This window comes from Vicia villosa, unplaced genomic scaffold (genome assembly GCF_029867415.1).
Source record: "Vicia villosa cultivar HV-30 ecotype Madison, WI unplaced genomic scaffold, Vvil1.0 ctg.000114F_1_1, whole genome shotgun sequence".
Taxonomy (NCBI): Eukaryota; Viridiplantae; Streptophyta; class Magnoliopsida; order Fabales; family Fabaceae; genus Vicia; species Vicia villosa.
In genome coordinates this window covers 827,400-958,549 of record NW_026705022.1, presented here as the reverse complement: position 1 = coordinate 958,549, position 131,150 = coordinate 827,400, and the positions used below count along the sequence as shown (strand labels likewise).

General features: G+C 33.1%; 10 protein-coding genes, 1 long non-coding RNA gene and 1 pseudogene across 13 annotated transcripts; 5 read left to right on the top strand and 7 right to left on the bottom strand.

The window, feature by feature from the left end:
* The first annotated feature begins 13,069 nt into the window (after positions 1-13,069).
* Positions 13,070-13,666, top strand: LOC131624384 (uncharacterized). The gene has a single exon (XM_058895335.1). It carries the CDS (start codon positions 13,070-13,072, stop codon positions 13,664-13,666), a length of 597 nt encoding a protein of 198 aa, XP_058751318.1.
* A 2,076-nt stretch (positions 13,667-15,742) lies between these two features.
* Positions 15,743-18,349, bottom strand: LOC131624358 (elongation factor 1-alpha). The gene is made up of 3 exons (XM_058895310.1): positions 18,194-18,349; positions 16,993-17,464; positions 15,743-16,898 (listed from the first exon to the last, which is right to left on the bottom strand). Exons 2-3 carry the CDS (start codon positions 17,452-17,454, stop codon positions 16,017-16,019), a joined length of 1,344 nt encoding a protein of 447 aa, XP_058751293.1. The 5' UTR covers positions 17,455-17,464; positions 18,194-18,349; the 3' UTR covers positions 15,743-16,016.
* Positions 18,350-33,610: 15,261 nt separating this feature from the next.
* Positions 33,611-37,137, top strand: LOC131624357 (ras-related protein RABB1b-like; annotated as a pseudogene).
* Positions 37,138-40,961: 3,824 nt separating this feature from the next.
* On the bottom strand, positions 40,962-43,878 carry LOC131624315 (pre-rRNA-processing protein ESF2-like). Its single transcript, XM_058895262.1, has 7 exons — positions 43,423-43,878; positions 43,259-43,322; positions 43,067-43,134; positions 42,890-42,979; positions 42,678-42,808; positions 41,228-41,353; positions 40,962-41,118 (listed from the first exon to the last, which is right to left on the bottom strand). Exons 1-7 carry the CDS (start codon positions 43,676-43,678, stop codon positions 41,101-41,103), a joined length of 753 nt encoding a protein of 250 aa, XP_058751245.1. The 5' UTR covers positions 43,679-43,878; the 3' UTR covers positions 40,962-41,100.
* A 5,985-nt stretch (positions 43,879-49,863) lies between these two features.
* On the bottom strand, positions 49,864-59,696 carry LOC131624356 (pentatricopeptide repeat-containing protein At4g35850, mitochondrial-like). The gene is made up of 13 exons (XM_058895309.1): positions 59,565-59,696; positions 59,322-59,475; positions 58,487-58,649; positions 57,679-57,744; positions 57,464-57,561; positions 57,033-57,150; positions 56,737-56,946; positions 55,407-55,483; positions 51,564-51,657; positions 50,676-50,741; positions 50,510-50,587; positions 50,298-50,399; positions 49,864-50,172 (listed from the first exon to the last, which is right to left on the bottom strand). Exons 1-13 carry the CDS (start codon positions 59,587-59,589, stop codon positions 50,077-50,079), a joined length of 1,347 nt encoding a protein of 448 aa, XP_058751292.1. The 5' UTR covers positions 59,590-59,696; the 3' UTR covers positions 49,864-50,076.
* Positions 59,697-68,092: 8,396 nt separating this feature from the next.
* On the bottom strand, positions 68,093-73,011 carry LOC131624355 (E3 ubiquitin-protein ligase RGLG2-like). The gene is made up of 12 exons (XM_058895307.1): positions 72,853-73,011; positions 71,690-72,013; positions 71,062-71,146; positions 70,822-70,962; positions 70,615-70,728; positions 70,412-70,509; positions 70,009-70,088; positions 69,823-69,928; positions 69,583-69,710; positions 69,240-69,459; positions 68,715-68,771; positions 68,093-68,508 (listed from the first exon to the last, which is right to left on the bottom strand). The coding sequence occupies exons 2-12, from the start codon at positions 71,999-72,001 to the stop codon at positions 68,428-68,430; spliced, it is 1,422 nt and encodes a 473-aa protein (XP_058751290.1). The 5' UTR covers positions 72,002-72,013; positions 72,853-73,011; the 3' UTR covers positions 68,093-68,427.
* A 6,367-nt stretch (positions 73,012-79,378) lies between these two features.
* On the bottom strand, positions 79,379-80,421 carry LOC131624314 (uncharacterized). The gene is made up of 3 exons (XR_009290568.1): positions 80,166-80,421; positions 79,681-79,770; positions 79,379-79,577 (listed from the first exon to the last, which is right to left on the bottom strand). It is a non-coding gene; the product is annotated as an uncharacterized LOC131624314 (long non-coding RNA).
* A 4,380-nt stretch (positions 80,422-84,801) lies between these two features.
* On the bottom strand, positions 84,802-86,687 carry LOC131624313 (GDSL esterase/lipase At5g33370-like). The gene is made up of 4 exons (XM_058895261.1): positions 86,398-86,687; positions 86,181-86,308; positions 85,860-86,102; positions 84,802-85,749 (listed from the first exon to the last, which is right to left on the bottom strand). The coding sequence occupies exons 1-4, from the start codon at positions 86,636-86,638 to the stop codon at positions 85,264-85,266; spliced, it is 1,098 nt and encodes a 365-aa protein (XP_058751244.1). The 5' UTR covers positions 86,639-86,687; the 3' UTR covers positions 84,802-85,263.
* A 28,846-nt stretch (positions 86,688-115,533) lies between these two features.
* Positions 115,534-117,854, top strand: LOC131624383 (uncharacterized). Its single transcript, XM_058895334.1, has 3 exons — positions 115,534-115,676; positions 116,085-116,987; positions 117,167-117,854. The coding sequence occupies exons 1-3, from the start codon at positions 115,534-115,536 to the stop codon at positions 117,852-117,854; spliced, it is 1,734 nt and encodes a 577-aa protein (XP_058751317.1).
* Positions 117,855-119,433: 1,579 nt separating this feature from the next.
* LOC131624351 (uncharacterized) lies at positions 119,434-121,716 on the top strand. 2 transcript variants are annotated; one of them, XM_058895302.1, is made up of 2 exons: positions 119,434-119,572; positions 119,826-121,716. In XM_058895302.1, the coding sequence occupies exon 2, from the start codon at positions 119,826-119,828 to the stop codon at positions 121,227-121,229; it is 1,404 nt and encodes a 467-aa protein (XP_058751285.1). In that variant the 5' UTR covers positions 119,434-119,572; the 3' UTR covers positions 121,230-121,716. The 2 variants fall into 2 exon arrangements, with proteins under 2 accessions (XP_058751285.1, XP_058751286.1); XM_058895303.1 differs by having other exon boundaries at positions 119,452-119,572; positions 119,810-121,716.
* LOC131624354 (uncharacterized RNA-binding protein C1827.05c-like) lies at positions 119,435-124,098 on the top strand. 2 transcript variants are annotated; one of them, XM_058895305.1, is made up of 9 exons: positions 119,435-119,572; positions 122,530-122,632; positions 122,746-122,860; positions 122,972-123,027; positions 123,122-123,169; positions 123,273-123,370; positions 123,466-123,535; positions 123,603-123,713; positions 123,795-124,098. In XM_058895305.1, exons 2-9 carry the CDS (start codon positions 122,546-122,548, stop codon positions 123,840-123,842), a joined length of 633 nt encoding a protein of 210 aa, XP_058751288.1. In that variant the 5' UTR covers positions 119,435-119,572; positions 122,530-122,545; the 3' UTR covers positions 123,843-124,098. The 2 variants fall into 2 exon arrangements, with proteins under 2 accessions (XP_058751288.1, XP_058751289.1); XM_058895306.1 differs by lacking the exon at positions 119,435-119,572 and adding an exon at positions 121,357-121,495.
* Positions 124,099-125,780: 1,682 nt separating this feature from the next.
* On the bottom strand, positions 125,781-130,759 carry LOC131624352 (uridine kinase-like protein 5). Its single transcript, XM_058895304.1, has 14 exons — positions 130,627-130,759; positions 130,443-130,534; positions 130,137-130,206; positions 129,933-130,048; positions 129,762-129,858; positions 129,610-129,689; positions 129,335-129,529; positions 129,149-129,232; positions 128,997-129,057; positions 128,866-128,926; positions 128,477-128,570; positions 126,486-126,558; positions 126,325-126,407; positions 125,781-126,232 (listed from the first exon to the last, which is right to left on the bottom strand). The coding sequence occupies exons 1-14, from the start codon at positions 130,736-130,738 to the stop codon at positions 126,086-126,088; spliced, it is 1,365 nt and encodes a 454-aa protein (XP_058751287.1). The 5' UTR covers positions 130,739-130,759; the 3' UTR covers positions 125,781-126,085.
* Between the last annotated feature and the right edge of the window lie 391 nt (positions 130,760-131,150).

The following is a 131,150-nucleotide window of genomic DNA, read 5'->3' as shown; positions in this document are numbered from 1 at the left end:
CTTCTGATCTCAAGTTCTTCTGATGCTTCCATAGACCCATGTTCTGATTCTGCCTTGACCATCTTCTGATGTCTTGCCAGACCATGTTCTGATGTTGCATGCTGAACCTTCTGAGACAAAGCTTCTGAGCGCTGAATTATGCATACTCTTTATATATTTCCTGAAAAGGAAATTGCATTTGATTAGAGTACCATATTGTCTTAAGCAAAATTCATATTATTGTTATCATCAAAACTAAGATAATTGATCAGAACAAATCTTGTTCTAACAGTTATAAGAGGGGAGCTCGGCATGAATATGGTCACGCAATTTATGATAAAGAACTGTATGTTTGTTCAACTCCCAGATCTGTATTATAATGATGATGGGTACTTCATCTTGAGATTCAAATTTTACCAAGATAAGGATGCAGTGTTAATCAAAGGACCTTACTCTATCCATAACAGACCTATGTTATTGAGAGACTGGAAGCCAGACTTCAACATGAAAATTGATATGCTACAAACCCTCCCAATATGGGTGAAGCTTCCCCAGCTGCCACTTTACTTATGGGGACATAAGAGTTTGAGCAAGATTGGGAGCGCGCTAGGGACGCCACTTGTGACAGATGAGTGCACTGCGAATAAACTGGGGGTCTCATATGCCCGGATACTAGTAGAGATAGATATCACTCAACAACCAATAAATGAAATCACAATCAGAGACATGGAGGGTAACAAGATGAAGCAGACGGTTGAATATGAGTGGAAGCCTAAGTTTTGTGGGAGATGTTAAGGAGTTGGGCATAACTCTAATGAAGAAGTCCCAAAGAAAATCCAAAACTACGGAAACCAAAAAATGTGCCTCGGGAGATTAAAACTATAGAGCAGACTGATAAGGAAAAGGTGGAGGATCAACAAAATTGGACAACAGTGGAAAAAAATAAAAAAAAGAGAAAGGATTTGTCATAGAAGGGTCAACAGGTGAGATCATTAGTGAGAATGCATTTGATGCACTAAACCTTATGAATAAGGTTTTAGTAATCAAGGAGAAAACACGATGGTCTCTTGGAAAGTGAGGGGCTGAATAAGCCAGGTAGGATTCGCGAGATAAGCTCCCGTTTTTTGAATCTTAATCTTGAAATTGCTATTTTACTTGAAACTAGAGTAAAAAGCAATAAAGCTTTAGCTAATAGAAATAGACTGAATGTTTCATACTAGGATAACTATGAGTCTCGTGAGAATGGGAGAATTTGGATAGTGTGGGATGAAAGGAAAATTGATATCAAGCATGTCAAGAGCACTAGCCAAATGATACATTGTAGTGTTTTTTATAACAATGGTAATTTCATTTATTGGCTAACTGCAATATATGCTAAGAATCAGTTGGTATGGAGAGACATAGAGAGGATTCACAAGATTTAACAAGGGGCTTGGATGCTGATATGAGACTACAATAATGTCTTGAAAGCTCAGGACAGAATTGGAGGTAAACTTGTCACAGAGGCAGAATTATCAGACTTGGAAGATATGATGAACAGGGTTGGCTGGCTGAAATGGATAGTGTTGGAGACTATTATACATGGTCCAACAAACAAGTTTATAGCATCATTTATTCAAGAATAGATAGGGTTTTAGCTAACATGGAATGGGTGCATGATAATTTGGATTCTACTCTTACTGTAATTGCTCCTAATGTGTCAGATCATGCACTCTTACACATTAAGGGGAAGGAGAAGTTTAGCAAGTTCAGGAACCACTTTAAGTTTAAGAATTGCATTGTGAAAGTGAATGGATTCCAAGAAGTCGTGGCAAACAACTAGAGGCAGGCACAGTTTGGAAATCCTATGTATGTACTCTGGTAGAAATTGAAGAGATTAAAGCCCATCATTTAGGAGTTGAGCAAGCCTTTGAAGAATTTGAAGAGTAAAGTGGAACAGGCTAGACTTGAGTTACTAAATGCCCAACTGCAACTCACTAATGACAGGTTGAATGCAGATATCCTTAACAACATTAAGCACTAGAATGAAGAGGTGATTAAATGGTCTGAAGTGGAGGAAATGGAATTAAAACTGAAGGAAAAAATTGAATGGATTAGACTAGGTGATGGGAATAATGCATTTTTTCAATCATCTATAAAGACAAGGCAGAAACAAATGTTTTCAAGAGACTAATTAAGGAGGATGGCACTAAAATTGTGGAACCTGAGGAGATGGAGGATGAAATTTTGGGGTAATATGGCACTCTGATGGGAAGAGTAGAGGAAAATCTTGAGGAAGTGAACTATACTATCATGAGGGAAGGTACTCAATTGAGCCAAAAGCAAAGGGAATCTCTTATTAGTTCTATCACTGAGAAGGAAATCAGAGATGCCCTAAGTGGTATAATAGGTGATAATAAAACCCTTGGTATAGATGGATATGGGGCTAGTTTCTTCAAGAATGCATGGCATATAGTGGAAGTTGATGTGTGCAAAGCTAACAAGGGGTTTTTTACCCATGGGAGACTACATAGATGTTTCAATTGTACAGTTGTAGCATTGATTCCTAATAATGTAGAGGCAAAAATTATTAAAGAGTATAGGCCTATATCTTGTTGCACTACTATCTACAATATAATATCAAAGATACTTACTTGCAGACTTGGAAAGGTGATTAGTCATTTAGTAGCAAAAAATCAAACTGCCTTTGTAAAAGGTCAACATCTATGTGACCATGTGCTACTGGCCTTTGAACTTTTGAAAGGATATGATAGAAATCAAATAAGAGTTTTACAATGCTTCTAAAAAGCTATGATCACAACAGTGATATTTCTCTTAACGTTTAAGCTTAATCTCACTAATATATTACAACAGCAATGTAGTGAGCTTTGATGAAGATGAAGATTCTGAGCTTTGAATAGAACAGAGTTTCAGCAAGTTAATATGAGTTGTTTTGTTCCAGAATCGTTAACCTTGCTTCTCATCAGAACTTCATATATATAGGCGTTTGAGAAGATGACCGTTGAGTGCATTTAATGCTTTGCGTGTTCCGTACAGCATCGCATTTAATGTTATACGCTTTTGTCAACTACCTCGAGCCTTGTTCACGCTGTGTCTACTGACGTTGCCTTTAATAGCTTCTAACGTTCCTTTTGTCAGTCAGCGTAGCCTGCCACTTGTACTTCCTTCTGATCTGATGTTTGTGAATACAACGTTTGAATATCATCAGAGTCAAACAGCTTGGTGCAAAGCATCTTCTGATCTTCTGACCTTGAAGTGCTTCTGAGCGTGATACCATGAGAACTTCAGTGCTTCTGCTTCTGATCTCAAGTTCTTCTGATGCTTCCATAGACCCATGTTCTGATTCTGCCTTGACCATCTTCTGATGTCTTGCCAGACCATGTTCTGATGTTGCATGCTGAACCTTCTGAGATAAAGCTTCTGAGCGCTGAATTATGCATACTCTTTATATATTTCCTGAAAAGGAAATTGCATTTGATTAGAGTACCATATTGTCTTAAGCAAAATTCATATTATTGTTATCATCAAAACTAAGATAATTGATCAGAACAAATCTTGTTCTAACAATCTCCCCCTTTTTGATGATGACAAAAACATATATAAATGATATGAATTTGCGATCAGAAAGAGCAGACGGCAAAAGACAAATTACACAGCTATAGCATAAGCATGTGAATATGTCTCCCCCTGAGATTAACAATCTCCCCCTGAGATAAATAATCTCCCCCTGAAATAAATACTCGAAGAACTTTAATAAAAGACTTCCCTGATTATTTCGGTAGAGACGATCACATAAGCTTCTGTCTTCAGAGAATTCATAGCTTCTGACTTCTGCTTCCATTGGACAGCTTCAGAACTTGAATTTCCTTAGATCCCTAGAACACTCATAGCTTCTGATTCCTGCTTCCATTTAGGACAGCTTCAGAACTTGAATTTCTTTGATCTTCAGAACATTCACAACTTCTGATTCCTGCTTCCATCTAGGACAGCTTCAGAACTTGAATTTCTTTGATCTTCAGAACATTCACAGCTTCTGATTTCTGCTTCCCTTGGATAGCTTCAGAGCTTTGAATTTCTACCAACATCACTTCATGCTAGATTTGTATCAGAACATTGTTGAATGTACCAGAGCATCATCAGAGCATCTCTACATCCTGAAATGTTACAGAACAAAAACTAAACGACAAAAGTCAGCATGAACGAGTCAAAACATAAAATGTATATTAGAACACATGATATGTATCAGAGCCATATAGGCTAAAATAATGTATCAGAGCAAATAGAATTTTGTCAAAGCAAATAGACAAATTTTGGATCAAATTCTATTATCAGTGCTTCTGATTCTGAAGCTTGACAGCACTCAGCTTGCTTCAGTTTCCATAAGCTTATTCTTTTTACAGAATAACGCTTCTTATGGTTTTGCTTTGAAGATTCTCTTCACTTCTTTATACCTGCAAAACACTTAAACCATATAGAACTTGCAGTTCTTGTTAGTGAAAGCAACTAATTAAATCAAATCATTTATCACATATTTCTCCCCCTTCTTTGTCATATCATCAAAAAACAAAAAAGATTCAAAGACAAACAAAAAGAAACACACGGAGGAAGAGGATGATTTCATTGAAGTTCAAACAACAGGTACAGAAGTACACGCAGAGAAGGAAGACAAGATGCACAAAAACAGATGCAGCAAAAAGAAAGAAACAACATAGACTCAATCTAAGATGGCCCTAGCCTTGACAGGATCTTGGCCAGCATCTCTTGAACTCCATTGTTGTACTCATTCTGCTTCTCTATGAAAGCTCTAAACTCATCCTGGTTCTTCTGAAGAACTTCCAGAGTTCTTGCAAGACGGGAAGGTTCATCCGAAGAAGCTTCACCGCTTCTGACCACAGGAATAGAATTATGGTCTGTAGCTTCCATAGATAGATCATTTGCAGGGATTTCCTCAACAGGAACTGATTCAGCAACATGATCTTCTACATCTGATTCTTGCATAGAAGCATCTCCATATTCTGCAGCAGGAATTTCCGAGTCTCCATTCTCAAGTGCCTGAAGAATGGCAGCTAGATTCCTGGGAGCAGAAGGACCTTCAACTTCTGGTGGGTCAACAACTTCTGGAATGACCAAGCTTGGGTCTTTCTCAGAAGGGTTTTCCCTCAGATAGTTAAAGAGAGTCTTGAAGTCTCCGAGCAGAACAGGATAATCAGGAATAAAGATAACAATATCCCTGCATGGATTTGCTTCCATTGCAGCAGCCAGTCTTAATTGTTCCATCTCATCCAAGAAGGGTTTCTCCTCAGCAGCAACACAATTTCTGAGAGGATGGTAGTATATACCATTATCATCCTCCAGAAGGTAACCAGTGTAACCAGGAGCAGCAACCACTAGTCTTTTATGTACTCCCATTGCTTCTACTTGAAAATCCTTGCGAAATCTTCTCCAGAGATTTCTTGTAGAAACATCATCCAGACCATTTAGAAATGCATCCTTCAGAAGGTCTAGACTGCTAATCACCTCATGTCTGAAAAGTTCCAGGTAGGTATAGGGTTCAGGTTCAGGCGGATTGAAGGTGAATTTGTAGTCAGGGTAGAGAAGACAGTAAGGTTTGGATTTTCTGGTAGGTAAGGGATGGGATATAGAAGGTGGAGGTGCGGTGGATGAGGAAGAAGGGATATCTGAGAGAATGATTGATGAAGATGGAATATCAGAGATGATAGATTGAGAAGAGGATGGAGTATTTGTAAAGGGAATAGGTGAGAAAGATTTATCAGAAGGAGTTGGGGGAAGAATACTTAAAGGTGTGGGGTTTAAAATAGGAGAGGAGAAGGATGATGGAGAAGGATTTGGTAAGGAGAAGTTTATTTTTGGTTCAGATGGAGGTGATTGGAAAGATGGTTTAGGGACAGAAGGAGGTGGAGTAAAATCCTGCCTGGAGGTTTGTACAGAAGAAGAAGATCTGGTTCTGCGAAAGGAATCTCTGATCCTTTTATCTCTTCGTTCTTCAGAGTCCACCTTGTCAGGATCATAGGTGACTCTCAACTTCTTGGCTTTCTTAGCCTCATCTTCTTGGGCTTTTCTTTTTAGCCTAGCCTTTAGTTTCTTCTGATCCTTCTTCAGAAGATCAGCCTTGGACGGAAGTATTCTGCCACGGATCCAAGCAGGATCAATATCTGATTGCTTCCTAACACAATCTTCCAGGTAAAGCTTGACAACCTGATGCAGTTCTTCTTGAAACAAGGGGGCAAAACCTTCAACAGCAACTCTTCTTGAGAGAATGTCAGGAAAGCTTGAGCACACGGAAGGTACATTTTGAATGAGTTCTAATCTGAACAAATCCACACCATTGAAAATGGGACGTTGAACTACTCCAAGCAAATGGGATGCATTGAGTTTTCTGATGGAGTCCAGCACTTTGCTTTCAATCAGAATGTCTGAAATCATTCTTCCAAAAGGAATAGTCATTCTTGAAATATGAGGGTACTTCGCCCTTTCGTCTTCTCTTGACTCAAAGATAGAAGTCTTCAGATTCTCAAACAAAATATGGGAGATGTTGATTTCAGTCTTTTTGCCAATGCAGAAAAGAGTATACTTGTGATCCGGACTGATGTAGGAGGAGGAGAGCATCCTCTTTCTATGGTGAAGGGAACCCAGAATAATCTCAGCCCATACTTTATAAAACGGCCTTAAGGTGCCTGTGTTATTAGAGTCAATTCCAAAAGTCTGAGAGATTTGTTGTTCAACTTTAGACCAATCAACTGATGCATGTCGAAAACCAGTCCAGCCTTCTTCATCATTCAGATTGTACAGCTTCCTGATGAGCTTTTCAGTGATAACCACTTCATGCCCTAGCACGAATGAAATGATGGCAGTTGGGGTAACCGTTGCATGTACCCAGAAATCCTTCACAAGTTCAGGATAAATTGGACCAACCAATCTATCAAGATACTTAGACCATCCTTGCTCAAGGATTCTTGCATCACACTTAAAGCCATTTGCTTTTAGGTTGTTGAAGTCCACAGCAGATTCACATAGAACTTCCAGTTCTTTCGTGGGTATTAAGCATGTTTTCAATGGAGCATACTCATATTTGCTTAGAAGGATCTGTGTAGAGGTGAGCTTTTCTTTTGAGTTCGATGAACAAGAAGATGAGTTCATGATGATTATGCTTTGAGATCAAATCAAAAACTAGGGTTTAAAAAAAATGCAACGAAGGGGATGCACAAGAGAGAGAGAAAGAGAGAAAAAGAGGGAATGAAGATGAAGCGGGTTATTTAAAAGATTTGAAAATAAAGAAATCATTATGCATTTAATGAGAAATGACATTAGGAGAGAGAACATGGTAAATGAAATGATTTAACACAGTTACCTAGGTCGGCGTCTTTTCAACTGCACGCTTTGTACTAACCGCACAGACACGTGTTCACCATTAGATAATGGATGACAGGTGTGAAATATTCAATAGGCTTTACGCCTTCTGATTCCGATCACTGCTTCTGAATTGATCAGGTTTCTCTTCTGGAAATGCTCCTTCTGAAGTGTGCTGATGTAAATCTGAATGATCTTCTGATCCATTACTTCTGATATACACAGCTTCTGAAGATTCACTTCTTTGTTCTGCAGCTTCTGATAAGACAAAACTGTCTATGCAGAAATTCTTAAGCTGCTTTGTTTCATCAGAAACCAGTTTATCATCAAACCTGATATTGATTGATTCTTCTACAATCAATGTTTCAGTATTGTATACTCTGTAGCCTTTAGAGAATTCAGAATAAACAAGAACGAAACACCATTGCTTTAGAAACAAACAAAACAGATGGTTCCAAGACTAATAAACTTTCTTTTCTGATCTCCTACAAACATAGTTTCTTCAACAGATTTAAGTACCAGAACTTGGAAGACAATCCTTCTTCCCTTTAAGTGTTGAGACCAACTTGAGTCCAGGTGACACGACATGTTGACTTTTATCTTCTTTGTCGCCAAGAGAATCTGCAAAAGAAATAGTCTTTTTCTTTGGTACCCACATCTTCTTGGGTCCTTTCTTGTTAGTTCTCCTCAAGTTCTGATTGAACTTTGGTTTAACATTGTAAGCAATAGGAGGAACAGCATGATAATTCTTCATGTGAGTTTCATGATATTTCCTAGGTTGTGTCACATGCTTCTTAGTGTGTGTTACGTGAAAGCTTTGTGCATGTGATGTGTGCTTAATATCATGGGAGTGGCCAAATTTAAATTGGTTATACAGAGGCTTGTATGATATTTTCATATCATCCACAGATTCAAGCTTGTATGGGATTTCACCCTCATAACCAATGCCAACTCTTTTGTTTCCAGACACAGCATATATCATAGAAGCTAGCTGACTTCTGCCAATACTTCTAGATAAGAACTTCCTGAAACTTAAATCATATTCTTTCAGAATATGGTTTAGACTGGGAGTGGATTTTTCTGAATCAGAAGGAGATCCAACATTATTGGATAATTTTAAAAGTTTTTCTTTTAATTCAGAATTTTCCAATTCAAGCTTCTTAGTTTCGAATTCAAATAGCTTTTTTAGCTTTTTGAATTTGAGACTAATCTGAGACTTGTATTCCAGAAGTTCTGTTAGACTGGAAACTAACTCATCTCTAGTAAGTTCAGAAAATACCTCTTCAGAATCTGATTCTGATGTAGATTCTGATCCGTCATCTTCTGTCGCCATCAGCGCAAAGTTTGCCTGCTCTCCTTCAGAGTCTGATCCTGATTCTGATTCAGAATCATTCCATGTTGCCATAAGACCTTTCTTCTTATGAAACTTCTTCTTGGGATTCTCCTTCTGAAGTTTCGGACACTCATTCTTGTAATGTCCAGGCTCATTGCACTCATAGCAGACAGCCTTCTTCTTGTCAGATCTTCTGTCATCAAAAGATTCTCCACGTTCAAATTTCTTTGAACTTCTGACGCCTCTGAACTTCCTTTGCTTGTTCTTCCAGAGTTGATTTAGCCTTCTGGAGATCAAGGACAGTTCATCTTCTTCTTCAGATTCTGATTCTTCAGAATCTTCTTCTCTAGCCTGAAAAGCGTTAGTGCATTTCTTGATATTGGATTTTAATGCAATAGACTTACCTTTCTTTTGAGGCTCGTTTGCGTCCAGCTCAATTTCATGGCTTCTCAAGGCACTGATAAGCTCTTCCAAAGAGACTTCATTCAGATTCTTGGCAATCTTGAATGCAGTCACCATTGGGCCCCATCTTCTGGGCAAACTTCTGATGATCTTCTTTACATGATCAGCCTTGGTGTAGCCTTTGTCGAGAACTCTCAATCCAGCAGTCAAAGTTTGAAATCTTGAAAACATCTTTTCAATGTCTTCATCATCCTCCATCTTGAAGGCTTCATACTTCTGGATTAGTGCAAGAGCTTTGGTCTCCTTGACTTGAGCATTTCCTTCATGAGTCATCTTCAAGGACTCATATATGTCATGGGCCGTTTCCCTGTTAGATATCTTCTCATACTCAGCATGAGAGATAGCATTCAGCAAAACAGTCCTGCATTTGTGATGATTCTTGAAATCTTTCTTTTGATCATCATTCATTTCGCTTCTCGTGAGCCTTACACCAGTAGCTTTAACCGGATGTTTGTAACCATCCAACAGAAGATCCCATAGATCAGCATCTAGACCAAGAAAGTAACTTTCCAGTTTATCTTTCCAGTATTCAAAGTTTTCACCATCAAATACTGGTGGTCTAGTATAACCATTGTATTTCTCAGCAGAGCCAGATGTAGATGGAGTTGGATTTGCTTGAGATTCACCAGCCATCTTTTACTGAAGCGTTTTTCTCTTCCTGAATCTTTTCTAAACACGGTTAAGTGTTTGCACCTTAGAACCGGCGCTCTGATGCCAATTGAAGGATAGAAAAACACTTAGAAAGGGGGGGTTTGAATAAGTGTAGCTTTAAAAACTTGACTGATAAAAATAAATTGCACAGTTATTTTTATCCTGGTTCGTTGTTAACTAAACTACTCCAGTCCACCCCCGCAGAGATGATTTACCTCAACTGAGGATTTAATCCACTAATCGCACGGATTACAATGGTTCTCCACTTAGTCCGCGACTAAGTCTTCTAGAGTATCCTGATCACAACCTGATCACTCCAGGAACAAATGCTTAGACACAAGCTAAGACTTTCTTAGAGTATCCTGACCACCACGTGATCACTCTAATTACAACTGCTTAGACACAAGCTAGGACTTCCTAGAGTATCCTAATCAACACTTGATCACTCTAGTTACTTACAAATTAATGTAATCAAATAAGAGTTTTACTAGTTACTTACAAATTAATGTAATCAAATAAGAGTTTTACAATGCTTCTAAAAAGCTATGATCACAACAGTGATATTTCTCTTAACGTTTAAGCTTAATCTCACTAATATATTACAACAGCAATGTAGTGAGCTTTGATGAAGATGAAGATTCTGAGCTTTGAATAGAACAGAGTTTCAGCAAGTTAATATGAGTTGTTTTGTTCCAGAATCGTTAACCTTGCTTCTCATCAGAACTTCATATATATAGGCGTTTGAGAAGATGACCGTTGAGTGCATTTAATGCTTTGCGTGTTCCGTACAGCATCGCATTTAATGTTATACGCTTTTGTCAACTACCTCGAGCCTTGTTCACGCTGTGTCTACTGACGTTGCCTTTAATAGCTTCTAACGTTCCTTTTGTCAGTCAGCGTAGCCTGCCACTTGTACTTCCTTCTGATCTGATGTTTGTGAATACAACGTTTGAATATCATCAGAGTCAAACAGCTTGGTGCAAAGCATCTTCTGATCTTCTGACCTTGAAGTGCTTCTGAGCGTGATACCATGAGAACTTCAGTGCTTCTGCTTCTGATCTCAAGTTCTTCTGATGCTTCCATAGACCCATGTTCTGATTCTGCCTTGACCATCTTCTGATGTCTTGCCAGACCATGTTCTGATGTTGCATGCTGAACCTTCTGAGACAAAGCTTCTGAGCGCTGAATTATGCATACTCTTTATATATTTCCTGAAAAGGAAATTGCATTTGATTAGAGTACCATATTGTCTTAAGCAAAATTCATATTATTGTTATCATCAAAACTAAGATAATTGATCAGAACAAATCTTGTTCTAACAGTTATAAGAGGGGAGCTCGGCATGAATATGGTCACGCAATTTATGATAAAGAACTGTATGTTTGTTCAACTCCCAGATCTGTATTATAATGATGATGGGTACTTCATCTTGAGATTCAAATTTTACCAAGATAAGGATGCAGTGTTAATCAAAGGACCTTACTCTATCCATAACAGACCTATGTTATTGAGAGACTGGAAGCCAGACTTCAACATGAAAATTGATATGCTACAAACCCTCCCAATATGGGTGAAGCTTCCCCAGCTGCCACTTTACTTATGGGGACATAAGAGTTTGAGCAAGATTGGGAGCGCGCTAGGGACGCCACTTGTGACAGATGAGTGCACTGCGAATAAACTGGGGGTCTCATATGCCCGGATACTAGTAGAGATAGATATCACTCAACAACCAATAAATGAAATCACAATCAGAGACATGGAGGGTAACAAGATGAAGCAGACGGTTGAATATGAGTGGAAGCCTAAGTTTTGTGGGAGATGTTAAGGAGTTGGGCATAACTCTAATGAAGAAGTCCCAAAGAAAATCCAAAACTACGGAAACCAAAAAATGTGCCTCGGGGGACTAAAACTATAGAGCAGACTGATAAGGAAAAGGTGGAGGATCAACAAAATTGGACAACAGTGGAAAAAAATAAAAAAAGAGAAAGGATTTGTCATAGAAGGGTCAACAGGTGAGATCATTAGTGAGAATGCATTTGATGCACTAAACCTTATGAATAAGGTTTTAGTAATCAAGGAGAAAACACGATGGTCTCTTGGAAAGTGAGGGGCTGAATAAGCCAGGTAGGATTCGCGAGATAAGCTCCCGTTTTTTGAATCTTAATCTTGAAATTGCTATTTTACTTGAAAATAGAGTAAAAAGCAATAAAGCTTTAGCTAATAGAAATAGACTGAATGTTTCATACTAGGATAACTATGAGTCTCGTGAGAATGGGAGAATTTGGATAGTGTGGGATGAAAGGAAAATTGATATCAAGCATGTCAAGAGCACTAGCCAAATGATACATTGTAGTGTTTTTTATAACAATGGTAATTTCATTTATTGGCTAACTGCAATATATGCTAAGAATCAGTTGGTATGGAGAGACATAGAGAGGATTCACAAGATTTAACAAGGGGCTTGGATGCTGATATGAGACTACAATAATGTCTTGAAAGCTCAGGACAGAATTGGAGGTAAACTTGTCACAGAGGCAGAATTATCAGACTTGGAAGATATGATGAACAGGGTTGGCTGGCTGAAATGGATAGTGTTGGAGACTATTATACATGGTCCAACAAACAAGTTTATAGCATCATTTATTCAAGAATAGATAGGGTTTTAGCTAACATGGAATGGGTGCATGATAATTTGGATTCTACTCTTACTGTAATTGCTCCTAATGTGTCAGATCATGCACTCTTACACATTAAGGGGAAGGAGAAGTTTAGCAAGTTCAGGAACCACTTTAAGTTTAAGAATTGCATTGTGAAAGTGAATGGATTCCAAGAAGTCTTGGCAAACAACTAGAGGCAGGCACAGTTTGGAAATCCTATGTATGTACTCTGGTAGAAATTGAAGAGATTAAAGCCCATCATTTAGGAGTTGAGCAAGCCTTTGAAGAATTTGAAGAGTAAAGTGGAACAGGCTAGACTTGAGTTACTAAATGCCCAACTGCAACTCACTAATGACAGGTTGAATGCAGATATCCTTAACAACATTAAGCACTAGAATGAAGAGGTGATTAAATGGTCTGAAGTGGAGGAAATGGAATTAAAACTGAAGGAAAAAATTGAATGGATTAGACTAGGTGATGGGAATAATGCATTTTTTCAATCATCTATAAAGACAAGGCAGAAACAAATGTTTTCAAGAGACTAATTAAGGAGGATGGCACTAAAATTGTGGAACCTGAGGAGATGGAGGATGAAATTTTGGGGTAATATGGCACTCTGATGGGAAGAGTAGAGGAAAATCTTGAGGAAGTGAACTATACTATCATGAGGGAAGGTACTCAATTGAGCCAAAAGCAAAGGGAATCTCTTATTAGTTCTATCACTGAGAAGGAAATCAGAGATGCCCTAAGTGGTATAATAGGTGATAATAAAACCCTTGGTATAGATGGATATGGGGCTAGTTTCTTCAAGAATGCATGGCATATAGTGGAAGTTGATGTGTGCAAAGCTAACAAGGGGTTTTTTACCCATGGGAGACTACATAGATGTTTCAATTGTACAGTTGTAGCATTGATTCCTAATAATGTAGAGGCAAAAATTATTAAAGAGTATAGGCCTATATCTTGTTGCACTACTATCTACAATATAATATCAAAGATACTTACTTGCAGACTTGGAAAGGTGATTAGTCATTTAGTAGCAAAAAATCAAACTGCCTTTGTAAAAGGTCAACATCTATGTGACCATGTGCTACTGGCCTTTGAACTTTTGAAAGGATATGATAGAAACCAGTCTACTCCCAAGTGCATGATGCAAATTGATTTGCAAAAATCCTACGACATGGTTGATTGGAGAGCTTTAGAGAAAGTTCTTTAAGAGTTTGGGTTTCCCAATCAATTTGTTGTGCGGATCATGAAAGCAGTGAGGACAGTTTCTTATAGATTCAATGTGAATGGTAAATACACTAACAGTATGGAGGCTAAGAGAGAGATCAGGCAGGGTGACCCAATGTCACCAATTCATACCAGATTTCAACTATCACACTAAATGTAAAAATCTGCAACTCATTAGTCTGTCATTTGCAGATGACTTGTTATTGTTCTCTCGAGGAGATCTGATTTTTGTTGAGATTATGATGCAACAACTCTACAAATTTACAAAGTCCACGAGCTTAAAAATGAATGCAAGTAAGTGTTATATCTACTTTGGTGGTGTTGATGGGATCACAAAGCAATAGATTAAAGATCATATTCGATTGAAGGAAGGCAATCCTTCATTAAGGTACTTAAGAATTCCAATGACTAATAGGAAGCTGGCTATCAAGCACTACTGGGTGCTAACTAATAAAATCATGCACAGGATAACCCACTAGAGTTCAAAGTTATTGACTTATGCAGGACGCATACAGTTGATCCAGAGTGTGGCATTTGCTATCTCCAATCTATAGATGCAATTTCTTCCTCTTTCCAAAGTTGTCATTCACACGACCAATGCTATTTGTAGGAGTTTTCTTTGGACTGGAAGGAAGGAGCAAACCAGAAAATCGCTTGTTGCTTGGAAAAGAGTTCGTAGTCCTCGAGCTAATGGAGGGATGAATGTGATTAACATTGAGAATTGGAATCAGGTCACCCTGCTGAAAATGTGGAACTTATGTAACAAATCAAACAATCTATGGATCAAATAGATCCATACTTATTATGTCAAAAATGGTAATATTCTGCAGATGCCAGCCAAAGATAGTCGGTCTTGGATCATGAAACATGTGTTGAAATTGAGGGAAAGTATTTGAGTCTGTAACAGAGGCATATAATTAGAGATTGTTTCAACATTATGTATGTTGAGATACCCAGAGTAAGTTGGAGAAAGTTGTTCTGCAGTAACTTGGCTAGACCCCGGACACGATTTATACTTTGGTTGGCTTGTAATAATAGGTGTATGTATAAATATGGTATAGTGCAGGATAATAAATGCATCTTCTGTCAACTATTTATTTTTCGCGTTTATGTGGTATGAAAGTAAAGAAAGGGTGGGAATGTAAAGAAACAATATGATTTTTGGGAGAAGATTATATAACATATAATATATGGTTTTTGGGATCAGGATCCTCCCCTGTTGTTTCTCTACAGCCATTGCTTCAGCTGCAATCTTGACCCTTGAGTTCTTTTTAATGCTACTTTGTTATTTTAAATATTTTCTTTCAAAAATTTGTGGTGGTTGGATTTGAAACATAATGGGTGACAGAACAAAAAGAGATGATCCATGCGCTGGTTTTTGGGAGGAGATTATAGAACATACAATATATAAAGGGTGGATACACAGGAAAGTTTAGGAAAAACATTGCCACTTTTATGATGAAGGTTGTAGATAGGTTTGCATTATTTTTCTTTTATGATGTAGGTTGTAGATAGGTTTGCATTCTTATTTTCTTGTTTGGATTTCAGGATAGATCGTAATTATTATTTTCTAGTTTGGATTTCAGGATAGATCGTAAGCGCCTTGTACGTAATTGGTTCAAAAAAAAACCTTGATGGTCAAAAATAACTATAGAAATTATCATATTGAGTTGAAAATGGGGCTCTCTATCCTTTTTACTCCACAAAGAGAACATATGTTCTAAATACTTTCATGAATCATTCTAGCTTGAAAATAAGTCTATTATGAAAAATCAATTTGATGTATCTAAGTAATCTGTACTGAACTAACATCATCAGTGTGTCCACTCAAAATTGCAGGGCCTATCAAACTAGGCGTTCTCAATCACCCCACAACATCAACTACAAACTTAGATCAATTTGATGTATCTAAGTAATCTGTACTGAACTAACATCATCACTGTGTCCACTCAAAATTGCAGGGCCTATCAAACTTGCAGGCGTTCTCAATCACCCCACAACATCAACTACAAACATTCCCACAAACATCAAATACAAACATTTTGAACATAATTAAGGGTAGACATAACAAAACTCTTTCATAAATTTAATGAAACTTTAACATCCCCTCAGCAGCAAATTGAAGGTAAAAAACCTTTTAGCTGCTTAAAAAGTGAAGTTCTCAAGACTAAAATAATTAACACGAAAAACAGTACCACCGCCGATCAAGTACCCAGTTCTGTAAGTTAATACTGGAAAAACAAAACCGGAAAAGCAAAGAACTAAGACTCTGAAAATATGATAAACTACTATAAAGAAACAACAACATAGGCAGTAGTAACCATGGAGTCAAATCACTTCTTCTTGGCTGCAGCTTTGGTGACCTTGGCTCCAGTTGGGTCCTTCTTCTCCACACTCTTGATGACTCCGACAGCAACAGTTTGTCTCATGTCCCTCACGGCAAAACGACCAAGAGGAGGATACTCAGCAAAAGTCTCCACCACCATGGGCTTGGTTGGAATCATCTTAACCATACCTGCATCACCATTCTTCAAAAACTTGGGCTCCTTCTCAATCTCCTTACCAGATCGCCTGTCAATCTTGGTGATAAGTTCAGCAAACTTCACGGCAATGTGAGAGGTGTGGCAATCGAGCACTGGGGCATAACCGTTTCCAATCTGTCCTGGATGGTTCATGATGATGACTTGGGATGTGAAGTTGGCAGCTTCCTTGGCAGGGTCATCCTTGGAGTTGGATGCAACGAAACCACGCTTGAGATCCTTGACAGCAACATTCTTAACATTGAATCCAACATTGTCTCCTGGTAGAGCCTCAGTGAGAGCCTCGTGGTGCATCTCAACGGACTTAACCTCAGTTGTCAAACCGGTAGGAGCAAAAGTCACAACCATACCAGGCTTCACAACACCAGTTTCAACTCGTCCCACTGGCACAGTTCCAATACCACCAATCTTGTAAACATCTTGCAATGGAAGCCTGAGGGGCTTGTCTGAGGGTCTCTTGGGCTCGTTGATGTTGTCAAGAGCGTCAAGGAGAGTTGGTCCCTTGTACCAATCAAGGTTGGTGGACCTCTCAATCATGTTGTCACCCTCAAAACCAGAGATTGGGACAAAAGGAATTTTGTCTGGGTTGTAACCAACCTTCTTCAAGTAGGAAGAAACTTCCTTCACGATTTCCTCATACCTTCCCTTGGAGTACTTAGGGGTGGTAGCATCCATCTGAAACAAAAAATTGATACCATCAGAATACACAAACACAAATCAAACAAACTGTGATAATATAAATGCATAAAAACAATCCCTAGAAATTTACCTTGTTACAACAACAGATCATCTGCTTCACTCCAAGAGTGAAAGCAAGAAGAGCATGTTCACGGGTCTGTCCATCCTTAGAGATACCAGCCTCAAAACCACCAGTGGTGGAATCAATGATAAGGACAGCACAATCAGCCTGGGAGGTTCCAGTAATCATGTTCTTGATAAAGTCACGATGTCCAGGGGCATCAATGACTGTGCAGTAGTACTTGGTGGTCTCAAATTTCCACAAAGCAATATCAATGGTAATACCTCTTTCACGCTCAGCCTTAAGCTTGTCAAGAACCCACGCATACTTGAATGAACGTTTGTTCATTTCAGCAGCTTCCTTCTCAAATCTCTCGATCACACGCTTGTCAATACCTCCTAGCTTATAGATCAAGTGACCAGTGGTGGTTGATTTCCCAGAGTCGACATGTCCAATGACGACAATGTTGATATGAACCTTTTCTTTTCCCATAATGTCCTAACTGCAATTCACAAAAAATTAAGCCATAAGTAATAAGCAAACAGAACTTCATTTCTCACAAAACTGTGTTATTAAACAATAATTCATGTAATTGAACAACAAATTCAAACGAACTACCAGCAACAAATTCATAACCAGATAAACAAGATCTAATAAAACCATTGAATCAAACTAATCATATCATGAACAACAAAACCAAAGGCAATCTAATTACACGAGCCATATCTCCAAACTATTCAAAAATTTCCAAAATTAACCCAATCAACAAATTTTAAAAGTTTTTTAAAGATCAGAATTTAACATAGTTTCAAAACTTTTGGCAGGTAAAACATATCACTGTTTAAAGTATCAGAAATAGACTCGATCAAAACTTCAACGTAAACAAAAATCATTTTCATTAATTAAACAAATAACAATCGTAATCACAATCTAATCCTGGCAGATCCATAATTAAACAACAAAATCATAAAAAGCTCACAACTTTTAAAACCAAAATACATGATTTTAACAAAAATTGACCAGATCTATACATACAGAACAAAAAATCGATCCAATGAGCTAAAACAAAACAAATATTAAAAATCACAGATCGAATTATTCCAACTACAAACATCTCAAACTTTGAACAAAATTAAGCTAAATCAAACTAACCTAACAGAATCATAATCATATAATACAACAGCAATTAAACACCATAGATCGAATTAAATAAAGATGAGTCGAAGGTTACCTTAGCAGAAATGAAATCGAAGATTGCTCGTTCAGAATCCTCAGCCGCAGAGTGACTGAGCTATTTAAGAACAAGTAGAGAGTGGTAATGAAAAAACTAGGGTTCGAGTTTTTTTATAGTGAGAACAATATTTCTCTATTCCGAAAGTATCCTTGGTTTACTTGTGGATTTCCTGAAATACCCTCGGTTTGTTTATTTGAACGTTGTATGTGTTTCACCCTTATAAGGAAAGCCGTGTGTAGACTGTATTACTCTCGTGGATTTTCTTCTAGGTCCTTCTTATCTAAACTTTAATATGTCGACTCTTTATTAATTAACTTAATTATTAAGACAATTAAATATAATATAATAAATATTTATCTTCTATTTAAAATATTTATTTTCTGTAATAAAAAAATTATTTATTTTCTATTTAAAATATTTTTTCAAAACTAAAATATGTTCAAAATTTTATAATGGTAAAGTATAGCATAATATTATTCGATAAGAACAATCCATTAGAAAGAACATTGATATCTATATTTATCATTATCTTTATTTATATTTATTAATTTTTTTACTAAATCAATTTTCAAATAAGATGGTATTCTTAACTTTTCTTCAAATCCGATTATTTGTTACATTTTCTAGTAATGATATTTTTATAGAGGAATGCTATTTAAGAATTTGAACGAGAAACACAAGAATGTATATGTGTCATTAATTTAGGGTATAATTTTTAATTTAACTTTCATTTTAATAGGGATCATGGGGTGGTTGTGATATTGAATGGTTGAGATATATTCTTACCTTTTTTATTTTGATATTTTCTTAACATTAAACATTTTCCTATTTTTTATATAAATTATATTTTTTTAATATTTTGTAATCTTTTTCTATAAATAATGAATTTATAAATTCTTCATCTAGAACTAATTTATACACGACATTCTTTCTGCAGAATATTCTTCTAAAATTCTAATATACAGATTTTTTAAAACTTAAATTATTAAAACAATAAAATAAATTATAATAAATATTCATTTACGGTTTAATTAATTATTTTTAAAACAAATACATGTCGTAATTTTAACTAATAAAATAATACTCAATAAAGAAAATAATAAAATATGTATATTAATATTTATGGTGATCTTTATCTCTATCTATCATTGTTATTTATTTTAGGTAATATTAAGGAGTGTTTCTGGAGCACTGGTTAAGATATTAAAAAGGTAAGTTGAATATTATTTAATAGACTAAAAGATAAGTTTTTAATTCAAAATATGTGTATTCAATGCATGAAGACTTAAATAGTTTACTTTTCTAAATAATATTGTGTGTATTCAATGCATTGAATTTAGAATATCTTCTTTACGTGAAATGTTTAACTAGTACTCGGGGACACTCGATAGCATGACCCGTTAGTTTTGTTACCGAACCAAATTATTGATAATATGATTTTCTTAACACTCTTCAATTCATCTTATTGTAATCTCTGGAGTTTGTTAAGTTGTCTCAACTCTCGAGTTTAAATTTTGTCAACTTTTAATCTATAAATTTTTTTTTGAATCAATTGAAGATTGAATTGATTCAAAAGCAATGGAATACAAGGCGACCCCACGGATTCAGCCCTCAAGGAAGACAAAAAGAAAAGAAAGTAAAAACTAAAAAACCACCAGCTTTGTTATATGTAGCCTAAGTTTCCTACTATACCAACCCCTATAAACAATCATATCTATAATATTATCCACGATTTTAGATTTATCAACCGCATTACCAAAACAAATATCGTTACGATATTTCCACACACCATAAACAGTCTCCGCGTCAGCTAGCTTCAGGATGGATGATCTCCACCCTTTACCATTAGTATTCTTGCTCAACCACAAAATTTATGCATCCCAAGATTGTGGAATACGATTAACTTGTATCCAAGCAAAGATTTTGGCCCAAATACAAACTATTTCATAACAAACAAAAAATATATGATTAATAAATTCCTCCTCACTATTACAAAGACAACATTTGTTATCATAAACAATCCCAAACCGAAAGAGAAGTTGTCTCGTAGCCAATCTACCATGACAAACAAGCCATATAGTCATCAGGACCTTCGGTCTAACAACATTATGACGGAATATTTTCCTTCAACTAACATGAGGCGTATCGTTACACAACACCTTGTAAACATCTATCATCTTAAATTTACTATTGATTAACATAGTATCCCACACTTGTTGGATATCACCCAATTTGGCTCTCTGTTTGAGGATACTCTTCATAGTCCAAGAATTATGGCTTTTGATGCTAAAATTCATCAGATCCCCATGTTTTAGGTAATATGTATGAATCCATTTAACCCACAAATTATCAGATTTACCACTAAGATTCCAGTACGGACGTCGATGGGGCGGGGAGGGGGATACATTTCCATCACAATCCCCGCCCTCGAATCTATTCCTCATCCCCGCTACGGGGGAATTTTGTCCCCCGTCCCCGCAGATCCCCGCGGGTCCCCACGGATCCCCAAGGTTCTTGCGGAAATCCATAAACATGATTTTTTTATTTATTATTTTAAACCAAATTAATAGTAAAAGCTTCAAAAACTAACCACAAGAAATTTAGAAATTAATCCTTTATGATAAATATATTGTTTTAACAAAATTTAAAACTAAAAAAATATTGAAATACTCATTTAGACCTCACACTTTTACTAACAATACATACAAATATATATATATATATATATATATATATATATATATATATATATATATATATATATATATATATATATATATATATATATATATATATATATATATATATATATATATATATATATATATATATATATATAAATTTGTGTATAAGATTAATTATATGAAATGACAAATAAACTTACATAATAATTTAAAATTTTATATAAATTAAAGACATTATGCTATTTTAGTAAGGACATTATTCTATTTCAGGCGGGGCGGGAGATATTTACGCCACCCCCGTCTCCGAAGTGCCTTCGGAGAGACTTTGTTTCTCATCCCCGTCCCCGCGGGAGAAAATTCTCTATCTTTGAGGCCCCAAACGGGGAATCCCCACGGAGATCCCCGCTAACGGAAGCAAGTTGACATCCCTAGGTTCCAGAGCAATTTCAACATTGTAATTTTGTTCTAAAGTTTAAGGTTATTATACCCAACCCTCCATGGTCTTGAGGTTTACAGAATCTATAAAAATTTTGTCTTGTATTCAATTGAATTTAACTATAAAACGCTATTAACGGTTAATCGAATATACATCTTTAATAAAGTGTGGGAAGTCATATAGTCATACAAGCATGTATAAAATTAAAGGCTTAACTAGTCATGAAGTTCGTTAGCTTAATTTTATATTTCACTCTAGTCCTTTAGTTAATAAGTGCTGCGTATTGGTCCCTTAACTACAATTATGTTAGCCAAATTGATCATTTATGTTAAATGTGGGTAAAAAAGTTAAGTCTGGCATATGTGGCATGACAGTGAACAGTTTTTAAAAAGTTAAGTCAACACATGTATGACAAACTAACTACGAGAAACGTGCATAAATAGCAGGGGGGGTTTTAATCTAATTTGAAGGGGTTTTGACCTCCACAATAGCATAAATATATTATTACAAAGCATCATCTTTCAATAGCATCATCATGTGATTGAGAGCAACTCCTAAAATCTGAATGCCTAGTTTTTCTCTATAACAAAATATTAATTAAAATAAAAATCTACCTAATTAAGCAAAAAAAAAATCTAAACTTGAAAACCAACCTCCAATGCAGATTCTTCATCAGTTCCACCAGATTCTTCACTGACGTAGAAAAAGGATTGCAGGTATTAACAAAAGCTCTGGTTTATACACGTTACGTTGTGAAATCGATGTCAAGAATAAAGTATAATAGATTTATTTTCTTGGCAAGAAACTCACAAGGGTATGAAAGAAGGAAGCAAAAAGAACACAATGAAATTGGTTATAGTCTGTTATTCTTTACTTTCTCTTTGAAACAAGATCACAAGTGTTACAAAATAACAAATAACCTTTCTCGCCATAATTAGGATTTGTAGTGTGCGATGGTGAGAGACTAGTATGTTATTTTTAATAAAACTAACACATTAAACGGGTGGGATTTTACATACAAACCCATTACACAAACTAACTTAGGGAGCAAGCTAAGCTAAATAATTGGGCTTAACAAACATGCCCAATTTGACATGCTAACAATCCTAGCATTTTAACTACTACATACTTTAGCAACCTTCGAGTATAGTATGTGAACAGACTTTGACGGCATGCTGTGATCCTGTCAAATTGTCGAACCAAAAAGCTACCCTTTGACCATACTAGAGTTTGATCCAATATTTAACAAATCTCCACCTTGTAACCAACTCTATAATGTCAAGGGAACAAAATAGCTTTCTTCCTGCAATTTTATCAACTGCATACAATGAAAAAACTTGCAACATGACAAGGTCTTAGTGATCATCTCTTTAGCAAAACCTTCAAGCCATAATGCTTCTTTCACAGCTTTGGTGAGGGTAATATATTCCACTTCAGTGGTTGATAAGGCAACAACCTTTTAAAGTGTTGATTTCCAACTTATTGATGTGTCAAACATTGTGAACACCCATCGAGAAATAGATTTCCTGGAATCCATACAACCTGCATAATCATAGTCGACACACCCTTTGATTACTACTTTACTATCTTCACCACAAGTTCCACCATAAATTAGAACTGTTCAAAGACCCATTTATGTACCTTAGAATCAACTTCAATGCTTGCCGGTGAGTCTTTCCAGAATTTGCTATGTACTTGCTTACAAGACTTATTGCATATGTTATATCGGGTATAGTACAAACCATAACATATATCAAAGAACTTACTATGTTAGCATATGGGATGCTATTCATATAAGCTTTTTCGACCTTAGTACTAGGACACTGATTTATACTTAGCTTGAAATGAGGATTTGTTGGCTTTGAATCCAACATACCAAATTTATCGAGAATCCTCTTCAGGTATGTCTCTTGAGATAAACATAATCTTGATTGTTTTCTATCTCTTCGGATGTCAATTCCAAAAATCCTAGATGGAGCTCCCAGGTCCTTCATGTGAACTCCTTATTGAGTTAAGCTTTCACCTTCATTACATTCTCAACATTGTTACTTGCTATGAGAATGTCACCCACGTAAAGTAACAAAATAATAAATGAATTTCCATGTCGAAATCTAAAGTAAACACAGTGATTGAACTGACTTCTAATGAAACCAATGTGTGCCATGAACTTGTCGAATCTCCTATCCTACTTTTGAGGAGATTGTTTCAGTCCATATAAAGATCTATTCAACTTGCACACATAATCTTTCTTTCCCTTTTCTGCATACCCTTCAGGTTGCATCATTAGGATTGTTTCATTTAGATCACCATACAAGAAAGCTATCTTCACATCCATCTGTTCATGTTCTAGGTCGAACTTTGGCACATACATCTGAATATATTGCTTCTAGTATGCAGGAGGATCTCATTGGCATAGTCGAAATGAAATAATTTATAGATTGCTTCCCTACTAAGCAACCTTCACAAAGTTTGTCGGGCATCACAAGACTTGGTATACCAATTACCATATCTTGATTAATCAGTTGATTGAGTGACCTAAAGTTTATATGGCTAAACCTCAAATGCCACAACCAACTATGCTCGTGGCCGACAACTATTTTTAAGCAATGTTACTTAGTTGAACTGATCATGGTCTTAAATGTCATATTTTTTTATATAAGAGATTTTAAATCCATATTATTCTGAGTGTCGTACAATTCTAAGGCTCAATCTTTCATAACCCCTTAGAAAACTTTTTTGACCAGTTGTAAAACACTTGGAAGATTTCACTTTATTTCAAGTACATATAATACATCTTTGATCATATATTTTGCTTTGTTGGTCCTTTAAATAACTATTGCCAGTACATTATGCTTACAATGAGCTATTATCTGAAAGTTTGACCTTGATATTTTCTTACTCTTTGAAATTTGTTAATCGCACCTCTCTACCAATCATGTGATTTGATAAGTCAGTGTCAAGAAACCAGATATCAGAGTTGACGTGTGTCGCTACCGCGAAAATTAACAGAGTCGCCACTGACATATTTATCCTGAGAAGGAAAGGGAATGCCAGCAAACCACAAAACAAAACAACGGTCTCACGACCAGAGAAAAAGGGTAAGGGAGTCGGTTACGCGAGGGGAAGGTATTAGCACCCCACGCGCCCATCATACTCGATGGTATCCATGCTTGCATCTAAAACTATGGGTGTGTAACAAGTCTACGCCTAAAATGAACTAGTATGCATGCAAAATGTAGGGAAAAGAAAGAGTTATACTCGCACGGGCCCTACCCCGCTACCTACGTATCCTTTTTTAGGAATCAGAGGTACCGTAGCTCGGCTAACTAATTTCTGTTTGTTTTGTGTTTTTTAGGTGAACGAGTTACATTCGCACTACGCTGCTCGGCCTTTGGAGACTTATGATTGGGAATGGAGCGGAAATAACAAGCTCTTAAGAAAAGAAAATCAAAGAGTGTGGTTTGTGTTTTAAAAGATGCATGAGGAAAACCTAAACTAAGGGGGAAAGTTTGCTACCTATGTTATCATACAAAGGGTACAAGTCTAAACTAGCCTAGCAACCTATGGGGGAAAACAAAAACAACACACAAGAATATCACACAAACGAGCTCCGCTCGTAAAGCAAACAAAACCACCGGCGTAGGCCGAGTAGTAGAAAAGAGGTCCCGCCATAGCCAAAGGGAGTGGATCACCCGAGTCAACCAAGCATTAGACCTCGCGCAAAGCGATCGGGCCATAGACAAGAGGAGCAAGTCCCTCTCAACAACCAAGCTGTCACAGATCTGAAAGGAAAACAATGCGTACGTACACCGAGAATCAACGTCGGTCAACGTGAGCTATAGGAAATGCAGGGGTCCGATTGCATGGACCCTTTACCTGACATACTCGATAACAAGATCTTGTGCTAGTTCAGAAGCAAGCAACGCGTAGCGTGCGCTTACTGAACGGACTCGATGAGACTAGGCGGGGGTTGATTGCTAACACTTTCCGCATGCCTTCCACGAGGACTTAACGGAGTGCCTTTAAAGGTCTTATTACACCGTGACTCCCTGCCGCAAAGCACAAATATAAACACACCAACAAAAACAGAGCCTCTTTCGAGGGCTTGGCCAGATGAATGCCTAAGTCCTACTTCTCATGTTAAAGGATGATGCAAAAAGGCGGTAAAGTGCGAGAAAGATAAAATGAAACGGGATCAATACCAAACGGATTATGATCCGTAAACTGCAGCGAAGAGAGAAAGAAAACTAGGGATCCCGCGAGCGAGCTAGCAAAGGCAATAGCAAATAGTCAGCACACTGATTAGCCACGTAAGCAAACAAAGGTCGACATGCGCGTCGAGCATAATTTCAATACACCTGCAAGAGGAACAAACAATCTAAACATACAAATATAAAGCAAAAGAAACGTGTCTCCAAGGTGAGAACACGACACGGGTGAATGAGATTGTGTCCCGCAAATAAAGTGGAACACTGAAGTAATAAGCGTCGATCAGTGACTATCCAAATGCCTTGCACACTAGCACACAAGTTAGAGATAACAAACATCGCAATCGGAATTGCGTTATTGCATTATAAGCTAAGAGAAAATGAACAATTAACGCACACATGAAATGGACAACAAATGTCAAGGGGAAGACAAACATGAATAACCTACAATCAATCAATATCAATCATCTCATGAGATACCACGTTTCACAAGCTTTCTAACGATATAAAGAATGTGCAAATCGGAGTTACGAGTAAAAAGATACGAAAGACTGAAGTTAGAAAAGAAAAGAAGAAAAAAACACACTGGGGAACCGGTTCCCCTATATGGGAACCCAGGTTCCAGACCCTTCTGCCACTCGTTTTGGCCTCTGATGGATGGGAACCGGTTCCCCAAAGCTAGGAAACGGGTTCCACTGTTTGAAAATCACTTTTTTGCTATTTTTTATGTTTGGGAACCAATTCCATCCAATCAAAACCAAAGCCAACTTGCACACGTAATATAAACCAATAAAGAACTCTCACAATCTACGAAAACGTACATGGAATTACGACACAAACTCAAGATATAGAATATCACATGTTAGCACATATGAGATGCAAATTGGAAATCAACATAAGCACGTTTTCTAGCAACACAAGCAACAATTGGCACACTTCCTCACATACCACACAAGCAAACCAAGTGTATATCATGTTATAACAATTAAGCACGACTCGACAAACGCTACACCAACAAGCGAAAAATATGATTCACATATAGCACACATCATCAATCACATGATTCAAGCAAATGAGCCTCAAGTTGGCCACTAATTCCACATTTAGTCATCACCAACAATGATCATACCAACACAACAATTGATACAAAGATTAGCATATGCAAATGTGATCATACCAACGCAAATATGCTCAAGCCACGAATAAATCATCAAATGCGGAAACTATCGAGCAAAAGTTTAACACATGCATTTGTACAAACACTTTCAATGCGCCACAAGTCATATCAATGAATTTCAACAATTAAACACACAAAATCGATAACAATTTGTAGATCCAAAGCACGAATGTTATAATCCATTACTAACGATCATCAATTATATATAACAATCATTAGATCTAGTCAAAACTCGCATGATCACCACCAATTCGATTAACAACATGCAAATTCACCGGTCAATCATCATCGATCAACATTAATCAATAACAAAACATGAATCTAGATTCAAATTCACATAATGATCAACAATTAAGCACTTAATTCAAGATCCGAAAGCTTACCAGATGAAGATCTAATCCGACGCGCGAACACGAACACGACACGAACGCGAACACGAACACGAAGTGAAGTCGAAGTTGCGAATCCGGAGAGAGTGAGAGGGGAGGCACGCAAGATGTAGAGAGCGGAAAATTCGAACTCGAGATCTTGATCTTCAATCCATGTTGTTCTTGAATTTGATGAAGATCAATGAATGTTCATGAAGATTGATGAAAGTTTTATGATATTTGTGGTTTTGATCAAAGGGAATTGAGAGAAAGTGTTTTTGATTATTTTGGGTGAAGTGAAGTTATGAGAGAAAATAGAGGGAAAATGTTTATATAGTGTGAGTGGTGAAATGTAAAAAACGCCCTTAATTGTCTCATTTTTTGCTCGTTTTTGAGGAAATGTCATTCGGTGCAAAATTCGAAAACGGGACCGACGTGAACTTGAAGATGACTAAATTTGTGACTCGTAGCCGCGAGAATCGTCTCAATTCGATAAACGATGAAGAAATTATGCGTGTTTGAATGACGAGAAACGCCAATTCATCTGGCGCGACTGTGTATAATTTAGTGTGTACCGCTCAAAGAACTCGATAAAACTCATCCTTTGGCTCGAAATCTGAACAAGCATGTGTGACGAAGAATCGAAACTAACGAAATTTCCGAGAGAATGCCGCCGGAATGGACTTCTTACGATAAAAATCGAAGAAGTTATGAATTTTCAAACTTGTCGCGACATATCCGAAAATACACTTTTCACCGAAAGATTACGATGTTTTTCAAAATGCTGGGAATTTTCAGTGCATAATTGGTCGACGCCCCGAACATATGAAATCTCGATAATAATGGTACGGAGCTCCGGTTAAAAATTCGAGCGAATCCGAAAAGCGGATCATGAGATATGAATTTTCTAAGGTCCGAAAACCTACATTCAGCACCATTTTTCACCGTGAAAGCTCAAGTAATTTACAAATTCAACCATCTTCCTCAAAGAATTGGTTTCTGAGTCAAACACGAAAATTGTAGAGAACGTCAAAATAGTCTCGACTATGCGGGAACCAAGCTCATATCACCTTCCAAATAAGACTTGTGAATTTTCTCCTATTTCCACTGTATAAACCACATTTCACACCATATCTCCTTAAAACCATGAAAATTCTTTATTATTTTTCTTCCCTTTTCGAACGAAGAAATAAACGTCTTTGATAACTTATAGCTCAAATAAAGAGGGCAAATTTTGGGGTGCAACAGCTGCCCCTATTCAAACTTCTTGAACCTGACGAGCGAGAAACGAAAGTTTCGAACCGTTAAGGTGGAATGAACTCGAAAATATGCGCTCTTGATAATTAACTGATCCTACTTGCAACAAGAAAGACCAGGTAACCCCATTGATGGGGAAAAAACTTCAATTGATATAGCCATCAAGAATAAGTAAGCCTTCATCTGATCTGACGGTGTCCGGATAAGGAGACCAACTTCTTCTGATTCGAACATCAGGATAAGTGCCTGTAATTATTAGGCGAGCTGCTCTCTGGGAGGCATTTGAATATCTTGATGACTTTCCTGTAGAAAGAAACATATATGATATGATTTATGCATGATGCATGTATGAATTTTGTTTTATGGAGTAGTATTTCGATGATGGAACAACTACACACTTAACGAATGCAATGCAAATGATGCATGATTCGGACGCTGCATAGGGAAACAGCGGATGAGCACTGAATTGCTGAAGCAGTTTTGGAGAGAGCATAGAACTCTGCGGGGAGGACAAGGTGAGTGACCACAACACAATCAATTTATCTTCTAATAATAATTCCACAACCATTTCTAATGTTTGTTCAAATAAAATTTCTCTTTGGCATAGTAGATTAGGACATACTAATGCTGTTAGTTTGAAATATGTGTTGAAACTTTGTAATATTGCTTTACCTAATAAAGAGTGCCTTGAATTTTGTAGCTCTTGTAGTGTTGGTAAATCCCATAGATTGCATGCCCTTTTGTCTCAAATTGTTTACACTACACCTTTTGAGCTAGTACATATAGATTTATGGGGGCCCTCTCCTAATCCTTCTAGTCAGGGTTACTCTTACTATCTAGCAATTATTAACACATTTACAAAGTACACTTGGATATACTTTTTTAAACAGAAATTTGATGCATTGTTAATTTTCAAAAAATATTGTGCCTATTTTCAAACTCAATTCCATACCTCTATCAAGGATGTTCAATCTGACTTTGGAGGTGAGTTTAGGCCATTCACCAAGTACTTAAATGACTTGGCATAATTCACAAGTTAACTTGCCCTCATACTTCCCATCCAAATGGGACTGTTGAAAGGAAACACAAAAGCATTGTGGAAATGGGGCTGACTCTCTTGGCTCATGTTAGCCTTCCCATAGAGTTTTGGGATCACAATTTTACAACATCTATTTATCTACTGAACATACTGCCTACCTCTACCTATCCTATATATTCTTCCCCCTATCATGCTCTATTCAACAAGCTCCCTGAATATCAAAACCTAAGGGTTTTTGGCTGTGCATGCTACCCTCATCTTAGGCCCTTTAACAAAAACAAACTTCAAGTCAGAAGCTCTGAGTGCACTTACCTAGGGATATTACCTCTTCACAAAGGTTATAAATGTTTGAGCAAAGAAGGGAGGTTTTACACATCTGAAGATGTAATTTTTGAGGAACATAGATTTCCTTATTCCACTACAGTCAACACCTCAGTTTCCACTGGTCAAAGTCATACATCTAAATCTTTACCTGGGCCTCGCTTGCTATGTCCCACATACACTCCACAAGACTGTGATAGTACTGGAAACAACCTGTCATTACACACTAGACCTACACAGTCTGTACAAATGCACAATGAGTCTGATTCCAATATTAGACAAGTCCGCATCAGGTCAGGCCCATCACCAGTTATTACCCATCAGGAATTACCTGAAATTGTGCCACAAACTGTGGAAATTCCTAATAAACAGTCTGACTTATCTCTACAACATGAGCAGTCTCCTCAAATTGAGCAACCTATTATCTCTCCTCAACATGACTCAGTAACCACAGGTGCCAATCTTGATTATAATTTTGCTCTTTTATCTCATAACAACTCTCATATTGTCAATTATCTTGATATTACTTTATCTGCATCTACTCATGACACTACTCCACAACCCTCTTTAGTTGTCAACAAGCATCCTATGGTCACTAGAGGTAAAACAAGCAATCTTAAAACTAAAGCATATTTAGCTTTGATTGAACCTACTACAGTCAAACAAGCCATAGCTCAACCTCATTGGCTAAAAGCTATGGAGCAAGAATATAATGCTCTTCTTGCCAAAAACACTCGGACGCTCAATTCTCTTCCCTCTCACAGAAAAGCCATAGGCTGCAAATGGATATTTAGGGTCAAGGAGAACTCAGATGGCTCTCTCAACAAGTACAAAGCTAGACTTTTTGCCAAGGGCTTCAATCAACAATATGGATTTTACTACCATGAGACTTTTTCCACGTGGTTAAACCAGCCACCATCAAAGTACTTCTCACACTTGCCTTGACATACAAATGGGATGTTCAACAAATTGACATCAATAATGCTTTCTTGAATGGAGCCCTTGAAGAAGTCTATATGGTGCAACCACCAGGCTTTGAGAATGCCAACAAATCCATAGTATGCAAACTTAACAGGGCACTATATGGACTCAAACACGCACCTAGGTCCTGGTATGAGAAGCTTCACAAAACCTTGTTTCAGTTTGGATTTGTTACAAGCAGATGTGATCACTCTTTATTCATCTATGATCAGCAAGGTATTAAAATCAACGTACTTGTTTATGTTGATGATATTCTGATCACAGGCACTTCCTCTACTTTAATTCACAAGCCGATATCTAATCTTCATGATAAATTTGCCCTCAAGAAACTTGGGAAGCCAACATACTTTCTTGGTCTGGAAGTAAAATACCAAGCAAATGGCTCATTAATCCTCACACAAACAAAGTATATCAGGGATCTGCTCAACAAGGTTCACATGGAGGAAGCCAATGGAATTGCAGCTCCTATGTATAGTCACTATAAACCTAGTAAATTTGGCACTGACACTATGCAGGATCCTCTCTTGTATCGCTCAATTGTGGGAGCTCTGCAGTATGTTACACTTACCAGACCTGATATTTCCTTTTGTGTCAACAAGGCCTGTCAATTTATGGCCAATCCTCTTGACAGCCATTGGAGCATGGTTAAAAGAATCCTCAGATATCTAAGTGGAACTACAACCCATGGAATGTTGATGTCGCCAGTTGTTCCTAATCAAGATCATCAGGGCCTATAGTGACTCAGATTGGGCTAATGATCCAGATGATGGAAGATCTACATCTGGTACTTGCATCTTTATTGGCCCAAATCTCATCTCATGGAGTTCCATGAAGCAGACTCTTGTGGCCAGATCAAGTGTATAAGCTGGGTACAGGGCACTGGCACACACAACAACTGAGTTACTTTGGCTTCAATCCTTTCTTGCTGAACTGAAAATTAAGTACCTCCCTCCCACTCTACTGTGTGACAACTTGAGTCCAGTGCTCTTATCACATAATCCTATCCTCCATGCTAGGACAAAACATATTGAGCTTGACATCCACTTTGTAAGGGAAAGAGTCATGGCTAAGAAGCTTAAAATTCAACATGTACATGCTTCAGCACAATTGGCAGACATCATGACTAAACCTCTTCCAAGTGCTTCCTTCCAAGAACTAAGGAACAAGGTCAAACTCGTGCCCCTACCACCACCTTGAACTTGAGGGGAAGTATTAGAGTAAAACAGAATGGTGACTTAGTCAACATTCAGGTGTTGGGCTTACTTGTATCATTGGGCTTGTGCCTTGTATTGTGTTCTATGTAAATTGATAGGAGTAGTATATTAGATATACTCTTAGTATGATAGTTGTTGAAGAAAACCAGTCATGCAATGTAACAGTATTGTAACAGAAATCTCTTTGAGATTGAATCAATGAATGTGCAGAACACATTTCAATCTAATAACCACTTATAGGGTTTCTTGAAAACCGAACAAGGATTTCATTATTACTGTTCATCTTTACAACAAGTGCAATTCACGATCCCTAGAAACACGGTCACTGACATGTAGTTCTTGAGAACACGATAAAGAAAAACGAACTAGAAGCTCTAAATATTAATTTTTTAGTGTGTGATGCACTTGTGTGAGAAAAGAATGAGAGATAGAGAGAGAATGAAAAGTAATTGTATTGAATTGTGGCTGTTTTTAAAACTGAATTACACTATGTATATATACAAGTAGGTTACTTGTAGCCCAACCAACTAACTAACAAGCTAACTAAGTAACTAACTAACTTGAATTATATCTCAACACAACACAATCATGTTTCAAACTCAACTATTTTAATACATGTAGGATCACACCAAATCCCAATTAGACCATCATTTAGAGATAACTCGTGAATATACTTATTTGATAATTATTTTTACCAATATAACATGTTATTTTTCTTTGTAAGCTTCTTTGACATCATCATCCCATATGCAAAAATTTGAGTCCTTTGTTGAAACTTGATATTAATAATATCTCTTTTGTCACGATAACATCCTTATTGATGTTGTTGATCTTGTTTCTTGATGTTTTCATTAACCATCATATTTATTAGTATTTTCAGGTTGGGAGGAAAGGATTCACAAGGTAGATCTACACAAAGCTTAGTTTTGTTCCTTTATCGATCATTCTCTTGTTCTTTACGAGAGTTGAATAAAGTAGAAAGACCAGATAGCTAGGAGGAAAGAAGAACAAACAACCAAGATACAATTTTTTTTATCCAAAGAGAACATAAAATAAGCCACACAGAGACCCAACTAAAACAAAAAATAACTATTCTAATTGAAGACAGAATGAAATACAACGACCCACATAAAATTGTAAATTTTTTAATAACATTGTATAAAATTGAAGAGAAAATAAAAGATACACTAACCATGTAATTTTCAATGTAATATTGTATATTTCGCCAAATTATCCTAATATTTTAAAATTAATGATATAAAATAGGAGTGATGGTACTTTATTAGACGACAACGAAAAACCATTTTGGGGTCAGGTTGATGTATAATCCATGAATAATATATGCATTATTTGTACAAATTTATTAATTATGAGTAATTATTAATTGTCAGTAATAAGTACATTATTCTGAGTAATATTTACAATATTTTGAATAATATCGAATTTTAACTATTTTGAATAATTTATTTATTATTCTAAGTAATATTTATACTATTTTGAATAATCCATATATTATTTTAAATAATAAATATAATACTTTAAATAATATAAATAATATTTAAATATTTACCTCGTGCACGTCAATACATCCCACTATTTTATATTGTAGTTGGATGTCTATTAAACTCGAAATTAATTAAATTATAAAGACAAAAATAAAATAAAATAAACATAAAAACAAATAAATTAGCAGTATGATATCGCAGATGTTGCTTTCTCATGCACCTATCATACGTCACCTTCTTTTTTTCGATTGGGATTCAAAATCCACCATCATCGTCAATATCATCACTCAAACCATCCATAAAACGCTAACTTGTTCTTCTTCACCTTCTTCTAAATCCCTCTAAACGACGCCGTTTTATACATAACCATGTCGTACGACTATCTCTTCAAGTATATCATCATCGGCGACACAGGTTCGTTAGTTAGCCTCTACCCTTTTCTTATTTCTGAATTGGGTCTCTGATTCTGATTCCAAGTTTGGGTTTTTATTCTGTACGGTGCAGGTGTAGGGAAATCTTGCCTGCTCCTTCAGTTCACCGACAAGAGGTTCAACCTGTTCATGATCTCACTATTGGTGTTGAGTTTGGTGCTCGTATGCTCACCATTGATTCACGGCCGATTAAGCTTCAGATATGGGATACTGTCAGTTTCTCTATCTGTTTCTCTAGAATTTTATTTTTCTATTTTTGAATTATATTGTTATTTTGGTTGGATATGATATTAATTTATTTAAAGGTATGAATTAGAACTCGAACTATGTGATTATTGGGTTTGAATGTTTCATAAGTTTGCATTATATATTTTGTTGTTTGGTGAACATAAATTTATTTAAAGGCATACGTTTATAAGTTGAACAACAAATTTCAATTTCAATGTAAAATCGTTTAAACTCAGAAACTACAAATTCTAGCTTCTAGTAGAATCAATTCTGGAGGCATAATCAATTCTACTTTAGAAGAACCAAATATCTAAAATCACTCTAGAATCAATTCTACACCTCTAGAATTGTGTTTGACTCTCTTCAAAAAGCCAAACCTAACATGCTAATAGATATTGGAACAAGGTTCCAAATTTGTCCCTAAGTAATAAAAAGTGAGTCTTAACGTATCAAAAGTAGATCAGTGTTGTTGAATAGCAGCTGTAAAGGCTTTATTGCATAGCAGAATTTGATCAAATCACTATTGTCCGCTTCGTACTAAATATTGTGAAATTGTAGCTAAGGTGGCCACTATAGCAGTGTTGCGTAGCAGAATTCAAACAAACCTCTATTTTCCACTATCTGCAATTGACAACAATGAGATGTAATTTATCCATAGACCTAATATACTACAAGATTTTATGATGTCTACTATTTCATGTACCCGATTCTACTTAGTAGAAAAAGACTTGGTAGAAGAGATATACTCTTGAAATCTAAAGGGTTTTGGGTCACATATTGCTTGAATTTGTTCAAGCAGATAACACACAACCTACTATTTACTCCATAGGTTACTTAAAACTTCTCTATTTGCGGTACTGCTTAATTTTCTTTCTATTTATGCAACATTTCAGCAAGATTGTCCTAAAATTTGTAATTATTCCTCTCAAAGAAATTACATTTGGCACTCATTTAATTTGATATTGGTCCAAATGGAAGTGTATTTGTAGAATACGGTTGTAGTTTTCAGTACGACTCAACTACTGATGCAGAGTACGTTGTTTAATTGTAGGCTGGGCAAGAATCTTTTAGATCCATCACTAGATCTTACTACAGAGGAGCAGCAGGGGCACTTCTAGTTTACGACATTACAAGGTGGGTGGTGTAATTGTTCCTTTGACACAATCATGATTTGCATCTTTATAATAATAGCTAACTTTATATCCTCGCTTTTCTATGTGCACTTTGCATGATATTTGCCACTCTGATGAATGCTAAATGTTTGATTATGTTGATATTCACAATGTATACAAAAGATTTGACTCCCATTGATTGAAAAATATATGCGCGTGCTGTTAAAATCTCAACTGTTGTTTTTCCAATCAATAATCATAGTTATGAAGTGAAATGCTGCATATCTCTTATCTTTTGTTATTGTTGGTTTTCCTATTTGAAAGTTTCAATTCTTCTGACTTTCAAGTCTAGAACATTCATGGTTTAGTTTCTTATCAAAATAAAGTTCAAACCGTCTTATATGATTTTCTAATCCCTCATCTGAGGTGTTCTAGTTCTGCTGGTTGCAACTTGCAAGCAGGATGTTTTCATGGTATTTTTCTCTCTCAAGTTTATGAATAAATATGGTATGCGTTGAGAGTCGCACATTGGAGGATATATAACTTGAAAAATGTGTTTATAAGTGGGAGACATCCTTCACTTTACAAGCCATCTTTGTAAGAGTTAGATCCAACCAAAATTAAGATAGTATAAGATCCCGTCCAAGATTTTTGGGTCACCCACAATCATATCAAACTTCACATGTCCAGTCCTAGGCATGAGTGGGTGTGTATTGAAAGTCCTATATTGAATGAGCAAAAGCCTAAATAAATGTGTTTATTAATGGGAGAATCATCATCTTATAAGTCAGTTTTGTAGGGTTCAATTAAATCCAATCCAAATTTTAGGAGTACGCATCCCTTTTTCCTTTGTTGTGGGCCCCAAAATAATGTACACTTCTGTTCCATATAAACAAATCAATTTATGTCCAGTCCCGTCCTTTTATGACTTTACGAGGTTTGCTTATTTTTCAAATCACGCCTTCAACTGAAAACTAGAAAATTCTTTTTTTGATCAGGAGAGAAACCTTTAATCATTTAGCAAGTTGGCTAGAAGATGCGCGGCAGCATGCCAATCCTAACATGACAATCACACTCATAGGCAACAAGGGCGATCTGTCTCACCGTAGGGCAGTCAGCACAGAGGAGGGAGAGCAATTTGCAAAGGAAAATGGACTTTTATTCATGGAGGCTTCTGCCAAGACAGCGCAAAATGTGGAAGAGGTGATTAATCTCAAACGATAGCAAGAAAGGTGCAGCATAAATATATGGTAGCCTCAAGAATATTATGATTTTGGTTACCATCAAAAGTAACCTTGTGCTTATTCTGCAGGCTTTCATAAAGACTGCTGCAAAGATTCTTCAGAACATCCAGGATGGTGTTTTTGATGTCTCCAATGAGGTAACCTGTCTACTGTCAGCTCCATGTGAAAAATATATGTGAAATTAGTTTTGATGATCACATTGGTCCCATGCCACACCCTATATAGCAAATGGTTTATAAATCAAAGTCCATGCGGTGGGCCGCATGTTTAAGATGAAGAATCAGTGATTTTCAGATAAATTAATTTAGAGATTAGTTTTTAGAAATTTTATGTGAAGTAGAGTCTAATTTGTGTTCGCTTAAAAGAATAAAAATTATGTTTCGTTATGGCTAACTTTTTCAATGAATCTTCAATTGCAGACATGTGGTATAAAAATTGGCTATGGACGTCCACAAGGCCAAACAGGAGGCAGAGATGGAGCTGCTGCTGCAGGAGGTGGATGTTGCAGCTGATTTTGAGGAAAAAAACTCTGAATCCAATCCTTTTGTGCATCTATCTCTGGAAAACTGAGTGTACTCTTTTAGACTTGACATGGAGCTTTCTTATAGCACTTCAATTTCATGTATAGTTTTAATCTTAAAGGCCTTCTTGTGACAAATTTGACTGAATAGTAGATAAGTGTTAGTGAATGTTTCAATCGTTGCCTGTTATGTTAAATTCCATTATCAATTCGTTCTATGCCGGGGTTTTATTTGCTTGTATCGTTCCGTTGTTTTCCTTTCAGTCAAAGGCCTTCTTACGACACAGTAATTTTCTGAGTAGGTACTACCTATGACAGACACTCCAGGTTAGAAATTATTATTGATTATGGTGAAAAGCTCACTTGAGAAACATGTCATTGCCAAGGTCATAGTCATGATTAACTTCTTTTGAAATTGGTTTGAGTTTGAGGAGGAAAGAGAAAGAGGAAGTTTTTGATGCGGTTAAGATTGAATCATCTCTAATGTGTTGAGAATTACGGCTGTATCAAGATAGGCTGTATCAAGATAAGATGTTATGCCTACTGTTTTTTATCAGAAACTCGAGGACATGCTAAATTTGGTTCTATATATTTTCAGATTTGGAGGTGATCTAGAGAGCATCAAACTGTACTTTTATATGGCTTGCAATCACGATACTTTTTGTTTTACTGAATGTTATGGAACTTGGTGTGCTACTAGGAACAAGAAGTGCTTAGAAAATAAGTAGATTTCTCGAGAGTCAAGAACTAGAAAGTCATGGAATTGTTTAAGAATATAAGAGCATAGACTAATGGAATATTGGTGTGATCATTAGAGATGATTGTAGACATAGACTGATTAGAGCCAGAAATGTGCCTCACAGTGAATTACTTTGCAAACACCTTCTATCTGATAAAGAAGGGTCAATTTCCATATGATTAGTCCTATGAAGAATATAATTGTGAGAAAGAAAGACAATTGGATGATTGTCACAACACATCACTAATGAAGAGAAAGAAACATATAGCTCTTATAATAGAGTTTGAACCTACAAGATATCAGTTGTGGCTTGAGCAACACTCGTGTACTCAGCCTCATTGCCTGACGTAGCAACAATTAGTTGCTTTCTTGACCACCAAGAAATTAGATTTGGTTCAAAGATGAGAACACAAGTTCTCGAACTATATTACGAATTGTGGATTAGAGAGCAAGGTAGAATTTTAGGTCAAAGTTAATAATATTATGCGATTATATTAAGATTCTTTTAACAACTAATTGATACACCTTGTTGAAAGCATAGGATGCGTGTGATAGTTGCATATTGCAGAGTTTCTACTATTGGTTGCTTAACACTCACTCTAGGTCATTTCTTTTAAAAACTTAAGGTTGTTGCATATATAATTCTTCCTCAGAAGTCCATTGATAAAGGAATTGTTTGTAGGAGAGAGCAATGGTCAAGATTATGATGATTGTCTTGACCATAAAAGAAAACATTTTATTGAAGTCAAACCTTTTGGCTTAATGAAATCCTGTGTCAACTGGACGAGTATTGTACTTGTTGATAGTTATATAGGAATTTTCATTGATCTTATATTTTATTCATGAACTGATGAAAGGCACTTCCTTGTAAATCTAGAATCATATTAGTAAATTAAATATCTTAAACTTAAAAAAAAAAAAAAAAGTGTCCATGTCATGATTAACCTTAATACAAGTATGAGAATTAATGACATCCTTGTGATTGAAGTCCCTAACTCAAGTAATTATTTATGGCATAAAACATGTTGACAAACATTAAATTGTAGTAAATTTAATAACTGCTAGATACGGGTTACTTATGTTTTGTAGCTATATATAAATTAATTGTTCAATTAAGAGAAATGCTATCCTTACATCTCAATTTAACACTACACCGTATATAAATACAATACAATTCACTTTTTACCTTATTTTATTATTTTTTGTGCATTGAAATTTGAGTCAATGGCAAAATATTAAATATAGCTACGGTGTAAGAAGGATACGGTGTAACAATATGGTGTACCCTATAGCATTTCTCTTCAATTAACTACTTACACATACAGACATATATACATATAACAATAGGGGTGAAAATAGGCTAGGTTAGGCTAGGTTTTATAAGGTCTGGGCCTGGTCTATGATAAACTTGAAAGACCTGAGTCTGGCCTGTGGCCTATAATAGGCTCTCTTTTTTGGTTTGGCCTGACCTTTTTAAAAGTCTGGTATAGCCTGAAAGCCTATTTAAAAGCCTATTTTTCATTATGGTTTTCAATTAATCCATAGTATTTAAGAAACCTTATAAGTCGTGTTATATATGCATATATAGACCGACCTATTTAGTCTTTGTTCTAATATATATGCATATATAGGCTTTCCTATTTAGTCTTTTTTCTAATATACATGCAAATATAGGCTGATGTATTTAGCTTATTTTTAATAGACATGAAAATATATACCGACCTATAAGGCTTCATAGGCTTTTCTTAATAGCCTAAGCATGACCTATTTTATTAAATAGGCTTTTAAAAAAACCTAAGCCTTACTTTTTTGTTAAATAAGTCCGGTCTGGTCTGACCTTATATAGGCTAGACCATAGGCCCCTGTAGGCCGGTCTGGCCTATTCCCACCCCTATATAACAAACAAGATCATTTTTAGGACTAAGTGAAAATAATAGAATCAGTCTCGTTTATACTACGAGACAAATGAGTCATGATAAGCAGAGCACTATTTATATAGTTAATTTATCTTTAACCTTATCAAAATAAAATATGTATTCAATTTATCATGGTGACCATTGTGTCACGAATCCAAAAATGACTTGTTAGGTCAGCTCTAATTATTAGGCTCATGCTCACTTGTTAAATACTATTTCCGTTTTTTATTATAAATTATTTTGGACTTTTCACATGTATTTAAAAAATATATAATTATTATATAAAAATGGGAAATTATGAAGGTTTTTATAAAATTGTCCTTTATTAATAACATATGGAAGATAAATTTACATAATTGAAAAGAAAGACAATATTAAATATTTAAAGATATAATAGAAAAAATATCATTAATTATTCATTGGAATTATAAAACGACTTATATTTAAGTATAATTTTTTTTCAAAATGATTTATAATAAAAAACTGAAAGAATATGTTTAGATCATTGAATTATTTTCACGTTCGAGGATCTAAACACTTGGACTTAAACTACCCGAACTCAGATTAGAACAAAATGATAATTGTTCTCGGAAACTCATATAAGAACTTATCAAAATGTTAACAAGTCGAGATACCCAGGGGTTAAAGACATGATAGGAATTTATTGAGTAGAATTTGAGGTTCTTAATAGAAAATACACTAATGAATTAGTTCTCACATCATATTATTTATCATTTTTATTCAGGAGTAGAAACTCGGGATCAACAAGATGGAGCAACCAAAGAATCAAAAGTAAAAGATTAGATAATCATGTACTAGATCTGAAAAGTGGGAATATTAATATTGTAACTCCACATGTCTGAGGCGGTCTTCCGATCAAATTTTAAAGGAACATATCTGAACATTGTATAATAATTTTTAAATACTTATTATATGATGTTATATGGAGTGACCACAACCTAAGGTAAGAGGGCCATAACCTCTAGGAACTCAGACCATAGTAGAGACTTGTAAGTAATTTGTAGAAAACTTATTACAATTTGAAGGAATTGTGGCTTTGAAAATTTTGATTAAAATGATGACATCAAGTAGAAGCTAGTTGATCAAATTTAAAACCGGCTACAGTTGAATAGGAGAGAAACGACATCCCCTACCATAACCACTTACATTTCTTCGTCAACGTCCACAATTAGATCCAAAATTACATAGATCAAGGCCGATGGAAGATGGTGCAAAAGAGAGAGGTGCAGATTGATATATTCAAAATCAAATAACATTAAATTGGAATCAAAGTCTTCGTATTGTTCAACAACAAAAGATTTAAAGTTTACAGTTCAAAACTTGATATTTTGTAATAGGGGCAAATCAATGCATGGAAAACCAAGTTTTGCACAATTTAAAATTTTCAACAAGTTGACATAATTGCCTGTTATGTATACATATTACTTTGATTTCCAGTTTCAAAACCTGAATAAAAAAGTAAAAATATTTCCTAGATAAACTGCAAATGAATAAACACATGCATTACGAGCCACCAAATACCTGCAAGGGTCAAAGCGGAGAATCTTCAATTAAAATCTAATGAAAAATAAAAAATAACAGAACAACAACAAAACAAAATGAGACAATCAATAATGAAATTGATACTTACTGTATCTAGAAAATCATTTGACAGTTCAGTTTTACTTTGTTTAGCATCAGCAGCAATAGGTTTTGTTTGAGGGAAATGCCGAATCACTTTTTCCACTTGTACTGAGTCTTGTTGAACCTTCTGCTTCTGCACAAGCCAAATGAAGTGATTCATCAATATACATAATAGATAATACTCAATGAAATTTGAAAAGTACAGATAAAAAGATTATTAAATTTACTTCTAATAAAAATGTTTGTGAAGCATGTTATGTGAGCCAGTGTGATGAAAGCATAAGCAAAAAGAAGTAAATAATCACATGTTCTTGTGGATTTAAGGAAAAAGTTAACAATATTTTTATATTCTAAAACAAGTGTTAGCTACAATGCACAACTAGAGATGGTCTTCCACCATGCAAGATCATCTTTGAATCTTTAGATGAAAGAGTTCCACCAAATTTATCCCTTTTTCTCCACCATTTTTGCCTCCTCAGGACCAAAACGCACAGCCTGAGTTAAATATTTGGGAACGGCTACCCTTCCCATCTACATAGGTTGGATGCTACGTTGATCTTGTAGGTGTCAACAGAGAACTTGTCAGATCTTGAACACCGCAACAAATGGATGAGAGGCAGAAACCCTCTTTGCGATAAGAGGTGTGGTGGCTGACGAGAAGAGCAACAACGATGATGAGAGGACACGATCTCAGAGGATGGCATGAAGGAAAGGGGACGCATGCCGACCATCATTCAGTGGTGGCGGTGGCGAGGGAGTCGTATCCCTTTCTATTTTCTTCTTCCTAATTTTATTTTTTGAGTAGAGGTGGCTGGTGGAGGTTTAAATGCTGTTCCTCCCCTAGTTTTTTCTCTGTTTTACTGTTTGTTTGGTGTTTTGGTTTCTAAAAATGGGTTTAGTTGCTGGATGATTGGTTTTTTTTGACTGAGGTAAAAGAGAGGATGAAATGTATTTTCTTTTTATACAACTGAAAAATATTGCCGTGGACCATACAATAAAAAGGGATCAAATTTTATGATACATTAGTGTTCTGTGGAATGTGAAGTCACCGATCCAGAAAGAATGTGGTGATTTATACAGAAAGAATGTGGTGAGTGGGCGAAAAAGAAAGTCAATGAAAGTCATCACTTGCTAATTTCAAGTTCCAATTACTGGATAACTTTTCCTATTGCTATCCAATTTCTGAGCAGCCATAAATAATTGATTTTAAAAAATACACATAAGTTATTTCTTTAATGAAAACCACTGTTACAGTTCTATTTTTTTTATGTCACCGAACCAATGCCAAAGGTAGTAAAAAAAATCCTGTATTAACCAAGGAAATCAACAGATATGGACTAGAGTGAGCTACCCATTTATTTTCTTAACGGGGACGTATTGAAATTGAATTAAGTCATGGCATGATAACTTATTTAGTGTTATGTTTGGGTCAAGTGCAGAGACAAACAGATATGTACCTTCTTTAACCTCTCCTCAATAGCATTCGAAGCACGTGACTGATCAACTTGGGACTTATAGAAATCCCTCTCTTTCTTGGCAGCAGAAAGTTCCAATGCCACTTTTTGCTCCCGAGTAGCTCTCTTGAAGGCTGTAACAAATATGTTTAGCTTTAGCTTGAGCTGCTTATTCCTCAATAAATGAAATCAAGAACTGATCATAAAGTGGTTACCTAGTTCTTCAGTTAGATCATCCCACTTGAACTTGCTTAAGTACTTAATATTCCAAAGGTCATAGTAGAAAGATGACCTCTTCCTTCCCCCTAGACAAACACAATACGATTCAAAAACTAACAACTGCAAACAATTGCAAACAGACATGAAAAAACATTCTAGAGCCAAACAAATACCTATCTGTTCACCATTTAGATTATTGGCAACCCTCTTGGCAACAAATTTATTGGCGAATTCAACCCATCTACACCATAACAAAGCAAAAATTCAATCATCAAAACGCACCGACATAAAAACAAACCACCTTAAAAGCTTCAATCAGATGCCAATTCAGTCCAATTTCAAAATCAAATAAAATAAACAATCACCCTTCCGAATAAGCTTGGTTTTGAGATGCACGTGCCCGCTTAATTTGCACTCTAGCAGAAGACGCTGTTAAATTATAAAAAAAAAAAAAAACAAATAAAAATCAATTATAAAACTAACCAAGCAGTAAAAGAAAACGTTTTTATGTGTGAAGAGTGAGTGTGACCTTGAGGAGCGAGAAAAATCCTCTGAATATCCCCAAATTGAGATAGAAGTTGTCGAAGCTTAACATGATCCATATGAGGAGGAATGCGACTCAAATAGCAAACACCGCGCTTTTGAGCTTTCTCCGTTTCCTTCTCCAGCTTCTTCTTCATCTTCAGTTTCTTCTTTAATTTCAGTTTCGATTCCAACTCTGTGTTCTTTTCGTTCGATGGTACCGTTGCCGCATCAATCTCGTTATTTTCATCTGGAGCCTCCATTCTTTTTTCTGTGTTTGTATAGTTGAAAAGGAGAATGGGGTGGAGGTGGATGTTGAAGGTGTGTGAGTTGTGATGGATTGCAGGTGGCGAAGCCGAAATGCTGCGACGGTGTTGTTGCCGGAGTTCTGGGTAGAGTCGAGGAACGAGAGAAGAGGATTTAACTTAGGGTTTATAAGACGGAGAAAATCTAAACAGTAATGAAACGACCTCGTTTTGCAGATTTTTTTATTTAACGTTTTTTTGACAAATTAATTTTGAGTATTAGTTGATTATAAAAAAAAATACAAAAGTCTAAATTTAATAACCAAATCATTTAAATTTTTAATTCATAACACATGAAAATGCTTACCTTTTTTATCAATAAAAAAATAAATCATCGAAAATTAAGTTTTTGGAATTGAATTCTTACTAAACAGATATTAAATAAGGAGATTGATAAATAGAAAACACTCTCAATTTTTGAACAAGTGAATTTAAGAAGTTAATCAACACAAGCATATCCTTCGTGTTAGGTGTGAAGAAGGATAAGCTATCGTCCTTTATGAATAAGAGATTGAATAAATTCACCAAAGGGGCATGAGGATGAATAGAAGGCACACTCTTTTGAATTAACTTAAAAATTGTTTGAGAATTAGACTCGTAAATCACATTCATGAAACCATGATTCCAAGCACTATCAAAACCATGAGAAATGACTTGAAGTTCAACATTAATATTAGAGGTGAAACCACAACTTCAAGGAAACTTGTGATTTAACCTCCAAAAATGTTTCTCAAAAGACCACCAAAGTCGAATGGCCATGAACTACCAATGAAGTTACCATCTACATTGACCTTTATCACATTCTCTGGGGGAGGGTTCCAAGAAACAAATCTAGGGGCTAATACCTTATTAGAACCACCTGTAGCAACCGGTTTAAAAATCGAGAGTCGCCACCATTATTTTTTATCCTAAGGGTAGTTATCTGGCTAACAATATTCTAGAGAGAGCAAATTCCATTTAAAGGATTCTTCGTTACGAGATTTCCAAATCATCCAACAACAGTTGCGAAACAAAGAGTTGTGATTAACAACCACATTAATTTTCATCCAATTATACATATCATTCTCATAAAAATGAATGTGAGATGGAAAACTGAAATTGTTCCAAACTTACATGGCCTTAGGACAATTTCTAAGAGTGTGTAAGATAGTTTCAATAGTTGTAGCACATCTATAACAAGAGGCATTGTTGAAATGTGATGAGTGGCCCGTGTACAGTTGGTAGGAAACTTCTCGTGCATGATGATCAACAAAATGACGAATATTTTGAGGTAACTTAAGGTTCTAAATCCAATACCAAATCATTGTCTGAATTTGAGGTGAATTGGACACCAAAGTTAACAAAGAATAAGTTGATTTGGTAGAAAAACTTCCAATAAAATGCTTACATGTGATAACTAGGTTACTTTGACTTATAAATTAATTAAATCAATTGTTATGTGAGAATCTATACAAACACTCACTTATATCGAGCCATGGCCATGCCGCGTGTGAGCTCCTATTGTTGAAACATCTATGGTTGGAACTTCATTTTTTGTGAAATCGGTCACTTGAAACTTGTGTATGATAATCAATCATTTTTGTACCTCTCTTTCAATCCAATTTTTGTGGGAGGACAAAATATATGGAAGACGACTGTCATTTTTTTAAAGAAAAGATTATCACCACAATCCAATTTTTCATAGGAGGATAAAATATATAGAAGCCGACTTTCATTTCCACCATAGGATTATTGCACACACACACTCGTGCATGTGCGCGAACACACACACGGTCATTTATTCACAACTGATTTTCCCAGTTTATTGGAATACTTTTCTAGATCTTCCAAATCATGTTGAGGTAGTTGTTTCAAGCCATACAAAGACTCTTGCAATTTAAGGACCTGGTTACACTCCTTTGAGAAATAAACCAAAAGGGTTGCTCAATGTAATTATCCTCTTCCAAATCGTCGTGCATGAATGCATTCTAGATATCCAATTGAAATAGAGGTCAATGTTTCATGGAGGAGATCTTCATAAAGAGACAAACATATGTCAACTTTGTAGCATGTGAAAAAATATCACTCCAATCTAAGTTTGATTGTGTACTTGAATATATTCCTTTGTCATTAGATCGACTTTCAATTGATGTATATGCCCATCAAGGCCTGGCTTAACATTAGATACACATATGCAACCAGTAAGAAATTTTCTAGGTGGAAGGGGAATAGACTCCTTAGAATAATTAAATTCTAATGTTGATACTTCATCAAGTATGTTATGTCTCTACCTTGGATGAAGCAATGCTTCTTGAATAGTCTTAGGAATATAAACATATGTAAATGTAGAAACAAAATCATGGTAGGTTGAAGACAAATTATGGCAAGACACATAATTATAAAAAGGATAAGGGTTACATCTTGAACGATTATCTTTACATATGACAACGAGCAAATTAGGAGACATATGAGGTACTAGAGTGGGGTAGGAGCATTTATAACATGAGTTTAATCACATGTCCTAAATCTTCTCTCATAGGTAATGTCATACTTCTTCAACAATTGTTGAAATTCGGTTGAAGATGACATATCTATCACAATTGGTTGACCATAAGATAAATCAGTGGAGTTGATAAACTCAAAATGAAGAATAAAGAAAACTTGATCTAAATCAATTGGAGGAGCATTTGAGTTGGTAAAGTATGGTATTTCCATAAAAAATGCAACATTTGCAGATGTATAGAAGCGATGTGTAAGGGATAGTAACAATATATCCCTTTTGGACACAAGAGTAATCAAGGAAGACATGTTTGATAGCATAAGTAAATATCTTATCACAACATGAAGAAAATCATGAACAAAATAAATACGAGTGGAAACAACATATAAGGGGTCTATAGGGTGCAAAAAAGAATGGGGAACCTGATCATTCATAACAGAATATGACATATGATTTATTAAATACCCTAAAGTAAGAATAGTATCACCCAAGAATTTGAGAGAGAGAGATCGACATTTAAGAAAAAGGATATGAGCAATATCAACAACATGTCTATATTTTCTTTTAACGACAAAATTTTTGTTGATGTGTGTAAGGATAACTAGATTGGCATATAGTACCTTTAAAGTGCATGAAAGAATTTTTAAAAAAATGAGAAATATTATTTTGCATTATCATTAGCAAAATGTGAATAATTTTGGCAATTTGTGTCATACTTTAGGAATAAAAAATTATTTAAAGTGTTAAATAACTCATCAGGGCCGGCCCTATGCATGTGCAGGATGTGCTACAGCACAGGGCCCCAAATTTTGGGAGGCCTCAAATTTTTAAAAGGTCCAATTTTTTTTCATAAATATTAATCGAAATAAATAAAAAGTTATAATAAAAATCCAAATGCTATAATAAAAACTCAATACATACAAAAATTAAGATAGATCAAAACTCAAAATAATTATAATTAAATATATTATTGATGAATACATAAATGTAATTTTTATGTGTCTTTTTTAATTATTATAATTATATTTATATTTTAAACTTGGGCCCATTTTTAAAATTCGAACGGGGCCTCTGCATCGATTGGGCCGGCCTTGTAACTCATAACAGTCTTTTATTAAAAATACTCAACTACATCTAGAGAAATCATCAATACAAGTAACAAAATAAGTTTATTCTAAAATAGAAGGAACTTCAGTATGACCCTTAAACATCAAAATGAACAAAATTAAAAAGAGACTTAACTTTGTGATTAAAACGTTCTGTAAAAAGAAATTCTAACATGTTTTTCTAATTGGCAAGAATCACATTGTAAAAATTAAAAAGAGACTTAACTTTGTGATTATATTTATATTTTAAACTTGGGCCCATTTTTAAAATTCGAACGGGGCCTCTGCATCGATTGGGCCGGCCCTGTAACTCATAACAGTCTTTTATTAAAAATACTCAACTACATCTAGAGAAATCATCAATACAAGTAACAAAATAAGTTTATTCTAAAATAGAAGGAACTTCAGTATGACCCTTAAACATCAAAATGAACAAAATTAAAAAGAGACTTAACTTTGTGATTAAAACGTTCTGTAAAAAGAAATTCTAACATGTTTTTCTAATTGGCAAGAATCACATTGTAAAAACTCTAGCTAATGAAGGTCATTAACCATTTTCTTCAATTTCGATAAACTCGAATGACCTAAGCGACGATTTTGGAGATCAGAAGATTCAGTGACAATGCATATAGTAAAAATGAAAGGACGAAGATAGTAAATACTACGAGATTCAATAATGACTCCAATAATCTACCTCGTACTTTGATCATGCGAAAAAAAAAAGTCAAAAGTAAAGGTTATTATACAGTTTAAGGAACTAGTTAATTTTCTTATATAAATCAAATTTATGGGACAATTAGAAATAAATTAAAGAAAGCTTAAAGAGAACGGGGAAATAAGTGAAACTTGGTCAATCTTAGTTTCCTCAACTTTAAATCCATCTACAATAGTGATAGAAGAGAGATAATTAGATGGTGATAATTCAAGGAAAACGAGGAATTGCTAGTCACGTGACCTGAAGCACCAAAATCCAACTTTAATCCAAGAGGTGTAAATTAAAAGAAACAAAATGTAGAATTATTAATATGAGCAAGAGTCATTAAGGAGGTGATATGTCGTGTTGCTTTCAAATACAAATACTCCTTATATTCAAAGTGCAGTTTCAAGTTCATCCTTTGGCTCAAAATCTAAAAGATTTTAGTAACATAAGCAATGTTATTCAAAAAGTCATGAAAACAGAACCACAAATGCATACTGTGCATGTCTTTTCTACAATAAGATAATAGAAATTAGCTCGATCCTTAACTACGTCCATGACCTCCACTAGGTAAATATATGCAGACAAGACGATTAATGAGCTCTCGTACCATAGGGATGGTATATTTATTGACACATGGTCTTTAAGAGGTTTTTTTTTTTGAGTTAATGTGAACTTTTTTCATTATCCAAAAACAGTTATTACACCCGATCGCTAGGATCCAAGGAAGACAAAATAACTAACTCTAAGTATAATTCAGAATCTTTGTGCTTAGTTTGCTATACATGTTACACCTAATTTTCACATTATATATAATTCTCTCACTCAGAGTACGATCCATGCTTTTATGTGAAAAACACATATCATTTCTGCCACGCCAAATCGCGTAAATTGTCTCAGCTAGGGCTATCTTCAAAATCTGTATATGCAGGCCCTTCTTCTTCGTCTCCTGAATGATCCATTCAACTTCTCTAGTCCAACCATAAGGATATTTGGTAAAGATGTGCAAGCCCTTCCTCGTCTCTTGAATGAACCAGTCAACTTCTCTAGTCCAACCATAAGGATATTTGGTAAAGATGTGCAGAGAAAACGATTAATGAGCTCTTATACTATAGGGATGGTATATTTATTAACGCCTGGTCCTTAAGAGGATCGTCCATATTCACTATTGCCTAGTCTTTTAAGAGGACTGTCCTCTTTAGGAAGACCATGAAGGATAAACACCATAAACATAATGTGAAGTTTTTCCAATGAATGCTTAGTTATGATTATTATTAAATCAAGACATCAAAATTGTAAGCGAAACAAAAAGAGTGATCAAAACTATATTTAAACTTATTCTCTTTTAATTGTAAGTGATTTGCAAGAAAATGCTTAGGTAGACTAGCTTTATTTAATGGTGTCAACAATTGGGCAGCAACATTAAACATATCGGAGTGCTCACCATAGAATAAAATAAAAAACTACTTAATGAACATTCAAACTGTAATAAAAAAAAATCAAGGACAAGTATCGAAATACAGAGGAATAAAATCATAGCCTTGAGTAGCTAATTCCAACTTCGTCTCTTAATCCAACACTTTGATCATTGATGTTATTACATTTGATCTTGCCAGCTTCAGGGAAGTTAATCTCTATCATTCAAAACAATAACAACTAAGTCTTATTCCACTAACAACAACAACCAAATCTTATCCATCTAAGTGGGGTCAGGTATATGGTTCAACTTTGGCCATAATATCCCACTAAGTGGAATTAGGTACATGGATCATCTTTCGCCATAATGTTCTATCCAGTTCCATGTTTCTATTCAAATCGCTAATCTCGAAAATTCATTTATTTTAAAATAATAAATCATTGGTTGATAAAAATCAAACCAAGTGCATCAATTTCAATGAGATTACACCTTAGAGAGGATTGATGAAGACTGCGTGAATTAATGAATTCCTAAGATCAACTCATACATGAATCAAGTTTAAAAAATTCTTCGTAACTCATGGATTCTCTTTTCAAAACAGAAAAACCTATCAACAGCTAACAGAATTCACAACAAAAAAAGAAAGAACATAAATCTCTATACATTCCCACTTCCCCTAAATCTCGAGCGAAGGTTGTCATACATTTGAGTAACCAATACGAGTCTTGGATCATCTTGAGGAATCTGTCGATCCTGCAATTCAACACACATAGCATCGGCATCAAGGGTATAATCCAATTGTTAGATAGCTAGAATAGATGATGTGACAGTAGATATCCTCTATATTAATCAATCTATTGCTGAGGTGAATAACTCACCTTCAAACCCTGGTAGTATGCTTCCACCGCAGGCAACGTAGGGTAGACATTACGGGATCGCATCAAGTCCCATATGTAGTTAGCATTAGTATATCCTCCAGTCTGTCAATTTAAAAACAACAAAATACACGCATTTAACTCGTGAGCGAAATGTGTTAATCATCTCATATTAAGCACATAGCAAGATGGTATAATTGGAAGAGAATGTTTACCTTTTCACCAGCTGCCCTGAGCAGGAGCTCACTTCCCATTTTGGCATTCATGAAAAAGTTTCTTTCATTCATCCTTACCTACAATTACAGATTTAAATTTGAATCTTTAAACATATCAAATTAATTTCAACATAACAAAGTTGATTAAGTGTAAATGTTAACTTACCAGTATATCTTGAGAAATTTGCATTCCTTTCTCAGTGTAACCAACCATTGCCCCTTCGGCAAGTGTCTGCAATCATGTTGGTTGGTATAACATTAATTAATAAGCATTTTATACAGTTCGCTAACAAGATAAAAAAACCTTGAAGTGAACAATTGTGCGCATTTTTTGAAAACAATGAAAATGACATGAAGAATCGTTTTCATGAATTTCATCTTCTCTCCGTCATAATGATTTTTCTAGTCTCGGATCTTATAAACAAGTTAAAATGAACAAATTTTTAAAAATGAAAATATAAATATTTGCACAAAGAAAACGGACCCTTAAATTTATGACTTTGTTTTTATTTTATTTTCAGTTTTCAAATATTTGTACGCAAGGCCGGCAGTATAAACAAGGTGGGAATTTTGTAACTAAAAGTGAAAACAAAAGAGTACTTTCACAAATTAAACAAGCCCAACAGAGAGGAATCAGCATTTTTAAAATTCACACACACATATGGGCTACACCACTTCCAAAAAGGCATACTTGGGCTCTGAGGAAAAACATCTTAATTAAGTGCTTACAAGCAAGTGTGTATCATATAAATCCTGATGTATAAGATACTTGTATACAAAATATAAAATAAAGTCAATTTATTTTCATATGAGCTATAAGTTATTTGTTTACTGATGTATAAGATACTTGTATAACAAAATATAAAATAAAGTCAATTTATTTTCATATAAGCTATAAGTTATTTCCTTAAGCTCTCTTAAACAGTCTTACAAATGTATGTCAGTAAAAGTCAATCTAACCAGGCCCTCAGTCACATTACTGGTATATGAAGAAATACAAGCATTCAACTACGAAGTTGGTATTTATTGAACTAGAAACTAGGAGAAAACTCACCACAAAAAGTTCGGCAGCATTACCCCTTCCTAAATTTATAAATTCCTCAAAATATTGAAGACCGCGTTCAATTTCTCCAGCATGACAATAGCACCTGTATAAGAATGGTAATTGGTAATAGAGATTTAAAACTGAAATTTGTATATAATGGACAACAAAAACAGTTGAAACAGCAGCAAGAAATGAGGATTTTGTCTAGACCTAAAAAGTTCAAACTGCAAACATATTTCCTTACTTCACCACAACACAACCAAGTTGACCCAGTTTGATGGTTACAAGTATTCCTTTTACAAGCGGCTCATAGTTTATTGTTAGCAACAACCCCGAAAATTCGAACTGGTTTACATTCTATGGTTCCATCCCTGAATCTACCCATATCCAAGAGTCCAGTCCGGCTTTACATGAGGTAACTTCCTAGACCCTTCAAGTTCTAGAAAATCAATTTCAAAATTCTCTCATTCACATGAACCAGAATTAAACCCAGTCTTACATAGGGAACTAGAATTCAGCTCGATACGACTGCTACACTATGAAGACTTACATCTTTCAGTTTCCCTCAGGAAAGATACTAGAGCCTTTATCAAAAAGACTTTACCCTCTATCCAACTACCTATGCTTTGAACAGTTCTTACCTAATAAAAAAGTCTTCCTCACAAGCCTAAATAAACACTTTAACAATATCGACCTATCTATTTGAGGAGTTGTCTGGCGGGAAATGAAAACAAGCTATGGACTTTGAGGTGGAGGCATTGGATAAAAACAACTCTTGGAAATTGATTTCTCTACCAAATGGAAAAAACAAGTAGGGTGCAAGTGGATATACAATGCAAAATACAAGGTTGATGAATCTATTGAGAGGTACAAAGCAAGATTGGTACCCAAAGGACTCGCTCAAATTTATGGAGTATATTATTCAAAGACACATTTGCTCCAGATGCAAAAATAGTTATTGCCAGGGTGATATCTATTAGCTTTAGCAGCTAACTACAATCGAAACATAAACAAATTTGATGTGAAAAATGTCTTCCTTCATGGAGAACTTTAAGAGATCAACATGAATGTACCCCCTAGCTACTGTGAACATACTACCGCCAACACCGTGTTAAAAAAGGCTTTATATGGGCCAAAGCAATCACCCAAGCATGGTTTGCAAGATTCACTAAAATTACAGTAGGTTTGGGCTTCAAACAAAGCCAAAGAGATCATACTTTTTTTTATCAAATACTTCGGGGAGTAACAATGTTACTGGTGTATGTGGATGACATTATAGTGACAGATGATGATAAGGAGAAACATCAGTTGTTAGGCCAACACTGCCGAGGAATTTGAGATTAAGATCTTGGGAAAATTGAAGTATTTTCTAAGAATTGAAGAGGCAAACTCTAAGAAAGGAATCTCTATATATCAATAGAAATACATAAGTAATCTTCTGCAAGAGACTGATAAGACAACTTAGAAGTGCACCAATTGATCCAAGTGTAAAGTAGAGGAAGGCTGAAGAAGATAATGAGGTAGATAAGGAAATGTATCCCAATTGATACAAGACATGATGTTGCTTTTGTAGTAAGCTTAGTGAGCCACTTCATACGCCAACCAAAGGAGATTCATTTACAAGTTGCACTCTTAATCGTGCAATATTTGAAAGGAACTCCATGTAGAGAAATTTTGTTCGAACGGAATAGAAGTGTAGGTCTTAAAGCATATATTGGTGCTACCTATGCAAGGTTAGTTGTGGATAGAAGAACAACTACATGGTATTGCACTTTCTTGGGTGGGAAACTTGAGACTTGAAAGAGTAAAAAACAAAGTGTTATCCGGATCTAATGTTGAAGAAGAGTTCAAGACAATGGCACAAAGGATATGTGAATTACTATGGCTGAAAATAATCTTGTAAGACTTGAAGACAAAGGATATTGAAGTTGACAGACACCTCATCAAAGAAAAAGTAGATGGTGGTCTTATCAGCATTTCATATGTCTCTTCCCAAGACATCCTTGCAGATTTTCTAACTAAAATGTTGAATAGCAATAACTTTAAAATAATTGTTTCTAAGCTAGAAATGATAGATATTCATTCACCAACCTAACGGAGAGTGTTGTAAATAATGTATTTTTTACTATTATTATTATTAGTAATTTGTATTTGGTCCACTAATCAATTAGGCAAGTATAGCTGTCAAAATGGGCTAGCCCATATGGCCAGGCCCAAAAAATCATAGGGTTTGGGCCTTAAAATTAGAGCCCATATTTTTTAGGCTTTTTCAGCACAGCCCTAAAAAACCCACTACCCATTAGGGCTAGCCTGTATGGACCGTGGGTAGCCTGTTAGGCCTGCATAGCTATAAATTTAAAAAAAATTATATTAATACTTATATTATCTTACTCCAAAATAACACATTGATTTTTCTCACCTCACTAAATCTTATCTCTATTCTATTCAATCTTTCTCTTTTAAATCTTATATATTAATATAATCAACACTCTTTCCTCGTATTCTATTAATTTATCTTATGTTAAATATTCAAGTATTACTTTATATAATTTGGACATGTGTTGTATTTAAAAACACATTATATTTATAAAAGATAATATAATACTTAAAAATGTATTATGGGGTTTTATTTTAATTTTTTATATAAAAAGCCCGTTTAGGGCCGGATAGCCCGAAGCCCATCTAGGGCCGGGCTCAAGTAGTAATTTTCAAGCCTATATTACAACAGGGCTTTTTTGACCCAGCCCTAAAAAGTCCGAAGCCCACCAGGGTCAGCCCGTTTAGGGTTGGGTAGCCCATTTTGACAGCTATAAGTCAAATCCATCAGGTTAGAATTGTCTAGAGTTTGTACTTTATTTACTCATACTGGAAATATAATATTCTATTTTCACAATTTTAATAATAAGAATATTAAGAAAACAATGTGTTCTTTCTGCAACACAAACAACACTTTACAGTTCTTTAATATCTGAGAGTTTGCAAGACTTTATGGGATCAACTTGTCCTTTATTATGATATAAGACTCCCTCCTATTGGTTGAAATTCATAACGACCCCATTAAAATATTTGGAACATACATAAATTTTGTTAAACTCATGAATTGCAACCAATAGAGAGGATTGTTTTAAAAAGTGTGTTAGAAAATGTGTTGCTAACGTATTGTATGACAATTATTCTTGATATAGCTAAGTATTTTCATTTTTTTTGGCAAGTATTTCCACTAAATTTTCCATTTCTTTTGTAACTACATGGTTGCCTTGTTTCAACTAGTTGCCATAATATCCACTATAAACTATAAAAGATTTTTGGCATGACACCATATACCATTTGTTAACATTAAGAGATGTTAAACCTAGATGATGACATGCAGAAAAGAAAAGCAAAAGAGAAGCAATTAATCAATGCACTAGTTATTGATGTAATTAATGTCTAACTTAAAGACAGCATAAATTCCAGTTTCGTTAATCTACATTTACATCCTAACATAAAGCTATAGTATGATAGAATGCATGTTTACAGGCGACGTAAATAGTACAACAAGAGAAATTAATAATCACTACTCCCTCCGTTTTTTATTATAAGTCGTTTTAGACTTTTCACACAGTTTAAGAAAAATAATAATTGTTGTATGAAAATGAGAAATTATGAAGGTTTTTACAAAATTATCCTTCATTAATGACATGTGGAAGATAAATTTATATAATTGAAAGGAAAGAGAATAATAAATATTTAAGGATATAATAGGAAAAATAGCATTAATTATTCATTGGAATTGTAAAGCGACTTATATTTAAACACAAATTTTTTTTCCAAAACGACTTATAATAAAAAACGGAGGGAGTAATTAATTACCTAATTACTTGCATGACAATATAGATATCAGGAATTTTCTTCTCCTTGCTCAGCATTTCAAGAAGTGTATCCGTCAACTGTCGAGATTAGGCATCAACCATAGAAATTTTATAAGTCAATTTAAAACCAAAAAAGAATGAGAGGCATAATTTTTCAATCTGGACTGTACTTAAGTCTAACCACCATTTACATATGATGCATTTAATATATAAACCAATCTGCAAAAATGGGCTTAAGCCTTAAAACTTAAACCTGGTCAAAATTAAATAAAGGGGCAACAGCTGCTCTTACAAAAAAACACAATTTGAACGGATGTAATTCAATAAAAAAGCTAAATTGGGCTTCATCCAAAGCTAAACTGGTAGGAAAAGAAAACAGAAACCAGAAAAATAAAAAATAAAAATAAATTTCTGTTTTTTATTTTTTTTCCCCCTACTACAAATACAAAAAAATAAAAAAGATGAAATTGAGATTGAGCTTTAAATCATTGTCCCTAAATAAAAGAGGAAGTCTAACTTCTAAAACTTCTGTTTTATCTTCAACAAACTAAAACAACCGTGCATGCTATAAAGGCTAAACATAGAAGAAATGTGTAGTTTGCTATCTGAGATCACTATTTCTATCGTTCATTTAGTCTCTTATCACTGGTCAGGAGTCAGGATAGAGGGTAATCATAATAGAAGAACACTTCTAGGTGTCCTCCTGCCGTGATTTAAAGAAGCTCCAAAAGGTAGCTTCTGGCTCAGACGTGCGTTTATCAGTTTTCCACTGCGGAAACAAATATAGCATTAGAAGATCTGCCATTAAAAGGAAGACTGACATGTAACATTCTGGTTTAATAGGCAATAAAATCTCACCAAAAGCCCTTGCAGTGAATAAGCCAAAATGAAGTAGGTAAAGAATATTTAAAAGAAATGTACAACATTAACCAGTAAAGTGGATATCTTGATTAGATTTAAACTCTAATAGACTTCCATATTCAAATATCACACATGACCGATTTTAACTAGTACATTGATTATTTGATCCAATATCTCAAAGGTGTGGTTGAACGATTTCATGCCACCAAAGAAGCAATGCAGAATAAGAACTTTGAAGCAAGCAAGAACTCAGTGTTGTCAATAGCGGAAGATAGTATTTTGTTCAAATTCCTCTCTACTACAGTACTATAGCTCTACTATAACCGGTATTTGACATCACTTGATACTAAATTGTGTATCCCAAAACAATAGTGGTTCCTTAAAATTCAGCAATGTCACTACTAGATAACGACATCGCAAGAACCATTTAAAAATAGCATGAAAGTTCATAGAGACGCGGCGCTTCATACCTTAACATTCTTGAAGTCTGCAGCAGCATTGAATGCAGTATGATATGCTGTAAATGGCCTGTTCACGAATCCTCCGCGCCTATTAATGTATTCTGCCGTTGGTAAGTTATATAACTCCTCATCAGTAACACCCACCATCACATTCTCAGCATTGGCGCTGTCGGTTTCTACTGAAGACCATATCTTCGACCTCTCCACGAACTCGGTAACCTTTTTCCACAGAACAATAAGTTCAAAGATTTATGGAAAAATACACAATAATACATGTCAAATCAAGAAATAGATACGGAAACTACTTTTGCATCAAAATCATCAGTAAAAGGTGTTTTGTTCTTGTGTGCAACTATAAGCCCAGCATAGCAGAACTTGTTTAATCCCAGACCAGCTGCAGTCATATCACGGACAATTGCATACCTGGATCAATAATTTGAATGAAATGTTTTTTTGAAAAAGATAAACACATAAAAGTAAATTTGATGATGCTGATACGCATTTGGCAATATATAAAAAAGATGACACGAAAAAAGAAATAATCTTATGTGAAGGAATGAATGAAAAGAATCAAGTTTTAGTAAAGTACTAGATGCAGTGAAAATAATATAAAAACAGGAATACTTAAATAATGTTTTGAACGGAAACAAAATTATAAAAAAAATGGCATGTTTCCTTTGGGTCATTCTTCTATTAGTAGTAAATATATTAATAAAAAAGCAGCAATATAACATACACTCGGTCTACACGCCCTTGTGCTGCACAAGCATGTAACAAGCAGATGTAGGTTTGTACATTTGGCTTTACTTCCATGGATTTCATCTCCTCCAAAATCTTCATTTTAAAGAACAACAAGTGAAAACAATATAAATCTAAAGACGAGGAAGCAATAAGCACTTCTAATGCAGTAGAATATAAAAAGCCTATCTACAAGTAGAAGGTGACCGGTACCTGAATAGCCTGATCAGAGTTCTTGCATTTCCCACAGGTTGAAATGAGAAAGTTGTAAAAAGTAACCTACATCATCAATATGAGACTAGTCATTGATCTCTAAAAATAAAAATCTAAGGGGGGAGTTGATAGTATGTTGTCAACAAGTGCTATGGGACTATGCCATTTTACAAAAAAACAATTGAACAATGACTCCGCTGATCTTCTTTACTTCAAGTAGGATATAATTCATACGGGAATTAAAAACTAATAGCCATTGATGCAGCGATGCGCAGCAATCCCATTTTTATGCATATACTCGTACATACAACTAAGGCTGCTACGTTTAAACTACAAAGTTTGTGCAGCCTCTAGTCACAGCCAATTGAAGTCACATTTTTTGACCAAAACACAAAAGTATATTGTCTAGAAAAAGAGAACCTTAACTACATAACTTCATATTACTCAAGATTATCCATATTCAACAGCTGTTGCAACAAATAGACAAAGAAAAAAGGGCTTAACCGCCAAATACACCATCAAGAAATTGCATTGAACATAAAAACATTTAGAGTACAATCATTTTAACCATTTCTATTTGACAGTGAGAAGGAAAAAACGGCATAGCTAGTTAACAAGATGTAAACTTCAACTCACATATCGGCAACCAACTGAAATTTAAATTTTCACGTAACAAGGTTAAAGTATCCACTTTTTCATCACAAAACTTCAAATATTACTCACGCAATAACCCATATCAACAGCATAACTTTAAACAAAAAGTTGAACAAGCAAAAACTTATGAAGAAAACAAAGAAACTGTACATACATCGGGAACCAAACCCGTGATTTTCATTTGGTCCTTGAAGAAGAAAGCATCATGCATTCTAGAGCCTCTCATGGTTCCAACCATAAGCGAATGAAAAGTGTCACGGGTTGGCTTCACTCCATCAAGCATCATATCATCATACACATCCCTCAGCAAAAAAACCCTATCAAATAATCCAACAAAGCCAAAATTATATTTAAAAAAATTTATCAAAAAAATGGGGTGTCTCAAATTAATCAGAAAAAAATAAATAAATAAGTAAACACTCAATTTGATCCCTATAAAAAAACACAAATCTAATTGGTCATCAAATATGATTATACAAACCTATGTTCAAGAAAATGAGGCAATTCCCTCCACAAATGTTTATTTCTCGGTCCCTCTGTGGCCGGTCATCCTCTTAGACCAACATATAATAACTAATAACAGATTTTAAATTGTAACATCGGTTCTATTCCCGATTCATAATGGTGGCAAATAGATAAAAGCATGATGTCTTCAAGAGAATCTCCTATCGAAGTTCACTATGAATCTTTGGGTACATGTTGTCGTTAGCAACTAGTTCACAGGTTTGATGAATAGTCGAAACCAACATACTAATTAACAAGTAAGTCTATGTATTTTTTTCAGGTAACATATTATAGACTATTTTTCTGCCCCCAACTATAAAAATTCTCTGAATTCTTCCTTGAATATGATAATATAATATTTGTCCCTAAAATTATCCTAAAAATGACTAATTTAACTAACATTTTATATGTTTACAACAAAATTAACAATTTTTAATTCTTATAAACTTTTTTTTTGTTAAAGAAATGAAAAGGGAAAGAGGAACCTTCTTTGAGCATTGAGAGAACCCAAAACAGTGTTGTATTCAGCGACATTGTTAGCGTAGTTCCTCTTGGAATACTCTTCTGGGGAAGCATTGAAGAATCGGAGCCCCGAAACCCGATACAGTAACCTATCACGCACTGCAAAACGGGCTTTACCTGAAAAAAAGTGATTATGAAAAAGTGAAGTTAAAATTCTGAAATAAGTGATTATGAATGAAATTGAAATTGAAGAAGAAGAAAAGTACCTAAGAGAGATTGAAGGAACTTCATAGCAGATTTAAGAAGAGAATATTTTAGTTCAGTTCAGTTCCGTTCCTCTCTCTCTCTCTTCTCTTTTCTGTTTCGTCGTTAAACCCTTGCGTTTTGTTTGATACTACTCTGTTTGTTTTTTTGTTGGGCCTGTGGGTTGTTGTTATTGCGTTTGGGCCTTATATTGGGATTGTTGATTTGGGCACTTGTGAAATAAGAGGGGTGCTATCATCAATTGTTTAGAGAAATGTAAAATTATTAGTGTTTACTATAGAATTTAAAAGAGTTTCATTGTCAATGTAAACATGTGTCCCATGAGCTCCACCTCATTTTCCTTGCCAATCTTCATTTCACATAGCAAAGATTGTACTCGGACACCCTGATATGTTGCATTTTCAGCTAAGATGTATTTAGTTTCACATGATGATAAGTACATAACTATTTGGTTATTAGGAATCTGCGAAATTGGAGGTCTTAATATACAACTCGTTCAATTTTTCTTTTATAATTTTACCATACCAATTTGAATCACAATAAACAATTAGTTTACATATTTTAATTTCAATTTTTTAGAACAAGACACAAAAATCAATTATGCTTTAGAAAGGTATTTCATTATTCTTTTTATTGCTTGCATATGAGAAAATTTAGGGTCATGTGTACAGTTTCTTACCATCCATACACTCAATCATATATCAAGTCTCAAATTGCAAGCATGCCTTAATCATCCTACCATCTACTTACATATAGTATTTTTCCATTATCTCGTCATCTTCATAATTCCTTAGTTTATAATTGACTTATGTGGGCGTGCAAGTTGAAATGCGGTTCAATACGTAGAAGCTCTTTATGATATCAATTATGCGTTTCCTTCGATGAACCGTCATTCCTTTTTGGTTTCAACAAACTCAAGGTCAAGGAAATACCTTAATCCTTTGATATCTATCATGTCAAACTCAGTGTTCATATGTAGTTTAGAGTTAAAAATCTAAACATGATTACTCCCATTTATGTGTAGATCATCCATAAGCTGGCACATTATATCGAATTTTCCTTGATTTAAGCCTTTGACATAAATTATATGTTCTGTGCATTTTGAATAGTCAATGTATTGCCATAAATAAGACATTGGCTATTTTTTTTCCTTTGACACTGATTCATGTGAGCTTCATTATCTGTGTTGCCCAATCCTCTTAAAACATATTTGCCTTTAAACTTATCAACAAAGTTTCCATACCTTTGATAATTGTAGCACTAACTTTTATTCTTGTTCGTTTGCTTCTCTCCCTTCATATTTTGGTGAACATCATTATTGCTTGATGGAGATTCATCTTGATTAGCCTTGCTCTTTGTTGACTTTGATCCCTCATTTTTTGAACTTGCTTTTTACTTTCCATTTATGTCCATCACCTTTCTTAGAAGAATGATGTTTCATCTTCGATAAGTATTATATAAGAATGAATGAACACTTGATTCTTAAAGTAAAGAGGTGCACAATTTTCATATGATGCATGCTATGGTGTCGATATTGTTCCATTTGTAAATAAAAAAATGTAGGAAAGTGAAATGTGGAAAATGAGGTGTGTTTCTTTGACGCAATAAGAAACACTAAGGATTAGTAAACGTTAAGCATATAATGAGAACACGTGTTTGTAAGTGCAAAACCTGACAAATAAACTCAGGAATCCACTAGATAAAGAAAATACTAAATTTTATTATATCAAGAGATGATATTTGACTCACACCAAAAGTGTTTAAATACAGAAGTAAAGATATCATAGTGGACTTTTAATCCAAAACAGAAATAAAATAAAATAAAAGTAAAAGAAACCCTAATAGACTTTTAATCCAAAACTGAAATAAAATACAAAATGCGAAAAATATTAAAATGTTGTTTTTGGGCCTGAAACAAACTTGGAAAAAGCCTTCTTACATCAATCTCCTCCACCTCTAAAGAACTCGACCCCGAGTTCTCTTCTTGAAAAAGAGCCTCATCTGCTTGATATTCACGAATGTCAGTAACATTAAAAGTATTGTATATATTCTTCAAATCCTAGAGAATTATAACATAAGCATTAATATTGATCTTTCAGATCACTATAAATGAGTCATACTTGCATGGCTTCAGTTTGCAATAAGTACCAACTCAAAACCTCTCCTTGCGCAGAAACACCATCACATCGTCTCCCATATTAAAAGATTTAACTTTCCAGCGTTTATATCGCATACGAGGCAAATTGTTTAGTAGCTCAACTGCGGTCAATTCCTAGAAATCATCTAGGATCCCTAATAATTCTTCTATAATTATTATTTCCTCCTTTACAACACTCATCAACCATTTACTCGCCACTTAACAAAAAAATCTAGGTTTTTTTAACAACCTCGTCAAGCTCATTTTCACTTCGTATCATCAATAAGAAACTATACTTTTTTTCTCCTGGATTTTTTTCAAAGTGAAAAACAGGAGCGATAATAATTTTATGTGCGCACCAAATAAACATCATCCCGTTATCTCGTCCTCAATAAGTGATATCATTATCAAACTGGCAAGGTCAACCAAGTAAAATATGACCAACATCCATATCAAAAACATCACAAAGTACTTCTTATCTGTAATATTTTTCGATGGAGATAGGAACTCTATAAGCTAGTATTACTTGAACTTGAGAGCCCATGATTATCCAATCAATGTTGTATGTCTTCTTCTACCAATTTTCGTGACATCAAATTCTCCATGTTGCCAGTATCCACAATCAGATTACACACTTTGTTCTTGATAGAACAATGTGTTTTAAAAAAATTCTTGTGGTGTACTTCATCTTTGGATGCTAGTAAAATTCTATCGACACAATATTTACCTTCTCATCAGATTCTTCCTTTGTAAACTCAACCCTTCCATATTCATCGTTCTCAATGGCATGTCCTTCTCTTTCTTCTTCATCTTCCCTTTCTTCCACAACAACACCGACTCTCCTTGTTGGACAAACATTTCATCTGTGACCTCTTCCATTACAACGATAACATATGTCTCTAGTGGATTTAGCATATAGATTATTTTGCTTCTGAACCGATACTTTACCCTGATGCACACCACTAGGGTTGCTAGTCCCCTTATTCTAAGGGTTGAAATCTTTGGTTGTTGCACTATTTTCCTTATCGCCTGAAGATTCAAAGGTATTTTTGGACAAATACCTAAAACATGAGAATTTTTTAGGGGATTTCTCCATTAATTATGCCTTCAAAGCTAGTATGGACGCCTCAGCTACAGTTTATATAGTCTGTAAACCCATCTTCTCCTACAATAATCCATTTAGGCCACTGATGTATCAAGCTACCTTCTGGTTCTCTAATTCTCCCAGTTCATTACGCTCAGAGAAACGCATAACTCATTTGTGTATTCTGTTACAATTCTCTTTCACTGAACGCACTCAATATACATCTTATAAAGAATATGATCATTATCCTATAGTAAACACCGCTCCAGCATCAATCATTTCATTCTTCTCCAAGATCTGACTAGCCTTTTTCTTTGCCTCTACCTCTGGAAAAATAAGTTTATCCCATCAGACAATATCAGAACTCTTTAGCCTGACCGCCACCATCTTAACTTGCTTCTTCTCAGGGACACCCATGACATTGAAGAATCAATCAACATTAATCTTCCAATCCATAAACTCCTCCACTCCCATCGTTCCATAGAATAATGGAATATCAAGCTTCACTCGATTGTCATGGTTATTCTGTCGATTCCCATGATCAACCTCTTCCTCGTTGGGTTATTCTTCTTCAGAACTAGAATTTTCAACAATAACAACACTATTGTTTCCACCATATGTTCACTGATTCCCTTGTCTATTTGCTGATTCCCACTGTTGGCCTGATTTTCTAGAGTCGCCATCTGTTCAATCAAAACAGTTAGACACACTGTAAATGTCATGGTAATTTCCTTAAGATGTACCTTGTTCATCGGTTAATCAATTATGGTTGTTAAGCTACAGAAAAACATAGGAGAAAACCCGCTTTGATGCCACCCTAGCACGGCTAGAAACAATAGAGATTAGCCAGCGTTAAACCTATAATGAGAACACATATTTGCAAGCACGGAACCTGAAATCCACTAGATAAAAAAATACTTAATTTTATTATATCAAAAGATCATCTTTGACTCATGCCAAAAATGTTTAAATACAAAGGCAAAGAAACTCTAATGGGCGTTTAATCCAAAACATAAATAAAGTAGAAAAACTCTAATAGATTTTTAATCCAAAACATAAATTTAATAGAAAAATTGCAAAAAAATGTTAAATTGTTTTTTTGGGTCTGAAACAAACTCTGATGGCTTAAAAAGTCTTTCCACATCATGCTTTCCATTCCTTTCCTTCCATTTCTTCTATGCAGCCATCACAATCACGCCTCGTTCTACCCAGGTTACTACCCGAGGGTTTCTCCAAAAAAACATTTTTCTTCTTTTATGCAGTTAACCTCTAACTGAAGGGTCATTGGAATTCGTCATTAAAAGAGAGAATGGAAACATTGAAGATCGATTCTCGTAGTTGGTGTCAATTGGTCTATGAGGGACCTAGTTTCTTCATAAGTGTGGTGATGAACCAAGATCTAATGGAAAACTCTGGTTGATTTGTGTCTTGATGCTCCATTCTGGCAGAGGGGGGATACCTGCAAATATTTCGATGCCCAAGTCAAAGACAATTAGAATTGAAATGTCTTTATTATAAGAATAATATGTACTTTTATGTGACACCTAATTTAAGTTTTTATAGTATGATTCTACGGTTTCATTGACTTAGAACCTTCTTTTAAGGGATATTTATCTCAAGAGAGATATTCTAAAATCTCCACTTGCCTTAATTTGATGATCACTGTCACTTTGTGGAGCATTTGGGCTCTTAATCATCTAGACCACTCTCCTTGATAGTCCTTCATGGAGTGGGCATCGACCCAAACTAGAATAATTGTATATGGATTTTGAAGAAATAAGCTAAAACTTAATGTAACTGTTGAGAAATACAAGGCTCTCTTTGTAGCTAAAGATTTTAGACAAAGAGGAAATATACATTTTTTGACGTTTTTTCACTAGTTACATGGATAACATCCATAAGAGTACTCATTTAACTTATTATTCACAATTTAGAGACTTGAAGGTTTTATGGTTCATTGACAAGATGTTGGAATATTTTATATTTAAATATCATTTAATTATTATATTCCAATTGTTATTATGTGGACAAGATGAATTATATTAGCTATTTATCAAATTAAGAGTCTTAATTGATTAAGTGGTCAAATAAAGTTTAAATGGCCAATTAGATTTCTATTTAGTAATTAATTAATTGGATATGTGCTCAAATATGAGCGGATGTCAGGATGGCCCATTTTGGAACAATGGAACTCGAATTGACCATCATCCTATATATATAGACTATGATCTCCAATATATTGTACAACAAACAACTTAACTCTTCTCCCTATATGAAGAGTGTTCAAGGTCTTAGAAGTACTAGTTGCAGAAGATCCACAAGCCAACAAGTGTCAGTCACTCGTCTCTACACTTTTGCGTTTCATGATTACAGTTATCATTGCCAAAAAACTTTTATCTTATGAATCCAAGTATTCTTGAAATCCCATCTCTCATATACTAACATGTCATAGATTCTATACAAGGCCGACCTAACATAATGTGAGGCATAAGGCGACTATTAAAACAAAGTTTTTTTTGGTTCATCGTTATAATTAAATATTTGATTTTTAGAAGTTCTAAGATTTTTTACGACTAAATATTTTGGTATCTACTATGAAACTAATGTTAATTTTGGTAGTTAAATATTTACATTTTTTTTATCAAAGTTGAATTATCTTTCAAAATACAAAATTAATATGAAATTCTCTTTATACATTGAGTCATGTTATCCACTCTTACATATTATGCTGATTAAACAAAAATCTTAATAATTTATGTATTCAAATTACTCTAGAGAAATAATTTATGTATTCAAAAAGTGAAACAATGTTTAAAAAATAATTTAAATAGTCATTAGTTCTAATAAAAAGGATAGTAAAATTTTCTGATTTGTGGCCCTACCATATATGAACACAAGACCTTTCAAATAAAACATTATTTACTTACCCCCTCAACTAAGCAAGTATCTATATGTAACTTTTTTATTTTTGGAAAAATATACTGAATTTTTAATTTTTTAAGGCCTAAATACCTTTAAGAAAAATATATTTATTTTAAGGCTCTTGGAGAAGGCCTAGCCCGCCTTACCCTTGGGCCGGCCCTGATCCTACAATTATATACATATATATGTACATGTATATGTGATTGATTGCTATTGAATTAATACCAACACAAGAAGGTAAGGCTAACTTAAATAAATCTTTATATGGTATTAAACTAACTCATAAGCAACGACATGAACAATTTAACAATCTGATTATCTTGAAAGCATTCACTACAAGTCCAAAAACTTTAAAGCCAATTTTGGATCAATTTATGAATATTTTTTAAAAGAATTATACTTCTAATATTTCTTTCTTAAGAAACACCCATCATAATTCTTGTGTGATCATATATGAATCTCATAAACCACTTTGATTCAGTGACATTGTTAACTCACTTGAGAATGACCTCATACATCAATGTTGATTAAGGGAAAAAATGATAGGATGATTTGTAAGATTGAACATGATAATGAGATTTGGTGTGGTTCATCGATTCACAAACTTCTTATTTGAACAAATCCAAATTTTTATTAAATAAGGACATAAGTATTCTTCTCGTACGTGAAGTTAAAGTGTCCTAAACATTAATAATAATAAAATAATATATTTTGAAAAAAATTATAAAAGCACTATTGATGGGTTCAACTTTATCATATCTTTTTTCAAAAAGGTCATTGTATTTCTTAGTATTGTCAATCTTCTTCTTTGAACCTAAATCTTAAAATTCATGTATGTACGGAAAAATAATTTAGTAACATACTTTGAATCTTAACTTAACTTACTAATTGACAACAAGCTACAATAGGGACATATAATATAAATTCAAGGGTAATCTCATAATGAAGGGACATATTCAAGGGTAATCTCGTAATGAAGTCATCATGACATGGATTATATAATTGATAAACACACTAATGTTTTTGTTCATATAATTTGAGGCTTCAAAATCAACAATCCAAAAAAACTTCTTTGGAGAATGACATGGAGAGCAGAATAAGAATTTAGCCTTATGAGCAATAGTAGCATTAAAAGAGTGTATTAATATTTTCAAAGAATTAGTTTGAGTAGTTTCAGAAGTGTATCCATATGCTCTTTGCTTAATAGACTGGATTAAGATGCATTTGCAGAATTGTTTTCAGTTGAGGTTGTTGCATGAGCATGTCTATCCTTAAAATGTGGCTTCCAAAGTACCCAACACATCTCTTTTGCATGTCTTGACCTATTGCATAATAGAGCTTTCAACATTGGTACTTAGATTCTCTTCTGCTCTCATCACACCCTTTCATCTATAATTTTCCACTCTTTTCAAAACTGCACTTTTTGTTTATTAGTTTTTGATGAAATTTCAACCATTGGATGAGAACATGAGGAAAGGCTGGACCCAAAAAGCTGCAGATGATCTATTTTCTAATTTTTCTGTTTTTTCTCTCATTTACTTTAACAAGAGCTTCACGACTTTTTAGGAAGAAATTTAGTTGCAAGTATTCTTGGTTTTATTTTATTTCAATCAAATTCTTGATCAACCCCAACAAGAACTGATAAATAATCTGATTTCTTGTTCAACCTCAACGAGAACTGATAAATAGAATTTTCTTAATGAATTGTTTGTACAATTTGCTATCTTCAAGATTCCTCCAAACTATGTCTCATAAATATCAAGTTGCTACCAATACCTTGTGATTGGACGATAACACTCTATAACATTATTTTCTTTGTGGCAAGTCATATAAGAGACTTTTTTTTTATCTCATCTCTGATTGATTGCTCATATTTGAGTAGATTTCTTATGCTGCATTCCAAATCTCGACAACAGTAGTATAATACATGAATTTTTCTCCTTCTCCTATTTCATTTGTCATGGAGTTTAGCGGTCAATACACAGAACACAAATGTGTAATGGGGTTTGGTCTTCTTTGTCCAATTATTTTGCATTTTTTCCTTCCCTTCTCTTGGAAGACAGATACAAACTAATTTAGCGCATTGTGAATACTTCTGTGAGAAATGTTTCGTTCAAACGAATGGTATTATTGCTAGCATCCCATTCGTGATGTTTTCTTTTGGATCCAAGGTGTAGTTGTAGTAGCTGACCAAGAGAATTTTCTTGGAAAAGAACATTGCTGCTAATACCATTTGAAATATTGTAATTTTTATTTCCCTTGTAAAATGTATTACATAGATCAATTGCTACCATTTATTCCTATATATACAAAAGGAAAGAATCATGAAGATTGAAGTAAATAAATAAGACATCTGCCCCAGAATCATTGGCAACTGGCTTTCATCATTTGTCATGAAAGATGTAGATCAGTAAATAATTTGAAATTAATTCCAAATCCATATTCAGCAAATTCATCCTTGATTTTTATTAAACACTACAATTTCAATCTGCTATTTTTTTTCAGCTATCAGCCAGCTTCTAAGTTCATCCGCTAAAACTTAAGTTGCCAAACCATCACTATCAGAAACAAAAATGATTGAAAAATAAAAAAAATAAGGAATGGTTACCTATAGGAAGTACCACTTTTCACAGGAGAAACAAAGATTTAATCTAATGTTTTATACACAACCACAAAAAAATTCAAAGAATACATATAAATACTCCCAACATAAGATGCTGGCTTAGTATAGCTTTATTCTGGTGTTGATGGGGCTCCTACAGATGGGACACGTCTGCAGATCTGGTCCACATTCGCAACATGTCTGTCATGTTACAAAGAAATCATAAGCATTAGATCCTTAAAAAAATCTCAAATGTTGATCAAATATAAATTATCCTACAAAACTATTAAAATCTAAATTTAAGATTCTTATGAACCTAATTAGAGTTTTTTTATTGCTTATGAGCCAAGAGTTCTCTGTTTTTTGAAGCAGACCAATTTGTAAACTTGCTAAAATATTGCTTTTACCTGATGCCCGCATCCGAAGGCCATGTCTTTTGGATTGCTCAAACATATAGGGCAAAGCTGCACAAAATCAATTTAATTTGTTAATTTTACAGTTTGGAAATATTTAATAATAAATTTATGCTAACATGAACCATTTCAAATTCAATCCCTATATGAAACATATAAAATGCACAGCAAGCAACCAGGAAATAAAATTATGCAAATAATACAACCTGGATGATGCATGACAGTTGACAACTTCACAAGTACCTTTCAGATTTAGTCATTAAAAATAAAATGGGTACTCCAATAACTCAACAGAACATGTAATTGATGTCATTCATCTCTTCTCACAAGACCAAGTACTAGTAGATGCTTTATCAGAAGAGTAATCAAATTACTCAACTGAGGCATGTAAAGATAATCCTAAGCTATATGGAGAAATAAACACGATATATAATTTAAGCAATTTCCTGTAACATTCATGTTTGAACCCAAAAGACCAGATCAGACACATTTTTATTAGAAGCACTTTGTAGGTTGTACCTGATTTTCATATGTAGAACTTGGGGCAGAAGGAGATGTGCCAACTACTTTGCTGTCGTCAGGGTAAGAAGGTGCACTCTGCTCAAAACTAGCAGGGGCATGATAAGGTTTTGAAGCGCCAAAAGATGCTGAACCATAAGGTTTTGAAGTGCTAAAAGATGGTGAGCCGTAAGAGGGTGTTGGGAGGGCAACTCTCTGAGGAGCACTGGCCTTCCGACTACTGTTTGAGATAAATAAGCACAAATATGGACAAACTTTTGTCAGAAATAAACTTTAAGATTTGTTTTTTTTTTTATTTAAAAAGAAATAGAATAATACTGAAGGTATTGAATCAAAATTTTACCCCAGTAGATCAAGCTCTATTGCGGCTTTATACTGAGAAGGAATTTCCATCAATGCTGCGAGAGCAAATGCTGCCTCTTTTCGTGAAGGAGGAATGTTTTTTGACATGATTTCCGTGAAATTCACAAACTAAAGAAGCACAAAGAGAATTCCACAATAATTAAGGGGATGAAATCCAATTATTTAGAACATTTTAACTAGTATTAATTAATCAATATTCTGTATGCTTTTCATTATCTACCTGAAAATTATCAAAGACCCTGGCTGGCATATTGTCATCAAATTCCTTCATCATGTCCCAAGGTCCATCTCCAACACCGACCAATATGATTGAAAGAGGAAATTTACTGCAACAGAGTAGAAACGTAAGAAAAGATATTTAAAAATAGAACATTATTAAGAATAACCTTGCAGCATAATCAATCACCTGGCTTCAACAATGGCATCCACAGTTTTCTGTTCCTGTGGACTAAGCCTCCCTTGATCAGTGTCAATGCTTCTTGTAACCTGCACCAAACAAAGTTATGGGCATATATAGCATAAGATGTTTTGAAAACAAATCAAATCAAATCGGGAAAAGACTTAGTCCCAACAAATAAGCAAACAAATGATCAGGTGGGGGAATAAACCAAAAGTATCTACACTTAGTTGTTAAAACTTGATGGGTGAAAATGAACAATGAACATTCAGTTAGATTCTGTTCATATTTCAAATTCAACTACTTTTTCCTTTGAAATGATATAAGCACAAGTGGAGAAAGTAAGAAGCAATCCAGTCTTTCTGATTTGTTCAAAGATAAACCCATACATACTGGATAGAGAATAGAATACCTGGCCATCTGCAATTATCACTAAAACATGGTACTGGCCTCCACTCTGCTCAACAATTGTCATGGCCATTTCAACAACCGGTGCAAAGGATGTAGGGCCTGATGTTAAAACATATCGACGATTAGTTTTCAGTATTACAATATCTATAATATGAATAAGTAGAATTCCCACAAGAACAACAAGATAAGTAGTAAATGTATAACCTGCAAGTCGAATATTAGGAACAATTTCCCTATACCGACTCAAAACTTCTTCAAACCCATTGCAAAATCTTTCGTCTGGATAGAAACTAAAGACATCTTGATCATGAGTTGAGGCTGCCATGATATCACAGTAATGCTCATTAGCACTAGCACATTTTAAATCACAAACAAAAAAACAATTCAATTTCTAAGTTGAGAGAGACATACCATCTCCAAATCCAAAACAAGGAATCAAGTTATCCTCATCAAATGCGGCCAAGGTTTTCCCAACAATGGATATTGCTTGTTCGTAGGGATTTGGACCATTCCCGATGTGATGCAAACTTTTTCTGTTAAATGAATGCTTTCCTGAAAGCAACATCAAGCTGAGCATATATTTCACAACAATATAATGCATAAATTAAAATCTTAGCATAGAAAACTATACATTTATAAATTTGGCCTAACCTGTCCACTCATTGCTCTTGGTGAAATCAATTCCAAGAATAAGATTAGAAGACTCGAGGCCTGCACGTGCAAGAGCTTCAGTCACCTGTAATGAAATATAAGTATAAAAACTACTTGAGTACTAAGAATTGAAATAATGATAAAGAAAAATAGTTTTCCCTAAATAAAAAGATGAATAAGTAGCATTGTCAGTGAGATGGAAATTTAAAAATTGCAAGATAACATCATTTTCAGCTAAATCATGTCAAGTCACATAGATATCAACACAAAAATAGTAAAATCACGCATTGCTCTAAATTCATCAGGAAGAAAAAAACTTAACATGCAGGGCCATTCTCTTTCACCTCTGTGAATGCAATTTAGTGAACTTAAATGGCTAAAAGGGGAAACATGATGAGGTGACAGCCATTCAAAGGTATTTTGTAGGGAAAGCACAGGATATTCTATTTTAAAATCTACCATATGTCGAATTCTAAATTAATCTATCTCAGAGAGTCGTCACCATCTCCTAAATCCCAGAATATAATAAATAAAAGCTAGAATAAGTAAAGCACTTCAATTCCCATGTGCATACAAAATATCTACATAGGTATAAGGATCTTTTAATCAACATGCAAACATCTTTTACCTCATCTATGGAGTTGTAATTATCAGCAATCCTTGAGTATTTCCTCTCTAACTTTCTCTTATCATCGTGACGGGGCACTCTACCACTAGTATGAGGCTCATGGTCATAGTTTTGTGGAGGAGGAGGAGGCCGGGTATCATAATACGGTTGATAAGAAGGCTGTTGTGAATCATAGCTATATGGATAACCACCCTGACCGTAACCCGAATGCGGATCAGGATATGAATTCCAAGAAGAAGCAGAAGCAGATGAACTTGATCGCAAAGATGAATCCTGCCTCAAATTTTCCTCTTTAGAACTTTGTCCCCCCATCAACTTAATTCTCTGAAAAACACCAAAACAACAACAGTAACAACACCAATTCCAATTCCTAACCGCTTATCTCCTAACAAAATCCAGCAGAAAGAGAAAACCAATCCAAAACCAAAAACCCAACTAACAAATTGAATCAAAAGTCAAAACCAGACTTTACAAACCGACTTAAAACCAATCCAAAATTCAAATTCCTAACAACCCACTTATCTTTTTGCCAAAAATCAGTAGAAAACTAATTCAAAATTGAGCTTAAAAGCCAATTGACTTAAAACCAATCCAAAATTCAAATTCCTAACAACCCACTAATCTTTTTAACAAAAATCAGTAGAAAACCAATTCAAAACCGAACTTAAAAGCCAATTCCAGACTCTATAAATGGATAGATGAGTATCTTGTTGAAGGTTGAAGTTCACCACTTTCCAAGCAATTCAAACAAACTTCACCGACTCAAAGAAGCAAACTTTCATTAAGTAACCTTTTAGATATATTCAAAAAAGAAAGCCTCAATAAGTAACGTTTGAATGCAAAAACAAATATAGCCGCCTCAAAAAACTTCAAATACAATCAACACACGCAACCTCTATTTGGTAACCAAAAGCCTTAAATGTACAAAAACTCGTTCAACGGAAAAAAAATCGATTAATTAATTAACCCTAAATAACAATTCAATTTCCATACAACTGTCTAATAGTAACAATTCGTGTTTATCGATTAACACGTTTAGATTAATCAAAAATCAAGATTGCTAAAAATGTTAATCCTAATCATAATTGCTATTTATGAGATTAACGACATTGTGTTAGAGCGAAGAAGCGAGAGATTCGAAAGGGATTGGAAGGTGGAGATACCTGAATCTGGAAAGTGAATGAACATGGTGGTTGGGATATTCTTGAATCGCGGGTTGAGATAAAAAGCGCGATGCAAGAAAGAGAACGCGATTATTGAAAACGCGAAAAGAAGAGAGTGAAAAAAAGCTGAAAGGGTGAAACGCACCTTTTTTTTTTTAGTAGTTTTATTTTGTTATTAGATTATTTCTTTTTAAAATCAATTATTGTTGTTTGGTAGTAACGGAAATGATGGAGATGGAAGATGGGAACACATGGAGCTTGAAGTTTCTTTTTGTTTTTTGTACAAGGAGTGCAGTTTCTAATTCTATTATCCATTTTAAAATAAAATTGAAATTAATTTTGACTAAGATAATTATGTAAAATTGCTTTTAGTTAAAAGTAAATTAAATATACTCATGGTTAGTTGGTTTAATGGTGATTGACGCTGAATCCAGTAAAGAGAACACTAAAATTGAATGAATATGAATTTTGACTAATATGTAGTTGGTCCAGTGGTGATTGGCGCTGGACTTGGTAGGGAGAACCACGGTTCGATCCCCCGCAACTGCGATCGGGAGGGGGCTTGACCCACTTGATGCCAGAGCTGTTCCCCCGAACCGGACTAAACCGGTGGTTATAAACCAAAAAAAAAAAATAAAATGTATTGAGAATAACTTGAATATTAATGTTAATAAAGATATAATTGAAAAATAATAATTAATTGTAAATTAAAAAAGTGAAGATAAAAGTTATTTAAAAAATTGATAAACATTCTTTCTAATTTTAAAATATTCACTAACTTCTCATAAGATATATTAAAATCACACTAACGTTCCCTCTAACTTTTAGCAACTAAAAAAAATCGTATGTATAGATAATATTTACCTACGGTTGTTATTTGTCACTAAATACTTTCGTTAGTATATATAAATTTAGGAGAAATTAATGCATATTTTCAAATTATATGAGCGTGTTAGTATCATTTTAACATACCTCAAAAAAGGTTAATGTAATCATATTAAATTATAATCCTAAAAGTTCTTCCCACCAAAAATTCCCGCCAAAACTTTTAATAAATAATAAATAATTAAATTAAAAATTAATTAATTAAATAAATTAAAAACTCCCACTACTTTAAAAATATTTATTACTATTTATTTAATATTTATATTCATTTTAATTTAATTTATTATTTAATAAAAATTACTTTTCTTCCACTAACCCACTAACTCTTATATTCATTTAATTTTTATTAAATAAATAACTAATAGCTATAATTCATTTTTAAAAAACTAATAACTCCCACAAACTTCTCTCATCAAATTTTCCCACCAAAAATTTATAATAATTAAATAATTAAATAAAAAACTCACCAAATTTTCCTACCAAAAATTTATAATAATTAAATAAAAAACTAATAATATTATTTTATTTCATATTTAAAAAAAATCTTATATCTTCCCATTTAAACAAAATAGGCTTTAACCCCCTCTTAACCTAACTAAACCCACGTTTGATTTATTTGTACTAATAATTGAATAATTAAATTAAAACCAATTGTAATAATTAATTTTAGAAAATTAAAAACTACTCACTTAAACAAAATGGCTTTTAAACCACTCTTAATCGATTTACCCCAACTAAACCCACGTTTTCAAATTGAATAAATAAAAATAATAATAATTAATTTTAAAAAATTAATAACTTCTCATTTGAAAACCACTCTTAATCCATTAACCCCCAAGTAAACCCACGTTTCCAGATTAAATAAATAACACTTAATTTCACGTTTTCAAACTATATAAATGAAAAGACATTAAGGTGAAAATTTCAATTTCATGATATCCATTTAGATGAGAAGGTTCTTTCCCCTTTCTTATTCATTTTTAATTACTCAATTTCAATATAGGGTTCACCTTTCTTCAACTTCTTTATTCCATTTTATTATTTTTATTTGTTTGTATTTTACTGATTATGTTTCTATTTTTACTGAAATTAAAAAGAAACAATGTTAGATGTTATCCGCTCCACCATTTTCTCATTTCCTCTTTTTCAATACTTTGTAGTTTCAAATATTTGCAATTTGTAGAAGAATATGTCTGGATCTCCATATTTCCATTATTAATTTAATTTCTTCATGCTACCTCTTTTTTAATACCATTATTTGTAGTTCCAAATATTTGTAATTAGTAGAAATTATTTAAGAATCTATTCTTGAAGACTTTGGATTCCATACACAAATTTCTTCTTAGACTTTAATTGTTTTCTTTTCACTTCTCCATATTAGTTCTCTTTATACAATAATCTTTATTTTAAAGTTCTCCTAAGTTTTTTTAATGTTTGTTAATTCTTTATTTTTTTTTGCAGGTGTAAATTTAATTGTTAATGAAGTGAAATTGTGAAAGATGGAGGGCTTGAAGATGAATGTTATAATTCTTTTTAATTTATTTTTATTATTTAATGTTATAATATATTACATTCTTTTAATTGTATTGACGTTTATCAGCATTTTATTATTTGTTCGTGGGTTTTAAAGTTCTTATAACTTTATTAATGTTTGTTAGTTCTCACTTACATATTTTCGTTTCATCCACACAATATCAAGAGAAAGCCAACAAAAGTAGTTGTTTTTTTCTTTTCACTTCTCCATATTATCTTTATACAATAGTCCTTCTTTTAGAGTTCTTCTAAGTTTGTCAATGTTTATTAACTCTTGATTTTTTTTTTCAGGTACAAATTAAAGGGTTAATGAAGTGAAATTGTGAAAAATGGAGGGCTAGAAGATAAATATTATAAAAATTTTAATTTATTTTAATTATTTAATAATATAATATATTATATTCTTTTAATTCTATTGACGTTTATTAGCCTTTTATTATATCTTTTTGGGTGGTTTTAAAGTTCTTATAATTTTATTAATGTTTGTTAGTTCTTACTTATAAATTTTGGAGAATTATGAAATAATTTTTTTAAAAGTTTTTATTGAAGAAGTTGGACTGTGCAAGATAGAGAATTATTAGATGAATGTTATAAAATTATTTATTAATTTTTTTAATTTCAATGTTATAATATATTATGTTATTTTAATTTTATTTATTTTTTAATATTTTTTTTAGTAGCTATTGCTTTTGAAGTTCTTTTATTTTATTCATGCTTATCAATTTAAATATATTTTTTTACTAAATTTAAAATATTTTATTGATGATATAAAAAAACACAATCAATAAAAAACTTTAAATTATTTTTAAACATATAATTTTTTTTAAAAATTAAATAACATTTACCGTGCATCGCACGGGTAGACGGCTAGTTTATTAACTTTTATTAACTTAAGTGTAAGAAAAATCAAATAAAAAGTGGTTAGTTAACTATACTTGATATTGAGCTTGTTCTATTATTTGAGTCGTAGATTTTCTTGGTGGGTGGTCTATGATATATTCAAGTTTATACTCAAATCATTACACAAACCTGTAAAGCCATTAGCTATTTTAATAGGTAATTGATCTAAAAGACATTAAAGTGTGAAAATATTAAAAGTTTTGTGAGATGGAATTTTTTTGAGTTGAGATGTAGTATTAATGTGGTACTTGTGGTATCTTGTGTCCACCTATTGTAGTTCGGACATCAGGTGAAAGTCTAAGAGTTATGTTGAATTGTTATGTCATCCTTTGGAATGCACTCATGATAAAATTTGGACATGTGTGTCGATCGTCTTATTTGCATAATGATGTGCATGTTATTTTTTTTTGGCGTGACAACAATTGTTGAATTTATTGATTTTGCATGTTGTCGTTCGTGTAATGAGTGAATATGAATCGTTCGTAACTATTGATGTAGGGTTGTCTTCAACAATTTTATATTTTTTCTATTCCATTTTCCTATTTTTGGATTTTGTATTTTCTTTCAAATCTTCAAGTCTTTCTTAGTTTATGCCTTCAATCCTAAACCTCGGTTCTTCCTCTCTTTTTTCATGCTACGTCTGATTTTTGTTTCTATATTCGTATATGTATTATTTAACAACCATGACGCAATTGAGCATGATGATTATAAAAGGACTATTTTGATTTTTTATCCATCAATTGTGACCATGTTTTCGAGGATTAAAAGAAGGTCACCTCGATTTCTTCCTTAAATAGATATCATGTTCGATTAAGGTCACGTGTGGTTTTGTACAAATCTGATAACATAATTATGATAGAAATTTGTCGGATATGATTAGATAGAAAGAAGTATCATAGAGGAAAATAATGTGTTTTTTAGGGGTGTTCGCGGTGCGGTTTGGGCGGTTTTGACGAAAAAAATCATCCGAACCGCAAGAGAAAAAATAGTGTAGTTTGGTTTGGTTCGGTTGGCTTTTAAAAAAAATCCGAACCAAACCAAACCAAACTAATGCGGTTTGGTTCGGCTCGGTTGGTTCGGTTTTTTACAAATATTTTATTGAGTCATACATACACATATAGATGACAACATAATTCTATATTTAGACATTCATATACTATCAAATAACAACAAAACTCGTCATATTTTGACAACAATTTTCCATTTAATATGTAAAAATTAAATTAGACAAAAGTGGAATATTAAACATAAAATAATAGCATAAAATAATATAAAAATTATTATAATGAAACAAAAAATAGAAGAGACGAAAGATTAGTGAAGGTGAAAAAGAAAAAAAAAGTGTTGAGAGATTAGAGAAGAAGATGTGCGATAAAAACGAAACTAGAATACAAAACATTTACATAAAAATGAGAAGTTGAAAAGAAAGAATATAAGAGAGTACAAAGATTATAGAAGAAGAGAGAAATATGTGGCAAAGAAGGTGCGATAATGTTATTAGGGATTTGAGAAGATCGGGACTGAAATTATATGTGTAAGAATGAGAAAATTGTTTGTAATCATAAGGCTAATGTATAATAGGTTTAAGTTTTGGTTGGATGTGAGTTAAGTAAAATTTAGGTTGTAACATAATGCGGTTTGATTCGGTTTGGTTCGGTTTACAAAATACAAACCGCAAATCGAACCGAACCGTGCGGTTTTGTTAAAAAATGACCCAAACTAATCCGAACCAAATGCGGTTTTTTGCGGTTTCGGTTTGGTTTGGTTTGGTTTACGGTTTTCTATTGGGTTGGTTTGGTTTTGACCAGCCCTAGTATTTTTGAATGAAGATTATGTTAGAATGTTTGTTTTGTCTCATTCTATCCTTATGACATGAAAATAAACATATCTAAAGTTTTTGATTGAGTGGCGAAAAAATTATATACATTAAATATTTATATAAAAATATATTAATGAGTATGTGGTAAAATAATGAAATTATTATTATTAATGATAAAAAAGAGGTATATTACATAAAATATACTATTTTACATCCAAGAAATTGAAAACATTTTAATAAATGATATTTTGTGTGTGTTTATTTTTTATTTTAATTTAACTATATATAAAATAATATAATGAAAGAGGTATGCAAATTGTCATCAATTAGTAAAAGAAAAATTGACGTTAAAACAAAAATTAAAAAAGATATAGTTAAAAAAAAACAGGCTTCACTAAAACTATGTTTTCCCTTAATTTATACCTTTATAAAAACATTTTTTGGTAATAAAAAAGAAATTTTAAATCATTTAAAGAATATTTTAAAAATGATTTAAAAAATTGGTAAAAAAATGATAACATTGAGTACAATGGAGTTAGTTGAATTTTAATTTAGCACTAAATACAACATATATAATTTTGTTTAAATATAATAATAGAATTAGTGGAGTGTCACATAGTGGAAAGCATGATGATGATTGATGATAATTTGTTAATTGTTGCTTCAAGTTCAACCATAGTGGATTCCACACCAAGAAAATAAGATAGAACGGCTAGTGGACTTCTTTTTTACTTTTCATCTTGATACACGTGTCACATGGTTTTTATGAGCTCGTTCATATTCATCTCGTGAATACTATAGTTTTGCTAGGTACATTTAGTAAAGGACGTGAACATAGGTCTACTTTTAGAGATGTTTTGATCCATATTCTATAGATATTTATAAAAAATATCTATAATAAATAGAGTAAATATCTTTAAAGGTTAAATATATTTGTGGTCCCTATAAATAACTCAAAATTTAATTTTAGTCCCTATAAATTTTTTTTTTAAAGAATGGTCCTCTTAAAATTTTTCGTCCCTAGTGTCTATTTGGTCTAACGGAAGCTGACGTGGCATACCATGTTGCATGACACGTTAACATGCAAAAAAAAAAATGTTAGATTGCGGGGGGTTTAAACCTCCCTAAATTTAAGTATTTTTTTCAATTGTTACATTCCAATTTTTTCTCAGCTACTACTAGTTAAATTAATATTCACATGCTTGATAATTCTAAACAATGTAATGGAAGTTGACTCTAACAAAAACAACAGCTACCATTTGAATAAATTTGTAATCACTAAATAAAAATAAAATTGATAATATACAATAATATCCTAAACCTAACCCTATTGATCTCGACAAATAAATAAGCATACACCAAAAGCACATATCATTATGTTTTCACCTCATCTCCTACACTACAAACATCAGAAAGCAATTGAAACTAAAACGAAACAAACTAGTATTAACTGGGGACTTAAAAACAAAGTTGGACAGATAAAAAATAAAATGAACTTCGTTTGACCTGGGAAAGCAACCTTGTTCCCATCCATGAGTTTCTTTTTTCCCCACTCATTCACAAAAAGTAGCTCCCGCTCACCTTCGACCTGCCAATAGAAACAACTACAAATTAATAGCAGCGCCAATAGCAAACAACTGACCAAGTAATATCAGAATTCCCAACACAATTGAAAATAAGGTGATGATAACCTCAAACAGAAAGTCAACTGAATTTAAATTAGCGTATTTCCACTTTAAGAGTCCTTCATGAGTTTGTGGTACATAAGGATCGTCCCAACCCTGGTAAGTAATATAATCAGTAACAAACTTCATGAATCCAAAACAAAAGGAAAAGAATAACATTTCAAGTTAACAAGGATTCAGAAGTAAAAGGAATAGAGCAGGAAGCAGATGTAGTCTATGTATATTGGTTCTTTTCCTTCCAAATCCTTGACCAGACTAATATAACTATTGAGCCACAAAGATTTAATCGATACTGATTATTGCGTAGATCCCATTTTAGGAGGCAATCAACAGATTCAAAAGATAAGATACCCAAAAAGGGAACAACAGGCAAGGATTAAAACAACAATAAATGTGTGATTTGCTAGCTTGGCACATAAAAGAAAGCCTCATTCTAGTGTGTAGTACACTTGAAAGTGACCACTGATAATTGATCACCATTTACAACCTACCTGAAATATGAGACCGTCTGCCTCATGTGAGAGTCTTTTGATGAATTCCTTTAAAAGCTTTGTGACAGTAGAAAGCAACCAAAAATCTTTCCTCCTCACCTAAACACTTCAAAAATACTAACAGTTAGCAAAAAGAGAAAAAACGAGGCTTCATGTATTCTGTGATCAATTTAAGGTTCAAGATGCATGCCCTGAATGGTTCCAGGTCATATCTATAGTAAGGATTTCTGCTCTGGTATATATGTTGTCGTTCATGATTCCTAGGTTCAATCACTTCTTTCTCAACATCTGATAATTGTGCAGGGTGTCTTCATTAATCCTACTTTCATTAAGCTGTTTGGTCTTACGTTAAATTACGCTACGTGTTTGATGATACGAATCAAAGAAGTGTTGTATCATCTTATTCAAAATTTAAAGTGTTTGAAAGAGCTTATTACAAATGGTGCAATGGGGTGTAAACTCTCTCATTAATGAATACATTAAGTCATATCATCTCATGAGAGTCATATGTAATAAATTTTACGAAATAACAGGACCGACTCTACACTCACATAGAATATCACTAACATAAGCCACATATTTGCAATCTTTTAGTTCCAACCTATTGTTATCCTACTGTTCTCACTATGATTTTATTTTAATCTCAAAAGCCACATATTTGATGTATCTAATTTATATTTGATGTATCTAATTTGTCCTCATAAACCGAAGTGTGCATGCAATGTCATTTTTAATTTTTAATATTAAAGAAATTCAATGCAAACATTAAGAGTATTTCTAAATGGAAAGATAGTGGAAGTATTTCTAAATAGAAAGATACTGGAAGTAGTTACCGAGAGATGATGAATTTAAAGCAAAGACATTATACTGACCACAATGAATATTATATATCTTTGAAATGGTTTTATTATAATATGTTGATTAAATGGTTTAATATATCTCATGTAATCAAATGGTTTTAGTATAATATGCTGATTATGAGAATTGTTTTATAAAGAGAATTGTGTCTTGAATATGAAGTAGCTTTGTCTCTAGCTTGTATGTGATGCATGGAGCATATGAATTGGTGCTTTAAAATCATTGTTTTTAAATTATTTAAAGGAGGTTTAAAACCCCCGCAATCTGTCCTTTTTTTAGTTTTGACTTTACCTGACGTGGCATCATACGTGACGTGCCATGTAAGCCTCCGTTAGTGCAATCTAACAGGAGGGACTAAGAATCGTGACGGAAAATTTTGGGAGGACCAAAGTTCAGAGAAAATTTTTGTAGGGACTAAGATTGAAGGATGTCTTATTTATAGGATTAAAAACTTATTTAACCCTATCTGTAAAATAAGTATGAACAAGGGCACAAATATTTATGTATTAAAATAAGCGGGTATAAGTGGAAGTACGAATATCTTACTACCCACCATGTCCTATACACGCACTATATATTTTTAATATTATAATTAACATTATTATATTAAAACTCATGTTTATCAATTTTTAAATAAATATAACACTATAAAACTATTACATATTTAAATAAAAATATTTATTTATTTCTTAACTCGACAATAAAATTAATAATTTTTTTTAATATTGTTAAAAAATTTAAAAATATATGATATTTTGTAATTAATTAATTTAATTTAACTATAAATACGACTAAATGGATACGAGTACGGGCATTGAGATATCCATAGGGTACGGGTATGAACATTTGTGCCAACACGGATATGGGTTTGGGTATGAGGATTTTTTTTAAACTGCGAATATGAGGACGAGTACTATAGTACCCTACCCAAACCCTGTCCATTGGCATCCCTATCTATCTTTGATAAAATCTTGTATAAATAAATACAATTGATCAATACTTATAATAATAATATCATATGTTTAAAGTTTGACATTTTTTATTTTTTAAAATTTTTTATTAAAGAATTGTCTTTCTAAAAATTAGAAATTTTATCTTTTAATCTCTCAAAACTATTGCTAAATATTAAATCGTCGTTAAAAATTGTCGTTAATTTGTAAAAACCTTCTTTATGTTATAGGAGAGATCAAAAGTTAAAATTTCTAACTTTTTAAATGATTCTTTAACAAAAAAAATTTAGAGAGAAAAAAATAAAATACCTAATTTTAAAGAAAATTTAAACATATTTAACTCTTAATTCAAAGACAAACTATTTGAGAGAAACTACATTTAAATTTTGGATGCATTTTTTATAATATTTTATTTATTTATTTATTTGATTGAATTCGAATTAATATAAACAAAATAACTTGGTCTCTACATTTAATAATTTTTTAAAAATACAATCAAGTATAACAAAAACAACTAATTACAAAAATAAGAGAATAAACCTAATCTGAAAAGACGAAAAAACAAAAATAAAACAAAAGCTAACACTAGACAATGCTTGTTCCTGAAGAATAATATTGATAACTTTCTCGAAGCTGGCCGAGAGAAGTCGCACTGGATAAGTATTACTAATTGAATGATTGCTTGTCCTTCTCTCTTTTGAGGATTGCTTATTTATAGTGCACGATATCAATGGAGTAATGACTTTATATTCATGGTTATCATTGTTATGGTTTTCTTGTTGTCATGAGTTTCTAATTTAAATCCAAGAAAGAATAAGTTGAGTCAAAGGTAGTAAAGTGAAAAGTTTGTTATTTGTGATTTAAACTATGTCTGGATGTGTGATGCGATTCAACCAAAGTGGGATTCAAATCACCCTTATTTTTAAAGAAAATTTGATGACCATGATTTGATTCAACATCACTATGATTTGAGTCAAGAAGTGTTATGATTTGAATCACATACTTCTCTCATTTTAATCAGATTGATAGGGACAAATTTTTCCACTTTCAAGCAGTTGTTTGATTTGAATCACAATTTGTCTGATTTGAATCAAGCCTTACAAAAAACTTGATTTAAGACTTCTAACTTGTGATTCAAGTAACACTCAATATTTTGACTGATATCAAATTGCAAAAAAAAGGCTAAAACACATTTTTATAGGTCCGATTCTAATTGACTAAATTAGAAGGTGTCTCAAAGGTACATGACTAACAAATGAAGTATAAGATTACAAACAAATTATACAATGTGATAAATCAAATTACATACACATAGAGATCCAGTAATTGGTAGACCATCAAAATAAACAATACAGACTGCAATGCAATTTATGACTCATCTCAGTGTTCAATTTCTCTCACTTTTATGTGTAACCTCCAACACCTATATAAATCCTTTTTGTAATTTTTCTAAATTATTAATATAGAACTCTTGCAAAACTCATAAAAACACAATTTGTTTAGCTTTTTATTTTTATGAAATAGTAAGATAAAAAAATCCACACTTTCACAAATCTTGATTAAAAAAAACTCATGTGTGGTATTCCTTTCAGAAACACGTTCTTGTGAGATCAAGATTGTGTTGTTGAAGAGCTTTTAGATAACCATCAGCATTTTGAACCTTGAACTAAAAATCAGTGTAGTGGTACTCAACTCTAAAGATTGAGTGTGAGTGGTAGATCCAAAGTACATTAGGAAAACTAATATTTTTTATGTGAATTTTTGTTGTGCGTATCATGATAAAGATCGTTTTATCTATGGTATCTAAAAATTGACTTCCAACTAAGAGAAAGAGTATTATCTATACTCTTTTGAAGACTTTGATAGATATGTGTAGATGTTGTTTTGGAACGAAGTTCGGAGTTCCAAACATTCTTTGGTAGAACAAACTGCAAAGGCTCGAACAATGAACCATAGGGCTGAGTAAAACTCGATGTGGAACAGATGCTTAGAGTAGGATCTTTGTGTCTCGCAAGATTTTTGAATCAAGATCAAGTGAAGATCTTGAAAGATTGACAGTTTTAGTGTTCTGCTACAACATAAGGCAAAATCAATATAGACCTGTGTTTGGCTAAAGCAATTTCTTGGCTTGTAGTGTTTAACATTGTTGATTGTTGATCATCTGTTATACCAAAAGCACTCTTGTATTAAATTTTCTTAATAGTGGAAGACTTTGTGAATTTTCAATGGTGAAACCATTGAATAGTAGATTAAACTCTAATGAGAATGAGTCGAATCACTATAACTTTTGTGTATATTCACTCTAACCTTTATTTCTTTTACATAGATATTGTATGCTTAGCCTTTATTGTGCCGTTAGGATTTCCTGTCTTGGTAGTGATTTCTTACATAAAAGTAGGTATGAGGTAGATTAAGCCTCTGAACTATATTTCTTTGGTGATTAATCCTAAAAATTGTGATCGGAGAATTTTTATCAATTAAATAAATTTGAAATAAACTTTTCGGGTGCGTTCGATTGCTACTTGATTGCTTATTAATTTCATCGTGATCATATTATATTCTATAATTATCGTGTCGTTATCTATAATCATGTATTTTCTCCGCTTCTAAACATTTTATTAAATTCTGATTTTGAAAATCAAACATTTTCAATTTTTAATTTTTTAAAACAATCTATTCAACCTTCTTCTAAATCATTCCACTATCATATTCAACCCGCACTATATACTCAACATAACTCAAAAACAATTTAATTTAAAGTTTCCAGCATCATAGCAAAGAACCAAAATTGAATTTAAAAATTGATCTCATCTCTCAAGCAAAAAGTGTTTAGCTCATGATGAGTTTCAACTAAAATATGACAGCATATAGAAGTATGAAAATTACATATCCATATTACAACTCAAAGAAGGAAACATAAGTACATATGAAATAATAAAGATTAGAAACAAATTCACAATGTTGTAGACTCTATCACCGGTGCCACAACAATGCTAATGCTTCTTCTCTAAAAGGAAAGAAATAAAGAGTGAGTAGGTGAATAGAACTGGCAGCTAAGGTTCTCAAAACTGAGCATATTTTGGCAGAAGGCTCACTTGTCTGCATCCAATGGAGCTTCTCTCTCTTATTGATTATGTTTCACAATCATAAAGAGAACTAGAAAAAAGCAAAGTTACCATAACAAAAAAAAAACAATGACCTAGAGATCATGTCATGTCATGCACTAAATATATAATATCCAAAGCATATACTTGTGCTTGGTTTTATTAATTAGGTCATTACTCATATCTTCATATGGTTTCATCCAATGCCAAGATGGTGCTGAGGTTCATTGGATTCATGTAAGCCTTGGAGCCAGCCATAATATCATTGACAATAAGCTTGTTTGCCTTTTCAGATGGATGAAATGCATCCCAAAATGCATACTCATCTCTATTGGAACACAAGTTTGAAAGTGGTGTGCATAGACCTATTCCATTGTTTGGTCCTTGTCCACAACATGCTATTTTTGATGTTTTGAAACCATATTGTCCCGGGTTGTTTACGAAATTAAGGTGAGTTTTTCCTGTGTTAGCTGCAATGAAAACATCTCTACCAAGTTTCTTGTTGAGTGCTAATAACATGCTTTCAAGTTGAGGGTTAAACAATGATGAAGCTCTTTGAATTTCAGTTGAACATTCTCCATTTCTTCCGCGTTGAGCAATTTCCGAAGGAACACATCCCATTGGTCCTGTTCCTGTCACAAGAACTCTTCTTGCTCCCAAATCATACAGTTTCTGCAACAACAAACCATATTCAACTTACATGCACTAACACATAAACACACACCAGACACGACAATGACATTGACACGTTATCATTAGTACTAATATTAAGAGAATGTTACCTGCAAAAGTTTTTTGTACTCAGAAATGAGAAACTTGACATATTGTGGTAATGGATACTGACGAGACCTTGCGGAATAAGGAACCAAGTAGTAATTGTTTACAAAATCATTACCACCAACAGTGATTAAAACAAGTGCTTGATTCACACGAGCTTTTGCTTGTGATGCTCCAATAAGCGCGCTTAATCTATTTTGATACTCTTGAAAATACTCATATTGTCTATACATTCTTATAATGTTTACCTGCAAAATTGCATATATATTAATGTCAATGTAGATACATAATGAAATTATCAAAGAAATAAAGAAAAAAAAATTTACAAATTGAATTCCAGTGTCATTGAGTATTCCAATTCCAGCAGAAGCAAAATTAGCTCCAACAAGAAGCTTTGGTCCTCTTAATTCAGGACTTAAATATGGCAATGTTGCTTCTGCACCAAGTCTCTGACCTGAAAATATAATTCCATTATAGTTATATACAAAAATGAATGAAGATTAATTATATATATAAAAAAAAGAATGAATATGTAAACTTAACTGATAAGATCAGGAATGTTGTAACCATTGGAGAATCTACCAGTTGGTCTGTGAGATGGATAATCGATTCCATACGGAGGAGCATCGGCACGAGCAGTTGTAGCCAAGTAATTGTTATTTCCATTATCAACAAGTGAATCTCCAAACACTAAAAATGTTCTTGGAATTGCTTCAACAAATAATATTCCTCCAAAAACTAAAACAACAAAAGCAAAACTTACTGACAATGAAGAATATGCCATTTCAAAACTATATTTGTTGTTTGTTTAGATGTTTTTGGATGTGGAAAATTACGTTTGATTTATGTGTTTATATAATGATGAATTGTTTCACAGTTTGATTGTGATTCTACTAACATAGGAGGCTCTTTAATAATTGAAGGTTTATTTCTTTTATGTTTTGTTTCTGTAAATGGTGGCAATATGTTAGAAAGATTAAATGTGATTGGTTGGATTCAATAAATAAGTTTCAACTACAATGGTAGATCATTATCTTTTTCATGCTACTTAATATATGCAGCTTATAATTGTCAACAAGTTATAGTCTTAGTTAGAGTTTTAGAGAGAAAATCATTATTGATAGAAAAAGTGTTGATCAAATAATTCAGACTGAAAATAAAGTGTTCAACCAAATCATAAATGATAGGCATGCAAAAGCACTTTTTTCTTCTTTTCTGGTATTCCATTTTGACATTTGTTTTTCAAACTTGATGATATAATTGATTACACTGTTATGGTTATATATGTGCATATAATTCAATTACACACTTATGAAATATCAACAATGATCCTAGATGAGTAAAACAAAATGGTCCTGGTTCACCTTTCCAAATATAAAAAAAATCATATTAGCATTAAACCAAACGGAACCAAAACTTTTTACATTTTGATTGAATTTTGAAAAATAAACTGAACTAAGTCTTCTAAATATTTTTTATTAGTATGATATATTATATTAATCTATTATTCATTAGAATCAAAACAACTAACCACTATTTTAAAAATATGCAAAATTTAAATACAACATTTAAAATGAGCAGAAGGAAATACTAATTTTTGTATTAGTTAAATGAGTTGAAATAAATAAATAGAAATATATTAATAAAAAATAAATATAATTTAAGATATATAAAAATGTTTATAAAAAAACATATAAAATAAAATGGAATGCACTTTCTGAAAGTAGAATGAAATTTCAATGGTAATTGTTGTGACCTTTTGGGTGATATTTTTGGGCAGTGACGGCGGTGTTAGGCAAATGTGAGAATAATAATGGTTTCTGCCATATATGCCGATAAATAATGAAGAGTGTCAAAAAATGTGACACTCATAATTTCAGATACTATTAATTTTATTTTGAATAAAAGATATAAAAGGTGGTAATTTTAGGCTAACTGTTTAACGTGATCCATGGTTTGCTATTAAATTTTAAACTTGTAGGTGCTATTAAAGTCTCATTTCACTTTATCGATGCTCCTTTTCTTGGTAGAGATAGGGTAGAGGGGAGGAGAAAATATACTCTAAGCCAATTTCAGATTTTATCTAAAAATAAGTGTTTTTAGAGATTTAAATGAAAAGTATTTATGTAAATTTGGATTAAAATAAATATTTACTTAATTTCTTTATCACAACGACTATATTAATTATTTATAGTTTTTCCGTTCTAGAACCAGAATTACGAGTATGTTGATGGTGAGTAATCCTGAATTAACGATGTTTATCTTTGATACAATAATGTGGTGGTGGACATACAAGATTAATACTCCAACGCACAAGTCAATTCAGAATTTAAGATGGATGTAGTGAAAGTGGAGATCAAAAAGTGTATCATGCATTTCGCGTGAGATGCCTTTTATATATTGGGTCATATGGAATGGATTGACATTGATTTAGGTCTTAACTCTTTGGATTTGGCCAGCTCGGAATTGTTGCTCCCCAGGCTTGCCAGGCATTAATGAGTTGGGGAAGTCTTTAGCAGTCGTGATCGGCCTCTTGGAGGGGTACCATCAGGCACCCCTCTAACAAAATTTCTACTATATAGCATCAGACACAGTAAATTGGTAAATCCAACAAAATTTCCATTATTTATATAAAAATTTTCATACGATACCAAAAATTTCAAAAAATATGATAATTTACAGAGATAATTTGACAAAAGCACCCTACTTAGAAGAGTGGCATGTATAAAATGAGAGATGGCAAGATAAATTTTCTCCCATGCAAGGTTCTTTAAATACCACACCATTTAGAATTTTCAACTTTACTTCTTTTGGGCCAAATATAATCTTTAGCCCTCATCCAAAATAAAAAATGAAGATATAGATGGGCCTCAAACCAAGTATTTTTTAAATAAAATAAACTCCTTCTCTTTTTTTTTTATTAACTTTAAAATAAATAAATCTAAAATATTTTTCCAAATGAATTGAAATAAAAAAAACTTAATTAACTAAAATTAAAATTTATAATTTTTTGAATACTTTTAAAAATGATAATAAAAATAAAAATCTATTATTGTCTAGAAATGAAAGAAAATTCGAATAGAAGTTTAAACCGAATAAAAATGTGAACATGCACAAAAAATGTAAAGATACATATGATTTTTATATTTGTTGACTTTAGTAAAAATCATTTTTTTTAAATATGTAGAATGCGTTAAACTAAAACACGACATGCTCATATGAATGATATGATGAAATGTCAGATAAAGAATGAAATGTCTGAGGCAACAATTGGGATATGACAGTAGTGATCTCTGGACGTATGATTCCAGCCTCATGGCACTAGGATCAAAGATTGTGTAATCTCTTATGTTCATTGCCTTGTCATTGGCAATGCCAATAACGTCGATGTCTACCATGACAACTTCTTCTTCTTGTATTATCCCTTCTAAATCTGCTAAGTCATTCACAATGAAGGGAGGAAGACTCTCTGGAAAATGTCCAGTAAGTTGAAATCTCCTTAGTACTATGGGAGTTCTTTCAGGTTCAGGATCTCCTTTGTAAACTAGATGCAACAACCTGCGCATACAACAACTAAACACCTATCGTGAATATAACATTAAAAAAAGGCTCAAATGCTTAACAAAAAAAATATTAATGCATATAACATAAAAAAAGTAACTTGGCACTCCCCGACAACGACACTAAAAATTTGTTGCTTGAAAATGTGTCACATGCAAGTATACATGTATGTTTAAAAGTATCAAGTGATAAAATTAAGGATATCGTACCCACAGGGAGTCATTGTTACTTAGATTGATTTTACAAAGAAACTATCTCTTGAAATTAAGCATGATCAATGATAAAAATAATATATAAGCATCACAAGTTCAATTTTCTTCTTAAACTAGATATAAATAGTGCAAGGTAAGAGTGAGTATATATCAAGAGAGTGTGTGTTGAGCTATGATCCATTATTATTAGTGAAGTTAATACATGTTCATGCTGTGTAGTGTCGTGCTAGGAAAGGTCAGAGTGATCTAGACGTGTATCTCTATAACACAAAGCATGCATTAAAAGGCAATGGAACAGATCTCTAAGTCACACTTATAACCCTAAAATACGTTTGTTTATATTCTGAAACCCCTTATAGTTGTAATTCCTTATCTCTAAGTGAACTAATAAAGTGAATATCTCTATCCTACTCTTTTTCAACTTTATTTAATTATGAAATCCACTTGTTGTTGGATCTCTCACAACAACAAGCTGTTATCTTTTTCTAAGTTGATCATTCAAAGAAATATATTTGCAAGAAAGTTACCACATAATAAAACAAGGCAATAAACAACACATCACTTAACATAAATACCACTTAATATTAGCATCTCATTGCCCAACAACAAAAGGTTTATCTCATAATAAACTGAGTACAAACTGCTAAAGGTAGAGAAAATAACAAGAAAGAGGGGGGGTTGAATTGGGTTTTCAAAACTTTTCCCTTCTTAGAAAAATATTCGTTTAGATAAACATTAACGCATGAAAGAAATAGAAAGATGACATATTCAGTTATCTAGGTTCCCCTTAGAAAAAGTTAGTCCTGTCCACCGGCCAAGGTGATTTCGCCTTAGAAAAGGACTTAATCCATTAATCATAGAAATGATTACAATTGCCCGGACCAACTGCCACTAACTAACAACAAAACATTAATCAATCATGATAGTGATCTCTTAAGAATTCTGACCCAACTGGTCCCCTAAGAGATATAACGATCAATGACTTCTTTAAGAATTCTGACCCAACTGGCCCCCTAAAGAAGATTTTCCCAAAGCACGTTGATTATCCTGTTAGTGATCCCTTAAGAATTCTAACCCAACTGGTCCCTTAAGAAATATAACGATCAACGACTCCTTTAAGAATTCTGACTCAACTGGTCCCTTAAAGAAGATTTCCCATGATGACAAACTGTCGCTGCCTTCTTGAGCATACAGACTAAGAATAGTCACTCAAGGAAAAATCAATGGAAACTGGTTAACATTTTGTATTTACAAGAGTGCTTCTTAAAAGCAGATTACACAAAAGATTAAGTACATGCAACACAAAAGTGTTGAGAATGATATGAGCAACAACTCCTTGCTTTTTACAAGATTCTACAAATATGTTTATGATAAATTGTTGATTTGCATCTTGTAGCAATATTCTCTTCTTTTTCTTGTCATATTCGACTTCAACTTCATAATGTTGCAACAACTTTTGCTTTGCTTTGATTGAGCTTCGGCTTCTTCGCATTTGTTATAGCAGCATTGCAACTTTAACATTTGTGATGAACAACATCTTTGGCTTTGGCATTTGCAACTAGCACTATTTTTGCTATTGTAGTGGCAACCATCAAATTTTCTCCTAAAGTCTTGATCTTCATTTATACTCTTCAGGGAAAGAGACGTTGAGAGGATAGAAGAATCTTTTCTTCAAATCCAAAGGTTACTTTCCAACGAATATAAGTGTAGATGTTGGATGTAGGAACACGTTACTTCCTTAGCCTTGCAGCTTTGATGTGATGGCATAGAAGACAACTTTTGAATAGTACGAACGTCTTGATATTTGCAATTTGTTGAGCAGACCTTTGTACTGAATCTTCATGAGAAATTTTCTTGATCTTATTTTCATTTGATGTACTTATGATTCTAAAGTAGAGGCTTGGAAGAGATCACTTTCTTTTATTTATTCTTCTGATGATGTATCTGATGAGTAGTTCAGAAACTACTTTGTTGGGATAGCATAAGAACATTAGAACGAAGCAGGATCATAACTTTGTCTTTCAGAAATAATTACAACAACCTTTCTAAAGTACGACGCAGATCTTCCTAGCTCAAACTTGTATCTGAAGAGATAACTAATTTGATAGTGGGACAACACGAGCAATACAAGCTATAGTGTTTGCGTCCTTTCAAAATATAGCAATGTCTTCATATAATAGTGTAACAACATATCCGAGGAACACATCTAGATATCTGAACAAGAGTCATCAACTAAATTGTATTTCAGATGAACCGTTATCAGCTAATCTTTGACTATGTCTTTAGAATAATGAACAACACCTCTTCTGACAAACTTATTTTTGACATCTGATCCTGACATGACAACTTGTATTTGATGTAGACTTTGATTATGATCTGGAGCAGCAACATCTTGGTAGACACTGTTTCTTCTAGAGTCGCTTGAGACTTCTGAAGTAGCAGCTTGTTGAGAAGTGTTGTGGAGATATTCTTTATGATTCATTAAACATTCCATGTACCTACAAAAATGAAAGAGAGTAGTCTTTCTGTAGATTCTTTAGACAACAATACTAAATCATACAGAGCTTTCTGATCTGCACACTCAAGAAAATATTAAAAACAAAATTACTTACATATAAAATATATGTGTTGTTAATTGTTATCATCAAAACTTAGAGATGAGGTGTAGAAAAAAATCTTGTTCTAACAACTGCAAGCATGGTTCTCAGAGGATACATTCTTAAACCAATATTAGGAAAGAAATGTAAACCTAAAAGTAACTTGAAGACTTCTTGAGATGGATAATCAACAAGAGATGATTCCAGTCGCGCCAGGACTCAGAAGCTGATACAACAAATGGTGAGAAGAAGAAACTCTCTTTTCTCTCCATTGTCCTCGCACTATTATCTTATGTATTTTCTCTTTGAAAATGCTGAACTTCTTTTCAATCTCCGTCACTGTCTATTTATAAGCCTCCAGTAGGTTCCTTTAGATGTCTTGGATTATGGGCCAAAATCGAGGAAATCAAATCAAGCCCATTACATGAATAAACACCTTTACACCATTTCTTCTACTTAACATGCAAGGAATCATGTACAAGGGAGCAATTATGGGAGACAAGGTATCTTGTGACCGGCTTCCACAGTAGGGTGCAAGCGGTGTTGTCCTTCTCTTGCAGAGCGCACAGAATAGTGGGTGTACCATTATAACTTCTTTGTTCTTCTAGCGCCTCTTGGTCTTATCAATTGTAAAATCACAAGGTGGTTTGCCTTGTTGATTTAGTTAGAAGCTTGTGTATAGAAGTCTAGTTTTAGGCTTGATCAAAGTTCTAACAATATTGAAATCTCTTGCAATGGTAATGAGACTAGATGTACCCTTGGTTGATAAGGGTAACTAGTATACATCATTGTGTTCATTTACTTTTATGCTCTTTATTTTTCGATTTCTTATTCATTCATTTATTCATAATTATGGAAAAATGACAAGAAATAAGAAAAGTGCTTAAAATCTCTAAAAATTCCATTAAGCCTAATTCATCCCCCTCTTAGGTTGTGCACTCAAAACTTACAAGCCTTCATTATTTTGTGGTAAACATTTTGATTTCTTGAAAATACACATGAAGGCACATCTAGAAGCACAAGGAGAATAAATTTGGAATGTTGTAAAAAATATTCCATTTGTTCCTATTAATGTTATCAATGGTGTTGGTACAACAAATATAAAAAGTTCATGGGATGAAAATGGCAAGAAAAATATCCTCTACAACAAGAAAGCAATCAATTTACTTAAAGCATCTCTAAACATGAATGAATTCTTTTGCGTCTCTCGATGTAATACGGAAAAAGAAATTTGAGATACTTTAGTGGAAATTCATGAAGGGGCCGTTGAAGTAAAAAGATTCGAATTAAATACCATAAGCCCGGAGAATAAATCCTTGTGTAATACGGTGAACTGACTTTATCGAAATGTACGGTAAGCAAGAGTCGCCACCGACTTTTATTTTATCCAAATTAAATAGAAAGGCTAAAAGAACAGGAAAAACCTTTTTAAAAGAAAACTGAGTTCGGGGGGTAATTTATACAAAGGGAAGTGTAAGGCACCCTTTGCATCCATTGTTTTCCATGGGCTCTTAATTGCTTTGCTCTTTAGTTTTGAAGCCAAAAGTTTTAGAAATGTAGAAGAAGAGAAATAAGGACTTTAGCTCGTAAATGAGCGTAGCCTTTTTGAAGGTTTATGAAAAAGTGTAAGAAAAAGATTTTTAAACCAGAGCAAAGCAATTAGGGGCAAATTACCTGGTTAGATGAAAAATGTTCTTTTAGCCTTTCAGGGCTATCCCTACCATAGGAGGGTAAGGAAGTCCTTTTTATTTGGAGGTTGAAGGGTCGTCGAATTATCGTTCGCCATAAGACTGTCGCATGCCATAGAAGGGCAGGTAGTCTAGGGGAAGGATCAGAATAGCCATTTGTTTAGGAAACCAGAGGATACCTCAGCACTTCGTAGGCAACTTCGAGGGACGAGATCATATTTAGCGAATCAAAGGCAGCATCATTAGGGACTTATGATCTTAGGATGAACCGAGGGCAACATTGTTGAGGTATCCTCGTATTCGAGGGACTTGACTATTCTGCATTAAAACACAAGGCAACAGGCAACAGGTAACGGGCAACAAGAGGGGTACCATAAAAGGTGCGTGGATGCAACAATCACGTGATCAGGTTCAGTTATATTATCTTGTAATTAAGTGACTCTAATTCAATTCAAGGTTGCACTCCCTAAGTTACTAACCACGCAGTATTATAATGCAGTTTTAAGTGCCTTCAAGGCCAAACAATACAACCTCGAAGCAGATACATAATACCATGGGGATGGGGAAAAAGAAAAGCAATAAACTTAAACCCAATAGGGTTTGACATAAGTAATAATTTAAAGAATCAATTAAAATGAGTGAGGTTTTAGGGTTACCGACTAATCGAGCTTTGACGGCTGGCTAACCCTGAAAATTGGAAAAGGAAAAATAAACACAAAGGGGTGAGTGTATGGCCAATTCATTGATATTGAATATAAAACCCTAATTTTAAATTAATAAGGCAAAAATAAATAATTAAATTAAAGGCAAAAATAAATATTTAAAAGGCAAAAATAAATATAAAAAGAAATTGAATCAGGGACTTAGCTTTGATCTGATATGGTTCGTAGTCGGAGGAAATCCTGGTGCTAACCCTGAAATTGCACAACAAAGAGAAAATGGTTAATAAAATAACTAAGAACAAGGCAAACAAAGAGCTTTTTTTTTTTGTAAAGAGGGTAAATCCTGATTTTTAGGGAATGAGGTTTATGAGAAACATCGACATAGTAAGTTAATGGATAACACATACCTAAAACATCTATGGCTACTAGGGTTCTTAAATTAATCGAGGCTAACAAACCCTAAAAATTAATTATTGGTTATGAACCTAATTAATTTTAATTTGATTAATCCCGATCCGATTAACCATAAATTTTTTAACCTAAACAACTAGTTAATTAAAATCTAAATTAAAATTATTAAGTAAAACCTAAATTAATTACTAAGTTAATTAAATTACCTATTCTAATTTTCATTAAAGAAAATTCAAGAATTAAATAAATAAGCTAATTTTAATTATCTAAATTAAAAGAGTTAAAAAAAGGATTAAAAAAAAGGTTTTGTGGTTGAAAAGAAAATAAATAAATAAAAAAATAACTAGCATAAAAGAAAAATAAAAAGAATTAAATAAGAAAACTCAGCTTATGATTGGGTGTGATGCACTCTGGAAGGAGCATGGTAGGCGTGCGCTCTAGTCCTCATGATCTGAAGGCGCATGGAGATCCGAGGGTTGAAACCTGGGGTGTATCGTGAGCCTTCGCTTCAAGCATGCATGAGATCTGCAGCATGTTATTTCAACAAAAATAATGTTCAGATGAGGGATCGAACCCCCAACCTCAAACGCTTCCATTACAAATCCAACCATGCGCGTTTTGTTATCACATGGTTCTCTCCATATCATCATATTTTATTTCACAATAGTGGGAAAGAAAAAAAACGCGCTCTGGGCTCCGTATTCAAATTGACCCAATCACAGACAGCCACGAGGTCATCTTCCTCATTTGTCTGTCACTTTAGACAGGGGCTATAACAACAGTTTTGCGGCCATTGCTAAAACCCTGCAACCTTCAATACTAAAAGATAACGATGATAAACACAAGGTGACGCCTTGAATCAACTCGGAGTCGTTCTCCGGACACGATGGACACCTTGGCTTCGTCAAATTTGGCCTGCAAACAAAACCCCCAAAAGGGGAAACTCCGAACCCTACAATGGTGAAACATAAATTCTACGCCAAAACTCAAATTAAACCAGTCACACACATTGCAAACATGATTATGAACATGAATAAACAATCGAATTATGTCAATAATGCATGAATTTACGTAATCGAAGTTTGTAAAATATGGCCAAACCGTGAATGGATGGTGGCGGTTCTGCGACTTCTGATCGTTGGAAGGGATGTGCTCTCGTCCAGAAAATGTCAAGGAATCAATTGGACTACTTTTCCTGGCCTGAATCGAACCACATCTTAGAAACCGAATTGTTTTCTTCTTGAAGTTTTAAGAGCTTGTTCAGTGCTATTCTCTGCGAAAATTCCAACCTCTCTTCATCAGGGTTTGTCCAGTATATATAATGGATGGATTTTAGGTCACCAAACTTGTAGAAAATCCAATTTAATCTTCCCCTTTGATGATGAACAATTTGATTGAGAATTAGTTAAGAAACTTTCTAATTTTAGTCCAATCTCAATCTTTTTTCTCTCAATATTGCTTTACACGAATTTATATGGAAAATATGCAATTTATGAGATTGATATTGATTAGAAATCAAGGCAAATCAAATCTCCTTCTATTTTCCATCATTTATTTGATTTAAATTACCTTTTAAATAAATAAAAATTCAAATAAAATCCAATATTCATTATAAATTCGTGGCTTTAAGATTGAATATCTTTGATGACTTTGGAGAACAAGCTTGGATCATGAAAAGTTGGGCCTCTTTGCAAAGAAATCCATTTTGAGGCCTTTTGCTTCACATTTTTCTTCTCAAATTTGTACAACTTTGACAAGGTATATCTCCCTCAATTTTTAAGATATGGAGGAGTTCTAGGACTTTTTGGAAACCTCAAGATGTCCTCTATAATCCACTTTGGAAGCTTTTTTTCATTTGAAGAATTTATCTTGATGTTATTGGCTTTGACAAAAAACTTCTTTTGGTTGACTTTCAAAAAGGACCTATAATCCTTTGATTCATATCTCTCAAATGAAGCATTTTTAGACTTGGCATGTGAGAGACAAAGTTGTAGAGAATTCAATTTCCTTCAAATTTAGCTTTGGATGGGAAATTTCTGATGTTCCATGTGGAAGTTATGGCTGGTCAAAGTTGGGTTGACTTTCTCCTATGAAAACCCTGATTTAGAAACTTTTGAATTTGTTGATTTCTGATCTTTCCTTGATGAACCATGATCAATCCTTGATCAAATGGTGAATGATACTTCAAAATAAGGATGTTGACAAAAAAATCAGGAGTTTTAACTGTACTTTGACCGCAGTTGACTTTTAGGTCAAATCAGTCGACTGTTGATCGTTTGGACCATTGAGTGAGCAATCTTTTGAATCAAGGCTTGAAACTTGGCATGAGGATACTATGAATCATATGAGAGGCAAATGGAGTCCAATGGAGGTATCAAAACCTGAATTTCCTTTGAGAAAGGCAAAACCCTAGTTGGAGGGCTGTTGTTTAGGATAGTGTATACTCAGTCAAGCATTGAGACTTTGATATTCAAAGGAGCTTGAGTATGAGAATGTGGTGGGAAAATTTTGGGGTATGACACCTTGCATTAAAAAAATATTTGTACACATGACCAATCACATGATTGCTCTTAATAATAGTTTTAAGGGATAAATAACCTTCACCCCCCTGCCATATGGGCGAGTTTTGAGTTTGCCCCCTATTAAATTTTTTTGTTAGATTCCCCCCTTATAAAACACAGATTCCATTTCTGGAACCCCCTATCCCTTGTTTGGCTGACTAGGCGGCTGACTGGGCATGAAAAATCTCTTGTTTGGCTGGAAATCTCTTGTTTGGCTGGATTTCTATGGATTTCCTTATAGAATATTAATTCTAAAAAATGATCTCAATGGGGATTGAACCCAGGACCCTTAGTAAACCCAGCAAATACCAAACCACTACACCAATACATTTTAGTTGTTTTAAGTGTACTCCTTTATTTATTTATTATATATTAACGTTTATAGTTATAAAACATATAAAATATATTTTTTAACGTTATAAAACATATAGTTATGATAATTTATTTTACGTTAAACTATATGTTTTTTTAAAATAAATATATTAACGTTAAAAAATTGACTATATATATATATATATGAAACAAAAAACGTCAACATATAAAACAAAACAAAAAAATTTATAAAAAATATGTAAACATATAAAAATTGAATTTTATAAAAAATAATTAATTAATACAGTTTATAAAAATGATAATTTTAAAAAATGCAACATATATATATATATATATATATATATATATATTATATTAGCGTTTTAATAAATTATATTTTATAATTTTAAACTAATTAACATTTTATTTATAAACTAATATTTTTTATAAACTAACAAATATTTTTTTATAAAGTAACAAACATTTTTTATAAATCAAAAAATGCAATATAAAAAAAACGTTACATAAAAATAATGAGTCTAAAAAAAAACTTTATAAAAAAAAACGTTAATGCTATATAAAACAAAAAAACAATTTTAAAAAAAAAATACTGATATATCTTAATATAATACAAAACGTTAATGCTATATATATATATATATATATATATATATATATATATATATATATATATAATGTTAATAAAACAAAACGTTAATATATATAATGCTATATATATATATATAATGTTAATATATATAAAATGGTAATAAATAATATACTAGTATATCTTAATATAATACTTAATATATAATATATATCTTTCAGTTTAACAAATGTACATAATTGATAAACTGGTCTAGTGGTTAGCTGTTGTTATTTAATATTGGGGGTTGTGGGTTCGAAACCCAGCTTGCCCAATTTTTAGAAATCTGTATTTTCTAATTTTCCCAAACGCCACATGGACGCCCCGTCACCAGATTCCCCACGCCATGTCACCAGATTCCCCACAGCATGTCAGCCAAACAAGGGATAGGGGGTTCCAGAAATGGAATCTGTGTTTTATAAGGGGGAAATCTAACAAATAAATTTAATAGGGGGCAAACTCAAAACTCGCCCATATGGCAGGGGGGTGAAGGTTATTTATCCCTAGTTTTAATAACAATGGACTTAATCTTAAAGTGCTTAGATCTTTAAGTAGGAAATGACAACCAAATGTGACAATAATATCTGAAAAGAATAGTCTATATACTACGACATCTGCATCTTTGTTCAGAAAACATCAAGAGCATGAGATTGAACTTCGGAGACTAGAAAAACACGAGATTCAGGAGAAAATATCCAAAGGCATTGCTTTAAAAGTTAACTCAAGGGAAGAACTAGAAGAAGATGCTCAGGAGGAAGATGAAAACTTCATGCTTATTGTAAAAAGGCATGGTAAGTTTTTTTTGGTAATAATGATAAATCTTTAAAATTTGCAAATTGAAATAAATTTTTCACGGAAAAAGAAGCCTGTACGTCAACTCAAAATGTCACTTGCTATGAATGTGGAAAGCAAGAACATATAAAGTTGGATTGTCCAAAACTCACAAAAAAAGTGGTTTCAAAGGAAGAAATGAGTCAAAGTCCAAAAAGGCATATATTGATTAGGATGATAATGAAGTGAATTCATCATCCGATTCAGAAAGTGAGAAATATGCAAGGTGCAATGATGGCATCACACCATTTAGATGATGAAGAAGAGGTTAGTTATGAAATATCTTCTCATGATAATGATGCAAAAGGTGCAATAGATGAATTACTCAATGAGTATAAAATTCTGTACAAAATAGTGTCAACACAAAAGAAACAAATTTTATCTCTTTAAGAAAAGATTGATACCATGCAAAAATATTTTGAAGTTGAAAAAAATATTATTTTGTTAAAGAAAAACAAAATTTTACATGAAATGAGTGTGATTCACCTTCTTTCCAAGTCGTCCAATTAAAAAGAGTTATCAAATTGGATTGGAAGGTATACTTAGTAGACAAAGGTATTCTAATGATAAAAGTGGAGTCGATTATTCAAAATTTAATAATCCAAATATTAGTAAAACTATCTTTGTCAAGGCAAGTGACCAATTCAACAAAGTGAAAGTGAATAAAGTTCAAAATGTTCATCATCATCCTAAGAAAAAATTTGTTAAGAAAAAGAAAATCTTATGTTCTGTTGGAGCGGTAAAGCGGAAAGCAAAAAGTAATAGGTATTATTTATTACCAGGTGATATAGGTTATATTGTATCGTAGTCCACAGAGATTGGTAGAGAAAAACTGTCGTTCGACTATCTCACGTTCTAAGTTTCATGAATGGGTGCGGAAAGGTAAATGCGGGAAAAGTAAATAAAGCAAATAAACAATCTATTGTAGCTTAAGAGAATTCATTATGGAATCGTATTTCTACTCAACCCGTCGAATACTTAAATCTGAAGATCTTATCGCTCAACACTCACAATACGCACCAAAATCATTGGGCATCATTCGAGATGCCACATCAATGTCCACTTCTGAAACACCGACAAAAGCTCAACCATACTATTCACATCAGCGATGTCTCAACCGACACAAACAACACAGAGGCATTAAACTCGATACCCATTAAGATTATTAGCCCCAATTCTATGTCTAGAGTTTAGAAACCAATAGCTATCATTCCTAATCAAGATCTATGATGTCTATTTCTAAAACAACACAAACCCATAGCATTTAAGCAAAAAGATCAAGAACAACAACAATAATGATTTGTAAAACAACTATATAAACGATCCCAAGATCAACAAATATACATACAAGAGAGGAAAAATATACATACAAACCCCACGATTGGAATGGGTCATAGGGAAGAAGAAGAACAAGCAAAAACCTCATGTGTTGTCGGCACAATCGGAGACCACCCGCTACTAATCAACATGATGAACCACCCAATAATGTTGCTTGAACCTCTAAACTACAAAGAATGGACCAGAGCTCAAATTTGTCCAAGAAAAGATGATAAAACCTAAGAAAATATGATTTTATAACATATATACAATTCTGAACTCGCAGACCTCGCTAAGCCAGACAGATCTCGCTAAGCAAGCTTCCACTAATCAGTACACTATTCACAGATATTATATACTAAACGACAAAAAAATGAGTTGGCTAAGCGAGCTAAATCTGGCTAAGCGAGCTAATCTGGCTAAGCGAGAAAAAGCTGGCTAAGCGAGCTCGCGAAGCATAAGTTACTGCCAGAGGAACAAAAACCATGCCATAGCGTGCTAGAACTTGCGCTTAGCGAGTTTGACAGAACTTTGGCTCTTTATTTCTTCAAAACGCGCATCCGGAGCCATGTCTTCGACACTTTATTACTCGAGACTCCAAATATGCAATAATACCTACAAAAAGACATTAAAACTATCAAACGATACACAATTACACTAAAATACAATTATTCGTAAAGTAAACGTATTTACACACAAATCGACGTTTATTCAAACGATATTGTCAAAAAGAATAGATAAGTGCAACAAAACTTACACACAAAAAGAGATACAATTTGCACTTATCATGTTCCTAGATATAAAAGTAATTTTGTTCCTACATGTTTCTATTGTGATATAATTGGTCACACACCTAATGCTTGCTATGTAAGGAACTTTAGTATTGTTAGTGAGCATTATGTGTGAGTCAAGAAAGGAATTAGGACCCAAGGCACATTGGGTACCTAACAAAACTTAATCTGTTTTGTAGATTTGCTTGAAAACCTCTACAAATCTATGATATCTTGGTAGTGGTTAATATGATATGAGATATAAATATATTTTCATCTCTAGTTCTAAAGACCAAGTGTTATGTCACTTATGGGGACAACAACAAATGATTGTTTTTTGGTATAGACAGAGTTGTAGCACCACCTTTCATAACTATTGAAGATGTACTTTATGTTGAAGGACTAAAGCACAGTCTTCTAAGCATAAGTCAACTTTATGACAAAGACTTCAAAATCAAGCTCACCAAAGATGAATGTTTGATTGAAGATGAAGCTACTCATGAGGTAAAACTTATGGGCAAATTTTTTTAATATTTTGATGATTTCTTTAGACGATTTATCTTCGAAAACAAAATGTCTTATGATAAACAACAATGTCTCAAGGCTTTGGCATAAAAGAGTAGTCCATATTCATATGGAACACTTAAACAAATAAGTTAGACATGATCTAGTCATTAGTTTACAAAAAATAAAATTTGTCAAAGATAAATTATGTGATGCTTGTCAAAAGCGAAAACAAACAAAATCAACATTACAAAAAAAGTAATATCAACTACAAGGCTCTCCATTTCTGATTTCGCAACAGAGCAATTTTTATTTTAATTATTTGAGTTTTTTTAGCGCAAAAATTTTCAAAACAAAGAAAGTTGACTTGATTTAACTAAAAATAATTAAAAATAATTTTTCTACTTTAATAATTTACTATATTATAGGAAATATAAATAATTATACATGATAGACGCAACTATTAAAAAAAAAGCTTAAATGCAATTTTGACTCTCAAGTTTTTTAATTGTTTAGTTTTGTCCCCTCAAGTTTTAATTGCTTAATTTTGGTTTTCATGTTTTTCAATTGCTTGATTTTGGTCTTTTACGTTTTTCAATGGCTTGATTTTGACCCTCCAAGTTTCAATTGTTTGATTTTGGCCCATGAAGTTTGCAAATTATTTAATTTTGTTCTCTCAAGTTTGTTCCATTTTACATTTGATAGTCCCTTAGTGACAGTAGACTAAACTTCTCTTTTTTGTTACTTTTTCTCTTATTTTTTTTTACTTATTTTTTATCTAATTTTCTTTTCTACAATTCTATTTTTCTTCTCTTTTTAATAGTAAAACTTTGAACGAATTATCTTGAAAATCTTAATTATTTCATTCAACATATACTAATGACAAATTATTTTGACAACCAAAAAGATAAATCACTAGTTAATTAAAATATTATTTTTTTGGTCAATAATATGTGTGAACCATTTAACAAAGTTATTTTAGAATATAGGAACAAACATACAATATCCCTTTTAAGAAGATTGAAATTCTATATGACCAATATCATTGTTAGACTTTGAGACTTTTTGCTTAATATAAGGGAGTTATAAGTCAAAAAGTTTGTTATTTTAATTAGCTAATGGTCAGTCTTTTTTGTTGTTAAAACGATTTGCCATTAGACATATGTTGAATGAAATATTTAAATTTTTCAAGATATTACGTTCAAAGTTTAACTATTAAAAAGAGAATAAATATAGAACTGTAGAAAAGAAGAAAGGCTTAAATGCACTTTTAGTCCCCTTATTTTGATGTTTTTTAACTTTTAGTCCCTCTATTTTAAAAACGAACTTTTTAATCTCTAAACTTTACATGACTTGGGATTTAGTTGGTCCCCTCCAGTTTTAGTGACGTGGCATTAATTAGTAGGATAAAAGAATTATTTTTAATAAGTTGGAAATGTTGACTAGGATAATTTATTAATTTACAATTTTTTACATAATTAATTAGTTAATTTCTTACATAATAAATTAATTATGTGAAATTAATTATTTATATATTAATTAATAGAAATCATACTAAAATACTAAATTATAATCCTATAACTTCTTCCCACCAAAAATTTCCCGCCAAATCTTTTTCACCAAGTAATAAAATTTTAAAATTAATAATAATAAATTAATTATTATAAACTACCAACTTCTTCAATTAAATAATAATAATAATAATAATAATAATAATAATATTAAATTTTTAATAATCCACCTCTTCAAACGTTACTTTCCATTACATAATAAATCTTTTTCACCAATTAACAAAATAAAAAATAAAAAATAATTAAATTGAAAATAATAATAATTAATTAAATTATTAAATTGGATAAATATGACACGTTGCATACTAAATTACTAATCCCTTTGAAAAAATTTCAATTCATAAGTTACACACTAAAAAATAGGACAATACAAATAATATTAATTTTAATTGATTAACAAAAGCAAATTTAATTATTTAATAATTAATTAATTAAATATCATCCCATATTAAAATTTGATTCTATAACTTCTCTCAAGGGCTCAGGTTCGAAACCCACTAGATACAAATTGCTTATTAAAAAAAAATAATTAATTAATTAAATTATTAGATTAGTAAATAATACATGATAAATATTACACATTGCATACCAAAATAATAATACCTTTAAAATTTTCTTATTTCATAACTTACACACGAAAAATAAGGACACTACTAACTAACAATAATTTTAATTAATTAATAAAAATCAACTCACCCACTAATAGGGGTGGAAATAGGCTAGGCTAGGCTAGGCTTTAGAAGACCTGAGTCTGGCCTATGATAAACTTAAAAGGCCTAAGTTTGGCCTAAGGCCTATCATAGGCTCAGTTTTTTGGCCTGGCCTGACCTTTTTAAAAGACTGGCCTGGCCTGAAAGCCTATTTAAAAAGTCTGTATCTCATTAAAGTTTTCAATAAATCTATATAACTTAAGAAGTCTTGTAGGTCGGCCTATACATACATATATATAAGTGAACGTATTTAGCATTTGTTTTATATATATATATATATATATATATATATATATATATATATATATATATATATATATATATATATATGTATGTATGTATATATATATATATGTATGTATATATATATATATATATATATATATATATATATATATATATATATATATATATATATATATATATATATATATATATATATATATATATAGGGTAGTCTATTTAGCTTTTTTTCCTAATATATATGCATATATGAACCAACTTATTTAACATATCTCTAGTATATAGGAAAATATAGGCCGGCCTATAAGGCTTCATAGGCTTTTTTAATAGCCTAAGCGTGGCCTATTTAATAAAATAGGCTTTTAAAAAAGCCTAAGCCTAGCCTCTTTATTAAATAGGCCTGGCCTGACCTAGGCCTATGTAGGCTGGGCCGTAGGCCCCTGTAGGCCGGCCTGGCCTATTCCCACCCCTACCCACTAACACACCTAATCACCACGTTATTACTATGATTACTTCCATTAATCACTAACCAACCACAACACATCCAAAAGAAACCTCCCACTAATCACATATATTACTTATAAAATCGACATACGACACAACTCATCTGTTAATTTTTAACATCATTTTTTTCTTCTCATTAGGTAAGTTTCTCTAATAACTTATGTTATCATTGTGTTTTTCTTGATTTTTTTTTTAATTTGTTCAAGATCAATTTTTAAGATATAAAATCTCTCACTTACCACATATACACAATTTATTTTGTCAATTTATAACATCAATTTTTTTCTTATTAGATAAGTTTCTTTCTAACAGTTTACTTGATTATTGTGTTTCTCTTGATTTTTTTTTACTTTCTGTTCAAGGGTTAAATTTTAAGGTATGAAATATAGTGTATTATATTTTTGACGTTTCTTTTATTATTTTATTCTATTTTCTACTTATCATGTTTTTTTTAGTCTTCAATTATGTTCTATTTTATTAATTTATTATATTGTTACATGTCATTTATTTATTTTTCTATTTGTATTTTCTTACACTTTTAATTTATGTATTTTACTAATGGTTGATTATGTTTTTTCGTAGGTATATATTTTAAGCAATTACATAAACACATTTTTTTAATAAAGATATTGTTGGTGTCTTATCTTTATTTTCTATTCCTATTTTTTTTAACTATTTTATTATTGTATACTAATTTAATATGTTTATTTCGCAGCTATATATTTTGAAGTAAACAAAATTAATAATTTACAAACTCATAATTTATTATGATAAATTATCTACAATATCTACATTTTACTCTATAAATTTTACTATTTTAATTTTATGATTTATTTCTATTTTTTAATTTTGTTGAAAATATATTATTATATTTTAAGGCACACAAAATATTAAATTATTGTTAATACACATTATTATATTTTAAATTATTAATTTAAACAACAATATTTATTATTAATTAGATAAAAAAATTTCCGCACATCGTGCGGGTGGACGTCTAGTTTTAAACTAAAATGTAAAGGCTTTTGGCACCCGTCACTTCAATAGTTTTCTAATCCACAAGAATGTAATAATTTTTGTAGTTGTGAGTTATATAAATACTTACATTTTTTTTCTTGCAAAATCGATGTGGGACTTGGGGCCTGTTTGTTTCAGCTTAAAAAAAATGGATTTTTTCTTTGTATTTTTGAAAATAGATTTTTCAAAACTGTTTTTCAAAATTTTACAAGTTTTTTTATATTCGTTCTTTCTAAAATGAAACACTAATTTTGACATCCTATAACATAATTACACATTATTGAAGACCAAAACTTAGTCAAAATTGCAATTTTTTAAAAAGTTGTATTTCAAAAATGATTTTTATGAAAATCTATTTGAAATAGCTTCAAAATTAAGTGATTTTTTGAAATATTGATATCCAAATTTTTTTCCTATAAATAGATGAAATACCTAAAATCACATTTTAAGAATAACTATTCAAACAAAATTTTCATTTGAAGCTTTTATAAAAAAATTCTTTGTAAAGTTTTTTTTTCACAAAATTATATAACACTATAAAAATCATTTTTAAAAAAAGTCAAAACAAACGAACCCTTAGTCTAATAATAAAGCACTACATTACCACATTACCATTACTATCCTTTTCTCTTTTAACTCTCCAACTGAATTAACAACACAACACTTCCTAACACTGTTAAGCACGCCATGAGAGGTGCCAACCATTGATGATGAACCAAGAAATGTGAGCAGGTGGTTGATCATATTCATACCACACACCATAAGCCCATCATAACATAAGCTAGATTTAATACCACACACTAACATGATCTAATTTCTACCAAATGCATGACAAATGGAGCAGCTCCGGAGACATCATCAATGAAAAACCACCTTACATAGAAAATGCATAATCTATTTCTATCGAAATTTCTAACTGCAGAGATCTTACATTAAAACTTTCGATACATAACTTGAGCATGAAACAAACAAAATACTATATTTTAACAATGTAAGTAACATGTTGACTATAAATTTAATAAAACCATACTTAACCGTAGGATAATGGCAATTAAAGATCTATGATAGAGAAATTACTAGAATAAGACTTTGTATACAACAACGTGAATCCATGATAGAGAAATTAATATAATTGAATCCATGATAGGTGGTGAAATATATTACTCTAAAAAAATTGATACAGTGGCCAGTTGGAGAAATTGAGAAGCTGTGAGTTCTCTTATAACACAGACTAATTCATATATATTTGTTATCTTACATGGAATTGAAATAATTCATTTATCTACTATCTACTTCTACTATCTACTATCTATTCATTAATAATAGATTGACCAAATTGCCTAAATTACCCTTTCACCAAAATTTATTTGCACTAATAAAAGGTCATTTTTGTAACTAACAAATTAAGTATTCACTCTTTCAACTTTATTGAATGGATGCACCAAGTGTTAGCTTTTCATTGGTCCGAATTAAATAACATTTTCCCTACAACTTTATTGCATGAATGATGACATCACATGTAAGCCATGGATGATGGAAGTCATATTTAAATTTCTTTTACATTTCATTTTCCCACACTTTCTTACTTTCATTTTAATTTTTCTTAATTTATTTATTATCACAAAAAATATTAATAATCTATTTTTAAATTTTAATCTTACTAAAAATTTCAAATTTCTTTCGCATTTCATTTTTCCATACTTTCATTTTAATTTTTCAACATTTATCTATTATCCCAAAAATATTAATAATCGATCATTTAATTATTATTTCCAAAAATATTTAATTATTTCACGGGCCACTATCAACTCAATATTTAATTTTTTTTAATCGATCATTACACATTTTCTCTATCTTAATTAAAATTTCAAATTTCTCTCACATTTTTTCACACTTTCTTACTTTCATTTTAATTTTTTTCTCTATTTATTTATTTATTTATTATCTCGCGGGTCACTATCAACATAATGTCTATTTTATTTTAATCAATCATTGTCTTTATTTGAGAGATAATATCTTTATTTTTATTTTTTTCTCCATCTCACAATTTTTATCATTATTTAATATAATTAAATTTCCATGATTATTGTTTATTTTACATTTGTTTTTAAATATATTTTATATCGCATCAAATTATTTTTTTATTTCACGGGTCATTATCAACATAGTAGCTATTTTATTTTAATCAACAATTACTATTAATTGAGAGATAATTTTTATTTTTAAATGTTAATATTTCATTTTATTATCTCCATCTTATTGTATTTTTTATATGATTATTTAATATAATTGAATTTATATGATCATTTTTCATTTATAATTAAACCATAGTGGTCCATATCATTTTCTTTTAATTGTTGTTGGACCGTCAATTATTAAATTACCTGACCCAATTTTGCTATTGTGTTCTTAACCTATCTTAAACATTTTTTTGTGGATCATTGTTTTCTATATAATTATTGTTAAATTTACAATTAAGTAAATTATTTCATATTTTTCATTTATATTTAAAATTTTACATTTGCATTTGTTAAAATTTTATTTTTTTTCTCCAACTCACATGTCCTTTTTTATATGGTTCTTTATTACACACAAAATTAGCACATGAATACGATAATAATGTTTAATCTTAAGGGTCACTTTCAATACAATGCCTATTTTATTTTAAACAATAATGACTTGTTCTCTTATATTTGTTAAAACACAAACACGTTGTCCATTTGCATTGATAAAAGTACTAATGACTATGCAAAGGTTTGATAACAGTCTCCCAATTTTAGGAAACCACCTATATTATTTCCATTTGTATGTTCTTTGGAGTGTTTTACAAAAAAAAAAATATAGATTCTACCTTGACAGTAAATTTAACAAGATTAACATGTAAACTAATACATATATACATACCATTTAAGACTTTACAATGAAGAAGCTCACCGAAATGCCGAATGATACCCTTTTGCAATGCAATCTCATGAAGAAGCTATACAATCTCATCATCATTAGCAGCAAGCAATGAATAGAATTTCAAAAAAAAAAAAGTGCGTACAAATCCCACATCGTTTTCTCAACTAAAATCTTTAACCTTTATATAACTTTGAAAATGTTAATTAAATGAACACTTGTGGGTACTAGTGGGCTGGATTGTAAAGATATCAAATGTAAATAGATTACAGGCTCAAATAAAATTATTCTAAAATTTCTTGTGATAAGGTAAGGTGCAATACTAATTTTGGAGTGAAGCTGGCTCAAATGTGGGAGAGAAATTGTGGGATATCATTGGAGATCAAAGATAGATGCAATACTAATTTTGGAGTGAAGCTGGCTCAAATGTGGGAGAGAAATTGTGGGATATCATTGGAGATCAAAGATAGAGAGATGCTGGATGGAAAGAAGGGGTCAACAATCGGTTAATATGATTATTGGAATATTCAATACTACAAATGTGGGAGAGAAATTGTGGGATATCATTGGAGATCAAAGATAGATGCAATACTAATTTTGGAGTGAAGCTGGCTCAAATGTGGGAGAGAAATTGTGGGATATCATTGGAGATCAAAGATAGAGAGATGCTGGATGGAAAGAAGGGGTCAACAATCGGTTAATATGATTATTGGAATATTCAATACTAGTAGTTGTACCCGTGCGATGCACGGAAATTGTTTCACTTAAAAAATTAATATAAAATTAAAATATATAAAATAATAATAAATTATATACTTAAAAACTTTAGATAAAATATGGTAGTATGATAAAAATATAGTAATATAATAAAAAATAGTTGTGTGCATTTTTTTTAGTGGAATTGGTCACCTTGTTTATGTAAGACCGGTCCAATATAAAGTCCAAGGTAAATTTTAAAATAAAACTGTTTAAAATAGTAAATTTTATATTTATATTTATTTGTTTATTTTTAAGTTATAAATTATTCATTAAATATTAATTATTTGAAAATAAAATACAATGTATAATATAAAAAAGTATAAAAAAATTATTCTCAATGATGTTAAAATGATTAATTAATAAAAAGAAGAAAAATTATTGCATACTAAACGCACAACACAAAATCCAAAACTGAAAACTTCATAAAATAAAATCACAATAAAATATTTATTTATTGAAGTAAAATAAAATCACAATAAAATATTTATTTATCAAAGTAAAATTAGTTGATATTTGTTATGCATATTTCTTTATTTTTATTATATTGTAGATTAAAAATAATGGGAGAGATTATGATTGAAAATCATTTGAAAATTAGTTAAAAGGGTTACTGGGTTAGTTTCATTAAGTCTATAATTAATGACTATTCTTATTAAAAATAATAAAATAATATTTAAATTAAAAAATAGCTATAGATATTAAAAGAATAGTTTAAACAAAAGTAATGTGAAAATAGAGGGAATGTATAGTGGAGTTAGTGGAAAAAATAACAATTTGTAGTACTGAAATAATAATAATAAACTAAAAAAATATATAAATATGTTTATTAAAAAAATTAAAATAACTATTTAAATTGGTATTAATGTCAATTATATAAATTTAATATAATGAGAAGTAGTAAATTAAAATTGGTATCAAATTGGTTGTACTAATGTGGAATACAATTATATAAATTTAACGTAGTCACTTGATTCTAGTTTTTTAATTAATATAATTTTAAATTTCTATTAGTAGTAATATTTTTTAAAATTTGTAGATACATCTTGCAAAGTTGGGATAGAGGGCAGTGCTCAAGTATCTGACCATAACGCAATATGGACCCTCCAATTTGAAAATTAATTAAAAAAACTGACTATATAAGAAATTTATAATATCATATTTACAAATGAGTAAAATGATAAATTTGTCAAAGTGTCTAACCATATAGCATTATCACTTACAAATTGGCTATATAAATATACAACATATTTAATTATAAAAAAATTGATAAACTTATAAATTATCCAAAAGCAATAAATTAAAAAACAACTATATTAGAGAACAATTATTGAAAAATAAAAATTAAAAAATAGTGAGAAGAAAAAAAAAACAAAGAAAATAGAGAAATGAATTAAGAGAGAAAGAAGAGAAAATATAATAGTCAAGGGTGCAATGGATGAGTGGAGAGGTAGTGAAAAGTTATTCCAAACTGTAATATCCTGTTGATTCTCTTCATTACCAAATATTTTATTAATTAAAGCAGTGGAAACATGGGTAATGAGAAGTCTTCGGTGGCTTGGTCCGGTCCTTGAGTATTGTGTAGCTCTAACTACATCACAATCAGCATCAACATCCATTGCAATTCCTGAATCCACTTTAACAGAAGTTAAAGCACTGTTAAAATCAAGTTCATTTTCTCCATATGTAAACATTGAATGCTACAAAGGATAGAAACAAAGATTTAGCAATATAAATAGAGATAAAGGTAAAAACAAAAGGTCAAGAATATATAAACATTTTCTTAACTAATAACAACTTTTGCAGCATGCTCTTTAGACCGATTATAAACAAATATGTACATATATGATATGGTTGCGAAAACAATATTAATCTACTTTTAATATATAAAAAGAAACTACTATCAAAGTTATAGATTGAATTTATTTAATGTATTTGAGTTGAATTCCTCTTAACGAAACTTCACATTATCAGTCTCTTTCCATGATAAATAAGATGTTTAAGACAATTTCACATGCAAATTACATATTACTACAATATTAAGCTATTCCAATGTTCTACATAAGTATGCAATTTTGCCGCTTAGTATATTGATATATTTAGATACCATGATAGTTAGTATATTCAATGGGAATTTATCACTCATACAAAAACTTCTCAAAATATATTTCATGCATAACTATATGTTTAAATATCTATCTCTTTATATACCGTGAATGTTTATGCATTTAGATGAGCATAGAAAAGAAAGTTAATGTTTTGACATGCCTCAGATTTGCTTAGATGATGTAGCAGATCAGAACTGGATAGTTCATTCAACTCTTCTTTGTATTCACGCGTAGCTGTTTGAACTCAATTGAAACAAAATATATGAAAATAAGCTACTTTGTTTTAAAGTTTCAAATTTTCACACTTTAAAATATATTGTTCCCTCCAAATTGTGTTGTGATGAATTAAATTATTTACTAATTTACAATCATCGTGCTTAGAATGCAAGAATGATTAAAAACACACTTAAACTAATAAGCACTTAACAAAATCAAAAACATGTACCATGAATCGTTTGCAGCTTATTTTTAACTGCACTAACACAACCTTCGCATGTCATATCCACCATATACTTCAGCTATAACATCAAATAATAACAACAACAAAACTCAAATGATTAAGTATTAAACTAAACATCTTAATCTAGCATCATAGCTAAGGAAGCTAAAATAATTTAAAATTATAAATCGAATTAATCAAAAACATAGTTTCTTTCTTCCTTCCTCTCTTAAGCACAACAACAACTCATTATTATAAATAAAACTGAAAACAGTACTCTCTCAACAACAACAACGGACGACAACACTCACGAAACATGAACTAAAACAAAATCTAACTATAGAAAACAAACCGACAAAAAATGTTGCAGCGACAGCGACTAATTCTACCTTCAGCACAATCCTTGTGGTTCAGCAGATCTAGAGTAGAGAGAGATCGAGACAACAAACTTACGATTTTCAGAAAAAGTTCGGGATGCTCAGATCCTCTCCTCTTCTCTTTGATTCCATTTCTGATTTTTTTATTCTCAAAAACATGGTTTGTATTGCTGATGAATGAAGTTTGTGTTTGGTGTGTCAAAGTGAAATTGACGAAGGTGAATGTTTGAAATGGAGATAATGAAAGTTATGGAAAATAAAGGTTTGCTCTTTTGAATGTTGTATGCACCTGAAAGTGTTTTAAACCAAATAGTGTACTTTCTTCCCAAAGCATGGTGATAGGCCTTTTAACTTTAACTGTGATTTTTCGGTTGCCGCATGCATTGAGCGGTGCATTTTTAACTTGCATTGAAAAATGGTGAGTCATTTTTAAAATCTGCATTGTAAAATGTTAAAGACTAATTTAGTAATAATGACACAGTATTTTAAATATTTTTGAAATGGTTAAAATGCAAAATGACGTTAGGAACATGAATAATCATGTTAAATTAGTTTCAAGTAAATTTTGGAAAAACAAATGGTTCATAATTATTATAAAAAATCTTTAAATGAAATAGGTTGATAATTTTTCCGTTTTATTTTATGGGGAGGAGGAATTAGGCTGCCAAAGTTTTGGAAAATGATAGTGTAAATGGAAGGTCATAAACAAATTATTAAGAATATAGAACAACAACATGCAATACCTAAATGAATATATAAAAATAATTTTAAAAATTGAATTATTAAATTTACAATTATAGTAAGATTTCCTAATGTAGAAATAATAAAAATAGCAAACTCTGTATAATTGTGACACTTGTCAAAATTGCCAAAATTCTCATTTTGCTTTATTATATTGTATGATTAGGGGAGGGGTAGTTTGTTGAAGAGAAAGCACAACAGCAGACAGGAGGTGGCTGACTCTGCCATTATTAGAATTTTGTGGAATAATCAATTTTTAGGGTCTTTTATACTGAAAAACCATGTGCTCTGATGGGGAGTGGGTTGTCGGGGGTGATTTCAATGCGGTGGCTATAACACCCCATAATTTCAATTTATAAATTTAATTTGGATTTAAATTAAATAATTGGAATTTTAGTATTTTATTTGGATTTAATTGGAAAATGATGGAGTAAGAGCTATTGGGCTTATGGTGTGATGTTAGTAAAAGAGGGGTGCTAATTGGTTGGGCCTTTTACTAAGTTGTGGTATTTTATTTTATTTTATTTTCATAAAATAAGAAAAGGAACCATTTGGGGAGAAAGGAAGAACACGTGAAAAGGGCAAGAGAAGAGAAAGAGGCAAGAACGTGAAATCGGAAGGAGAGCATTCAAGAGATTCATCGAGGTAAGGGGGGACTCTTCCTTTTAGTATCTCTTTTTCTCTTATGTGGTCTTAGGTAATAGGTAGATTGATGTGTAGTTTGATTCAATTAGACATTGGGATTGTTGGGTTAGGGTGTTCTAATTTGGATTGAATTGATGATAATTGTGTGAACTATTTGGTTAATAATGAGTTTAAATGATGTTTTGTGGTGTATGATTGAATGTATGATGATTATATGCCTGTATGTGATGTCTGGGGTCAATTTTGGACTGAAACTAGGTGGAATCGCAAGGTCTGTTGCAGACCTGAGAATTGCTGAAATCGCAGGTCCGCTGAGCGGAGGGGGTCCGCTGAGCGGAGCTCCCAACGTAGTTTACTTCTGTTTGACGTTGCTAGAGGTCCGCTGAGCGGAGGTCAGAAGGAATTCGCTTCTGCCTTGCGTCGCAGAGCGAACCTTGCTGAACGAGAATTTTTCTAAAACTTAAATAGCGTATCTTTTGATCCGTGAATCCTTTCTTAGTGCCGTTTTGGGCGTTGTGCAAGTAATTAAATGTTTTATATGATGAATGATGAATATGGGCAGTAGCCGACTTTAATTCTTTAAAACTCAATTTAATTACTTGATGAGAATTGAACATTGTGTGCATATGAGATAGGTGTGACAATGTATTTGATGTGATGATGAATTGGTTGTGATTATTATTATGATTGTGATGAATGCATGACTATTTGAATGATGTTGAAAACATGTACATACTTATTCGGTGATGTGGTGTTGAGATGAATTGTTCATCGTGATTTCGGTGATGTTTTTAAGTATGTTATGTGTGTTTCATTCATTCATATGCATTTGATGTTGGATCCCGGTGATGTTTGGATCGTTGGTGGACATATTTCCCATTGTGCGGAAGTTGTGTCGGTGGGCCGTATCTCGATGAGGCGTAGATCGGTTAGGTGGATTGATTCCACGGTTTATTGGTACCACATGCATAGTGTCAGTTGTGTCATATGCATTTCGTCATAACATGATTGTATGGATTTCTGTGTTATGTGTTGTAATCTATTATTGTGTGAACTGATGAATAATAGATGTGAATCTGAATATGTATAATTGGGTGAACGGTATATTATGATGCTTGTTACTTATGAATTGCATAATATTTACTAATTGAGAATGAGACTCACCCTTACATGTTGTCATTTTCAGATTGAGGAGTAGCGACATTAGTGCTTAGTGAGGATGACTCGTAGAGTTTATCCGTTTATGTTGAGTCGTGTCGGTCATGCTCTGATCTGTAACATTGGGGAACGATAGTTTTAGAGTTTTTATGAGATTACTCCATTTTATTTGGTGTTGGATTATATTTCCATTTGGCTGTATTTAATGATGTTTCTTATTCCGGTGTGATAAACATGATTATGTTTTGGTGAACCGTTTCCTAATGAAGCATGACTTGACCATGGTTGGTTTATTTATTTTAAATAATTGTGGCACCCTTGTGTTTATGTTTTTACTCTGATATATTTATTTAATTTGTCGCGGGGTTTAGAAGGATGTTACAGTGGCTAGTAATGATAAGAGGATTGGTGTGGAGGGAAGGTGTAGAAATTCATAGATGAAGGTTTTTGTGGAGTTCATCAAAGACAACAAATTGATTGATGTTCAATGCAAAGGTAAAACTTTTAGTTGGTTCAGTGGCGACGGGAAGGCTATGAGCAGATTAGATAGGTTTCTAATATCTGATTCTGTTATCTCCAGGTGGGGGGTGGTTGGTCAATTTATCGACAGACGGGATATCTCCGATCACTGCCCTATTTGGCTAGTTGTTAACCGTTCCGACTAGGGACCTCAACCTTTTATGGTTAACGATTGTTGGTTCGAAGATGGTAAGTTTTTGTCTTATATGGAGAGGGAGTGAAGTAAGCTGGAGGTGCAAGGTAGAAGCGATTTTTTTTGGCTTTATACCATCGGTTTAGTCCGGTGCGGGGGCGAGTTCTGGCATCAAGTGGTTCCATCCCCCTCCCGATCGCAGTTGCGGGGCACCGAACCGTGGTTCTCCCTACCAAGTCCAGCGCCAATCACCACTGGACCAACTTTGTGTTAGAAGGTGAAGTTTCTTTTGCTTAAGGTCAGTCTTAGAAGGTGGAACGTGGACGTGTTTGGCAGGTACGACTTGGAAATTGAAGAGGGCATCTCTGGTATCAACGAAGCTAACTTTTTATTGGCAAGCTGTAAGGAAAATCTAGTACCAGAGGTGGTGGCGAGAAGAAGCGAGGCCACCAGTCGTATGTGGAAATTTATGAAAATTAAAGAGAACATTTTGCTGCAGAAGTCGCGGGTGCGGTGGGATTCTGAAGGTGATCTTAACAGCCATTACTTTCATAGTTGTTTGAAGGAGAGGAGGAGAAGGAATTTCATTGACGGTGCTGTCTCTGAGTCGGGTACGCCAGAGTCAGTGGAGAAGGTTAAGGAGAGGGTTAGAGGTTACTTTGCGGAGAAGTTTGTAGAAAAGGTTAGGGAGAGACCTGGTTTTGCTGTAGGGACCTTTAAAGTTATGTCTCGGGAGGACTCGAGGATGCTGGAAAGCCCTTTTACAGAGGACGAAATCAAAGGAGCGGTTTGGGGTTGTGAAGGGAAGCGGTGTCTGGGTCCGGACGGATACACTTTTACATTCATTAGGAAGTGTTGGGGTTTCATGAAGGAGGATTTTTACAAGTTCTTTCATGATTTTCATAGTAGTGCGAGATTATCAGAAGCCATAGTGTCTTCCTTTATCACTTTGATTCCGAAGAAGGATATTCCGTTGGGACTTCAAGATTACAGGCATATTTGTCTCGTGGGCTGCTTGTACAAAGCTTTGGCAAAGTTACTTGCTTCTAGATTGAAGAAGGTTTTGGGCGATATCATCTCGAGTAGCCAAAGCGCTTTCATACCAGGAAGAAACTTACTAGACAGAGTCTTGGTTGCCAACGAGGCGGTGGACTATGCTAAGAAGGCGAATAAAAGTTTCTTGTTGTTTAAGGTTGATTTGGAGAAAGCGTACGATAACGATTGTTGGGACTACCTTCGGTAGGTGTTAGGCCAGATGGGTTTCGGAAGTCGTTGGTTGAAATGGATGGAAGCTATTGTGTTTAGCAGTTGGATGTCTATCTTGGTGAACGGAAGCGCGACCAAAGAGTTTAAGGTGGGCAAGGGTCTTCGCCAAGGGAATCCGCTGTCGCCTTTTTTGTTTGTTATTGCTGCTGAAGGTATATTGTGTCTGGTATGAACGCGTCAATTATAGGTGATTACAAAGGCTTTTTGGTGGGAAAGGATTGTGTTGTCAATCTGCTGCAGTATGTGGATGACACGTTACTGCTGGGCCAGGGCAATTGGAGACAGGTTTGGGCGTTTAAAGCAGTGCTTAGGGGCTTTGAAGTAACGTCGGGGCTGGGGGTAAATTTCCATAAGAGCAGGTTGATCGGGATCAATTTGAGTGAACATTTCATCGGAGCAGCAGCGAACTTCTTGACTTGTAAGATAGAAAAGAGTTCTTTTAGCTTTTTGGGTTTGCCCATTGGGTGCAATCCAAGGAGGATCGATACTTGGAAACCGTTGATTGGGAAGCTGAAGGCTCGTCTAGACAATTGGAAAAGTAGGTTCCTTAGCTTCGGAGGGAGAATAACTTTAATTAAATCGATTCTATCTTCTTTGTTCATTTTCCTTCTTTCATTCTACAAAGCGCCGGTGTCGATCTATAAAGAAATAAGAAGGATTCAAGCAAATTTTCTTTGGGGTGATAAAGTTTCCAAGAAGAAAATCCATTGGGTCGGATGGGATAAAGTTTGCACTCCTTTGGATAGAGGAGGTTTGGGAGTGAGGAAAATCGAAGAGTTTAACGATGCACTCTTGCTTAAATGGAAGTGGAGGATAATTCAAGGGGGTCACTCTCTTTAGCTGCAGACGTTGGAGTCTAGGTATGGTAATGTGAGATCTTTCCTGTATTCTGGCAGTGAGCTTAAACCAGGATATTTGTGTTCGGAGTGGTGGAAAGACTTGGCAAAGATGACATCGCAACAAACAGGTTCGGTTTTTGACAACAACTTAATGTTCAATATTGGCATAAGAAATACAGTTAGGTTTTGGGAAGACTGTTGGAACAGGGACTTTAGTTTGAAGGACTACTTTCCTTCTTTTTATGCTATGTGTCAGACGAAAGGTTTCGCGGTGTCACGGATGGGTAAGAGCGAGGCAGGCACTTGGCTATGGGGAGACTTCGGCATATATCCTCCAGTGTCTCAAATAGTCACTTCGGATTTGATGAATCTGAGGACTGTGTTGAGGGAGTTTGTTCCGAGTTTCGCAGCTTGCGATAAGGTGGTGTGGAAGTTGGACGAGGAGCGGGGGTTTACGACGCATTCGGGTTATAAGCTGTTATCGCAAAATGTGGAAGAATTGGATGCTGGTTTGTCTTTGGTTCTCGACAATGTGTGGCATTCAAAGGTTCCTTTCAATATAAGAGCATTCACGTGGAGATGCATTCTTAACCGGATGTCGTCGAAAGTTCAGCTTCTTCGGAGAGGAATGACTCTGGAATAGTTGAACAATAACTCTTGTGTGTTATATTCGGAATCTGTGGAGTCTCTGTCCCACGTGCTGTTTCAGTGTCCAGTGGCAGTGGAGGTTTGGAAGTATATAGAGGTTTGGGTTGGGATCAAGGCTGTAACAGAAGAGGAGGTGTGGAGAAATTATAATAGCTGGGTGGTTGTATGTAAGAAGAAGAAGGTTAAAGATAAAAAGGAGGAGCTTATTTGGATGGCGGCTGTGCGGGGGTTATGGAATTTACGCAACGAAGTTATTTTCAATAATGGCGTGTGTACCTTATCCAATCTTCTTTGGTCTATCAAGCTTAAATCTTGGAAATGGGCTATAGCAGGTGAAATTTCTTGTACCAAATGTAACTTTTACGAGTTTTGTCAAAACCCGTTGATATATCTATCATAGGTTTCAGTTGGTTAGCAATTTTTCTGCGTTTTTGAGGGAGTATTCTCGTTTGTGTAAGCGGGTTCGAGTACCCCTAGTACTCCCGTTTATTTGATTACTTGCTTAGAAAAAAAATTTTAGTCCATGTAATTAATATATTTTTATCCCAATCATCAATGTCACGTATGCAAAATTTGAGAGGGACCATGAAAATTTCAAGTGAGGTAAAGTTTAGGGACCAAAAAGTTGGTTTTTAAAATAGAGGGACTAAAAGTTAAAAAATATCAAAGTAGGAGGACTAAAAGTGCATTCAAGCCAAGAAGAAAAAAAAAAGAGAATTTTAGTCTACATGTCATTAGAGGACTATCAAATACTAAATAGAACAAACTTGAGAGGCCAAAATCAAACAACTAAAATTTGAAGGCTAAAATAAAAAAATTAGAAAATTTGGAAGGCTAAAATAAAAAAATTAGAAAATTTGAGGACCAAAATCAAACAATTGAAATTTGAAGGACCAAAATCAGACAATTGAGAAATTTAGGGGCCAAAACTACATTTTAAAAAAAACAGAATTCTTTGAAACCTTCGTGTCTGTGACATCGCCCTAGCAGCTCACAGTTTCTTCTCCGGTCGCTGTCCACTGCTCACCAACCACCGCCCTCAGCTCATCATCAATTGTCTTCTGTTTTAAGGTTAGCTTCTCCCTCTTTATCGAATAATAAGAAGGTTCGGTTTCACTAAAAAATAAATCAGAGGTTCGATCTCAAAATTTAGGGTTCAATTTTTGTTGATTTGCTTTCTTAGGTTATTTCATTTTGCAATTTGTTTTTTTTTTTGGTTAATTTCAGAATTTCTGTTTAGTTTCATCAAAAGTTTCTATTTCGTTAAAAATTTATATCATAATTTTGTTGAAACCACCGCAATTGAAGCCGTTTCATTTTGAAGATGAAGAAGGTTCAATGGTTCTGGACTTGGGTGATAGGTTCGGTCATTTTGAGACTGATTCTGGTTTACTTCCCCAAAAACCTTAACCTCTCTTCTCGGCCCGAAATATCGACCCCTCTCACTAGCATTCGTCGACTTGCTGAGGGTTACTGGTTGAAGCAATCATCAATGTCACCCTATGCTGGATCAATGTACCACGGCTCTCCTTTGTTGTTGACTGTTCTTGGACCACTAACAGTTACAAAGATTGAGGGACAACCCGATGATCTTTTATGCAGTTTGGTTTTTGTGATGGCAGATGTTGTCGCTGCAATGCTCATTTGTGCTACTGGTAGAAAACTTCAGGTGGCGTACGGTTCAAGTTTGCAATCTGTTGGGCTTTATCAATTATCAGAGGATTCAGATGTTTTTCTTTCAGGGGAGTTAGCTGCTCTTGTGTACTTGTGGAATCCTTTTACGATTGTTGCATGTGTTGGTCTATCAACTTCTGTGATCGAGAACTTGATGGTTGTGTTAACCCTTTATGGAGCGTGTGCACGAGTAGCTCCGCTGGCTGCTTTTGGGTGGGTTGTAGCTACTCATTTGTCTCTGTACCCGGCAATCCTTATTATCCCAGTAATACTGTTATTTGGTTATGGCCCTGATGCTCCCCCCAGGAAATTATTCCGGCCAAGGAAAAATCTTGAAGTTGATGATTCCACCTCAAGCAATATGAATTGTTTAGAAGATGAATTGGTAAATGAGAAAAGGATGATTAAAGTATTCTCGTGGAGGCCAGTTGTGCTTTTTTTGTTCTGGGTTTTGATGTGGTCATCCTACGTTTTAATCCTCTGTGGCATTTGTGTCCAACAGCATGGTGGTCTGCAGGAGATGTTCAAAAGATCCTATGGCTTCATTCTTAACATACAAGATTTGTCTCCAAACATTGGAGTTTTTTGGTACTTCTTTGCAGAAGTTTTTGACTTCTTCAGAAGTTTCTTCCTTATAGTATTCCATGGGAATATTCTATTGTTGATAGTGCCATTAGCCATACGTCTTAATCACCGGCCTTGCTTTCTAGCTTTTGTATACATTGTGCTTTCTTCCATACTGAAGTCTTATCCTTCTGTTGGTGATTCTGCTTTGTACTTGGGTTTACTGGGCTTATTTGCTTATGAACTCAAAGATATGCAGTATTCATTCTTCCTGTTTTCTGGTTATGTTGGAGTTTCACTTTTTAGCCCTGTGATGCACAACTTATGGATATGGAGGGGTACCGGCAATGCAAACTTTTACTTTGCTACTGCAATTGGTTATGCTTTCTTGCAGATCATTCTGGTAATTGAAAGTGTAAGCGCCATGCTTAATCATGACAGAATGTTTACAAAGTTATCTACTGCAAAGCTTCAAAATGTCAAATCTTGAGGGATTCTTTTGAAGTATGATTTCAATGCATCAAAAGTTTCTGTAGTGTCCCCGAGCTCACTTGATCTTGATCCAAAAAAGGAAAAATTATAAATTCCACGGTTGGACTACGACTGCCCTTCAATTCCTTTTTATCATCCATATGTATTGCTTTGAATGCAAAGCTTTGTAGTATTTGAACGCAAGACTCTACAGGGGATGCTGGTTGCCAGTTACAACAGTAGAATTTTGTCTTAAGGATAAACATTCACGATTACTTTGTTAAGGTGATTGGAAGTTAGACTTCTTGATGTGCCATTTAAGATGTTTAGGTGGCTTCATTCTTCAAATTGAAGTACAACACATGTTGATTTGTTTGTATGTTCCAAAAAAAATCATAATTTTGTAGTATTTGATTGATGGATTTGGAGAATGGAGAGATACAAATCCGACACTTTTGTATCAAGTTTCAATGCTCATGTTATAATGATTATAATTTTTTTTTATATGTTAGTTTGTTATTGATTGACTTTTATGAAATTGTTTGTTTACTGAAAAAAAAAAAAGAACTCTTGTTATCAATGTGTGATTGCATCATTCACTTTAGTAGGGTTGATTACAGGGTGCATGATTGTATGATTTTATGAGTCTATTATTTAGGATCTCTTAGAATTAAGTAACTTTTAAGGCAACACACAAACTCCCTATTTCTACAGATATCTCATCCAAAGAAAAGGAAAATCTCGAATTAGAGGAAAAACAGAGGTTAAACCAAAAATACACTTAAATTGTATAGGATCCATTTTTTTTATTTGTTTATCATGTTTTTAGAATTGATGACCTTATTGTATATTTATTGTTTATTTCTGTGAATGTTAATTATCTTAATAAGCTGAGTCAATATCTATGCCACGTAGGATTTGTTCTGTTACAGATATGTTAAGTTTCAGCTTAGTTTGTTACTTCATTGTTATGATAAACTCTTGTATGATACTTTCATTATTCATTCATTTTGAATAAGAGATTCATTTCAAAATATGAATCCTTTTCTTCTCTTTGTTTTGAATTTTGATCTGTTTCTTTTAGTAGTTAAATGTGTGTGGAGTTAGGAGGAGAGATTGATTATTTTATGACACTCTCAGTCATCATCACTTAAAATTCGTATGTTATTGTTACAAATAGATTATAGCGACGTTATGACTTGTATATTATCATTTGAACAAATCGCTAATGTTCCTTAGTACACTACCTAACTTTGCCTTTTCTTGAATCAGTTTTTGAGTCCCTCTAATTATGTTATTGCTACTGCGGTTTGTAACAGTTGTGTGAAAAGTGAGATGGGGACCAAGGCAAAGCAAGCTATAAAGAAGAGTTTGAAAAAGTTTAATGTTACTATTAAGCCAGCTGAGGGTGCTGATTTTTTGGTATGTCAATGTTTGGTAACATTTTTCCTCTCAATTTTTAATCTGCTTTTTCATCATGGTTAATGGTGTATTTGATTAATTGCTTAATTTTTTTAATCTGATTTGGTGTGTAGCCATTGGCAGGTGGTCCGGGTCGCAAACTTCCAGAACTTAAACCGTTGGAGAATACTTCCCCTGTTTTGTATATTGGTAGGATTCCACACGGGTTCTATGAGAAGGAGATGGAAGGTGCTTAGCTTACAGTTATAGATTTTTTTGGTTATGTTTATTGCTTCCTCATTTTTTAAGATTGCTATTTAGCTGGAAGGAAGCTGAATTTACAAATTTGTCTTTTGCCAGCTTATTTTGCACAATTTGGAACCATTAAGAGATTGAGAATTGCCAGAAATAAAAAGGTCAAGATCCTAAACTTGTTTTTCACCGCTGTTGTGTTTGCTTACACTTGTATCAACTATTAATATGATGATGGTTTTTCTTCATGTTTAACAGACCGGAAAATCAAGACATTTTGGGTTCATAGAATTTGAATCTCCTGAGGTAACAACTATTTCATCTGTATTGTGTTATGGTTTTGATTTATGGTTATATAATCTTTGTTGTAACCTCTTGTTTATGCTGATAACATTTCTATTTTCTATAGGTAGCAAAAATTGTTGCTGATACTATGCACAATTATTTGCTTTTCGAACACCTTCTTCAGGTTTATGTGGTACCTTCAGAAAATGTTCATCCCAGATTGTAAGTTACTATTTTATAGTTGTTTCTTTTTCTTTCTTTTCTTGTGTTAAAAGAGAGTTTATTATGAGATAATAAGGTGGTGTTTTTCTTTGTAGATGGAAAGGATTCAATTACCGTTACAAGCGGTTGGACTCTCTCGAAATTGAACGAAAGCGACATGACAAGGTATCTATTTTTATTAGTGGGGTGCTCTTTATAAAAAGAAAGTGAGTTAATTATTTTGTCATTTCAGGAAAGAACATTGGAAGAACACAAAAAGCTGGTTGATAGGGTTATGAAATGCGACAAAAAGCGTCGTAAAAGGATAGAGGCTGCTGGCATTGATTATGAATGTCCTGAGATTGTGAGCTTTTTGCCTTTATCAATCTTTTGACCTAGTCCATGTCTTGAATTTTTCTCATGTTATGTGTACTTGGTTTTGCAGGTGGGTAACCTCCATCCTGCTCCAAAGAAGATAAAGTTCGATGACTGAGAGTAGGTAACATGTTTCCTCTTTAAAAGTTCGACCATTCACCTCAGGAAGAATTTTAACAATGAAATTTTGATATTTTGCTCTCTTGTTAGATTTTGTTATCCTTTTCACAATTCATTAGTTTTTGTTGTAGTTAATCACTTTCTTTAATCAAAAGATGAACCGTTTATTGGTTTTGGATACTGGAGATGGTTAATTGTTTAGACTTTGTTGATTGTTGATAGTAAAAGTATGGATAGGAAATGCATTTAAATTATGTTATGCTTAGGTCAAGTTGAGAATCAGGTAATTGTACTGGAGTAATAGCTTTTGATTGTCAATTAAAATGTGATAATTCTTTATGTTAAAAAGAAACATGGTTAAATAAAAGAAAAATTTACCTCTCTCATAACATTGTAATGTTCTTTCAAAGTTTAAAATGTATATTTTTTCCTCATCAATACGGAGCCTTTTTTTGCGCAATAACTGAATAAAAAAGTGTTTTTAATAATCTCACCATATATTTAATTATACAATATACTAAACCAATTTGTGAAATGGCGTCAATTATTATACAGCCATAAATGGGTCTCAAGCTAATGTTCCCCTTGAGGTCCTGAGTTCGAAGGAGCCTAGGACTAATTTTTGGAGGCTATGTGGGACAGTAATACTCTCGAGTGGATTAGTCGGTATGGAATGAAAGAGACCGCTCTATAAAAAAAAAATTATACAGCCTAAACATTGAGAATCTTAGCACTTACAAAATTTATCAACTACATTTTACACTGGGAACCTCTTTTGGCATAACACATTAAATCATTCCGATATGAAGTTGTTCTCCTTCCTGAAATATATAGGTGCTGAAACCATTACCAAAATAATTAATATATATATCATTCAACGATCAAATATATAATAATTTTGCTGAAATGAAAACCACTATTATGACATTGATTCCAGTAACAAGAAAATCTTAAAATTAAATAGTATTGTAATCATTAAACCATCAACAATAATGCATATTGTTTATCTCTAATTCAAAATTACTTTCATATCAATTAATCATTATTGAAAAATTATAAATCGAACTTGAGTCTATAATACAAAGAACGATTTATGATAAGGGGATTCCTACAAAGACATGACCTGGACTACAATAAAGTATATGCAGTTGTAGTTACAATCAAGACAATTAGGTAGTGTTTGACCCAACTTTTTATCTACTTTTACAATCAAGACAATTAGGTAGTGTTTGACCCAACTTTTTATCTATTTTTCTTCTCCTTACAAGGAGATGGAGGGCCAAACACATTTTTTATAAAACTCTTATGAAAAAAAGTAGTTTTTTTCTCAAGGCAAAAAATTAAATAAAAGGAGCTTGTAAAAAAGGCGTTGAAACCAACTTTTTTAGAACTTAAAACATGTGGCCGCGGTTCGAATCCCAACGAAAGCATTTTCTTTATAAAAAATTGCGCTAGTGCAGTAAATGACAATTTTTCAATTTTTTCTACGGTTCATAACATCTAGAGTTATGTTTTATTTTATTTTTCTCCTTCTGTTTACATCATCATTTTTGTAGATACTAGTTTTGTCCAACTTTTTATTCGTTTTGTATATTATATCTTATTTTATTGTATAATGATTTTCAATAATAATACTATTAATTTCTTATACTATACACTATAAAATATTAATACAATAATTAATCAATACGCATTAAAAATAAAATTAAAAATAACTCTAAAGTTTAAAAAATAATCATAACCAAACAACTTTAACTTAATTTTAAAAGCTCTTATTTTTAACTTTAACTTTAAAGTAACTTTTAAGACTTAAAAAAGTCGGGCCAAACGAGCTCTTAGACTAATTGTTCCAATTTATAGTTTCACAAAATAACGCATGATCTAACTTAAGTAAGCTTTTCCAAATGGAGAATGTGAAGAAGAGACACATGTAAGTTAACTGTTAGAGTTAGAGATTACGAAAAGGAGACTCGTGGATACGGATTAAAGAATACTCTATATGTTCTGAAATAATATACCAGATCATGAAACAAGAAGATTGACGGCTTCCTACTTCAACAAAGTTTCTTAATTTTGTAATTGCGCATCATATTTACTATAGAAACTCAAGAAAAAAAAACAAACACAAATTGATTGTGTGTTTGTATGTTGATGACACGATGATAGGTTATTAAATTTGACATCAAAGAAAACAAATCTATAGATAAATTTTCATCACTATTTCGATTTTGCTATCGAAAACTAATCATCCGTGGCAAAGTAACGATCACCAAACTCGCCCAATCCAGGGATCACACGAGAACTCTCATTTAGCGTTGCATCAATCTCCGATGTTACAAGTTTCATCATTGGAAATCTCTCACAAACTGCATTTATTCCTTGTGGTGCCTACATCATAATGAAATTTACAGTTAGATATATAATACTATATAGTGCAAGGAATTAAAAAATGCATAAGCTTAATTCTTAGTGATACTCACTGCTATTAAATTTAGAAAGATGATGTTTGATTCTAATACACCTTTCTTCAGAAGTAGAGAGATAGCTTTCACTGCAGAACTTCCTGAAAACAATTACAATTATTAGATATAATTAGACATGAAATATAGAGAGTTGTTTATGCCAATATAGTTTGTTAAACCTGTAGCTAGAACTGGATCAAGTAGCAACACATGACGACTTGCAATATCTGATGGTAGCTTCTCATAGATTAACTGCATCACATTTTCAGATTATGAGATAATCACTTTGATTAAGTGCTTAATTAACTTCTTATGCATATACTGTTTTTACAACAAAAAATCATATAAAGTCAACTAGTTACAATTTTCTTTTAAAAAGTAAATAGAAAATATAAACAAAAGACACTAAAGACCAAGGTACGAAACAAAGCGTTGAAGAAGGTACGAAGGGTACCTAACAGCCAACAATACAGAAACAAAAATGTCGCAAAAACAATCAGTAACACCAACCACCAAAACAAGTGGGAAGAAACACAACACCCAAACAAAGAGAATAAACTCAAAGCAAGGCAAAGTGAAAGCGCCAAACAGAGAACATGCTAGAGCTTCCCAGACAAGAATCAGCAAAGAGCAGTATCATCTCCACTGGAACAACAAAAACACACTAAAGGGAGGATGAAGACACTCACGCCGCTCCTGACTCAAATGTAAGATAAGATTCTCAAACGAGACTAGAAAGCACGAGAGTTATTTATGGACCTATAAAGATATCATTTTCAAGCCAAAAAAGTACTCAAGTATCCCATGTCCTTAGTTGTCACCAATTTACACGAGAACACTATATCATTCTGAGATTTTCAAATGGATCAAATTGCAGCATGCCAAATCATAAGCAACCCCTCGTAATCCTAGACAAACTAGCAATCAAAGAGAATATCTGAACGAGGGTAATTTTTTTTAGGTAAAACTACGCTCCAATTCAGCCACCTGAAAATTATGTACCAGATAATCATTACTACCTCACAGGTCACAAAAAAAGGTGAGAGGACGACTCAAGGGTCTCCGAACCGAAAGGGTAAGAGGCACCCCTGAGACTATGGTGATCCTGATCCCTCTCTTAAGAAGGTTCTCTCTAGTAAAAATATCTTGCAGAAGAACTCAGGAGAAAACAATATTTTAGAGGAAGCCCAGCTCTTCTAGATTCTAGAAAGAACTAACTCCACTAGGTAAACTTGACGATCTCTAGGCAACTCCCAAGTGAGAAGGAAAGAGTAAGCGGATGCCACAAATTAAAAATCATCTTTAAAAAAAGCGCCACCACCACTTGTTTGGCAGAGAGGAAGGACAAAAATTCCTAATCACCAAACTCTTCTCCACTTAAAATCTCAAATCCACAACTGAACCTTCCACCTACAATTTCTGCCCGGGGATAGAAAATAGCCTAGGAAATCTAACTCTAAGAGGAATATCCTCAACCCAAGGATTGCTCCGGAACTAAGTGAGAAGACTAAGTCCAACTCTCTTAAGCATACTATCCCGACTGAGGGGCCCTCCCCTTTGGTTCCTAAAAGGGACACCCCTCTCCATTGACACTGACCAAAGACACCCAAGATTCTTGAGCTTGCACACATCATACCACTTAACCCAAGCAATCCTAAAATCCCCTCTAGCTCCACCCCAAAGAAATCGCCTTTGAATTTTCACAATCTTCTTCCAAACTTTGACATGTATCTTTAAGAACGACAAATAGAAAATATGAATGACATTGAAAGACATAATTGAAAAGCATCACACTCTTTTCCAAAAATACATACATATGCCTCCACAAGTGGAGTCGTCTAGAAATTTTAAGTTGTTTTCGTAAACCGTTTTCAAGAGATTTATAAAAATAAATTGAAAATAACGTATGATTATATCATAAACCATGTTTAAAATTTCTGCAAAATAATTTCAGGAAAGTGTTTATGTTTTTTTTGGTATCATTTGCACATAACAAAAATTAGGGTTGGATTCAAACTTAGACTTTTAATTAATTTGGAAGAGATCTTACCATTTCATTAAAATACTCTGAAGTGCTTATGTTAAAATAGATAAACTTGATTAAATAAATCACCAAACAGATCCTTAATCTAGAAGAATAAGAAAAAGCAAGGTATTGGCATCCACAAACCTGTCTTCCATCTGTGCCATGTCCAAGAATAAGTATTTTACCAATTTTGATTCCTTTACAACATGCTCTCAATGCATTTTCCATGCTTTCTCCACTGAGATTAATTCAAATAAAAACTGTTAATAAATATGTTTGATATGCTTCATCCACCTCAAAATTTAAAGGGTATGCATTTCTAGTACTTAGCCCTACAACATTAATAATTAATTGTTAGGTTAATATTTTCTCGTTCATCCGATTTTAAACTTGCGTCTTCTAACTTCTTTAATCCTTACTTCAAGTCAAGTAAGCTATCCAACCCGATAACATAGATCTTTCTGCAATTACTATTTGACTGGACGATATCATCTACGCTCGACAACATAGATTAAAAACTTAAAATTAAGTACCTTCTAATAACTGATACTCCGCATAATCTGCTACAAAAAATCACACCAGAATATACAGATCCTACATCCACAAGATAAAGTATATGAATACAATTTTTTAAAGAAATGCATCATTGTTAAAAAATAACTACCTGTTGGTGTTGTGACTTGTTTTTCTGTAAAAGGAAGATGACCAAGTCCATGTTCAACAACCTAACAATAAAAATAAAAATTCATCATACTTCAAAATTTATGATAATTTTTAAAATTACTTTAATTTTATACAAATTATAAATAAGTTTACCAATCTAATAAGACGATCCGAATAAAATACAAAATCATGTTTTGTAGTTCCAACATCACGAATTAGAGTATGCATTCCTTTTATCTGTATACAAAAATATACCAGCGAGTAAAGATAAAGAGACTAAAAATACAACGAAATTTAAATTATTTTATGAAATCGGTTATATGACTAAGAAATATTTACCTGAAAAGTAGAAAAAATGACAAAAATATTTGGATATATTTTACACAAATCATGTTGACCAAGCTTTGTCCGAATATTTTGAATTATCAAATCAATAGCAACATCATTATCTCCTCCACCAGGTATGATAATATCAGCATATTTTTTTGTTGGAAGTACAAAATCTTCAAAACTAGGTTTTACAAATCTGCAATACTGAATATTTATTTTTTAATTAGTTCTTATACAACATTGAATAACAATGCATTAATGACTTAATCATATAATTAACTAACTTGGTCTAGAACATTTTGAATGTTTCTCCCATGTTCAATTGTGAGGCGTTGAATCCTTCGTGTGAGGCGAATATCAGAATCTGCATTACTTAAATCATAATGTGTTTATTGTCTATATGAACAAGAGAGAAAATTTTGATTAATTAACCAACCTTCGTCAACAAAGATCTTCATGTTCAAAAGATCGCGAACACGGGAATCGTGAAGAACTAGTATTCCTTCTAAAACTACGATGTCTGCAGGATGAACCTACAAAAGACCAAAAGATACAGAGTGTAGGGTCTAAAGCAAATATTTGTGATTTTTGATATGTAGGTTAATACCTGGCGTGGAGGTTCAATTCTCTTACGAGTACTCATATTATAATTCGGTATGGAAGCCGGTTGCCCATGTTTTAATTTCTCCATACTAGAAAGCATAAGCTCTATATCAAATGCATCTGAAAATTAAGGAAGGAATATCAATTATTATTCTAATCTAGTTGATTAGGTTTTTCAAAATAGTTATGCATCAAATTATGTACTCACCAGGATGATCAAAGTTATAGTCATTAACTTTTTGTAGTATATCATCACTCAATGAGTGGTAAAATGAGTCCTACAAAATCATTTGTAACCGTGAAAACTATAATTCATTCGAATAATAATACAGAATTACGGTCGTTCTGTAATCGCCTTCGTAGACACATTTGGTCGATTTGCATAAACAAAAATCATATTATTGGTTTTTTGGTTACAAAATCATATTTATTATCTCACATATGTAACATGATTCAACTTCACACCCTAATATTAAAGTAAAATAAAATTTTAATATTATGGAGAATTTATTACTTGATTAATGAGGACAATACGTTGATCATGAAGCTGGCTGTTTATCAAGTTGCATACAGTTGTTTTCCCAGATGCAGTTCCACCAGCAACACCTGAAAATTTTTAATTTTTTTAAAAAATTAAAAATTAGTGTAAAAATAATTTAAAAACATTATAATAATTAGACAAAATTTTGATTTGTTACCAATGAAGAAAGGTTGTTTGGGAGATGGTGGAGCTTTGGAGGCATTAGATTGGACATAAAGCTTGTCCTTAGTGTCAAGATTCAATGCTTTTTCTTTTCCAGAATTATTCATCTCTATTAATTACTATCTACAAATCTATGATTTTTGTAATTAGCATACATGTGCATAACACTTTCATCTATGATTGAGATCAAAATAGCCTAACACATATGGTAAGGAAGAATTACAAACCTTTTTTTTCTGCTTGTGTTTTGGAAAATTAGTTAGTGTTGTAGTATTATTTTGTTTAATTTAATTAATTATTTAATTAATACATCAATTTGTGTTGTTGGCTATTAGTTTCTATTTTTAGTATAATTATATAAAATATACATGAACTAAATGATTCATTTGTATGTACAAGTGTTGCATGATGATGGAGACAATCAAGTATGTATAGATACATGGTTATACATTGAAATTGAACACACTTAGGAAAAAAGGATAGTACATACCAAATGTAGCAAGATTGTTTACTTTTAAT

What these genes read in the sequence shown, in the direction of transcription:
- LOC131624351 (XM_058895302.1), top strand. Translation starts at nt 119,826, where the DNA reads ATGAAGAAGGTTCAATGGTTCTGGACTTGGGTGATAGGTTCGGTCATT.
- LOC131624354 (XM_058895305.1), top strand. Translation starts at nt 122,546, where the DNA reads ATGGGGACCAAGGCAAAGCAAGCTATAAAGAAGAGTTTGAAAAAGTTT. An exon ending in GAAAATGTTCATCCCAGATT is followed by an intron (nt 123,371 to 123,465) that starts GTAAGTTACTAT and finishes TTTTCTTTGTAG; the next exon opens with ATGGAAAGGATTCAATTACC. An exon ending in AACGAAAGCGACATGACAAG is followed by an intron (nt 123,536 to 123,602) that starts GTATCTATTTTT and finishes TTGTCATTTCAG; the next exon opens with GAAAGAACATTGGAAGAACA.
- LOC131624356 (XM_058895309.1), bottom strand. Translation starts at nt 59,589, where the DNA reads ATGAAGTTCCTTCAATCTCTCTTAG. An exon ending in CAAGGGCGTGTAGACCGAGT is followed by an intron (nt 57,151 to 57,463) that starts GTATGTTATATT and finishes TTATTGATCCAG; the next exon opens with GTATGCAATTGTCCGTGATA. An exon ending in CAGACTTCAAGAATGTTAAG is followed by an intron (nt 55,484 to 56,736) that starts GTATGAAGCGCC and finishes TAATCTCGACAG; the next exon opens with TTGACGGATACACTTCTTGA.
- LOC131624355 (XM_058895307.1), bottom strand. Translation starts at nt 72,001, where the DNA reads ATGGGGGGACAAAGTTCTAAAGAGGAAAATTTGAGGCAGGATTCATCT. An exon ending in ATAGAGCTTGATCTACTGGG is followed by an intron (nt 69,460 to 69,582) that starts GTAAAATTTTGA and finishes TATCTCAAACAG; the next exon opens with TAGTCGGAAGGCCAGTGCTC. An exon ending in CCTTCGGATGCGGGCATCAG is followed by an intron (nt 68,509 to 68,714) that starts GTAAAAGCAATA and finishes GTAACATGACAG; the next exon opens with ACATGTTGCGAATGTGGACC.
- LOC131624358 (XM_058895310.1), bottom strand. Translation starts at nt 17,454, where the DNA reads ATGGGAAAAGAAAAGGTTCATATCAACATTGTCGTCATTGGACATGTC. An exon ending in TGATCTGTTGTTGTAACAAG is followed by an intron (nt 16,899 to 16,992) that starts GTAAATTTCTAG and finishes TTTTTGTTTCAG; the next exon opens with ATGGATGCTACCACCCCTAA.
- LOC131624315 (XM_058895262.1), bottom strand. Translation starts at nt 43,678, where the DNA reads ATGGAGGCTCCAGATGAAAATAACGAGATTGATGCGGCAACGGTACCA. An exon ending in GATTTTTCTCGCTCCTCAAG is followed by an intron (nt 43,323 to 43,422) that starts GTCACACTCACT and finishes ATAATTTAACAG; the next exon opens with CGTCTTCTGCTAGAGTGCAA. An exon ending in TGATCTAACTGAAGAACTAG is followed by an intron (nt 42,809 to 42,889) that starts GTAACCACTTTA and finishes TATTTGTTACAG; the next exon opens with CCTTCAAGAGAGCTACTCGG.
- LOC131624384 (XM_058895335.1), top strand. Translation starts at nt 13,070, where the DNA reads ATGGGAAGAGTAGAGGAAAATCTTGAGGAAGTGAACTATACTATCATG.
- LOC131624383 (XM_058895334.1), top strand. Translation starts at nt 115,534, where the DNA reads ATGAAGGTTTTTGTGGAGTTCATCAAAGACAACAAATTGATTGATGTT. An exon ending in TCTGATTCTGTTATCTCCAG is followed by an intron (nt 115,677 to 116,084) that starts GTGGGGGGTGGT and finishes CGTGTTTGGCAG; the next exon opens with GTACGACTTGGAAATTGAAG. An exon ending in GATTGTTGGGACTACCTTCG is followed by an intron (nt 116,988 to 117,166) that starts GTAGGTGTTAGG and finishes TTGCTGCTGAAG; the next exon opens with GTATATTGTGTCTGGTATGA.
- LOC131624352 (XM_058895304.1), bottom strand. Translation starts at nt 130,738, where the DNA reads ATGAATAATTCTGGAAAAGAAAAAGCATTGAATCTTGACACTAAGGAC. An exon ending in CTATAACTTTGATCATCCTG is followed by an intron (nt 130,049 to 130,136) that starts GTGAGTACATAA and finishes CTTAATTTTCAG; the next exon opens with ATGCATTTGATATAGAGCTT. An exon ending in TTCAAAATGTTCTAGACCAA is followed by an intron (nt 129,530 to 129,609) that starts GTTAGTTAATTA and finishes ATAAATATTCAG; the next exon opens with TATTGCAGATTTGTAAAACC.
- LOC131624313 (XM_058895261.1), bottom strand. Translation starts at nt 86,638, where the DNA reads ATGGCATATTCTTCATTGTCAGTAAGTTTTGCTTTTGTTGTTTTAGTT. An exon ending in ATGACACTGGAATTCAATTT is followed by an intron (nt 86,103 to 86,180) that starts GTAAATTTTTTT and finishes GCAATTTTGCAG; the next exon opens with GTAAACATTATAAGAATGTA. An exon ending in AGTACAAAAAACTTTTGCAG is followed by an intron (nt 85,750 to 85,859) that starts GTAACATTCTCT and finishes TTGTTGTTGCAG; the next exon opens with AAACTGTATGATTTGGGAGC.